The following is a 130,000-nucleotide window of genomic DNA, read 5'->3' on the forward strand; positions in this document are numbered from 1 at the left end:
TCAGTGTAACTTAAAATATAATTGCATTTGTGTGATTTTGTGTTTAACAATAATGCTTTGAATTTCTGTTTTTGCAGTAATGGATGATCATCATGGGTTGAATGAGGGAAAACATGTACAAACCGAAGAAAGTCGTACTAGAGAAGGAACTAGGGATGGTGAGCATCAGCTCTTACCATGATATGTATCAGTTGCCATGCATTGATAACTTTTTTAAAGTTGTGTCTTGCCAAAATAATTCATTTTTTTGTTACCTGTACGTAATTGGGTCTTAACTGTAATGGCAGCACTTTCTCAAGAATTTTAGGGCTTATGTCCTCATATTATGCTTCAATATCTGGTTAGCTTATGAGTTTTTTCTTGTACACTAAGTACTCCAGCAATACTAAGAAGAACATTGCAAACCAAATGAAGAAGCTAGTCATAAAAGGGGATAAGTGACGATTTTGGTTGCTTTTCTTTTTTCTTGCTCCAAATTAGCTGAAGTTTTGCATGTGGTCTTCAATGTAATAGAAAAATGTGGTTCTGTATTTTTGTCACTGGTTTTTGCTTTGTTTTCGAGTTAAAACGTAGGCAAAAAACTTGGCTTTTCCTAGCCATGTCTTTAGGAGTTTATTTGTTGAACAGCAAACAGGCAGACTGTTTATAGTGTATGAAGTCAAAACCAAATCCCACAGCATATAGAGCGGAAATCTGGGAACGGATTGTTTACACCGGTTATTGTGATGTGAACACAACACGTGAATCGATCGAGCGTCAAACGAAATGCCATCAAACAAAAAAGAGATGTGCCGCATTAGAGCTCTGTCAACTAATATCTTAAGCATTGTTTTAAAGTACCTTGTGTGCCTGCCTGGTGGTTGAGAGGCATCATAAAGCCTCGATAAACCCGTAAGTCATCAGCACGTTTTAAAGAATCAAAATGTGTTCTGAAACTTCGAAGGCAGCTGATATACCGTAATCGTGTTATCGGCATTCGAAGTCAGATCGAGCCGGGTAGCAAAGTCCAAGAGCAGTTCTTGCCCAAGAAAAATACCCTCTCGTGAGTTGTGGCCCATTTGCCAAGCGTTGCTAGCGTCAAAGTTTGGAAAGCGAGAACTGGTTTTAGGCTTATAAAATTTGTCTTGTATCGACTGCCATGTCTTCCCGCGCACAAGGTGTAAAGACCCTTCCAGGCATGCATTGCGATTACGTTCTGCGGACGTTTCTCGAACTGGTAACTAGATTTAAACATAATAATGGCCAGCAAGTGGCGATTGATTGTAACAGATCTGTGATCCAGTTTGCGTTGATTTTATTTCAAATCGGCATGATTTGTAGTGTTTTCAGCTTCTGGGATCAGGGGACATGCAGATGTATGGAGACCCGTACATTGCGCAGTCGAGGAGGCAGAGTAAAGAAAACTTTTGGATGCCACAAAGCTCTTAGAATGAGCTTGACGGCTATTAATGCAGTGTTCGACACTAACTTTCTTGCTAATTTGCCCTTTGGGCAACTAGTTCTGTTTTTGTTGGTTCCCCATGTGTCTTTTTAGTTGCCTACCTAGTAGACTTTTGTTGCCCATTAACACTCACGAGAAAATTTCAACTTGCAGAAATGCTCAACTTTTTTATAAACTTGCCTTCTTGTTTTGGTGTTGCAACAGTAATTCATTGGGTGATTAATCAGTCATAGAGCACATCCCTCACAAGATTTTAAACATCCACGAACTGTGCCCACACATTTTGATGAGACTCCACTTTTCTAACAAATAGACCCAGTGAAGCACTTTTACTGGTCAAATACGATGAACCAACTGTCATGAATGAAAACATAATTCATGCCCAGAAGCACATCATTATCATTAATATTATTGTTATTATTTTTGTTGTCATCGTTGTTGTTTTTATTGCTATTTTTATTTTATTGTTATTATTAATAATTGTCTTTTTAACTATATATTAAGGAATGGCAAAAAGATGGCTCAGCCTGTAACTGTAGTACCTATTTTGTATTTGTAATCATAGATTAATAAAACTGCTTCTCTTCCTCACCAGAGATCAGTCGGGGAGTAGCTTACAATCCTGACAACAGTGCCCCCATTTCTTTTTGAGTCACAACAGTAAAACTTATAGCCAAAATATTGCCGTACCGTACAATTTGTGTGGAAAGACTTTGACACAAAAGTTATTTCCAAATACTGTTGCAAAATGCATCTTTGAAAATTCAATGAGGTTATCAAGCATTTTATAGTATTTTAAGAGCTAGGGATTAATGCTTTTTATGGTTCGCACGATCAGTAATCGACTAGCCACTTTTATTTAGCAAGCTTTGGGGCAAGCTTCTCACAAAATTTGGGTTCATGGCTTGTTTCGGAAATGAGAGTCAATTGTAGAAACTTTCAGTGAATGTTAGAGTTGAGTTTACATGTCTTTGACCTTTAAGTTAATACTTCTGAACTTCTGCTCAAATGATTTCCCCGAAACTTGGGCATGGTTTGTATTAAGTCAAAATAAGCTGGTTCCAGAAATTGAGTAAAAGTATGCCAGCAAAATTTTTTTTACTGGTAGTGTTGTTGTCCAAAAAATGGGGTCCAGTCAAACACCAGTAAGAATAAAAATATTATCCCCAGTAAATGGAATTAAGTAACATTATCACCGAGTGAATGACAAAATATTTCCCAAAATTTCTTAGTCAACACCTCAAAGCCCCAAAATTTATGTTGCAAACTTTGACATGGGGTAGTGTGCCCACAATAACTGCAGAACCACCTTAAGTAATGATGAAACGGAATCAATAGAATAACCATGATAAGAATGGTGTTATCCTTTTGATACAATATTAATAACAAACAGTGGGGCTTGACTTTTCAAAATTACAGAAAAACTCAAATTGCATCTAGGGCCACCAGATCACAGTTTTCAAGCAACATACATTTAAATAGAAAGGAATTGTTAGCCAAATTAACTTTAACTAAAAATAACAGGCACTTTTTAAAAATAAAGTGGTTTGCTATTAAACAGTTAAAAAACAGTTCCTTTATATTGCTATATGTAGAAACATAAAAAATGAAAAGGGTTTGTCAAACACAACTCGATACACCACCACCACCCACATAAATTATGATACTCTCCCATGTAGATGTGGAAGTAAAACACCTTGTTTTCACTCTAAGAGGAATTGGAGTTTGCAAGCCCTGACAGTTGTTCAGATTGGTTTCTTTGGAGTTAATGACAATAAATTGATTAACACCAAATTAATTAAGAGAGCACTCAACAACCAAATTGATGGCATTTTGTTGGGTTCTTCATTAGGCCGTTGTTTTTTTTTATCATGACAAAACTCAAAAATGATATTGTTCGTAAAATGCTTGACAGTGGCCTTATAAATGAGTAGTTTTATGGACGTTATTTTGAAGATATGCTGTTGATGGACAAACCAAATAAATCTGACATGTTTTACGGTCAACAAATTTGAAGGTGGCTTGATCCATTTCCTGGACATTTCTCTGAAAAGAATATCCATTGACATTTATAGGAATCACACAAACACTGGACAGAATGTCTTGTTTTCTAGTCAAGTACGTTGACTTAGCAAAATTACTTGGGTTAGGCCTTGTTACACCAGGCTTCTCGTACATGTGAAATAGACTCTCTCATTCAGAAACAAAGAACAATGATTAAAATGTTCTGTTAGGGAATGGCTTTCCTAAATCTGTGGCTTCTAATCTTGTGAGGTGTTTCAGACACAGTAGCTCGGAACCTAGAACATCTTATCCCAATAACAACAAGACTATGAGTTTTAATAATAATAATAATAATAATAATAATAATAATAATAATCAATATTTAAACAGGGTGACCCCTTCAGTCGCAGGACTGGTATCAACGGGGGCCCTGTATAACGTAAAATAAAAAGAGCATGTATAAATAATATATATATCTATAAAAAAACTAACTACTTTAAAAGATACGCTGAAATGTTTAAAAAATTTAAAAGCTTAAAAAGGTAATAGCGTTCTCATAAAAATTGGATATAGAATTGAAAATGTTCTAAAAAATAACCTAAGAAAAAAAATCGGAGATAGCCTTGAAACGTTCCTTAGGTGGTAAAATCTTTATGTTCGTTGGAAGGCTATTAAATGTGCATGCACCATGATAATAAAAAGACTTTTTAGCGACATCTAAATGAAATTTAGGAAGTATTAAGGATTTTAAATTCTAATGTGGGGTTTGGGACTGGCACTAGTTTTGCTAGGCTAATGATATAATTTTGAAAGCAGATGGGAGCTCCTCTGGGGGCCTGTCCAGGAATCCACATCAATGTCCCAGACCAAAAATGGCATGTGCTTTTAATTATTACTTCATCTCATGCAGGAAGGAAGTGATGTCTGAACAGTTTTCATTGAAGTGCCTTGAAACCAGAACCAGAGTATTAACAATATTACAAACAACACAACAAAGAAAGTACAGGCTGCAAAACAGAGCACAGTGATGCAAACCCAAATGCAAGTTAATTTTGAAACCAAATTGAAAATTGCTATGTAGAGTGAGACGGGTAACTGCAATCACAACTGGTGGTTTGCTATTTGCGTGAAAAATTAGCAGACATTTAAGTTGAAGGAAGTAAGTTTATAGAGAAGTCCATTTGCATCATATTAATCAAAAACTGGTTTTCTTAGTTAGGTATAGAAATACAGTATGTTAATAAGTAGTTTCTTAGAAATCGATTTTGAAATAAAAACCAGCGCTAAAAAGTCACGACGTTTCGACCTCTACGAGGTCATTTTCAAGTGAGTAAATTTTCTACATTAGCATATAGCCATAAATATGTTAAAAACAACTTATAATAGATAAAAATGGGGCGAACGCTAAAATGTAATAAAATATGTGAAAAAGTGTTAAAAGTATACAATGGAAAAATACAATAATCTTAGCAAGAATTGCTCTAAACAAATAATTTGGCGCGAATTGAATCGCACCGTTTGTTTAGCACTGGTTGCTGTTCTTTGATAAAAAACATTTCAAAAATAAGGCAGCCAAATTTGTTCTGACACTTTCTTAAGATTCGAAAACTCTGTGCGATGTCTTCTGGCCCCATATCGTGCTGCTCTCTGAGGTGGTTTCCGATTGCCGATCCTTTGTGTTCTTCCATTCGTTGGTGTAGGTGTCGGCACGTGTAACCGACATAGCCTGCATCACACAGGCCACACTGAAATGAATACACCACGCATTGTTGACTCACAAGAGGCTGCTTGTCTTCCCTGACCTTAATTTCATCCTTGATGTTTCTACTTGTGTAAACTGGGGTAATATCTGCATTGATCTTCCGACTGAGGTCAGCCAGCTGTTTACGTACTACGTTTGCAGATTTCTGGTCCTTGTAGAGCAACACGATTCTGACTGGGGCTTCTCTTTTATCAGCCACTCGAGTATGTGAATCCTCGGACACTTTTGATTCAATAAATCTGCGAATGATTGACTGCACAAGGTCGTTAGGATAGCACAGTCGGGAAAAGATCTCTTTAAGGCGTTCACATTCCTCGTGAAAAAACTTCCACTTTCAAAATACAGTATGAATATTTATAATTTGAATTATAATAATATTACTGTTGTACTTTAGATTATAATTCCAATGCTCTTTTTAAAAACTGATTTCAGTTTCATTAGGTAGTTTGGTGCTTTGGGCCCAAAACAGCAGCCTGAAAACGGTCCTTGTAAGTTGACAAGCCCTTGAATAACCAGGAAGTTTCAAGAAATGGGCCCTGAAGAGGCAAAGGGCCGACTTCAGACACAACTTAAAGCGAGTTTCAATTAGTCCAGCAAATTTATTTCACTTTCCGTAGGAGGAAGGTAAATTCCTAAAGATAAACATGAAACGAATTACTACAAATAACTAACTGAAGACGGCAGAAAACTAAGAGAAAAATACAAACAGACGATAAACTAAACGGCTTACCAAAATGCTGGCAACAGGGTTCAGGGAACCAAGAAGATACAAGTGTACCGGACGATAAACTAGCACTAAATGAACATGAAAGGATAACACAAATATATACGCAACGAAATTTGTATACGACGCAAGAAAAAAAGCATGCAGAATGTGAAAAAATACATTGACATACGGAACAAAAAAGGACACAAAGAAAACACGAAATAGCCGAAACAGGCCCCTTCACAGAAAGTTTCAGTTTTCCACAATATTGTTGTGTCTATTGATGAAGTAAATCCCTCTCCATATTTTTAATAGCCTGGCCAAACCATACCTGGAGGCATTAGATGATATGATCGATGAGGAGGAGGGGAAGTTAGAAGAAGACAAGAAGAAGAAGGACAAGAGGATCAAGAAGAACAAGCGGAAGGGCAAGAAGAACAAGACAATGATGATGAACACCTCTACAGAAAGTTAATAGAGGATGAGTTTAGTGACAGAGATAAAATCAGTATTTATTTCGTAGATTTTTTAAATTTTTATCAGGATTTCTTTAACAGATGTATTAATAAGTAATAATTAAGTAAATAGAGGATGAGTCTGAAATTGTTTTGATTGTTCTACATTTACAACAGCTTATTGAAATTAGCCCAAGCTCAAAGGCTGAAGAAAATATGTCATTACTTTTTTTTTTACTAAATGAACCACAAATCACTGTGTTGCCTGTGACTAGTTTGTTGGATCTAGATTTAAGGGACAAAAGATTGACAGAACTTTTCATCTTTGTAATAAGAACCCAGTCACAGTCGTGCCTGACTAACTGTGTCCACCTTCCCTGGTTTAAATAAGCTAATCAAAATGCATGAATGGTGAAAATATCAAGCATCATGTAACCTGTTGATCAGTCGACAACTCCACCTCTCACATTTCTTTTCATAATTTGGATTTGCCAGATTTGAATGGAAGCCATAGGAAAGTTGTTGAAAACATATCAAACAATGATGAAAAAAAATTAGTTTGGTGGCCTGTGTTAGAAGTGCACCACTGTAAATGCAATGGTAAGTATTATATTAGTATGTCCAAAAGGCATTTATCTGTCAAAAATAGAATTTCTCAAACTAATTCTAACTTTGGTTATTTTGCCTTTGTAACAATACAAATCTCAAGATTATAGTGGTTTTACAACACAGGCTAAAAACATGCCCTAAAATATAATTTTCGAAAATGTTTGGATAAAGCAACGGTTTGTATCATACGTGAGCATTGCAGATAACTCAAGCCAATTAATTCAAGGTCACAAGTCAGATTGTTTTGGTTCGCCCGTGTGTAGAAAGATCTATAAGATTCCAGTTGATAGTGATAATGGTAATTATACCTGCTCATGAAAACACCAGTTGTATAAATTCCAGTCTAGCCATAAATAAATAAAAAAAGATTTGTAATCTTCTTTGTCATAACTGAATTATGTTATTGAACTAGTATGAGGTCCGTGTTGGTAAAACATTGGTCGAGTTCTTCGCCTTGCAATGTTGTGGCGAGATCCATAGACTTGTTAAAAAAAAGAAATACCCGTATCAGTATCCGACGTAAGTTTCATTCCATGTTCAATGCTAAATTCCTGAGGGGTGTGCCTACAAACGAGGACTAACAATAGAGCTATAAATCAATGAACATAATAAATCCCTCTAAGATTCTCTAACCGAAACAAGTGATAGGTTGAGGTATCACTGAATTCCTAATTTTCAACCTTCTGCTTTCATTTCATCGTCTCTCCCGGTTAGTAACACGCACCCGTTGTAGCTAGTTCCAGCCGATCCCAGGAATGCAAATCTCATTAGCAGTCAGTGCTCTGTCTGATAACCATAACGAGTACTTTTAAGGGTATCGAGTCTCATATCGGAGATTCGGTGATATTTCTTTCTAAAAACAAAAACTGAAATAGTGTTCAACATAACCTTGCTCAGCACGTTTGCGAAAATCTATTGGTTCCTTTCAGAGGTTTCTTTAAGAGCACTCTGCTAACCTCCAGGTACGATTTCCGTTCAGCGCCATACATTAATTATGTATGCAACTATCTCAAACTATCACATTATACTCAAACAGCAATCGTGAAAAGAACGAGTCAGTCAAAAAATGCATGCATAATTAATGTAAGGGGTGGGGCGAAAATCTTGCCAACCTCCCTGTCAAAATAAGAGAGCCCCTCTGCCAGTTTTGTCCACATAGTATAACTTCCACTGACAGAATCGCTATGATTACGATGACGACCACAAAGCGCTTTGTGGTGTATTGAATAGGCCACAAAGCGCTTTGCGGTGTTTTGAATAGGCCACAAAGCGCTTTGTGGTGTGAAAAATTGGAAAAACCAAATTATTTCAGAAAATAGCTGTGAGATATTTGCGAGTCAACGAACCATCCAGTTTTCAATGTTAAATCCCAAAATAAAACACCACATAGCGCTCTGTGGTGTTTCGAATAGGCCACAAAGCGCTCTGTGGTGTTTTGAGTAGGCCACAAAGCGCTCTGTGGTGTTTTCAATAGGCCACAAAGTGCTCCGTGGTTTTTTGACTACTACTGCTGTTTTGTAAAGCAAAGCGAACTAGGAACAGTTAGAAAGCACTCCGGCCATAAAAATCTACTCGACAAGAAAATTTCTGTAATAAATGTTCGGTGCTACAGGAGACGGCTTACCCAAAAAGGTTCAGTCAGCCTCAACAAACTTATACTGAGAAGAGGGCTTTCGCGAACCGGATTTCGTGTGAGTGACAAGATTGGGAATAGAGAAATATTGCGCAGATTGAGTGGTAGTTTTACATCACCGAAACTAAAATTGGTTACACTGCTTCTCAGAAATTTTGTTTTGCCTCTGTAATATCATTAAACGATCTGAATAATTTGAGGATAATCAAAGCGCGGAGTTTACTATTGGCTGGCCGGGAACACGCAGTTCGCAAACCGGAGAGCAACCACTGTTTAAATCTTCGATCGAACTTTCATGTTGAATTTGAAACTGAAAATACACTAAGCGGTCAATTTCCGATAGAAATCTTGTGAGGTAAATGCCATTCTTGCAAATAGTCGCTGCATATTTACGTTCAGAGTCACTCTGGTTCAGTTTAAAGACATACAAAGTCAAATACTGCTTCCGTACGCTACCCCTCCAAAAATCAATTTTGCTCGAAGACCGAACTGCAACGGAGTTTAGTTACCAGTCATATGCTGCGTGTCATTAGATAGAACGCATGATATGACTGGCTCCGTATATCACATTACGTCAGAGGACATGTCTGCTACATAGGACGTAACTACAACGGTACAATATGGAGCCAAGGAACCAACCTCGTCCCGAAACCTGTATTACCTGATGTTGTTTTTAGTGCAGAGTGCACTATTGAGATGGTTTGGGGGCTGACGTCGCTAAAGGACTATGGCACCAAGGTGTAAAATTTAATGTTTGTAATTTATTAATTTCAATTAATTAAGTAGCCTTGCAGGAAGGGGGGTTGGGTGGGATGGGGCAGGTACTTGTGAACACTAGGTAAACTGTGTGGTACCTACGTTACTTCTGTAATAACTTCACAAAGCTATAAATTTGTTTCAGAAAACCCTTTGCTTTCCTTATTGTACCATTCTCTTAAGAACAAAACTAATTTGCCCTAAACGCATGCGTAGCTTAGTTATCGTTCATGTTGACTAATACATTAGGTGGAAGATACATTTCATACGAGATCACACAAAAACGTTGAGTGTTTTCCCTCGTGGTAGAACCCAACATGTAAAACGCATGCGTTCTAGAATCGTTAGGGGTAATTCCACCCCCAGAGCCACGCGGTTTGTTATATGTCGTGTGCTTTGACCGAGAACGGCAGTTGTTTCTCAGGTAGCGCCACTTCTCCCATTTTCGTGTGAAAAACGCTACTGTGACTGCGTGTCTTTTGGAATTACCCCTAGGTCAGATCAACAAATATCATCTGCTGTTTTCAAACTACAATTGATGCGTATGCTAGGATCAAATAAAGAAGGGAAACGGATTGTTTCTCCTTATAAACGGACTGTTTATTTCTTCCTTTAATAAGATAGATAGCTTTATTCAGTAAGATCATTGCTATGGAGTTTCATCCCAGCCAAAAATCAAAGTTGATCACAACATTCAACTTGACAGTCTAACAATTAACTTGGCAAACATCAACATCATATTTCACTCTTCAACTTTCTACTTTGTATCACAATCATCGAAACTTTAAACATCAACTTGCAAAGTGACAGTTCAATGTTCAACTTTATCCATCAACATTCATGTTAACATGCCAATAATGATCTTGACACATGGGCTGTCAGCGAAAGATGAAGTTTGAATCTCCAAGTCGAATGTTGAGTCACCAAAGGCGCACCAATCCCGCCAAAATTCAACTTGAGAATTCGACTTTCAAGTTGATAATTTAACATGAAATGTTACGTGTCAATATCCATGTTTAGCCATGAACATTGCTATTGCTGATGACGTAAATATGTTCACCATGACGTAATGTTCAATTTCTCAAAGTTGGTTTCAACCTCGTTCCCAGGGTCCTCTCTCTTCCTCCCTCGAGAAAGTACCCTGGTTGCGGCTGGTCACGTGTATACGTATGCCAACCAAAACCGCACAGAGGGTGAGTCCTCAACTTAAATTTTGGCAACACTGTCTAGGGAGGTAAATGTTACGTTGCTATACAGACGTTATTTATTTTGAAAGTGAAGCAAGTTGCTTGTCAGAGATCCTGCCTGACCAATGTTTCGTCGCTATGATCTGAACTTCTATGAGTATGAGATGCTAATTGAGAGGGAACTTTGCTTATTTTTCAGTGCTTTTTTGAAAACCGTCAACAAGCTGCTTCGGATTAGTTTAATCAGTTTTTCACAGCAAAAGAATTAAGTAACCGTCAAATTATCATCGACGGGATGCATTCAGCTAAATGAGAAGCTAGTTTCTTGGCCGAAAATTGGTCTTACCGCTAAAACAGTTTTAAAACGAAAGCCGTTGGATTTTGCAAACGCGCGACCGTTTGTCGCGTTCTTCATAAAATTTCTCACAGCAAGAGAACCGAATGACCGTCAAACTGTCGATTGGATGAATTCAATCAAATTCAATGCTAGTCTCTTGGCCCAACACTGGACGTATCAAACTCTACACGAAGGCATCAATTTCTCCGTTGTGATTTTGCCGATCGAAAACTCCAATATCGAATGTGTCAATGCCTTCGCTGTGAGTTCGGCCGAGGTTACAAAATTCCACTCCCTACTGGGCTCAGTAGGTGAGCTCAGTGGAGACAAACTTTAACCGTCCTGCCCCTCCATCCAATCATTTTTCTGGAATCTGCAAAACAAATCTAGCACACACGTGACCAGCCGCAACCAGGGTACTTTCTCGAGGGAGGAAGAGAGAGGACCCTGGGAACGAGGTTGAAACCAACTTTGAGAAATTGAACATTACGTCATGGTGAACATATTTACGTCATCAGCAATAGCAATGTTCATGGCTAAACACGGATATTGACACGTAACATTTCATGTTAAATTATTAACTTGAAAGTCGAATTCTCAAGTTGAATTTTGGCGGGATTGGTGCGCCTTTGGTGACTCAACATTCGACTTGGAGATTCAAACTTCATCTTTCGCTGACAGCCCATGTGTCAAGATCATTATTGGCATGTTAACATGAATGTTAATGGATAAAGTTGAACGTTGAACTGTCACTTTGCAAGTTGATGTTTAAAGTTTCAATGATTGTGATACAAAGTAGAAAGTTGAAGAGTGAAATATGATGTTGATGTTTGCCAAGTTAATTGTTAGACTGTCAAGTTGAATGTTGTGATCAACTTTGATTTTTGGCGGGGATGGAGCTCCATACCTCACGGAGTGAAGTCTCAGTTCTTTTCATTAAGTTGTCCATCTCAAGCCAAAATTTTCACAAAGTAAAGCACCGCCGATGAGGAACAACCGCGCGGAAAACACTCTGAAAAGCATTTTCATTCTGGGAGACAAGCTTTTTTCAATACTGGCCCGATAGTATTTGTAAAACTTTGAAAACCATCAACGGCTTTTTACCCTGTAGAGTTTGAACCGTCCGTAAAACCTTTTTATTTATTAAACATTTTCCAAGAGCGGTTGAGTCTAAATATATTTATTTGTTGTTGCACTCGCATAGCAACAAAGTTAAACAAAGTGTGTTGATCGATGGCGGATTGTATTTGAGGACTTATTAAACCTTCCACGGCTTTTACCTGTAGAGTATGAAACACCTTTTAAGTCTTGTTATCAAACATTTGCGTAGTTAAAGAGCCATTGAGCCTAAAAATGTTTGTTTGATTACGCGCTTAGAAGTGTCATTGTACTCACATAGCAACAAAGTCAAACAAAGTCCGTTGATCGATCGATGGCCGATTGTATTTGAAAACTTAATAAACCTTCCACGGCTTTTACCTGTAGAGTATATGAAATGCCTTTTAAATCTTTTTATTAAACATTTGCGTAGTTAAAGAGCTATTGAGTCTAAATATTATACATACTTTGCTCACCAGACGGGGAATCCAAGAAAGTAGAGGACAAGCAGCTTACAGAATCAAACGGAGAGATCGCTTATTTTTGCAGAAAGGTACGCAGTTCGTGCTGAAATGAAATGCCTTAAACACATTTAACAAAATTTTATTCTTCTCTCTCGCAGTTTCTGCAGTGTAGCCAAAAGCTTTGGCTGGGACGTGACCGTGCCCGGCCTGCAATAGCAACGTTTTCGCTTTCAAAGTTGACAGCTCAGCTGTCACACAGGGGTCATATAACTGCTGTGTAATATGACGCAGCGCATGCCTGGATAGACGAATCCTAAGTGACCATATCACTAGGCGGCACCCTGAGTCCATCGCGAAATGCCTTCGGTTGATGAGTGCATGCTAATTTCCCGGGGCTAATTTTCCAGAGTGGCGGCTGGTAATGGAGTCTACCAGGGAAAACCTCACATTAAAATTTACCAGCTAGATTTATGCCAAAAATGCGCATTTTCCAGCTAGGATAAGCTTCCGAGTTTAAACCAGTAAGCGAGCTATTGTTTTGAAGCGGGCTTCCCAACAAGTTCCATGCCAATGCTTAAGAATCCCAGCCAGCGCACTAAGCCCTGTGGAGCGGATATTTTGTATATCGGCTCCGGTGAGCACTCCTGTTTCTGGTTTGTATGACAATCTTTATCCTAGGAATGTCTCCGGTAAGTCTACCGTAAGTGGAACACTTCTATCGTGTAAAGTGAATAAATGATTGTGCGGCTCGTTAAGACAACCTAATCGTAGCTTCGCGTTATGCAAGAGTTGGTTCATGCTTAACGTGCTTATATGGGGTTCTGAAATTTGGAGAACGCCAGAGAAGCGTAAGAGTTGATCAAGGGGTGGCGGAGAGCAACTCTAACTTCTTGCGTGCTCTCCAAACTTCCAAAGTGCATCTAGAACTCGATATGAACACAGCTGAAGTCATGAACGAATTCTTTCAAGGCGGATCAAAACAGGACTTATAATTCAAAAACGGCAACGTCACTGAATTTTCTATATTCTCAAATTTGATAAATAGGGTAGGACGAAACTTTTGGCAAAGTTTAAGGACGGTGCCTACTAAATACAAAGGTTTTTGCGTCAGATTAGGACCATGGGGAGACCTGTGAAAAAGTAGATCTTAATAAGAGCTATTGGACAAAGAAAACTGGGGGTAGCCACGCATTTTCCCGAGATACTTAACCTTGAATCTCAATAAAATTGCTGACATCAGCATTTTCCTGAAAAACAAGGAAAATATATTCATTCACAGTTTTCTTTAGAATTCGCCTTTACACCCAGAAATGCAAACACATTTTTAAAGATCTTTAAACTACATAGGAAATGGTAACATAAAAACCACTTTTGGTATGCTTTTAACTTACAAAATCGTCGCAGTAGCGCTTTTAGCGTCTCTGACAGCTCTCCTCTGCTTTAGCCAAAATAGTCTAAATAGCTTTTTCCCACAACAAGAAACTAACCCTTATTAAACAGGCTTTCAATGTAGGGGTAGCCACGGGTTTTTAAAAGTTAAATGAGTTGTTTTTCTCTGTTTTGAAAAATTTTACGAGGCCCGTTACATTGTTTCCTGACACCCCCCCCCCCCCCCAGTAAGTCAAATATTTACGTCTCTCGCACTTGTCAAGCGCGCGCACTACCCCATCTGCAGGTACATATTTACAGTTGGATTTCAGTATAATTTTCTACGCATAACAGCTAGTTTTTCAGCTGCAAGACGTTACTGGTAGGTGGTTAATGATATGCTTCTATTCTGGTGTTCTTAATGTTAATTCAGGTTCATTAAACTTGATTTAGTCACAGTAGGAAAATTTTGCTTTCATATTAGTCGCGTACTTGTTAGCGTAGGTGATTACGCCAATGCCATCCCTTACGCGTGGAGTGTAAACCATGCCTTGCATGATGCGCAGAACTTGTGCGCACTAACAAAAGTAGGCACCATCCTTAATAAAGTTCTGCATATAGGGTTCAGAGCCACCTCAAAGTTTTGGCTTCAACGTTACAATTAAGGGTGTTTTTAGCAGGTCGATAATAATACTAATAATAATACTAATAACAATAACAACAATAATAATAATAATAACAATAATAAAGGTCTATTAGCATTCCACTGAGCATGGCTCTTCTACATATATGTTAAGACCTATATACAGTAAAAAGGAAAATCGAATCCACCTACATTAAAAATATCTACAAGCTTGAATAAAGAAAAGGAAAACAAGTCTAAGAATAAATTACTCAAATTTGGCTTTCGCAGAGGAAAAATAAAGGCTTTTACATTTCCGAAGGAGTCCCTCAGGGCCAGTGGTGTTTTTAATGTCCTTAGGCAAGCTGTTAAACAAGCGCGTTGCGCAGTCCTGAAACGTGCCAGGGAACTGAGGCACCACCAAATTAAGTTCTGAGGAAGATCTCAAGTTGCGTGTCGGTGTTCGGACGTCTAATAGACCTTCTTCGCTTGGGCGGTTTGTTGTCCCATTACAGACCACGTGATATTCTCTAGAGAATAGTTCTTTTATCCATCTAAAAATTACTTATTCATATGCACACGACTATTTGAAAATTTGAAAGGAGGAATTCTCAAGAGAATCATCACATGGTCTGAAATGGGGCAACAAACCGCCCAGTCGAAAAAGGTCTATTACATATAATCCTTGATAGGTTGAGATCTCTATGGTACTTAACAGGCAGGTAGCCAAGTTTTGGCACATTAGATATACTAGTGAAACGGTTTAAGAAGAAACTGGCAGCCGCGAGCTGTACACGCTGCAAGCGATGGATGAGGTTATTAGGGAGCTGATGATATACTACATTGTTATAGTTCAATCTTGACAGCACATGATATTTTACTAACTGCTTTCTAATGTGAAACGGTACAAAGTTCTTGACTTTCCTAATCACGGATCGGAGTGAGTGCTGTAACAGCTTGCCACCTTAGAAAGGACATCATTATTCCATTTACGGTTTTGATGTAATTCCTTCCCAGGTAACTTAGAGGACTTCACCCTGTTCAAGATTGTGTCATTGGCTCTGAAATTCTCGGAATATTCGTCTAGACCATGTCATACTGTTGCATGTAGTCACCTATTTTATAAAGAAAATGAAAACAACGTGTTCACCAACGATTGGGCAGTTTTATGATACCATGATTGTACCATCAGCTGATAAAGAATGGTTATAATGATTCATCAAAATCTACGTCTTCAAAAGTGCTGGAAACTCAGTGTTTAGAGTCACCTTAATTTGATTTGCGATTGATTACGAATAACTATGATTCCCTTAACGCACAGAGCAGAAAAAGAAACATTATTCTTGGCTGGTTACAAACACGCTACAAGTCGAAAATTTGCTTACTTATTAGTTTACAGTAATAGCCCACGTATAAGAACCTGAATTTTTCAGTTTAGCCTAAATACGTTTTTATATAAATGGTACTTAAAGCATATTTAGGCTACCAAGGTTCTTAAAATAGGTTCTTATATTTTCATATGAATTTCATCTGAATACACTATATATATTAGAAATATCATCTCATAATACAGTATAAATCATTTATTTGTACCATAGAGCAATGCCTATAGGCAGTTCAGTGCAGGTACAGTATATGTCCTTAACAAAACATAACAAAGAAACTCATGTTGAGAAGCTGAGGCATTGCTCATTGGGAGCTTACGTTGTTTTGATATTTTGCAGTTTTTTATTTCATTGGGATATATTTTGATATTTTACATTTAATATTTTGTGATTCTCACAGAGTTGGAGATGGTCAGAAAGCTTTCTTTGATACTGTAGTAGAGTACAGTACTTGCAAATACTTGGGGAATTATTTGGATGGCAAACACAATAGACATACAACATGGTACTTAAGCTTGAAAGAAAAAAAAAGTTATGTCAAGTTACTTTAAAATAGATGTGATCTTAATTCAGCAGTTTCTACCTATACACTTTTACAGCAACCCCACTGATAAGAACCTAACTTAAAATGTTAGCCTTAATAGGTTCTTATGTGGAGGGGGCTTAAAATGAAAATTTTAGCCTAACAGGTTCTTAAAACCCAGGTTCTTATACGTGGGCTATTACTGTATTTCAGTGACGACGTGACCAAAGAATTTTCAAGCCCATATTTAGTTCAAGTAAAAATGACCGTGTTTTGCTCGTTCCTGAATTCAATTCAGATACTTTTTTCATTTTCAGAAAAGAGAAAAAAAAAAAACACACAAACCAGATGAGGAGGAATAAATTCCACTCAACTCCTTTTGTCTTAAATATTGCCTTTGCTTTACAGATTTTTGTTTGCAGTTAAAGCAAAAAAAAAATCGTGAACAAGAGAAACACACACCTCGGTTAACTTAAACCCTGGGTTAGCGGTAGTCGGTTTTCGAACAACCGGGCCCTGAACAAGGACGGCAGAAATTTACAAACAGATCGTATTTCATCGCAAAATAACAACTAAATGCTTTAAACATGGTTCGTTATCAGACGTACAACATTGTTGTTTAGGGAATGGGTGATTTCAGTTGCTTAGTAGACAAAAAAAAATAGATGAAGGTCTACTGATTTATTTGGTTTTGCCAAATTGTTGTATTCGTTAAAGAATCTCGAGTGTTGAATTCTCATAAAATTCCCTTTCCGAAATTGAAGCTTGTTTCCGTTTCTATCATAAAAATTTCAAGTTACAAATATTTGGAAGAAAATCTGAATTAAGACAATTATCCACCAGAATGCTTTCCTGATGACGGCACTATAACTTTGTTTTGCAATAGTTCTGAAAGCTTGACAGGTGAAACAATTTGATTAATTTTTTTGAAGCACCAGGCACCTTAAACTTTTTAAATTATTCCTTTACTTCAAAACTAGTTGTTCTGGTTTTTAGTTCTTTTTACATTTTTTAAGATAAAAGAATTCAATGTTATATGATGTTTGTTTGTTTGTTTAAGTTTGGTTGAGGTATGGCTAGAGCGATTGACTTCCCGTTTTAATGTCAATACTTATAACATATGGAGCGTATGCACTCACGTGTCCAGCAGCCATGCAAATTTATTGGAACAAGAAAATATATTTACATAAGAAAAGAGTTGAACTCCCACAGGATTGGTTTGGTACACCAACATGGCCGCCGTTTCATTGTTTCGGAGCAACAATATGGCTGCCATGACGTCATGTGCATACGCTCTACAGATGTCGCCCAACGTTAACGCGGAAATCCTTATCAACATTTACTTGAAAAGTGACAAATTTACTTCCTATTTTCGCTTAACAATTCCTTTTGACATTAACTACATTAAAACGGGCAAAACATTTGGCCGATAACCTCAATTCCATACCAGGATTATGAAAATTTGTCTTGTGTCTTGAAAACAAAGACCCCCTAAGCCAGCTTAGACCCTCAGGACCCCTAAGACCCCAAAACTTAAAAACAAAAACCCTTTCATTTACATATTTTTTTCTCGGAGGCTACTCCTCTCCCCAGTACCCCCGGAAATATAGACCCCCCAGAAAAATGACCTTTTTCTGAGGGAGGGGGAGGGAAGGCCATTCTTGTGATTTTTCATGTGTACAATAATCAGAACAGTTTAAATTAAAAGTTAAAGTCTTCAGTTTGTACTCTCTCATCTTTTTATCACTTCCCCCCAAAATATGGGGGAAGAGGTGGAGTTTTAAAATATGTACCACCCTCCGCGCTTAATCTCCTGTGGAAAGCACAAGGTTGACAAACTGACAACTGTACTGTACTTCCTCTCGCCCCAGTACTCTCTCCTTTTTCTTTCCACCCGACCTAAAGAACTTGTCTTATTCGAGGGAGTTGGGGGGGAGAGGGAATCTGAAAATAGATCATTTTGGATTTTACAGCGCGTTCAAGGTTAACTGAGACAGTAAAATACTCTGCTTTTCAAGGCACAATTATTGAAAAAGCTCGCTCGAATCGACTCGTAACTCTGTTCAGACTGATTTTAGTTCACTGCTGTGACTTGCAACTTTACACAGACATCGTGAAGCCTTGAGACTTTGTGAGGGGGAGTAGCCTGGCGTAAAACTTTTTGCAACCGGTGCCAGTGCTGAGCGTCACCATACATGACCGAAAGTATACAGTTAAGCAGATTCTGCCTGAGCTCTTGGGCAGACTAAATCATAAATCGCTTCCCATGTCTGTTAAACTTTTATTAATCCCACTTGCATCGATCTCGCCTGTACTTCCTAACTTTTGGTTATTATGATTACTAGTTTGTAGGGTTTCCGGTCCCTATGGAGAACAGATGAGTCAAACCGAATCTTTGCGCATTATTCAATCCGTAAATGTTTTAAGGAAATCGGGAAATTAAGTTCCCACGAAAATAAGTAACAATAAGGTAACTGAATCACACTCGACCGCACACAAACCTAGAGGGTTATACATTTCCCGAAATTCATTTCGTCAATTGGTGAAAAAAGTTCAACACCAGACAAAGGTAAATTATCTTGCTTGCACGCTCATGGCTTAGCTTTTCCAATCAGTGCCGTTGACAAAGAAAAAAACATTACACGAATGGTCACCCATCTCCCCTCCCGATTTTTCCGGGGGCTACTGGGGAGAAAAGTACCCACCCCCCCAAAAAAAAAATTGTAAAAAATGGGGGGTCTTTGTTTTCAAGTTTTGGGGTCTTAGGGGTCTTTGGAGTCTTAGGAGTCTTAGGGGGTCTTTGTTTTCAAGGCACCCGGTACTTATGCTTTGTACCGAGAAAGCATATGTTCGTCTTCTATCCGCTCAAAAAAAGAGATAAAAGATGTCCTGCTCGCAGGGTGCTTCTCCGCCTGAGTTGTTTGGTGAGAATGTTTGAAGTTGTCCGGTTAGCAAAGTCGATCGAGTAAATGAGCCCCATTGGTTTTCTGCTGTACATAAATATTTATGAAGGACCATGAATATTGAAATCCCTGAACATAACAAGCCTACTAAAATCAACAAGCATTTTGCTGCTGATCTGAACACACGCGCATTCTGTTACAGTGTATACTCCGGGCCGTTCGCTACTGTTACGTCACCGAAATCAATTGACCGTGAAGGCCTAGGAGAAAGCCGAACAGGAACTAGGCAAGTTTATACAGGGGACCTCTTCACGGACTTTGACACTATGCATATCTGTTTGTAAATCTTCGGTTGGTAATGAAAAATGTTGATTTTACCAATAGACTTAGGTTGAAAGTCGGTTAGTGAAATCATATAAGGACGTTCGCGCTAACAGTTTCTGCGCATCCTTATTGCGCACGCAAATTCACTCGCCACGTCATGCATCGATGCGCGCACTAAGTAATAAAATGAACAATGATAGGGCAGATGGCCATTGCTATAGCTTTGCCTGGATTTAACGATCTTGGACGTTCCATGACCCCCATTTTTCTTTTGATAGATCATTTTATCTAACGGTTTTCTACGTTTAGCAAAAAAAAGAAAAAAGTGAAGAAAATCTATCAATTAGAAGTTTGAATTTTTTGCAAAATGTCCATCGAATTCCGTTATTTTTAGCTCTTGTTTTATACCTGTGCGACGGTTTCAAATGCCTCTTGAAGGGTTAAGTTTTGTGAAACGTTGGCAAGATTTGGAATTATTTACGCAACAGACCCACTTGTGCAAAATATGACTAAGATCGTTTGCCTTCGTTGACTCGCCTTTGATATTTTTAACTATAAACCCCTGTAGACCATGCCAAATTACGTGCACCAATTTTTAAAAATCAGGGTAGTTTTCAACAAGCTTTATCTCTGAAACGAAGTCGGTAACCCCTAATTTTTTTTGCATTTCTGACACAAGTAACTCATTATCTGACTGCAGCAAAAATTTAAGAAAATCTATCGACTGGAAAACCACTCCATGGAGCCATCACCTGGTCGTGGTGGAGTGGTTTGCGTGCCCCAGTGACCCCCAGAGCTATGTCGGCGGGTACCATGTGCACCTGGTAGGGTCACCCATGCCGAACAGGTCGAAGGGTAGGGGCCAGACGAAGAGGCTCCCTGGTCCTCCAGGTTGGGGGTTGGGCTGCGGGCTGATCACCCGTTCCTGTAAAAAACATATTATTACCGAAACCAGAAGCAGAATAATTTCAAATGATCTGGGGGACGTCGTGGTCACTCCTCACACCATGAGAGGTTTGATGACGCATTGGGGTGAAAGCCAAACGGAGATCCTTGGGCAGATGAGATCACTAGCCCACCCAAAGAACGTCAGAGGAACAGCGCGGGATGGCGTACATGGGATGAGGCAAGAGCTGCTGCAGCCAACAGAGAAAATTGGAGGCATTCTTTGGAGGCCTTATGTGCCACGAGGCACAAAGAAGCTAGGTAACAGGTAACAGGTATCGACTGGAAAATTTTCTCGCGAACGCGGTATAAAGTGACAGCGTCGAACGCACTCTCATAATATTTGATTAATACTAATTTAAATTTAAACTGCTCACTAGGCGAGGAAATCGTTTCACCTCCATGTTGAATATAATTACTTAAACTTCACTACGACTGCGACAACCTTATACACTGGTCAGCGGATTTGATCACAAAAAGACTAATCGGAAGCGAAGAAAGGAACGAAGGATCAACTGAATCGCCCAACCATACCTCCATCTCGGATTTTCCAAGTGAAAATGTAGGTCATTGTGCAGGTCTACCGTCTTATTCTTACCCTATGTAGATGTATTCCAGAAAAAAAATTACCGTTTAAGCCGATGAGTTGGTAATGATGCTGCAAGATGAAAAAATCGAGATGGTCAAAATACGCCTCAGGGTAATTGGGTGGAAGGTTAATACCCATCCCCTAGTTTGGACGGTGTGGGAAATGCCCCACTTTTGCCCCAGTTATGTCTGATTACATTTGCAGACTGCAGCCGGCAAACCGCGGACTTTTTAAGTAACATCCCATTCCCAATTCCAATTCTGAGAGCCAAACATATTATACAGCGAAACCCGAGTGTTGTTCAGGCTAATCTGAGTGATATTCAGGCTAACCAGAACCTATTAAGGCCTAAATGCAGTCTACAAATATCAAACACAACCAATGTCCAGGGAGGAGTGGGGATGGAGGGATGGGCACAGCTGGAATTGACTGATGCATAACTCAGTAGAAACAGTAACTAACGTGGAGAAAACATCCTATGCAGTCGAACCGGATCATGTGTACTTAAGACATCTGTCGGCCGAGTATCGGTCGACACTATCGGTCGATATGTCGACTGACACTCGGCCGACATATCGACAGACATCGACGGACGGATCAGTTTTTTGTGTCTGTGCAACCGACCTCGGTTCTGAAAAACTGACCTCAGAAAAAAATCCGTTTTCAGGTAGATCAGGTACGGTCGGTAAACTGGTATCAGTTATATCGGCCGCGTATTGGCCGATATGTCGACCGATTGTCGGTGGGCGATGGTATCGGCCGATACTCGACCGACAGATGCCTTAAGTAAAACATGATCCCTCGAACCTCCGATTGCGACCACCTCTCCTCAGCGACCAGTTTTCCAAAAGACCAAACGTTGTCAAGTCAAATCACTATATTTGGAACCTCTTGTAAGCGACCACCTCTCGTAAGCGACTGCGACCACTTTCAGAACTAATAGTCTGAAATTTTCTTTTGTTTTTAACCTCTCGTAAGCGACCACTTGACAGATAATAGAGCGCAAATTTCTCAATGGGACGTACCTTATTTTTCTCAGAATTGACTTTCCATGAATAAAACATTCATTCATGAAGTCTCTGCAGTTACCATATGCTAATGATGCAAAATTTTGACCCAATGTGGTCTAATCTCTCGTAAGCGCCAACCTCCCGCAAGCGACCACATAGGCTTGATATTTTGGGTGGTCGCTTATGGGAGGTTCGACTATATTTCCTTTAGAAACACTGAAAGAAAATGAACGAAAACAACTAATTCATTTGGATTGTCAAAATGTAAATTCTCTTTGGTTGGGTAATCATATGTCAACAGCTAGCATTACATCTGGGTTCCTATAGCGATATACAGGTATAACTTTATGACACTTCTTTATAGAGGGGTTTCAATAACAATTCATGTAGTCATAACAAATGCAAAAATAATACAAAAGGAAATTGAGAATTAAATATTGCATATCTGTAGTCTTTTACTAATAAAACTGTTTATGGTGTTGTCTGTTGCTTCAATCTTCTTTCTGCCTTTTAAATCTACCAAAAAACTGAGACACATTTAACACAGTAAAAAGAAAGCAAACAGTATAGGGTATCATGTGCAGAGGGATGATTGCAGCTTGTGTCATAGCAATACTTGTTACAAAGCACAGGTACACCAGAGAACGAGGAACCTTTATCAGTGGCTGAAATCCAATCATGTTTACACCAATAATAATTGAAATTAAAGTGGTGTGATCTGAATGAAGATGGTAAGAAAATGTCAAGTTTTTTGCCCAGACTACCAACGCTGGGAAATTAATAATGATCAGTAGCAAAATCAGCACACACAAAGTCAAGCCAAAGTTTTCCAGGCTTTCTATTATGGTTATCTGCCTATGGTTTCTCTGCTTAGGTAATTGACTCTTGCATATCTTAACAAGAGCGGCATATTTCCAAGTTCTCCAAAGACACAAAATGAAGATCAAAATAAGGCTCAAAGTTCCACAGAAAAGAAGTGATATTATAATGATGACAGTTCCACATATCCAGTCCTTAACTCCAATTCCAGTTTGCACATAAAGTGACAATTTCAAATGACTTAAAATTAAACCACCAAACCTTACAAACAGGCCAGTCCACACAAATAAAGCAATGACAATAATTACAGCTGTTGATATGATTAGAACCAGTGGCAGCAACCAAATAAAGGTCTTCAAGTCATCAATGTTCGGAAGCCAGCTATGTTGGCCACTCTCACCATTCAGTAAAAAAAATGCAAGAACAAATTGTGAGACAAAGAAATGACTTTGTGCAACCAGAAGCAGACCTCTGAGGCTCTTTGACACATTTGAAATCAGACTGAAGAATGACTCACACTGTTGTTCAATGCTGATTGATGAGAGCTGCCATGCAAACACCAGCAATACAATTGCAAATGTCCAACAAAAGAGCTGTACCGCATAAAATCTGTATATCTGGCCAAGTGTTTGATAAAAGTCATATTGAGCACTCACTCTATATGAACACTTTGGATCTAACCACAGATGCATCTGGACATGGTGTTTGTTTCCTTTTGGCTTTGGGTGATGTAATTTTAATACAAGTTTTGTTGAACCATTGCTTGAAAAATTGTACACATCTTCATTGAACCAGGGTACATGAATTCTTGCTATCAACACTGACCTTCTGGTATCACAGTCTATGGGTTCAATGTCAAAAATGTACACCTTCCAACTCTTTACTACAGATTTTAAAGTTATGTTGGCAAAAAGAGAATCAGAAGCAATATCAAGAACCTTTGACCTTTTAGATAACACTCCTGGTAATTCCACATCATACTCTGTGCCGCTGGATGATTGATACTCCGACCAAACAATGGTGGATTTTCTTGAATCGGGTATACTAACAGCAAAATATGGTATTTCTGGAAAATGATTGAGCTCAAGCTTTACATACTTCATTGTTGAGCCACCCCAAGGAAGTACCTCTGCAAGGTGAGATAAGCTTGAAATGTTAGTACAAGCTTGACCAGAAACCTCCTGACACCCATATAACCACTGGTCAGAGTCGATGGTTGTGATTATCATTAAATAATCATGTGTTGCAGACCATTCATCTTTAGAAAATAGAAAAAGGTTTTGTTCATTTACAGTTTTGCCACTTCCTTTGAATCTCCACAGCCTCTTATGCAAAACAACTAGACTAAAATCCTTATCTGTTCTTTTTATGAGTACATTGCTAGTATTACTGAGAGTAACTGCTGATTGTCCTGGATTCTTGACAAAGTAATGCTCAAAAATTTTCATTCTATGTTGCTTATTTTCCATTATTTGTCCCTTCCTTGGATCAATCATATCAAATAATGCACGGTTAGTCACTAGCACTAGTTGTCGACACCAGCATAGGCACAGGTGGTCAACACTGAGCCATGTTTTTGGTACAGAAGTTGTCACAAGACTGATAGCTTGCGACTGTGAAGCTAAATGGTTCATGGAAGAGGGACTTGATCGCACCAACACATCTCTGAGTCCACCACTCACTGACACTAGAGTTATATTCTTCAATCTTGCTTCAGTATCATTACTAAATGCTTGACTTTTCCAAAAACTGTTTACTGTTTCATAATAGTCCGCCAACTGTGGATCAAGGGACAGGACAGGATGGCAATGAGGTGTTCCAAAGGTAATGATTGTATGAACAACACTTGGATCAAACTTTGGCAACGTAAACAAACCTCTTGCAATCAAACCACCCATTGAATGCCCTACAAGTACAACAGATGTTGGTGGATTTTTGATCTTCTCATACATGTATAACCAGAGGATCCGTGTCACACAAACTCTTATAAATTCAGTTTGTTCATACAATACACCTCCAAATAAGCCAGACAGCGATTCATCTAAATCAGCCGTAAAGTAATTAAAATGGACTTTAGATGTCAGACTTTCTGCCTTCCTTAACGCTACTGACGCAAGTGATCGAGCTTGCTTGTAACTTCCTGCATTGCCGAGAATAAAAAGAACGGGGATTCCGGACAACCGAAGACCTTTAGATCTATCTGCATATTCTCCTTCTCCATAAAGATATAAGGCATACTTTGGAAAACGTTTTGCTGTTCCTTTCCACAGAGGCACTTTTATGTACCGCGGCCATTCGTACATCCATGTCATATCACACCTGTTCTCCTCCAAGTTCGTAAGGAAATCTCGAAAACCTATCAAAGCAAATGCAGCGAAGACAGCAAGCCATATGATTAACAGCAAGTGTTGCGTCTTTGAGATGTACGAAGACATTACGCCTCAGTTTGAAGTACACAGTACACACAGGACTGCACACAGGTATATTATTTATAACCATACAACCTAACCAGATCACCTAACCAGCTATCCCATGATGCGCTATCCCATAATAATGCGTAATATGGAGCCAAGGAACCAACCTCGTCCCGGGGCCTTCTCCACTTTTCAAAATGGCGGGCGGGAGCTGGGAGCTGGGTTGTGCCTTGTAGCGTTGCACTTTCGTCCTGCGTGGCAGACATGTCCAACACCTTTTGACCAATTGTATGTGTTGTTGTTTCTTCCAATGAAAATGCGTTGTGATCGTGTCCTCTGAGATTATTTTACTAGGGGACGGGACGGTGTTTGCCAGTTGAAAGCTCGAAACCTATCGATAGTGACTTTTATCGTGAGGGTGTTTTGCCGGATCTTTCTGCATGTTCCGAAACACATTTACAGCTGCCTTTGAAGCTTAATATTGTTGGTAAGAAGCTTTGTGAAGTGTAGTGTATTGTATTATGTTGTTTGTAGAAATGGAGTGAGCAATTTATATGGCTCAAGTCTACGAAGCCATTTCGACATGTTCATCAGCAATCTAAGTTTTGTTGATCGTGTTGCTTTCAAGCGGCACGAACTAAGCTGGCACTAGTTTGTATAGTCCACACTGTTGTGTTTTGAATTTTGCAATTAAGATCTGCCTCCGTCACGGGCATAAAGAAACGCTGTCGTGCAGACAGAGCAAATTTTCACTCAGCTTATTACCACCTTGTATCGCCAAATGCCACCAAATATACAGCTTAGTTGGATAAAAATGCTATGGAGCAAAGCAAAAACAGTAGTTTCGAAATAATGTGCAGGATTGCAAGGATTGAAATTGGTTACAGTTCAAGAAATTTGAGTTTAGTTCAGGATGTCAAGAAATCGAGTTTACCATTCTTGTGACAGTTTGAACTTTCGAGCCTTTATTTTGTCTGGTATTTCTTTGCTTCTACCAGTATTGGGAATGATTTCTACCGATGTTAAAGTAAGCTTAAAAGTAATCTCCTGGGCACAATACATTTCCCTGAATGTTTCCTACAAAGCACAGTCTCTAAAAATAAATTAAAATAGGTCACCATGCTTGCAAAAGAGATATGATGTACCAGTCTTACCCTATTTTGCCAGGTCTTTTAAATAGTACTATTGATTTATTTTATCACTCCGCATTACATTTTGCGGTGGCTGGAAGGTACAGTTTTTTGATGAACTTTGATAAGCACACATGAATTTTTGAGCATAAGGAACAACATAATAAACAACTTATGCAAAAGAATCGAAAATAATCCAAATAACATACAATCCATGAGTAATGATTTTGTTTTTGATGCTATCGAATAAGTGTAAAATTCTGCGCTTGAAGCGTTCGCAATATAGTGCTAAGGAATCACCAGTTAAGGTCAGGGTTGTTTGTCCTTCTGTTCTTCTTTTCCTCTGTTGTTGACTTGCTACCTTTAAGCTGTTTGTTACGAAGCAGTGTTTTGTAGACACACAGTGTGAATAGTCATCATGTGAGGCTGCTTCAGGAAGTGCTTGCCTAGGTTTCCTTTTCTATGCGGCTGGTTCAATTAGTACATATTATAGTTCACCACTGAATTTTCTCCGATTCTTATTGGTTTAAATTGATCACGTGACGCAATAGTGTTCATCCGTGGAGAGACACTATCAGCCCATAGTGCCTGTCTGAGGAAAATACCCAGATGGATAGTACTCATCCATGTAAATGTTTCTGTAAAGAAGCGGGCTTACAGAAAGTAAACAATGGAAATATATTAAGTGGGTTTTTGTCTGTTTTCTTTTTCAAATTTTACATTTGGCTTCAACGACCTTCCATGGCTTTCATCTAAAAAAGTTGAAAATAATTCAATATGAATTTTGAACTGGCGTGCAGAAGAAAATTTAGTGGTGAACGATAAAGACAATAGAGTGTTTATGTCTCGGAACTATCGGTTGATAGTTGTCCCTTGGAAATTTGATGTTCTTAAAACTAGCATATTTGTTTTAAGAACATCAAATTTCCATGGGGCAACTATCAACCGATAGTTCCTCGACAGAAACTCTCTGTTGTTTAAATAGGGATACATGCCAATACCTTGTCATGTCTTCATTAGGTGGCATTGCCATTATCTCTTTGTGCCAGCTCTTGTGTGAGGAACATTGCCATTCTTGTTATCTTCTGGAGAATTTATTCATGTTTTTGGATACCTGGGTTTTTTTTGTTCTTTTAATGTAAAAACAATTAAAGAAGGAGAAAACGGTTTGTTTATCTACTTGTATTTTTATTCTCAAGGATGTCTTTTATCTCTTGGTAAATATATATGGGTTATTGACCAAGTGTGAGGTCAAGATGGCTGGATATTGGCCAAGTTCATTTTTTGCGAGTTTATGGACCGAGATGGAGTCGAGGTCCACAAACTCGCAAAAAAAGAACGAGGCCAATATCCAGCCATCTTGAACGATCAAGCTTGGTCAATAAAGGATTTATTATATGGCTTTCGGGGAAATTTTTCTTGCGGGACATGGCAGGTAGTCCCGAGCGGGCAAGATAGCTCCACCTTGCCCGCTCGGGTAGCCAATCACAGCGTAGGATTTGATTCATCTTGCCCGCTCGCGGAGCTAGCCATATAATAAGATGTAGTTCTCACCAGCTAAACTTTGCCACTAGAGATTCAGTCTGTTCTGTTTTGGTTTCATTGTCAGTTGAAATAGACTTTAAAAAACTAGGTCTTGATAAGATAGTCATACTCTTGCAGTTGTTTCTGATTGAATTTTGTTTTCTTTTAAATTTCCCTTTACTGAGGAACAGCTTTTAATCTACAAGGCTGTACATGTATGTTATTTTAAAATAGTCAGTGTAACTTAAAATATAATTGCATTTGTGTGATTTTGTGTTTAACAATAATGCTTTGAATTTCTGTTTTTGCAGTAATGGATGATCATCATGGGTTGGATGAGGGAAAACATGCACAAACCGAAGAAAGTCGTAGTAGAGAAGGAACTAGGGATGGTGAGCATCAGCCCTTACCATGATATGTATCAGTTGCCATGCATTGATAACTTTTTTAGAGTTGTGTCTTGCCAAAATAATTCATTTTTTTGTTACCTGTACGTAATTGGGTCTTAACTGTAATGGCAGCACTTTCTCAAGAATTTTAGGGCGTATGTCCTCATATTATACTTCAATATCTGGTTAGCTTATGAGTTTTTTCTGGTACACTAAGTACTCCAGCAATACTAAGAAGAACATTGCAAACCAAATGTGTTAGAGGAAGCCAACTTTTATGTATTAGAGAAAGCCAACTATTATGTGTTAGAGAAGGCCAACTATTTTTCAAAACACATCTTCTTCGCACCTGGATAAATTAGCCAGTTTCTAGTTTTTAATTCCTTTTCATCCCTGCTATGAAGGCTTAAAATTTAGCACAGGGAGTGTTTAGTAGATGGAGTTTCAAAATCTTAAGGAAGAAGTGATTGTACAGTACCATGTTAATGCACAGCTTATTATTCTTGTGTATCCATTAAACTAGTCAACAACCCATTGTCCCCACTAGAACAAAATAATTTTGTTTTTAAAATTGATATAAAATAAAAGTGTCAACTTACCGGTAGTTTGGGAGGTTCTGTGGTATATTATAGGTTAAGGTATAGATGTATGGCAGTGATACAAGCAATTTTTGAGTTATATTTTTGTAAAAAAAATACCTCTTAGTCGGCACGTCGGGTATGTTATGGACGGGTCAATGGGTGAGTGAGTGAGTGAGTGAGTGAGTGAGAGATGTATGTATGTCACACCAATCAGATTGGATCTACTATAAACAGCCAATCAAATTTCTTGTTGTAAAGGTAAATGGTATGTGAGAAGATTTGATCCCGGTAGAGTTCAGAACGGCCATATTTATTCTTCTATAAAAGAGGAGGAAGTTTTCATATATTGGGTTTACTTCGACATTTTCTGTGGGTTAGGCTGAGGATTTTAGTTAAATGAATGAGATGAGCCTTGAGGTTTGAAACAGTTCGTGAGTTAGTAGTATGCAAATGCAACGAGATATTTTTATTTTTAGTTACAAAGGCAACTTAATACTTTTGTTTTTCACAAGGAGTAAATTCAATTAGAGGTCACGAATCGTCGCGTCTAGTTCTTAGGACGTGTTTTAGAGAGGACGAGACGTAAGATTTGAAAGGGTTCTAACGTTTACAATAGTAAGTGCGGGTAACGATTGTTTCGTTCTTGTTGCATGCAAATATAACGAGATATTTTTGTTTTTTAGTTACAAAGTGTAATTTGACACTCTTGTTTTTCACAAGGGAGTAAATTCAATTAGAGCGGCTGAATCGTCACCACTCTTTCCCACGAGATGTTTGCTATCTTTAGTAACAAATGGTAACTTAACGCTTTTGTTTTTTATATGGGAGTAAATTCAATTAGAGCTGACAAGTTATCGGCTATTGTTTCCAGGATATTAAACAAAAAAGAAGCTTTCGTTTCTGGACGATTTTTACGTCTCTGCAGTAGCAGTTTAATAGTTTTATTTGATGACATTCATTTCAGTCCGATATTTTTAAAGGTAAAAAGTATGAAAACTGTTCAAATGTTTTTTGAAGACTGCGTGGCACCAAGTTAAAGTGCAATTTAATTAAATCAGACTTTCAACGTGTCAGAGGTTTTTTTCTCTTTCTTTCTATTTTCGGTGAAATTGTATTGTGTTGTGTTGTGTAAAAAGGCAAAGTTACGACTCGTATAAAATGCGAAAAAGTCTCTAAATTAACTTGAGTATTTTTGAGCAAAAATTGCTCTTGGGGGTTGGAAGGGTTATGTGATAGGTGAGTGAGGGAGTTATGCATGTGCGCGTGTCACACCAATCACAGTGCGGGTTGTATCAAAGAACGCATCAAATTGCCTGTTAGAAAATAAGATGGTATCTACATTAATCTGGAGACGTGTCAGATTACTGTAGTTTGTTCAGTCAAACATTTTATGGCTTACTATTTAGCTATCTTACCATGACCGATGTAACATCGGAACCAATAAGACTTGTCAAATTAACCAAATCATTACTGTACCATGAATGCTTCTATCTCCAACACTTCATACAAAAAAATAACTCTTGCACGCCTTGCGTGCCTATGTTTTGTGCTAGCTGATGAGATGAGATATTTGTTACTGGAGTGTAGGTATCTTTCAATCAATCAGTCAATCAGTCAATCAGTCAATCAATCAATCAATCAATCAATCAATCTATCAAACAGTCAGTCATTCACTCAATCAGTCAATCATTCAATCAGTAATATTTTAGCTTCATTTATACCACAAAGTACAAGCTCACACCATATCAAAGCAAAACCACAATAGCTCTAAATTGAGTGGATTGCCAAGAAAGCCTAGCTCTTTTTATGAAGCCCTCAAATAATTAACGGTTATTCCATGAGTGCAGGTTGGATATAAGACGATGGATAGCCAACAAGGCATGTATTATTGAGTTGACTATAATCATTTCAGATCCAACAAACGTGAGTGCAATAATCATTTTTATTATACATTTTAGTCACCATCTGTCTTCTCACTGGCTGAAAGCCTACAGTTAATTCTGGGAAACAGCGCAACCTACAGATTATTCACTAATCTGCTAGCAGATAGGTGAATAATCCGTAGGTTGCGCTCGCAATGCATGATTTCCAAGAGCAATGTCAAGTTCACGTAAGAACATGGCTTGTCGAAAATAAACTGTGTTCGGTGCGATAATGCGTTTGTCGTTATTTTCTTTAAAACAATGTATTATAAAACAATTTTGAGATTTGATTTTTGTGATATTTGCAATAATCAAGGCCTCGGTTAGTGTTATCAGCCTCAGCCTTCGGCTTCGGCAGATAACACGTACCTCGACCTTGATTATTCCGGATATCACAAAAACCTCATCCAATAATAAATTGTTGATAATAATTAAATTATACAGATAAACTTACCATATTTGTAGAGCATGGTATAATTCCTGAATGATATACTAGTATTACAGCTAACAAGCCAATGAAAACTCAAATTGTATTATGCAATGATCCAGTTTTAAATAAAACTGATTGTATATATGGCTTAACAAATTTAAGTAACACAAATCCATACATCACATTAATGTATGGTCAACAATGTTAATTAAAAAAATAGCAAAGAAATCACTGTCTAAATCTCCAAATATAATAAGCTTACTTTTCGAACAATGTGATTATGATTTCTAAGTACAGTAAACAAATGCAAATCAACTCTAATGGTAATTTATTACACTTCTGAATATCTAATTTGGACAAAGAGAAAAGGTCACAGTTCATATTCAAACTGAGGCGAAGAAATGTACTTACTCAAAAGGGTAAAAATATATTCCGCAAATCGATGGCTTTACAGTCAACTGATCGTTGAATGACCTCTTCCATGACTTACATTTGTAAACAAGTAATTCCACTAATTCCATCCAAATGTAAAGCAATGAAATATATTACTCTCTTGTTTCCAAAAGTCTTGAGAAGGTGTCTGTGATTTAAGGCTTACATTTTTTTCAAACTCAAGCGGTACTATCTTTGAATTTGTGGTCACCGATGGGGACATTTTAAACTTCTGATGGTTAAAAGCGATGAATATTGGCTTTTAAATGTACAATCTTTATGGCTCCTGTAGAACCTGCACTAGACACATGCCAAGTCTGTCCTAGCTTTGGCAAGGAACTTTACTCCCATTGTCTTGATTTGTCAACTTGCATGAACACCTGAAAGTGAAACAACAATTGCAAACAGGTTTCGTTATTTGTACGTAATTACGAAGCTAGATTTTCGACACGTAAAAGAAATGATAAGATGCAGAACTCAAGACCAAGCGCAAAATGAAAAACGACTTACCTTTAAAACTAAAAGCAGGGGAAACTAGAGACCATGCTTACAACCAAAATGGCTGACTCAGATGACACAAGACCACGTGAGTCCGGCGCTGACTCTCGTGTCTTGTGGACAAATAAATAAATCAGATCATGCCATAATGTGGTTTTACACTTCGTGTAAGCCACACAAAAATGCAAGAATGGCTTCCCCTCTCCCCTCCCGTTTTTTCCAAGGGGTACTAGGGAGAGGGATACCCTTCCCCCCCCCCCCCCCCAGAAAAAAGAGTTGCAAAAAATAGGGGACTTTGTTTTCAACTTTTGGGATCTTAGAGGGTCTTAGGGGGTCTTTGTTTTCAAGATACCCGCCTGTTATTAAGTTGTGTGCAGTGTATATAACTGTGACTCCTGGTTTGACCATCCAGAGAAAAGTTTTTGTAAAGAAGGTCAGGTCAAAATGTTTTGCCTGCCTATGAATCCTGCTGGAAATGTTAATGAAACCTCTGGTAATTGTAAGCAAAAAAATAATTATTAATAAATATTTTATTACCTTCAGTGAACAAAATAATGTTGCTCAGTATACCAAATGCCTTATAGCGCAGATTAAATCAAGGCTGCTAGACGTACATGTACATACATATATATCCATGTATATATTGCCACAATTGCTTCTTATTTTCTATGTACTTTAGGGATCACTCAAGAACCAAGATTTTACTGAACACAAAGACATATCCTGAATATTCAGTGATTTTCAATTATTGTAATCAGAGGTGAGTAGTGTTGTTGTAGGAATGTCTACATCCGCCTACTCTTACTTTTCTTAAAGTGAAGCCTTGGAGCCGACTGGCTCACAGCTGCTGGAGCTTATCCTGGTTTCTGTGGCATGAAGCAGCTAGGAGTATTTCTACTCCCCCTGGACAGGATGCTAGTCCATTGCAGGTCACTCCCCACATTTTGGTAGATTTCCCCAACAATTCGCTGGTACCTATTTATACTCCTGGGTGGAGAGAGACACTGTAAGAGTTAAGTGTCTTGCCCAAGAACACAACACAGTGTCCCCAGCCAGGCCTTGAACCTGGACGGCTTGATCTGTGGATGATCACACTAACCATGAGGCCACCACGCCTCCACTGCGCCTCCATAACTTCTTAGTCTACAATAATTATTTAACATCTCATTGATGTGTGATGTGTTACAGTATGGAATTTTTTTGATTTACATAATGTGCAGCTTTTCAAATTGATTTGCATTTTAAGCTAGCAAGCAACATTTAAAGTCTGTATTTGTTTGTAAATGGTTTAATGATAGTCTGAAGTACTTACATGAATTCTTGCAATTTATTATTCAGTTATGAACCCTTGTTCGCATGATATGGACACTCCAATCATAATGGTCTTAATGGACTGTACAAATGTATATTGATTCGAACTTATTTTTGCATGGCATATTAAGGGACATCAATCTCACTTGAACTTGATTCAAAACTCAGCAGAAGTAACATTTTTAAGAAGTTGATGTCTTCAATTTGTAACTTTGTTCTAAGTGTTTCTCTGGTTACAACTCAGATGGTGTCTGTGAAAGACTTGATGGAAAATGGCATTAACAGAATAACAATTATCACACTGTAAACAGGTTAAATACAAGGAGTTTTCTTTCAAGTTTATTGTTTAAATTTGTTTTACTGCATAGTTGATCATTTTGTTCTGTTGGTTGCTATTTAGGAACACCCACAAATCAATTGATAAAAATGGTAAAAGCTGCAAAGAACACTTCTGGTAGCAATTCAAATAATGGCAGTGATGTCCCCCCTGAGCTTAGTTTCAGCCTTCCATCGATAAAGGATATTCAAGCACCAATTAAGGATCGAAATGACCTGAATCTCCCAGTTGAAATTCTTTTGGTGACTGTCACGAACTGTGAGTTCCTAGCTTGTTATATGCAGTTAGAGGATCCATTGAAATGCTACTTCCATGGTATTGGTTATGTTTATTTTGGACGTGAGGGTGCAGGGCAAGAGAAGAAAGTGAATGTTGCTTTGATTAGATGTGATAAAGGTTCAGCTGGTCCTGGCAGCTCTCTGATAAGTGTGAAAAATGCTGTCACCGTACTCGGACCCAAGGGTGTGATTTCTGTGGGAACCTGCAGTGGTCTGAACCCAGAGAAAACGAAGTTAGGAGATGTCGTTGTCTCTGCGAAGTTATCAACTTACGCATCCAAAGTTGTCACCAGTAATGGAGAGCAGTCAACTGACATGAGAAGTTATGTTAGCCGACATTTTCTCAACCTCATCAAATATGCTGACCATGGCTGGAAGGCACCATTGAAAAGCCCAGAAGCGCGAGAAGTCAAAGTACATTGTGGTGAGATTTTAAGTGGTCCAGAGCAGGTCAGTGCGGGATGGCGGCGTGAGGAACTGGCTAAGTCCTATCCTGTGGCGACTGCGATTGAAATGGAAGGTGAAGGTAGGTTGTTGTTTAATTTCAGTCCCCACAGTGGGCATAGACAACAGGTCTGCTAATGTTTGAGAACACTTGTTTTAGCAACAATTAAGTTATCATTGACACTTTCTCTTCTATTTATTTCACTAGCAATAGCAACCTCCCCCAAAAATCTGGGGTTGTTTTCGCTAACGTACTCTCTCCCTCTCCCCTCCCCCACCTAAAGCTACTTCTTCATCAGAGAGTACAGGGCTCTTGTGTAGTGTGGGCATGAACTATCCATGTTGACAGTTCACTGAAACCTGATAATGTTACTGTAGGATTTGTGCAATACATCCCCTAACAGCTGTAAAAATACACTTGAAAAAATTACTCAGTTCTGATTGGATTGGCTAAGAGCAGTGCAGTTCAAATGCAACACCTATGCAAAAAGTGTAACACCAGTGCAAATTACAAGAAAGACTACTGACAATCATTTGAGGCATGTCAAACGTGGTTGAAGTTCACCCGAAGCCTTCTGAAGTGAGCTGAAGATAATTACACATTTTCCGAACACCTCCGAAGATTGCCGGAACCGTTCTGAAGGCTTTTGAATATCACCTGGACATTTTTTAACACCTCCGACAGTTATCCAAACCCTTCCAAAGATCTGCGAAGAGTGACAAAGATCATCTGAAGATTGGCAAAGACTTTGGAACATTATTGGAAATTTTGCAAATATTTTCGGAAAGTTTTGAAGATATTTGGAAAACTAAACACACTGCAGCCTGCCTAATTAAATAATTAATGTGTTCATAAAGACCTTAAATAGTATATTTTCAAGTGTAACATTATTAAGTAATCAAATGACTATTCTCATGCAATTTGGAATTAATTTTAAGCACTAGTAAATTTTTCAGACTACAAATTGCACTTGTCCTACAGGCTCGTGCATTTTTGTTAACCTTTCAAGATTTACTTGTGCTTATTTTTTCCAAATTACACTTGAAATCATGCGATTACCTGTGGTGCAGCTCAGATATAAGCGAACCAAAATAAACGCGTAATTCGCGTCAGCTGAAAACACGTTTACGTATATACATATATGTGTACATACGCGTATACAGTATACGCGCCTATACCTCATTAGTATGTATGTGCAGGAGCCATAATCGGGGACGGAGACCGTAAGTCTTGGAATCCGCGCGCCCCTATGATATGGGACAATTTTTCTAGTTTTAGAACAAATTGCACCATCCTGACGTCATATATCTGCGCGGATCCACGCACATGTTGGGGGCTCTTGCGTGGATGTTGTCACGTTGTGTGATCAAAGGCGGCCCAGCTGTTGAATACGATTAATATGTGACATTATGCTGTTGGCGATTGCATTACAATTTTAGCCGTTTATAAGACAATGTATTAGAATGCTTTGACAATTACTCTAAATGCCACGTGTAGAAAATAATTTGAATTAAACTCATTGCAAATAGATGAGCTTGGGAACTGGTGCCTTAAAGGTTAGCGGGGTGCCAAAGCCATAAGCCGCTAGGAGGTATCCGTGGCAACCCTGGAAAGCAGGAATCACCCCATCAGCGTCCGCTAACTGGCACCGTCACACTGAAAGAAATTCAGTGGAATCTACTTACCTGGAGAAATACTTACCCTGACCAAGAACAAAACGGGAGGGAGGAGAGGGTGCAAGAATCCGCAATGATTTGTGAGGAAAGCAGTGCAACTGATCCGCAACAATCAGCAGAATACACTACAACAATATTATGTAATGAACCATAAACCCCTGCAAAACCCCTGAAGGCCGCCCCACAGGTCACGTACTCCCAAACACGGAAACCGCTGGCTGCATAAGCTCATATTTAACTTGCCTGAATGATATTAGCTGGATGGGCACGCTAGCTGGCTGCATTAGCTCGAGTTTAACCTTGCCTAAATGATATTTAGCCACATTAAAATGGCTTACGTTGTGTTTGCATTGCGTAATTTTGATGTCTCTGGGTTCCTGGAGGTTTAGAGCCATTTAGGCAAGTTTTACTTTCTGGCAGTTTGCTTCCCCTAAAGAGAAACAAAAGGCGGGTGACCCACTGGCCCGACGGCCGACACTCAAAGCTCCGTAAATTCCACAAAAATGGACTAATCTCGTCAAAATTATCTCATGGCAGCCATCGATAACTCTTCTTCCCATTCGCTTTCTCCCAAGGTTCCAAAGTTTATCTTAACTGCCCAAGAATCGCTGGTTTTCAAGCTCTTGCTTTGCATTTCTGCTCCGTCTCGATCCATAACCGATTATCTTGGGCACAGAATTTGAATTTCTAGCTTAACGACCTTGCCATCGTGACAAAGTCGCCTCCAACCATCGAGAGGCACGGGGCATTTTTTGATCATGCAAATTGCACCGTGTTGCGGTGTCAACTGAAATTAGTGCCTAAAAGCACTGTTAACTGCAAAAATACAAGGAGCAAACCATGTTCAGCTGAATTTAGCGCCTAAAAGCACAGTTAACTGCAGTGAGAGATGGCAACGAGTAACTGACCAATGCCCCGTGCCTCTCGACAGTTGGAGGCGACTTTGTCACGATGGCGAGGTCGTTAAGCCGTGTACAGAAACCAGAGACTTTGCACGCTTCCCAACATGTTTGTGATCGCACTTGGTTTGAGCGATGTTCTCATGTCCATCGAAAACACGATCGGTCTGCTATAAGTACTTATCGATCGACACGCCGAGACCAGTGAAATCTCTTCAGAGCCATCTGGATGGCCGCTTCACAGATGTTTCCATCGATTCCAGATTTGGCTTGGGTCTTCCCTCAACAACAGAAGATTGCCATCACAAATGAAGCAAATAAATAAAGAAATGAAATAATATAAGATTTTAACCGACGGAATATACTAGCACAAGCTCAGTGTGCTTTCATTTTGGTACTCACAGGGAAGAAACCAAATTCAGCAGATATTTCTGATGATATTACAGATGTTTCTTCAAAAACAATAATTCATTGCAGGCTTAAAATCATAGGAATATATTCTCCTCCCATTGCTTCGGCCGGTTTGGCACTTAGGTGGAAGCCACCTTTCTGAGCGACTGTAAACAACGTCATGTAACAGCCACAGTAAGTCTACTACCTGTATGTTTCTTTTAAGTGCCAGCGGTTTTCCAGTTATAATTAAATTTCAATCTGCAACCACTGCAACCTGCAACCTGCGACCTGCAAAATATACCTGCCGCTCCAAACGACAAACATGGCCTTGCTTTGACAACGACAATCCGGACAACTGGTAGTCCCCACCACAAAATTCACACCGCCAATTTCTTGTGAAGTACTTCACCAGTGACTTTAGCGATTCACCAGTGCAAACAAAGAAAGGGTCATCTACAGAAGCATCTATGTAAATCTGTCTCTTTTGCGGTCGCCAAGCAGGTTGCTGATGTTCTTGTTCGAGTTCCAGCGAGCTTTTTGGTGGTGGCTGCACCGAGCTGGTGGATGCTGCTGGGGATGGCCCTAAATTGATGGCTGAAGGCATCACCAGTTCGAAGCAGTTTAAAAGTCGCTCCAAGAGATCTGCATTTTGCGTCGAGGAAGTTTTACGGTCGATCCTGAGGAGCAACTTTGCATGATCCAGCCGACAGCGCAAACTTTGTAAGCGGGCTTCGTCCTCCCGCTTTACCTCCACTGTCAGGCTGAAATGCGGGTTTCTCTTCTCTGGATCTCGGCTCGCGTTTGTCCGCTTGTTTCTCTCTATTTTCGTCTTCTTTTCAGGAGGACCAACCGTGAGCATTTTGATTGCCGGCAAAGAGTACTTGTAATCAAATCGTCAATACAAAGTCGGCTCGCAGCCACCAATATTTGTTGTTCAGCCGGCCGCTTCGCCGTTCAGTATTCGAAATCGCGCATAGCTTCTGTGTGAAACTGCTAAATACTAAATGCAGAACTGTAGGCTCAAAAATGACAAAAAAAAAATACCCGTCCAGCCACCAGTAGGGAACGAGTATGCAACCAAAATGGCATGCGATTTGAATTCTGACCATTTCTCCCGCTGGAGGCTTCGTTTTGTGAACACGTATTGTTTTTACTTCACTCTTTTTAATAGTTTTCACTTTGAAATGCTACAGTTGCTGTTTTCTGTGGCTATTTTGTGCAGAACTTAAGCTGTAAATATCAAAACAGCTCAAGCAGAAAGTGTACCGTTGTTCTTCATATAGTCCGCCATTTTGATTTCCCAGTAACTTCGAAATTGGGGGGCAGAGCTTAATTATGCCCTTTTAAGCCCCGGCCAAACGATCGATATCGAATTTGACCATTTTCAAACTTGAGCCAACAACACCCAACATGTCGCAACACATCGCAACACGGTGGCCAAACGCACGCAACATGTTGCGCCCAACAATGTTGCGATATGTTGCGTTGACATGTTGCGATCGTTTGGCCGGGTCTTTATAGCGTGCCTTCGTGTTACATAGGTCGTGAGAAGTTCTCTCCCCTCACCTTCCTTTTGTCATACGAAAGTTATAATTCTTTAGAATTAATGCGGAAGTAATTTTAGTGCTGGAAATAAGCAGGAATTGCCTTCTGAGTGTTCAGCTCTACTGCTCAACAACTGTCAACAGCTCTACTGCTGTTGTGGAGTGCATGTGGTAAAGAAGAACTCTTTCGACCTGGCTATTTTTGGTCCTTATGTCAGTCTATTTTACAATGCTTGCTCTACTTCTCGTTCATTACTGTAATATACTGTGTACATAATCATTTGGATGAGATAACATTACTCTTGCTACAGAGTTCTGTCCTCATTATTAAAGCTCTAATACAGACTGTACGGTTTTCTTTTTCAGGTATTTTCACAGCGGCATTTGATCTTCAGATTGAATGGCTAGTAGTGAAAGGAATTGCTGATTATGCTGATGGTACTGAGAGCGAGTCAGAGAATTGGAGTCCTTTTGCCAGCGTGATGGCTGCTTCAGTTGTAGCAAAAATTTTGAATGATCCCGTCGTTTTCCAGGAATGGCCCCATTACAAAGGTACATGTAACAATGATCACATGAAATTGTTCTGGTACATTCCAGAGGTACAGAGCTAATACAAAATACGTACGCAAGAGAAAATGTACTTGTGACAATTTCTCAGAGATTTCAACGACAGACCATTTGATTTCCCTTTGTTGTGTAGTCTTGAGGTTTATAAGATCATTCACACCTGACTAGAGGCTAATTAAGTACAAACGTAAGAGGTGTGAATTGACCCTTGTCAACCCCATTTAAAAGCAGTTGAAGTCAGTTTTCTGAGAAGAACTTCGCAAGAGTACTGGTTTCTTGCACACCCACCGATGGACCCGTGGACAAGCAGACAAGAGGTCATACTCCTTTGAGTCACTGTGTGAGCTAATGCCCACATAACCCTCACCATCAATAAAGAAATACTTCCTCCTCTAGCATGCTCTGAATTTTTCCCTGCCGAGAAAATCCATTACCCGACAGTTTTACAATGTCTTGTTTTTTCCATCTGCAAAAAATTACTCTTCCTCTCTTTAATTTACATGACTATGTTTTGTCAACAGCCATTTCTCTTGGGATAAGAATTGAATGTGAAACTGTTAAAGCAAAGGGACTGAATAGGACAACAAACTCGGCACAATGCAAGGAAGGAACTGAAGGAGCAGTGCCGTCAGAGGAATACACTCCCTCAGCAGATGAAATTATTCGTAAAATTACATGGGATTACTATCACACTGTGAAACCATCAAACAGAAAGGAATTTGAGGACTTCCGTGAATATTTAACCAGTATGAGAGGTCTTCTAATCGAAGATGTTAAGTCTGGCAGTCTGCTAATCACAGTCAAGTGTACGTCATTGCAGGTCCTCGAAGAACTCTGGGCTGACTATACATGTGGGCATCTGAATGAAGTGGTACAAAAATGTCTTGTAACAGAGGATATCCTTACAGATCTTGGCCTTGCTGAGTTGAAGCTGAAGACTACCATAAGAGAAGATGATTACAAGGAATGTAAACAATTCTTCGAAGAATTAAGTTAGTTCAAAAATTCATGATTATCAAGTTAATTATCCTAATGTAGAGTTTAAATGGATGTCATCTAGTTGACTTTGATTGAAATGAGCATTAAGCCTTGCCATGATGTAACAAGCCTCACCTTGAAATGAACAAAGTTTCAAATACATATCATATACACTTAACTGAGCTAAGTTAAATTATGGCAAGCAAAGGGCTGATAGGGTCCTACCATATGCAATAACGCACGCATCTAATTACAAATTTTCCAGATAGCGAGACTAAATCACTGTAGTTAAGCAAATGTAACCGAAGGATGGTTCACTGATAGGTGTCAAAAGAGTTGACTCTGTCCTCTAAACTCTAAACCTCGTGCGCTGTTTTTGTAAGTCCACCCACACAGGGTCGCATAAGTACGAAACAAGGTTTGTGGACATGGCCCAAACCAAGCTCTTCTTCTTTGTGGCACATTTTGTTGATTTATTTGACTCGAAAACATTTGCATAATTCGTCATTGGTTTCTTCGTCTTATTCGAAAGTCTACGTCCACAACAAGAAAGTGAAAAGCTTGGTGAAGTAGCAGCCTGCTATCGTTGCTGTAAGATAATTTAAAGCCAAACAAGAAGAGGAATTTTGATATTTCGAGGTTGCATGATGTAGGATTGGCGCACCCACTCAAATGCTTGAATATATTGTGCAACAAAAGTTTTTGTTTTGTGATACCTGAAGAGAATAGAAACCCAGGTGTCAGGAACGACATCTTTTGATAGTCTTAGAAAATTCATCATAATTACCTGAGACCAGAGAACCTGGAATTACCAGTTTTGATAATTAGAGTTGGTAAAATTTCTACAACCAGAGGTGGCAGCGGAGGTCAAGTGGTTAGGGGGCTGGATTTGTAATCCACAGTTCCTGGGTTGAAATCCTTCTCTCTGGCACTAGATAGATTTGTGTTGGGTGGTCCCGAATTTAATTTCTCCACATCTTGTAAATAGTTAACTGGACAGTCTCCAACCAGCTGGGATTTTTGGGATTTTGTTGCCGAAGTGTTTTGAAAAGATACACTGCACTCGCATCATTGTACTCGCGCTTGTTGGATATGAGTTGGCTATACTCATCTCATATTCAATGAGCGTGAGTGGAATAATTGTTTTATTGAACACGCCCCCAAAATATAGAAAACTAAGATGAAAAAAAAAAAAATAATAAAAAAAACGTCTTAAAAGATTGTGCATACGCGTCCCATATTTGTAGAGTACGGTATAATGGCTCATTATATAGCATGATTGCTAAGCCAATGAAAACACTTGAATTGCATTAGCCAGTGATCCAGTTTTTAATTATATAGGATATTAACATCAGTTTCCCAGTCTAGATAAATATGAACCCAACTCGTTTTAGTAAAAATGTATGTGCATTAACTTCTTTCAAAGGATTAACCTCTAAGACTGCTCTAACATTAAATTTCTTTCTTTCTTGCTGGATGCATCAGCAGAAAAGCAGAGTTCATCGCAGCAATTGGAGAGAGTGGTACCAAGTACAAGTAGCCAAGATCCCAAACGCTTCAAAGTGGAAGGTATTTAGCAATTCTGATGTTCTTTTAATTGAAATAGAAACTTGATAATCATGTTATGCACACACTACAGTATTACCACAGTGCAATAAACAAAGTGGTTATGAGTCACTCAACTTGAAAAATGGATCCTCTGTAAACCAGGGCAGTTTTGATGCCACTTTACTGAGTTTTTAATTTGTAGGTCATACATCATTTATACATCGAGCTAGTAACATAAACAAGAGAAGTCCGAGGATTGTTAACATTGTTGAAAACTAAGTTTTGGTTTATTGTAGTGGGAAAAGATTGTTGCAATATTTGGGCTCTATTTCAGAGTCATGTAGTTAGATGAAAACAAGTGGACAGCTAATATATCTAGGCTAATTAGGTGTATGTAGGCTAATTAGGTAGGTATGAACAAGCAATAACATGACATGATCTGCCGAGCGACAGAGGCGATAAATGAAGTTAAAGCCCAATGGCATTGTTAAAGAATACTGGAAAATGCAACAGTAAGAGAATAATTAAGGAGATTTAACACCATTTAAGGCATTCGTGAAGTTATCGTAGTCCTAGACGTTACCACAAAGAAAGTACCGCTTCTACCTGATCACCCAAGCTAACTTGGCTAAGTTAGTATTAGCCGTGTGACCAGGTAATAAAATCTCTGACCATCCCTGTCCGGGAGGTCCTTATTTTCTTTCCTATTTTAAGCGTAAAACCACGACGTACAAGTTAATTATGAACTCCCTTTAATTAAGACAAACACTAAGTTAAACGTTTTGTATCAATAGAGAGTTGGTGTTAAAAAACGTGACATTTGCCACGTTAGATGCGTTAGGTTATGCGTATTAACTGTTACACTTAAGCCGCATTTCGTGTCATTTACTTGGGTTTCAAAAGGTCGGTTGCAAACATGCATAATTAATTTCTATTGCTCAGAGGTTCTGTTCCTTAAGACTCAGAGAAATAATGAAATACAAGTTTTCCATTTTCTGTTTCTCTGTTGCATTAGCCCTTTCTTACAACTGGCGCCCGTTTTATGAACCTCGTATTGCGAAGAAATTTTCATAGAGCGCGACACCTCTACGCTTTAATCACCGATCACTTTGTACTTCTTCTCTTGCGGGTACATATCAAAAAGTGGCATGTTGCCATGCTGTCTGTTGTAGAAGTTTTTAGTAAGCCCTATGCCTGAACTCGTTCATTAGTGATCATTTCTACATAACGAATTCTACATCTTAATGATGAAACATTATACTGTATCTAGAGAATAAACTCTACGGCTCTACGGCTATACGGCTATCTAGGTAATTGACTCTACGGCCCTACAGTTCTACGCCTCTCATGATGGCCGTACTGCTTTACGGCTCTACCGCTCTGCCGCTCTATGGCTCTACATCAACAGTTCTGCGACTCTTCGGCTTTACTGTTCTACGGCTCCACGGTTCTACGATCACACATATCTAGATAACGAATGCTACAGCTCTTATTTTACTGAAGGAAAGTAAAATATATGGTCGTACTAACGCCCTGAAGGAAAGTGAAATATACGGTCGTACTAACGTACTGAAGGAAAGTAAAATATATGGTCGTACTAACGCACTAAAGGAAAGTAACATATAGGGTGGTACTAACGTTCTGAAGGAAACTAAAATATGCGGTCACACTAACGTGGTGAAGGAAAGGCAAAGTACGGTCGTACTTACGTACTAATTAAAAGGAAAGTAAAATATGCGGTCACACTAACGTACTGAAGGAAAGGCAAATAAACAGTCGTACTAACACACTAATTAAAGGAAAGTAAAATATACGGTTGTAATAACGTTCTGAAGGCAAATAAAATATCGGTCACACTAATGTACTGAAGGAAAGGCAAATAAACAGTCGTACTAACACACCAATTAAAAGGAAAGTAAAATATACGGTTGTAATAACGTTCTGAAGGAAACTAAAATGTGCGGTCACACTAATGTACTGAAGGAAAGGCAAATATACGGCCGTACTAACATACTAACCAAAAGGAAAGTAAAATATACGGTCGCACTAACGTCCTGAAAGAAAGTAAATTATATGGCCGCACTAAGCTACTGAAAGAAGGGCAAATATACGGTCGCGCTAACATTCTGAAGGAAAGTAAAGTATACGGTCGTACTAACATTCTGAGGGAAAGTAAAGCATTCGGTCGTACCAATGTACTGAAGGAAAGTAAAATATACGGTCGTACTAATGTATCGAAGGAAAATAATTAAAATATGCTGTCGTACCAACGTACTGATTTGTGAAGGAAAGTAAGTAAAATATATGGTCATACTAACCTATTGAAGAAAAGTTTGTGAAATATACGGCCACAATGTAATCGTTTATGGGTGCCTGACCAAATTAAGGCTATTAAAGAACCCTAATGAGCGTCCGCCATATTCGATGCCATCAAAATTATATAGCTGGCGTTTTTCCTGCTACAGTGGGCCCATTCATTGGCTAGTTTATGGTCACATGACATCTAACAATGAAATTGTTTCCCGCCAAATGCCATGAGCGGGCAGCATTGCGAAAACCATGATGTCAAACGGGAAACAGTTCACTGTCACCCGCAAAATGTTGACCGCTGTTGCACGTCATTTGTCAATAAAGTGATTATTTGTTTTCCACCGGTTTGACCCATTTGTTTTTCTATATAACAAATCACTTAATGACTGGTCCCTTGGGGAACAGTGACTTTTGTTTCCCTCGAGTCCCAATGTTTTCCTCGACTTTGTCTCGAGAAACAAAATGCACTGTTCCCCTTGGGACCAGTCATTAAGTGTTAAATATTGTATGGTTAAGCGAAATCTTATTACTTTACTGTAAGTTGAGTAAAGTCCTTTAATGGCCTTAATCGGAACAGAGACTGCAGTGGGGTACAGAAAGAGATTGATGAATTTAATGAGTTCTTTTTCTCTTTTCAATAGCTTCGGAAAAACCTTTAACTCATGAAACATGTTCCACAGGTCAGTGTAGAGATTCTGCAAAGCCTGCAGTGAGACAGGACACAAGTGGATCTTCACTGGCCCCAGGTAAGTATGTAGCAACAACACTAGGATATAGCGTTATTTTATCTGGAGAAACATTGTTAACATGGAATGGAGCAGGGGGAGGCGCTATTTCCAGAAATAAGTGATATGGGTGTGTGGGAGCCAAAGGGTGTGATTTTTGAGCTGTTTTGGTTTCAAAGTTGGTCAGATTTTGGCACTTTGCTCTACAGTAACTTTTTCATTGGTAATAGGCCCTTTGCAGCTGCGGTCACGTGACCAGATTTTTCCTAAAAAATTTTTGTATTATGGGCTATAACTGAAAGAATGCCAGAAATGGAAAGAGCGCATCGAAAATACCAAAATGGCCAAGTTTGAGGCTCCAGGAAAAAACGAGTAAGTTTATACCATAGTTTGAATTTTCGGAAAATTTAGAGGATTCGTATGGAAAATGTTGCTGGAGAGCAAGGTCTTGCTCTCCAGCAACATTTTTCCATACAAATCTTATTCTTTCAAAAATTCAGACCATCATAAAATCTCATTCTCTGATGATGGGGCCTCAAACTTGGCCATTTTGATATTTTTGACATGCTTTTTCCATTTTTGGCATTCGTTAAGTTATAGCCCATAATTTTATGAAAAGTAGGTCACGTGATGGCTTAGCTGCAAAGGGCCTATTGACTTTAGGTTAGAATTAGGTATAATTCTTTCATATAGAATTTCCATGACTGTATTATAAATCCCTTTCTATGGGGCTGTGCATGTGAGAGTAAACACTGCCATTTTATAACTCAGTTAATAAAAACTAAGAGTTTTAAAAATGAGGTATTTTGGTGTCAATTAGGATTTGAAGTAACAGATGGCACTTTCGCTCCCCGGCAAAGGTTTGAGTAAGTAACCCCTGTGCAATAACCTTATTTATATATTTTCTTTTTTAGATTTGCTTGGGCAAATGTTCAGGAATCTTCAGCAAATGCAATGCGATGTAAGTAAGATCAACAGTAATACTAACCCAGCAGTAGAGTTGGAAAAGATTGCATCAGGCAAAGGCTTTGTGATTTCTGACAATGAAGGGTCGGGGAACTGCATGTTTTATGCATTGTCTGAACAACTGAACCTTGTGAAAGGAATCAAGATCTCGCATGGAGAATTGAGACAATCCATAGTGCAGTACCTGTCAAATAACCCAAGGCTGGTAAGTTTAGTATTTCATTTTGTTGTTCTGGTTAAGAAAATCTTAACATACATACATGCACCCATACATACATATGTATACTTTATTTTTAAGCAGCTAAAATGTGCTAATATCTTCCAGAACATAAGTATATAGAGGATATTACACGGTGGCGAGAAGATATGAATTTTATGTTCTCGTGGCAAGAACAATATCTCACGAGTGAGCGAAGCGAACGAGTGAGATATTGTTCTTGCCACGAGAACATAAAATTTATATCTTCGAGCCAACGTGTAATGTTCTTTTTATTATATGGAGAAACCAATTCAACAAAAGCAAAAGGCAGGAATGGTGACGCCATTGAACGATACGACACTCACAAAGGTGACATACGGAAAATACGCCACTCAGGTCCCGGATGAAGTGGCGTATGGAATCTACGAGTGGTTTAGTTCCCAGTAAAACACTCTTCTCCATATAATAAAGCAAAATACGATACCTATACAATAAATATGCCCAACATGTGGCTTAATTGGGAAAATGTGTTCCACGTGATCAGACTACAGCATTTATGTCAGCATTTGAATTGGACTTGCAGTCGGATAAGACTGCAGAAAATTGGGCATGGCCATATACAAAAATAAGTTCAATCTTTCAATTGCTGTGGAAAAAGTGATTTCAACATTTAGTTCTCCATTATACATGCAGCCCATGAGAGGGACATTTCTGCCATCACACCTGTAAAATTCTATGTGTTCTGACCTCGTTAAAAGTTAGTCTTTTTATTCACCCTTCTTACAGCCAGATGGAACAGATCTGTGTAACTTCATTGATGGATATCGATCATGGGCTGATTATCTTACAGACATGGAGCAAGATGGCACATGGGGTGATCACGTGATTCTCTGTGCGACTGCAAATTGTTATAAAACGTACATTCGCGTGATTAGCAGTCAGTCAAATCACCGTGACCTTACTATCAGGCCTGTTTGTCACGTGATCAGCACCAACCCACTTGTGCTGGGCCATGTTCATGAAGTTCACTACGTTAGCCTGCAACCCAAACAAGGTGAGGCTTCATGCAACACGCTGCGTTATAAGACAGTTTGTTGGTAATGTATATCATGTCAACTCATACAAGGTAAAGCTTACTACATCACACTGTGTACATTATCTGTTTGTCATGTACATAATTTCTTTTATTTCTTTTGGGCATGTAAACTGCCCCTTGTTTTTCATGATTTATCATTTTCTTGTAATAAACAAATTTGTTTGTAGATAAATGAATTTGCTAAGGTTAGTCGTGTTAGTTATTATTAATAATAATAATCGCATCTATAATGAAATTCTCGATCGTGATTGGTTTCCGCGTGCCTATTTGCCGTGTAATCGGCACGCGATCACGTGGGTGTCCAATTACAGTTATCCAATTTAAACTTTTAGTAATTGGACACCTGTAATTGAATACCCACCTGATTCGCACGTCAATTGCACACGTTTTAATGGCTTTCTTTTACATGTTTCCTACAGTTTTCAAAACTTATGAAACGCGCTACATACGTTTTCGTTCAAAAGAAGTTCTTGAAAGACATTTTTAATTGTGAAATTTGTTATAGATACGATTAATAATGGTAATAGGACTGAGTGGAGTCCAATTCGGTCTGTAATCATACGAGTGATTAACAAAATCGGACGACCGCGAAGCGAGAGTCCGATTTGTTAATCACGAGTATGATTACAGACTGAATTGGACGACACGATGTCCTGTTACCAATTAATCAAAACTATGACAAAATTCGAGAAACGAACAAACCATCGATTGATCGCTGAACGATTAAACGTCGTTATGAATACTGAAAAACACAGCAGTTTACTAAACATAAGTGCACCGCAACAGCGCGCGCAAAATGACGCGTATTGTCCAATTAGAAGCATGACGCGTGCACTGTCCAATGAAAGCTCAAATTGGGCTGCTGATAGCCAATCGCGTTCGAGAATTTTGTTATATTTTTGATTATAATAGTGATAGTGATAGTGATAGTGATAGTGATAGTGATAGTGATAGTGATAATAATAATAATAGTAATAATAATAATAATAATAATAGGGCATGGAGTAGGACAAGCTCATAGGGCATGGAGTAGGACAAGCTCGTAGGGCATGGAGTAGGACAAGCTCACGCTTTAGCCTACTTCGGGAAATTGGACGCTCCCGCCCACCAGAGTCTGGGGTGGCACCTTTGGCAAGTGCTAGCAACCTCGCAGCCACCCTGCTCTGGGTTACGAGCACTACAAATATGAAAAGTCGTACTAGGAATAATTCATGCCGCATCGGTCGTCCCGCGGATCAACAAGGGCCGCGTCCCCCAGCGGGGAACCAGGCTGGGATCGAAAAGTCAGCTACTGGAACAAACTCCGCTCACGAACTACTAGAGGACATCCACAACGAGGACAACCCTCACAGAGGCCCTCTAGCTACATCCACCGGAAATCCCTTGAAAGGAACTAGACAGAAATGGACTAGAGAGGAGTATAAACAAGTGATGGAAGCATTTTACAAAGCTACGAATAACCCCTCTGAGACTACTACCACCAAGGCTGCATATAACATCTGGCGGCTACAAAACCCCACAGCAAGGCCAAACCTTGATGCAAACAAACTCGCTAATGTTCGCAGGGACATTATCAAGAGTAAAAGACTCACTGAAATGGAACTTGAAACCATACGAGCAAAGGTAAGGCAAACCACCTCCATTCCAGAGGAATTGAACAGATCAATACTTGGGATTGAAGACACTGACAAACAAGAGATGGTTGAAGCAAATGTGGACGAAAACACTTCCACATTACCTGAAAGTGCTGGAAGAACACAAAAACCTACAGAAACGAAGCAAGAGGAGAGTATGATAGCAATGAAAAATGATATACTGAGAAAGTGGGAAACAGTCAAATACCAGGAAATGACTGAGAGGCCACTCCTGCCAAAGATAAAGAAAGATCGCCGTGCCCGTGATACAATTGACACAGCCAACAAAGCCATTAAAGAAATCAAAGAAGGCATCGATGGACCACTCACTATAACTGGCATAAACCAAATTGTATACGCCACTGCCTCGATAATAACAGAGAAAATAGGCCTAAAACCAAGACAACACAGTCGCATACACAAAAAAAACAGAAGAGCCTGCTTGGAAAGCAAAAATTAAGAAAGAGATCCAAAAAAAGTGAAGTGATCTTTCGATTCTGACGGAAATACAGAACGGTTCAAACATCAGGGAGAGAAAAAGGAAAGACATTGAGAAACGCTACGACATCAAAAAACCTGGGGATGTGCCAATTATCAAAGAAAAATTGAAACAACAAATACAAGCTAAGGCGCAAAGGATAAAGAGATTTGAAAAAAGAAACAAACATTTCCGGCAAAATAAGATCTTCAAAGAGGACGGCAAAAAGTTCTACCGTGAACTGGGAAAGAAAAAGATTGGTGTGGATGAACCACCGCAGCCGGAAGAAGTTTTGGATTTCTGGAGTAACATCTGGGAGAAAGAAAAATCACATAACAAAGACTCTGCATGGATAAAAGGGCAAGAAGACCTGCACAAAGACCTTAAGGCCCAATCATGGAGAGCAATAAATGTCGAAGAGACCACCTGTGCTATCAACAAAAGCAGTAACTGGAAATCACCTGGAAAGGATAAAGTTTCTAATTTCTGGCTTAAACATCTTGTCAGCTTACATGAAGACCTAGCAAAAGCTTACACAAAGGTTATTGAACACCCCGAAGAAACACCAGAATGGCTTACTGAAGGTATTACATATCTACTACCAAAAACAGAAGAAACAAAAAACCCAAAGAACTATAGACCGATTACTTGTCTTCCTACGATGTATAAGATTCTGACATCCATCATAGCAGAACGAACATACACTTTCTTGAATGAACACCAGCTCCTACCATCAGAGCAGAAAGGCTGTAAGAGAGGGAGCTACGGATGCAAAGACCAACTCCTGATAAACAAGATGATTCTGGAGGACTGTAAGACCAAGAAAAAGAACCTATCCACAGCCTGGATAGACTATAAGAAAGCATTTGATAGTGTACCTCACACGTGGATAATAAAGTGCATGGAAATCTATAAGATCTGCCCTGTGACTGTCAACTTTATCGCAGAAAGCATGAAATGTTGGAAGACAACGTTACACCTCAACCACGCTGAAGGGTCAATAACATCAAGGCCTATCAATATCAAAAGTGGAATCTTTCAAGGAGACTCTCTCTCTCCACTCCTGTTCTGTCTTGCCCTTGCTCCACTGAGCTCATTACTAAAGGCAACCACTTATGGGTATGAAGCCCAGGGTAGAACAATCAGCCACCTCTTTTATATGGACGACCTAAAAACATATGCAAAAAGTGACAGCCAGCAAATCGGCCTACTCAATATTGTAAAGACATTCAGCAATGATATCAAGATGGAATTCGGGCTGGACAAATGCGCTAAAGCCACATTCAAAAGAGGAAAGCTGACAGAAACTTCCGATTTACAACTTGACATTGACACCTGTATCAAGGAACTAGACCAAGAGAACACATATAAATACCTTGGCGTGGATGAAGGTGATGGTATACAGCATGCCAAGATGAAAGAAAGAGTGAGGAAGGAATACTACCGCAGAGTAAGGATGGTCCTAAAAACGGAGCTCAACGCTGCCAATAGATTTAGCTATCCCAGTGGTGACCTACAGTTTTAACATAATCGACTGGAAGATGAGTGAAATCAAGAGGTTAGACACAAAAACAAGAAAACTACTCACCCTATCAAAAATGCATCACACAAAAGCAGATGTAGACAGACTCTACCTCCCAAGAAATGCTGGTGGTAGGGGTCTTATCCAATTAGAAGCCTCCTACAAAACAACCACGATAGGGCTCGATACATACCTAAAGAACACTGATGATGCCCTAATCAAACTAGTGCAAGAACATGATGGCAGAAAGAAATTGTACTCTATACAAAGGCAAGCAGAACAATTCAAACAAGAACTAGACCTAACAATACCAGATAAACAAACAGAAGAAACAACCACCAAATATGCAAAGAGAACCAAACAAATGGCACGAAATAAGACCCAAGAAAAATTAACAAAGCAGTGGGAGAACAAAGCCCTACATGGAAGATACCCAAAGAGAATAAAGGAGGCAGATGTTGACCACCACAAAACCAACCAGTGGCTCAAAAGCAGTGGACTGAAGGCAGAAACGGAAGGATTCATAATCGCAGCCCAAGACCAAAGCCTAGCTACCAGATCATACCACGCCAGCATTATCAAAGACGGTACTAGCCCCCTATGCAGGATGTGTAACAAATACAACGAAACAATTGACCATATCGTGTCTGGGTGTCCTGAACTTGCGAAAACAGAATATACCCACAGACACGATAAAGCAGCCGCGTATATACATTGGAAAGTTTGTCACAACTATAATATAAAGACATCAGAAAAGTGGTATGACCATGAGCCGCAAACAGTTACAGAAAACGAGGATGTCACGATATTATGGGACATGCCAATACACACAGACAGGAAAATAACAGCCAACAGACCCGATATAGTGATTAAAGACCACAAAACAAAAACCTGTAAATTTATTGACATGGCAGTACCATCAGACAGAAACACATCCGTGAAAGTCAGTGAAAAACTATCCAAATATAAGGACTTGGAAATCGAAACAAGCCGAATGTGGGGCATGAGAACGGAAACGATACCAGTTATCATTGGAGCACTTGGAGCTATCAAAAAGGGACTAGAAACTTATCTTGGAAGAATTCCCGGCCAATTAAGCATCAGTGAACTACAAAAGATAACCTTGCTAGGTACAGCACACATTTTGAGGAGGGTGCTATCAAGCTAAAAACTGGCTATCCCCTAGTGCCCCAGGACCATGGTTTGGTCTCGGCCCTAAGGACTCTAAGCAAACATTACGTGAGGACGATAATAATAATAATAATAATAAGTAATAGTAACTGGACCGAGTGGAGTACAATTCAGGAAGTACTCGCGCAAGTAATTTCAAAATTGGAGGAGCGCGAAGCGTGAGGCCGATTTGAAATTACGAGCATGTTTACTCCCTGAATTGTATGACACGAGGTCCAATTACCAATTAATCGTATCTATAACAAATTTTGGAATTAAAAATCTCTTTTGGGAAGTTTTTTGAGCATAAACGTGTAGCGGTTTTCATAAGTGTTGAAAGCTGTAGGAAACATTGCGGAGGAAGCCATTAAAGCGCGCGTAATTGACGTGAAAATCACGTGGGTATCCAATTATAGGTATCGAATTACAAAAAGTGCGAATTGGATATCTGTTATTGGCCACCCATGTGATCGCGTGCCGATTACGTAACAAATAGGTGCGTGGAGAACCAATCACGATCGCGAATTTTGTTATAGATACGATTAATAGTGGTAATAGGACTGAGTGGAGTCCAATTCGGTCTGTAATCATACGAGTGATTAACAAAATCCAACTATCGCGAAGCGGGAGTCCGATTTGTTAGTCACGAGTATGATTACAGACTGAATTGGATGACACGATGTCCTGTTACCAATTAATCAAAACTATGACAAAATTCGAGAAACGAACAAACCATCGATTGATCGCTGAACGATTAAACGTCGTTATGAATGCTGAAAAACACAGCAGTTTACTAAACAAAGTGCACCGCAACAGCGCGCGCAAAATGACGCGTACTGTCCAATTACAAGCATGACGCGTACACCGTCCAATCAATGCTCAAATTGGGCTGCTGATAGCCAATCACGTTCGAGAATTGTTATAGTTTTGATTATAATCATCATCATCATTATTATGATGATAATAATTAATAATGATAATTAATTTTTTATTTAGCTTTTTAATTTTTGTTTGAGGAGGGGGGGGCGTGGGCATACATGTAAAGTTCTCATTTATTGCTGATGGAGTGGTGAGTAGTTGAACATTACACACTGTATGACCTTTCATTAATTAGCAATTTTGTTTTGTTACTGTTTAGAACTGATATTGCCAAAGCAGATGATCACAATGTCTAAAGCTGCAACCAACGCTAGCAGCAGTTCAGGGGATGATGGCAATGACAGCTGCAATCGTCAAGGTATTTATGATAAGGATGAAATGGTTTTCTTGTGCAGATTACATTTTATTATAAATTGTGGACATGTAAATCAGGCCTGATTTCATCAAAGGATGCAAAAAGTATCTGCAGAAATCTCCTGATTTCATCAAAGGATGCAAAAAGGGTCTGCAGAAATCTCCAAAGGTAAAGCCATAATTCTCCTCATAAACACTTTCTGTACAAGAATGGCCCCACATGTGACATGTCCTGTGTATTCCCAGGGAGACCCCAAGGCAGAGCTTCTCTCTAACTGATTGTGAAGCTATTTTAGCAGTTCAAAAATTACATTGTAGCTTATTGGGGACAAATGACAACACTGTGCCCAGCCTCTGCTTTCAACCAACATGACCCAAAGCAATCAACTGCATCACATCAGTCCTTGGTTACTGTTCCACCATTTTCCAGTGCAGGAGTGGAACTGCGTCAAAAAACTACCCCCATTTCAAGACGTGTTTTTATCAGGGGGTGGGGGAACTTAAAGTGGTACTATGATCAAATTTTTACCTCCTGATTTTTTAGATGTATCACATAGAATTCCATGAAAGAATAAAAACGCCATTTACCGTTTTCAAATATCTGCATTAGTTCCAGAGATATTAGGGTTTGAAAAATGTGTAAAATATCCAAATGAGATGATTGATGACGTCATACACTCAGCCCAATATTATATTACGTATATAAATAGAGCTATCTCGGTCAATTTGCAACAGAATCCATTGAAACTTGGTAGGCTAACAGTTCTACAGGAAACACACCTACAGCTATAGAAAATTCTGTTCCCATGGCAACTGACTCTTTTCCAGTCCCCACCCACTTGATTTCAATATGTTAGTGATTTTCAGCTTGAAAAACATTAAACGAGGCCAGGAACTCGAACTAACATATTTATATGCTTGCTGGATCGTGCATATGAGACACCGTTAGCAAATATCAAAATGGATCGCCAAAGGTGGCCAGAAAAGCCCCTAATATTGGGGAGGCCTGGTACCCAATATGTTGCCATGGCAACAAAACTGTTAAGCTCGTATTGTGGAGCACATTTAGTAGAGTCTTACTGCAAAGAATCAAACATTTCTGAATTGGCTGAGATATCTTTCTTTATCATATTTGATCAAAACTTGGTTGAGTGTATGACGTCATCATTTAGCTAATTTGCATATTTAAAAAACTTGAATATCTCAAGAACGAAAAGAGAAAATAGTAAACGGCATTTTATTTCTCATACAGACTACTTGTTTATATTTTAAAATGGCTTAGATAGGAGAGATGCGATTTTCGTCATAGTACCACTTTTAAGATATGAAAACAACCCTTGATAATTCGGCGGATAGGGGCATTCATGAAACACGTAGTGGAAAAATGAAAATATCAAAGGGGTTAAAGAATTAAACATTTCAAGACCTATTTTTATCAGAGGGTGGAGGAGCTTTAGATATAAAACAACATTTCAAGACCTATTTTTATCAGAGGGTGGAGGAGCTTTAGATATAAAACAACCTTTGATAATTCTGAGGATAGGGGCATTCATGAAACACCCACTGGAAATATAGAAATTTCAGTGGGATAAGAAACAAAGAAACCCAATCCAAGACCTATTAATGCGGTATTTTGTTGAACCATTAGATTGCACTTTTGAAACCAGTGCAAGGCAGTCAGCTGAATATCTCGATGACTTTTATTTATAAATAATATATTAATAGACTAAAAGGCCATTGATTATTCATGAGGATCTATATTTGTTCTACCATGGCCAGGAAATGTTGAAATCTATACAAATGTATGCTTAAGTTAACTTGGGCCACCGATATGTCATTCTGATGTTATTATCACTTTGATATGTAACAAAACTGCATCACTGGTTAACTGGAAGTTTCTCCTCTTTCACATATAGTTGCTTTCAAAAAAAAAAACCTTGATATGGTTGTATAATAATGCAATTGATTGTGAGTTCTCATGCAAATTGTGTTATTGAAAGTCTTTTGTTAAAAAAGGATTGTTCAAAAGTGTAAATGATTGTCGTTTCCTGATGACGAATTTTATTTCGACAAACATGAAAATACATTTACAGCCAATGAATGTCAAGGGAAGATATTGTTTATCTTTTGATGATTTTGAATGTTAATGCATATGCAAATGCTATTCTTGAACGTTCCTTACGCGCAAATGAATGCCATACTGGTGTTAATGAGAGTACATTAACCATAATGAAACAAATTTGAACACAAAGGAATGGATATTTTCTGTAAATGAACAGCAAAAGGTGTAAAATGAGCTTCACTGGTGAAGACTACATCCTACATATATACATTTGATCTAATTTGTCTGAATATGCCAGTCATGCACTGTAAATCTTGTTTCCTTTCCTCTGGCTATTGTATTAGAAAGGCTTAGCATATGTGACCTGCATGACTGGACACAATGGCTATTCCCTACAGCTCATGACAGCTTGTCATGATATTGTGTCCGGAAGGTTCAAAACTTTACACTTTGATTGACAAATGACAACCATCCCCACCGTCCCTATAAGCTCCTTATCTGAAGTTGATTAGCCTCAAACCAACAGTCACTTAGCACCCGGAAATGAAGTAAAACTTGTTGACAGTTAATTTAGAGACACTTCTCCATTAACATTTTTTTTTCACAATTAATCTGCTCATCAAATGGTTGAGGTAAATCAGGTAATATGGAATTAACAGAAAGCAAAATTGACGCAAGCTATTATCTTGTGTAAACATATGAAAATAAATATTATATTTTCATCAATTTTGTTCATTCTTACATGTAGGCATTCAAAATCTTTCTCTTGCTCTTACTGAATTTATTTTATTCATTGATGCAGTGAATAGCTGCAAAAACCAACTGAGATTTATTATATAACCTTGGTACCCCCTTTCCCACCCCCCCCCCCCCAAAAAAAATGTAACATAGTCAGGAAAACTCAGGTAAACTAGTCTTAGTTGAAGATACTGTCGCACAGAATTCAAGAAACAATTTTTGTTATTGTACTTTTTTTGCAAGGCTTTGTTGCCATGCACACTGTGATTTGTCAGTTTAGTTTAGCTCGCTATAATTTAGAGCTGTTTCCGAAGCCATCAAACACGCTTGGAGATATAATAAATGTCTTACTAACAACGTCTTCAGGGTGTGTACCCCCGGTGTGTACTGTATGTAACGAAACCTCGTTTTCCCCCCGTTAATTTATGGCCCACGCGCCTCGAGCTTGGGCCAGAAATTGAAAGGGAGAAACTTGGTCCATAACGGCCCGTAACTTACATTACAGACTTCAGTCTCGACCACAGTGAGAGCCTGATTTCTCGTGTTTCTTTTCTTCCTTTTTGCTGTATAGCAAGTGCATGGAAAGTATACCCAATGAAATGTACAACAAGCATTTATCCAGTTGTATTCACTTTTATGCTTCATTTCATCAGGCTCTGATTTTATTTGTAATAATGCAGGTGTTTTTTAGACATTTCCTTCAAAGAAGTGTGATTCAATACCTCTCAGACTGCTGTACGTGGTGTTGATAAACGTACGCCCTGTTTCTTTCTTTTTGCAGATGGGTCAGCAGAAGGGCCAAGTCCACCCAAGCGCCCCAAATTTGAAGGTATTTTTATTACTTAGGGTAAAATAAAATGAGCTTTAGTAAATGAGCTCTTACCTTATCCTTAACACTACATCATACATATGTACATTTGACCTAATTTGTTGGAATACGCCAGTCATACACTGCAAATCTTGTTTCCTTTCCTCTGGCTATTGTATTAGAAAGGCCCAGCATGTGACCTGCATGACAACTTGTCGTGTTAGTGAGTCCTCACTGGCATGTTTGACCAGATTTTCAAACACGGAGAAAAGAATTGAAAATACGTCGTGCAGCGAACTATTTCTGACAAACGTTGAGGTTTTTAAGTTATTTTTTTGTAAAAAAAATACCTTTTAGTCAGCGCGTCGTTGTATGTTATGGATGGGTCAATGGATGAGTGAGTGAGTGAGTGAGTGAGTGAGTGAGTGAGTGAGAGATGTATGCATGTCACACCAATCGGATTGGATCTACTATAAACAGCCAATCAAATTTCTTGTTATAAAGGTAAATGGTATGTGAGAAGATTTGATCCCGATACAGTCCAGAACGGCCATATTTACTCTTTTATAAAAGAGGAGGAAGTGTGCATATATTGGGCTTACTTCGACATTTTCTGTGGATTAGGCTGAGCGTTTTAGTTATGAACGAGATGAGCCTTGAGTTTTGAAACAGTTCATGAGTTAGTAGTATGCAAATGTAACGAGACATTTTTATATTTAGTTACAAAGGTAACTTGATACTTTTGTTTTTCACAAGGAGTAAATTCAATTAGAGGTCACGAATCGTCGCTTCTAGTTCTTAGGGCATGTTTTAGAGGAGACGAGACTATTTAGATTTGAAACAGTTCTAACGTTTACAATAGTAAGTGCAGGTAACGATTGTTTTGTTCTGGTTGCATGCAAATATAACGAGATATTTTTATTTTTTAGTTACAAAGGGTAATTCGACACTCTTATTTTTCACAAGGGAGTAAATTTAATTAGAGCTGACGAATCGTCACTACTTGTTCCCACGAGATGTTTGCTATCTTTAGTTACAAATGGTAACTTAACACTTTCGTTTTTTATATGGAAATAAATTCAATTAGAGCAGACAAGTTATCGGCTATTGTTCCCAGGATATTAAACAAAAAAAGAAGCTTTCCTTTCGGGACGGTTTTTACGTCTCTGCAGTAGCATTTTAATATTTTTATTTGATGGGCGTTTTATGACATTCTTTTCAGTCTGACATTTTTAGAGGTAAAAAGTATGAAAACTGTTCAAATGTTCTTTGAAGACTGCGTGACACCAAGTTAAAGTGCAATTTAATGAATGAGTTGCCAGTAATCGGATACTCGTGTTTGCGCAAAGAACTCTGGGATCGTCAGGGGGCAAACATTGCAAGTCGCTAGAAGGAAATGTATGGCGAAAAGTTGTTTCGACGCCCAAAAACATGATTTTGGGGAGAGATCAACGCTTTTTCACCGTTGTTTTATCGCGAATGGATTTTGGTAATGTTGATACATAGAAAATGTAAGTTTTTGTTTGAATAACCGTGAAATAAGTGATAAAATTTGCCGATAAACTCCCTTTTGCTTGCGTGAGGTTTATTGTGAAATACATTGAAGAGAATATTGAAAATTTCAATACATGCCTGATCTCGAGAGGCTACCCGGAGCAAATGGTAGAAAAGACCCTCCAAGAAGTTAAATATAAAGACAGAAAAGAAGCTCTGAAACAGAAATCAAACATTGCAGAAGGAACTACTATCCTTTGTGTCGGGCAATTTCACTCAACCGTCAATACCAAACTTTGGAAAGCATAACCACGCACAAATGGCACTTTTAAATACAAATACTCAGAGATATATTCAAGGAGCCACCCTTGATCTGTTATAGAAAAGGAAACTCACTGAATTACGTGCTTGTAAAAGCAAAACAAAGGCTTTGAGCAACACAGTAGCCACACAGCATGAGTCGCGCGTACTCATTTGTCATTAAATCAACCCCAGACAGTACAATGATCGCCACCGGGCTTATTTCCAGTATTATTTATATGACTGAGCTTTCAAATAAGCCAAAAGTAGCCTGTACACAACTTAAAAGGCTTTACTGGGTTATTTCCTCTCGATTTATACCTAATTAATTTTGTAATATTTTCAGACCATTACGCGATGTAAATTTCGCAGTAAACCTCACGCAAGCAACGGATTCCATTCGCGATAAAAACGACGGTGAAAAAGCGTTGATCTCTCTCAAAAATCGTTTTCTTGTACTTCGAAACAACTTTTCGCCATACATTTCCTTCTAGCGACTAGCAATGTTTGTCCCCTGACGATCCCAGAGTTCTTCGCGCAAATACGGGCACCCGATTACTGGAAACTCATTCATTAAATCAGACTTTCAAAGTGTCAGAGAGGTTTTTTTCTCTTTATTTCTATTTTCGGTGAAGTAGTGTTGTTGTGTGGTGTAGTGTAAAAAGGGTAAACTTACGACTCGTATAAAATGCGAAAAGCTCTCTTAACTTGAGTATTTTTGAGCAAAAATTTCTCTTGGGGGTTGGAAGGGCTATGTGATCGGTGAGTGAGGGAGTTATGCATGTGCGTGTGTCAAACCAATCACAGTGTGGGTTAATCCAAGTTACCTGTTAGAAAATAAGGTGGTATCTACATTAATATGGAGACGTGTCAGATTACTGTAGTTTGTTCAGTCGAACATTTTACGGCTTACTATTTAGTTACCGTACCATTACCAATGTAACATCGTGTGTACATCATAAATTCCCAGTTTCTTTTTTGCTGTACATCGCAACCAAAAAAACTTGTTAAATTAACCCAATCATTACTGTAAACAGTTCCATGAATGCTCCTATTTCGGAGACTTCACACAAAAAAAATAACTCTTGCACGCCTTGCGTGCCTATGTTTGCTACATGTTACACAGAAGATATTTGCATATCATATGTAGTTACTCAAGCATTTGTCGCAGTGCACATATTTTTTCTATTCTTTGTTGTGACTCTTATTTAAAACCCCAAAAGCTGTGAACAAGACAGCTTGTAGGAAGTTGAGCTTTCTGTGTTAGCAAATGACAACCTTAACTTAAATGACAAAACTGGTAAACCATACATGTACAATAATTATCTCCTCAGAGCTTTATTATCTAGCTCTCTGCACGCACTGCAGGCCTGTGATGCTCCCTCATCATAGGCCTGCAGTGCGTGCAGAGAGCTAGATAATAAAGCTCTGAGGAGATAATTATTGCCCCTACTGTATTCTACATGTATACTTACAGCCTGCAAAGCACTCACTTTCTTTCCTGCAATGGTTTGGGGCACAACAAACATAAATGAATTAAGAGAGGTTGAGGAGTCAAGGAGGCAGAGTAAAGAAAATTTTTGGATGCCGCAAAGCTCTTAGAATGAGTTTGACAGCTATTTATGCAGTGTTCGACAGTAACTTTCTTGCTAATTTGCCCTTTGGGCAACTAGTTCTGTTTTTGTTGGTTCCCCGTGTGTCTTTTTAGTTGCCTACCTGGTAGACTTTTGTTGCCCATTAGCACTCACGAGAAAATTTCAACTTGCAGAAATGCTCAACTTTTTTATAAACTTGCCTTCTTGCTTTGGTGTTGCAACAGTGATTCATTGGGTGATTAATCAGTCATAGAGCACAACCCTCACAAGATTTTAAACATCCATGAACTGTGCCCACACATTTTGATGAGACTCTACTTTTCTAACAAATAGACCCAGTGAAGCACTTTTACTGGTCAAATACAATGAACCAACTGTCATGAATGAAAGCATAGTTCATGCCCAGAAGCACATCATTATCATTAATATTATTGTTATTATTTTTGTTGTCATCGTTGTTGTTTTTATTGCTATTTTTATTTATTATTATTGTTATTATTAATAATTGTCTTTTTAACTATATATTAAGGAATGGCAAAAAGATGGCTCAGCCTGTACCTGTAGTGCCTATTTTGTATTTGTAATCATAGATTAATAAAACTGCTTCTCTTCCTCACCAGAGATCAGTCGGGGAGTAGCTTACAATCCTGACAACAGTGCCCCATTTCTTTTTGAGTCACAACAGTAAAACTTAAAGCCAAAATATTGCTGTACCGTACAATTTGTGTGGAAAGACTTTGACACAAAAGTTATTTCCAAATACTGTTGCAAAATGCATCTTTGAAAATTCAATGAGGTTATCAAGCATTTTATAGTATTTTAAGAACTAGGGATTAATGCTTTTTATGGTTCGCACGATCACTAATCGACTAGCCACTTTTATTTAGCAAGCTTTGGGGCAAGCTTCTCACAAAATTTGGGTTCATGGCTTGTTTTGGAAATTAGAGTCAATTGTAGAAACTTTCAGTGAATGTTAGAGTTGAGTTTACATGTCTTTGACCTTTAAGTTAATACTTCTGAACTTCTGCTCAAATGATTTCCCCAAAACTTGGGTATGGTTTTTATTAAGTCAGAATAAGCTGGTTCCAGAAATTGAGTAAAAGTATGCCAGCAAAATTTTTTTTACTGGTAGTGTTGTTGTCCAAAAAATGGGGTCCAGTCAAACACCAGTAAGAATAAAAATATTTTCCCCAGTAAGTGGAATTAAGTAACATTATCACCGAGTGAAAGACAAAATATTTCCCAAAATTTCTTAGCCAACACTTCAAAGCCCCAAAATTTATGTTGCAAACTTTGACATGGGGTAGTGTGCCCACAATAACTGCAAAACCACCTTAAGTAATGATGAAATGGAATCAATAGAATAACCATGATAAGAATGGTGTTATCCTTTTGATACAATATTAATAACAAACAGTGGGGCTTGACTTTTCAAAATTACAGAAAAACTCAAATTGCATCTAGGGCCACCAGATCACAGTTTTCAAGCAACATACATTTAAATAGAAAGGAATTGTTAGCCAAATTAACTTTAACTAAAAATAACAGGCACTTTTTAAAAATAAAGTGGTTTGCTATTAAACAGTTAAAAAACAGTTCCTTTATATTGCTATATGTAGAAACATAAAAAATGAAAAGGGTTTGTCAAGCACAACTCGATACACCACCACCACCCACATAAATTATGATACTCTCCCATGTAGATGTGGAAGGAAAACACCTTGTTTTCACTCTAAGAGGAACTGGAGTTTGCAAGCCCTGACAGTTGTTCAGATTGGTTTCTTTGGAGTTAATGACAATAAATTGATTAACACCAAATTAATTAAGAGAGCACTCGACAACCAAATTGATGGCATTTTGTTGGGTTCTTCATTAGGCCGTTGTTTTTTTTTATCATGACAGAACTCAAAAATGATATTGTTCGTAAAATGCTTGACAGTGGCCTTATAAATGAGTAGTTTTATGGACGTTATTTTGAAGATATGCTGTTGATGGACAAACCAAATAAATCTGACATGTTTTACAGTCAACAAATTTGAAGGTGGCTTGATCCATTTCCTGGACATTTCTCTGAAAAGAACATCCATTGACATTTATAGGAATCACACAAACACTGGACAGAATGTCTCGTTTTCTAGTCAAGTACGTTAACTTGTCAAAATTACTTGGGTTAGGCTTTGTTGCACCAGGCTTCTCGTATATGTGAAATAGACTCTCTCATTCAGAAACAAAGAACAATGATGAAAACGTTCTGTTAGGGAATGGCTTTCCTAAATCTGTGGCTTCTAATCTTGTGAGGTGTTTCAGACAAAGTAGCTCGGAACCTAGAACATCTTATCCCAATAACAACAAGACTATGAGTTTTAAGGATTTTAAATGCTAATGTGGGGTTTAGGACTGGCACTAGTTTTGCTAGGCTAATGATGCAATTTTGAAAGCAGATGGGAGCTCCTCTGGGGGCCTGTCCAGGAATCCCCATCAGTGTCCCAGACCAAAAATGGCATGTGCTTTTAACTATTACTTCATCTCATGCAGGAAGGAAGTGATGTCTGAACAGTTTTCATTGAAGTGCCTTGAAACCAGAACCAGAGTATTAACAATATTACAAACAACGCAACAAAGAAAGTACAGGATGCAAAACAGAGCACAGTGATGCAAACCCAAATGCAAGTTAATTTTGAAACCAAATTGAAAATTGCTATGTAGAGTGAGACGGGTAACTGCAATCACAACTGGTGGTTTGCTATTTGCGTGAAAAATTAGCAGACATTAAGTTGAAGGAAGTGAGTTTATAGAGAAGTCCATTTGCATCATATTAATCAAAAACTGGTTTTCTCAGTTAGGTATAGAAATACAGTATGTTAATAAGTAGTTTCTTAGAAATCGATTTTGAAATAAAAACTAGCGCTAAAAAGTCACGACGTTTCGACCTCTACGAGGTCATTTTCAAGTGAGTAAATTTTCTACAATAGCATATAGCCATAAATATGTTAAAAACAACTTATAATAGATAAAAATGTGGCGAACGCTAAAATGTGATAAAATATGTGAAAAAGTGTTAAAAATATACAATGGAAAAATAAAATAATCTTAGCAAGAATTGCTCTAAACAAATAATTGGGCGCGAATTGAATCGCACTGTTTGTTTAGCATTGGTTTCAGTTCTTTGATAAAAAAAAACATTTCAAAAATAAGGTAGCCAAATTTGTTCTGACACTTTCTTAAGATTCGAAAACTCTGTGCGATGTCTTCTGGCTCCATATCGTGCTGCTCTCTAAGGTGGTTGCCGATCCTTTGTGTTCTTCAATTCGTTGGTGTGGGTGTCGGCACGTGTAACCGACATAGCCTGCATCACACAGGCCACACTGAAATGAATACACCACGCATTGTTGACTAACAAGAGGCTGCTTGTCTTCCCTGACCTTAATTTCATCCTTGATCTTTCTACTTGTGTAAACTGGGTTAATATCTGCGTTGATCTTCCGACTGAGGTCAGCCAGCTGTTTACGTACTACGTTTGCAGATTTCTGGTCCTTGTAGGGCAACACGATTCTGACTGGGGCTTCTCTTTTAATAATAATAATAATAATAATAATAATAATAATAATAATAATAATAATAATAATAATAATAATAATAATAACAATAATAATAATAATAATAATAATAATAAAATAATATTTAACATTTCTAAGGCGCAAATTAACATGTGAATATGATCAAATGCGCCTTTTATCAGCCACTCGAGTATGTGAATCCTCGGACACTTGATTCAATAAATCTACGAATGATTGACTGCACAAGGTCGTCAGGATAGCACAGTCGGGAAAAGATCTCTTTAAGGCGTTCACATCCCTCGTGAAAAAACTTCCACTTTCAAAATACAGTACGAATATTTATAATTTGAATTATAATAATATTACTGTTGTACTTTAGATTGTAATTCCAATGCTCTTTTTAAAAACTGAGTTCAGTTTCATTAGGTAGTTTGGTGCTTTGGGCCCAAAACAGCAGCCTGAAAACGGTCCTTGTAAGTTGACAAGCCCTTGAATAGCCAGGAAGTTTCAAGAAATGGGCCCTGAAGAGGCAAAGGGCCGACTTCAGACACAACTTAAAGCGAGTTTCAATTAGTCCAGCAAATTTATTTCACTTTCCGTAGGAGGAAGGTAAATTCCTAAAGATAAACATGAAACGAATTACTACAAATAACTAACTGAAGACGGCAGAAAACTAAGAGGAAAACACAAACAGACGATAAACTAAACGGCTTACCAAAATGCTGGCAACGGGGTTCAGGGAACCAAGAAGATACAAGTGTACCGGACGATAAACTAGCACTAAACGAACATGAAAGGATAACACAAATATATACGCAACGAAATTTACATACGACGCGAGAAAAAAAGCATGCAGAATGTGAAAAAATACATCAACATACGGAACAAAAAAGGACACAAAGAAAACACGAAATAGCCGCAACAGGCCCCTTCACAGAAAGTTTCAGTTTTCCACAATATTGTTGTGTCTATTAATGAAGTAAATCCATCTCCATATTTTTAATAGCCTGGCCAAACCATACCTGGAGGCATTAGATGATATGATCGATGAGGAGGAGGGGGAGTTAGAAGAAGACAAAGAAGAAGAAGAAGGACAAGAGGATCAAGAAGAACAAGTGGAAGGGCAAGAAGAACAAGACAATGATGATGAACACCTCTACAGAAAGTTAATAGAGGATGAGTTTAGTGACAGTGATAAAATCAGTATTTATTTCGTAGATTTTTTAAATTTTTATCAGGATTTCTTTAACAGATGTATTAATAAGTAATAATTAAGTAAATAGAGGATGAGTCTGAAATTGTTTTGATTGTTCTACATTTACAACAGCTTTTTCAAATTAGCCCAAGCTCAAAGGCTGAAGAAAATATGTCATTACTTTTTTTTTTACTAAATGAACCACAAATCACTGTGTTGCCTGTGACTAGTTTGTTGGATCTAGATTTAAGGGACAAAAGAGTGACAGAACTTTTCATCTTTGTAATAAGAACCCAGCCACAGTCGTGCCTGACTAACTGCGTCCACCTTCCTTGGTTTAAATAAGCTAATCAAAATGCATGAATGGTGAAAATATCAAGCATCATGTAACCTGTTGATCAGTCGACAACTCCACCTTTCACATTTCTTTTCATAATTTGGATTTGCAGATTTGAATGGAAGCCATAGGAAAGTTGTTGAAAACATGTCAAAAAATGATGAAAAAAAATTAGTTTGGTGGTCTGTGTTAGAAGTGCACCACTGTAAATGCAATGATAAGTATTATATTAGTATGTCCAAAAGGCATTTATCTGTCAAAAATAGAATTTCTCAAACTAATTCTAACTTTGGTTATTTTGCCTTTGTAACAATACAAATCTCAAGATTATAGTGGTTTTACAACACAGGCTAAAAACATGCCCTAAAATATAATTTTCGAAAATGTTTGGATAAAGCAACGGTTTGTATCATACGTGAGCATTGCACATAATTCAAGCCAATTAATTCAAGGTCACAAGTCAGATTGTTTTGGTTCGCCCGTGTGTAGAAAGATCTATAAGATTCCAGTTGATAGTGATAATGGTAATTATACCTGCTCATGAAAACACCAGTTGTATAAATTCCAGTCTAGCCATAAATAAATAAAAAAAGATTTGTAATCTTCTTTGTCATAACTGAATTATGTTATTGAACTAGTATGAGGTCCGTGTTGGTAAAACATTGGTCGAGTTCTTCGCCTTGCAATGTCACGGCGAGATCCATAGACTTGTTAAAAAAAGAAATACCCATATCAGTATCCGACTAAAGTTTCATTCCATGTTCAATGGTAAATTCCTGAGGGGTGTGCCTACAAACGAGGACTAACAATAGAGCTATAAATCAATGAACATAATAAATCCCTCTAAGATTCTCTAACCGAAACAAGTGATAGGTTGAGGTATCACTGAATTCCTAATTTTCAACCTTCTGCTTTCATTTCATCGTCTCTCCCGGTTAATAACACGTACCCGTTGTAGCTAGTTCCAGCCGATCCCAGGAATGCAAATCTCATTAGCAGTCAGTGCTCTCTCAGATAACCATAACAAGTACTTTTAAGGGTATCAAGTCTTATATCGGGGGTTCGGTGATATTTCTTTCTAAAAACAAAAACTGAAATAGTGTTCAACATAAACTTGCTCAGCACGTTTGCGAAAATCTATTGGTTCCTTTCAGAGGTTTCTTTAAGAGCACTCGGCTAACCTCCAGGTACGATTTCCGTACAGCGCCATACATTAATTATGTATGCAACTATCTCAAACTATCACATTATACTCAAACAGCAATCGTGAAAAGAACGAGTCAGTCAAAAAATTGCATGCATAATTAATGTAAGGGGTGGTGCGAAAATCTTGCCAACCTCCCTGTCAAAATAAGAGAACCCCTCTGCCAGTTTTGTCCACATAGTATAATTTCCACTGACAGAATCGCTATGATTACGATGACGACCACAAAGCGCTTTGTGGTGTATTGAATAGGCCACAAAGCGCTTTGTGGTGTTTTGAATAGGTCACAAAGCGCTTTGCGGTGTTTTGAATAGGCCACAAAGCGTTTTGTGGTGTGAAAAATTGGAAAAACCAAATTATTTCAGAAAATAGCTGTGAGATATTTGCGAGTCAACGAGCCATCCAGTTTTCAATGTTAAATCCCAAAATAAAACACCACATAGCGCTTTGTGGTGTTTTGAATAGGCCACAAAGCGCTCTGTGGTGTTTTGAGTAGGCCACAAAGCGCTCTGTGGTGTGTTCAATACGCCACAAAGTGCTCTGTGGTTTTTTGACTACTACTGCTGTTTTGTAAAGCAAATCGAACTAGGAACAGTTAGAAAGCACTCCGGCCATAAAAATCTACTCGACAAGAAAATTTCTGTAATAAATGTTCGATGCTACAGGAGATGGCTTACCCAAAAAGGTTCAGTCAGCCTCAACAAACTTATACTGAGAAGAGGGCTTTCGCGAACCGGATTTCGTGTGAGTGACAAGATTGGGAATAGAGAAATACTGCGCAGATTGAGTGGTAGTTTTACAGCACCGAAACTAAAATTGGTTACACTGCTTCTCAGAAATTTTGTTTTGCCTCTGTAATATCATTAAACGATCTGAATAATTTGAGGATAATCAAAGCGCGGAGTTTAATATTGGCTGGCCGGGAACACGCAGTTCGCAAACCGGAGAGCAACCACTGTTTAAATCTTCGATCGAACTTTCATGTTAAATTTGAAACTGAAAATACACTAAGCGGTCAATTTTCGATAGAAATCTTGTGAGGTAAATGCCATTCTTGCAAATAGTCGCTGCATATTTACGTTCAGAGTCACTCTGGTTCAGAGTAGAGACATACAAAGTCAAATACTGCTTCCGAACGCCACCCCTCCAAAAATCAATTTTGCTCGAAGACCCAACTGCAACGGAGTTTAGTTACCAGTTATTAGATAGAACACATGATATGATTGGCTCCGTATATCACATTACGTCAGAGGACATGTCTGCTACATAGGACATAACTGCAACGGTACAGTGCCTAAATCCTACCGCTCAGAAGGACAACCGAGGAGTACTAGGAGCGAGTTTCCGAGTCGAGCAGTTTTCGGAAATTGTCGGCTATTCCAATATGGCGGACTATACCAATCACATAATATGCGAATTGCCAGTGGTAAAACTATGTTGATCAACAAGACAAGTACGTTTTCATTTACCTGACATGTTAAGAATAATGTGTAGAGAGTAAAGCAGTGAATTGTTCGGCAAAATGCTGTATATTTCTTTAGGTCTCTTCCCGTCTAGTTCGCAAACCGTAAATTTGCACGCTAACATGACATTGTGGACGTCTTTGACTTGGGCACAAGAGTTTTTAAATACTTCTTTCCTTGAGGACAATTTTTTTTATTGAGCTCTTGATTCGGTGGGTCCCCGAATTCAAACTTCCTTTGCCTTGTCCCTCTGGCCGGTAGGATCTTAAAAATACTACCGGCCAGAAGGACAGCTTGTGTATAAGGTAATTGGACTTAAGTCCATGCACAGTTTTATCTGCAGAATAGTTTGATACATTGCTCTTTAGTTGTATACCACACTAGAATCACTCTACAGTAATATTTTCAGTTTTCTGTGATCTTGTCCCTCTGGCTGGTAGGATCTTGAAAATACTACTGGCCAGAGGGACAGTTTGCGTATAAGGTAATTGGACTTAAGTCCATGCACAGTTTTATTTGCAGAATAGTTTGATACATTGCTCTTTAGTTTTATACCACACTAGAATCACTCTACAGTAATATTTTCAGTTTTCTGTGATCTTGTCCCTCTGGGCGGTAGGATCTTGAAAATACTACCGGCCAGAAGGACAGTTTGTGTATAAGGTAATTGGACTTAAGTCCATGCACAGTTTTATTTGCAGAATAGTTTGATACATTGCTCTTTAGTTTTATACCACACTAGAATCACTCTACAATAATATTTTCAGTTTTCTGTGATCTTCTCCCTCTGGCCGGTAGGATCTTGAAAATATTACCGGCCAGAGGGACAGCTTGTGTATAAGGCAATTGGACTTAAGTCCATGTACAGTTTTATTTGTAGAATAGTTTGATACATTGCTTTTCAGTTTTATACTACACTAGAATCACTCTACAGTTAAATATTTTCAGTTTTCTGTGATCTTGTCCCTCTAGCCGGTAGGATCTTGAAAATACTACCAACAAGAGGGACAGCTTGTGTATAAGGTAATAATTGCACTTAAGTCCATGGTGTCTGTAAAAGTCTATTCGTGCTCTGTGGCCATTGCAATAATTCAATGAACATGACAGTATCTGTGTGGAAGTTTAAACTGAACAATGGATTTAGAGTGTTAATTTAGTGAGGGAAATTGTTATATATATGTACATTTACAACTGATAAAGGAAATATGGAGACTAATCCTTTGCAAACAAATTCAATAGTTTACTACTGATGACAACTTTTGAGTTCTTTTGAAGGTACATTCCTTCAGTTTGGTAGCATTTGCTGTAAAATCTGCTTTTTCATCACTTCATGGAGAGAGGGAATGTCATCCTAGAAAATAAGACAAACATGGTGAATTTCTGCAAGAAAGTGTTATATAAATAGGAGATGTGTAGTTTTGTTCCAAATGATGTTCCATTACTTTGTCATGTGATGATAAGTGTTGATACTTGCTTTTGATTCAAACTACCTGGTTGAAATTAGGAGTTTCTCCTCTGCTAAGGTGCTCTGCAAACTAAACATAGATAATTAAGCAATAAGTTTAAAATGTATCACCAGCACAAGTGGTCAGTTAAGGTGAAAATGAACACTTTGATTTGAATTAACTCAAGCCAAGCTAATTATTTAAAGAGACATGGTAATTGATGGAATATGGTATTTGCACAACTTACCATACAGACAAAGACGCCACAATCATAATCATTCTTTTGCTTTGGTGTATCCTATGTATAGGGATTCAATTAAAATGTGTAAGAAAATGTTCAGTCAAAAGAGCTAGGGCTTGTGTGGACTAAGTGCAGACGAAGAGTTTGGCACATATATATTACTGTAAATCTAACTATCTGGCATATAATTAACTGACATCATCGCTACCATGTTGGATGATCATTAACAAAAGAAGTAGCTTTATTGTTCTTGTCATCCAACGTGGCTGCCAGAGTCTTTGTCACTTGAATTTCTTGGGAGTGGTTGCAAACTACCTATAGAACTTTCTTTTTTACCATGGGAAAGTGATCCTTCCAATTGTCCTCCTTGTACAGCTTTCCTCTTTTGCTACTTTCTTCCTTCAGAAAATCCCTAGTCACATTTTATCATCGAGGCATTGGTTAGTAAACTGATCTTGAGGGACAATAATGCATTTTCATAATATTTCTTTGTTTTACAAATGGATTATTGGAAAGATACCTGACTTTCCTGTAGAATAATTTATTGGCTGTAGCTGTCTGAAGTAAATCCCAGTAAGAGATGGTTCTTGTTGTCATATCTATGACCTAGGAATGGCATGTTAGTTACTTTTTTTATGAGTTAATTCCCTTCTTCCCAACCTTCTTAACTTTCAAGGATAGAGGGGAGAGGGTCAAATAGTTGATTTTGATATGCAACATACTATTTCCATAAGAAACTGTGAAGTATATCATACCCCAAGTGTCCAATGACCAGGGAGATGACAAGGTATGAAAACCTTATCAAAAGCAAATATGTTGGTCTGATGAGAAAAAATAGGAGACATAGTAATAAGTATCGACAGCATTTCTAAGGGAAACTGACTAGCGCATGGCAATATATCAGATACACTTACCTTCTTTGTCCACCTTGTGACCCAGAATTGGTAGTTTGTGGGCTCTGGAAATAGACCCGTTTCTTTTTGACAAGGTCTGCCAGTCTGTATGGAATAAGAGAGGAAAGGAACGATTTATCACAAAAATTAACGCCATCTTTAGCAACAAAACGAAGCGAAGAAGAAACCGACCAAAACTTTACCTCTTCAGCAGCAATAGTATACATTACAATTTAGCGACACTGTACATTACAGCATCAGTATTAAGTGACTAATCAACTTAAACAACCCCTAGTAATTTTTTAAATAGTGCACTGATCTTTTGAACCAAACTCTTTGTCTACTCTCCGAATAATAAATTTACTTATGGTGTCTGTCTCATATTCAGAAATCACCCAGCATACTTCATCGTACGTGGACACAAACATTTCTTTATCGGGAGGCAAAGAATCTTGTAAACTAGTTGAAGAATCCATTTTTCAATCTCAAAACATGGCTTTGATTTGATCACAACCACAGGGGAATTGTCCACCTATTTCACGCCAATTTCATCACGTGTCATTTACTAGTTACTGGGGGTGAGAGATTATGAACTATGTTAGCCACATATATATAAGCTATTTAATGCAACTGTAGCTCTATTTGGTCCATTCATTTATAATTATTTTTTGTGCTCTGACTAAAAAATTCAATCGGGTTCCGTTAAGTTGTCGTTTAACAATCTTTTTTTTTGGGGGGGGGGGGTGTGGGTGGGACAGGGGGTCAGAACCTCCCGCTTCTCATACCATGTTCTCCCGCTTCCCATACCTTTATCTCCTGACTCCCGTCCTCGTCCGTTTTGGTCCCGTCCCCTGTAAATAAGGAGACTGAAAACACATACTTGTCATTAGCTGCGCAATCCTGACATCCTAAGTGACAACATTTCACGACCTATGATGTGACCACCGTGAAAGGGTTTCCAATGTTACCGCAAGTAGGCCTCAGTTTTTCAGCCCAGGGGTGAATTTTCATGTTCCCTTCAGTCCAGAAGTCTCAAAATAAGCTCAATGGTAGTCAAAAAGCATTTTGGATTCTTGTGTTTGATTGGTAAATACATCCTAAAGAATTATGGTGGCGAGTGTTCATATGAAGGTACGAACAACAAAGGCTTATAGGAGGTTGAATTGCAGTTCGGTTCAAGTCATGTTGAATCACACTGCCGTCAACGATTCGAAAGGTGAACCTTTTCCGTTAGATTTTAATTCACAAAATGCAAACCATACCATACAAGTTTACTAATCCCGGGAAAATACAACTAGCGAGCTGCAGCTCGCCACAAGCGGCCTTATGTGCTGTTTTTTTCTGTTCTATATTCATGCAGAATTAGATTTTCTGCGAAAAGTAAAGCGGGATGAGAGAGTTTGAAGCGTTTGTTATGTTCGAATTTTAAATCTAAAAGGAGCTTTTGCTCGTTTTTTTGTGACCCTTGTTTTTTCTACCGAAAACCGTTTCTGTTTTCCTGTGTCTGGACACGTATTCCATTTGTATTAGGATTGGGTTATTCCAATTCTTCTTTGAAATACACTCGTTTTGTCAAAAATATTGTCTTTCCAGCCGCGGCTGAATATTTTTATTTTTCTGTCAGTTTTAGGTGTAAAATGTCCTTGTGAATATTCTTAGATCATAGTATATGACATTTCTGTTGTTAAATGTATTTGGTGTCTGGGTGGTGTTTAAGTTATTTTAGAGCCAGCCTGCAGATACAATGCATATAACTTCTTGCAGAAATGTTATTAGCATCGAACAGTCGGCTAGTCCTGTTTTTGTTGCTTTTTGGCTAGTTTTGCTGTTTAGGGAAATGGAGAATTTAATACGGTTTAGGTTAGGGCTAGAAACATTGTAATAACGAATTTTCAACACACAAAATTATAGTCTTTTCAAAATCTCAGCCTCAGGCTTATTCTTTAAGTATTCTTACAATTTTGGAAATTTCAACGTCATTTTTCTTATAGATGAAGGAGATCATTTATGTCGATTTTGTGTACAGTAAGAACTGATTTAAATACAAGTAAATGCAGGGGAAGGGATTTGAATTTATTGCCTTTTTCCTGTCTGGCCTACTCTGGGGTCTCCTCCCCATTGGAGAAGTGAGATCTGAGGATATAAATACCTCTGGATGTATGTCACTTTAAGTGCTGTGGTTAAATTACCTTTGATTACCATCTTGGCACTGGAAAGGGCCAGTAAAAACTGTTATAAAAAGGTTTATGGGTGATAACAAATTTACAAGAAAATCTTACTTACCAGAGAAAGACAATAGAAATAGATGATCTACATATGTACTGCTTGTGCCACTCTACAATAATTTATCTCTTTTCTTTTAATACATAACCATTTGTTTCCACAAAATTCATTGTGTACAGAATTACAGCTGGGTGGTGATGTTTCTTTGCAGTTCTTGAGTTTGTTACTTTTTTTATTTTTCTACCAGTTAGACAAGCAGTGAATTTTGCCAGTGTCAACAGTAAATAAAAGGTATAACCTTGAGAAAGAAGTTGTGAAACCTGTTTTACCTGATGTTGTTTTTAGTGCAGAGTGCACTATTGAGATGGTGTGGGGGTTGACGTCGCTAAAGGACTATGGCACCAAGGTGTAAAATTTAATGTGTGTAATTTATTAATTTCAATTAATTAATTAGCCTTGCAGGAAGGGGGATTGGGTGGGATGGGGCAGGTACTTGTGAACACTAGGTAAACCATGTAGTACCTACGTTACTTCTGTAATAACTTCACAACGCTATATATTTGTTTCAGAAAACCCCTTGCTTTCCTTGTTGTACCATTCTCTTAAGGACAAAACTAATTTGCCCTAAACGCATGCGCAGCTTAGTTATCGTTCATGTTGACTAATACATTAGGTGGAAGATACATTTCATACGAGATCACACAAAAACGTTGAGTGCTTTCCCTTGTGGTAGAACCCAACATGTAAAACGCATGCGTTCTAGAATCGTTAGGGGTAATTCCACCCCCAGAGCCACGCGGTTTGTTATATGTCGTGTGCGTTGACCGAAAACGGCAGTTGTTTCTCAGGTAACGCCACTTCTCCCATTTTCGTGTCAAAAACGCTACTGTGACTGCGTGTCTTTTGGAATTACCCCTAGGTCAGATCAACAAATATCATCTGCTGTTTTCAAACTACAATTGATACGTATGCTAGGATCAAATAAAGAAGGGAAACGGATTGTTTCTCCTTATAAACGGACTGTTTATTTCTTCCTTTAATAAGATAGATAGCTTTATTGAGTAAGATCATTGCAGCCTCCGAAGCGGTTGTCTCTGTAAGAAAGAATGACCAATAAGCTCCCGAGTTAGTGGCATTAAAACATTTCAAATTGTAAATTTCTGACAAAGAAACCAGGAAAGTGCTCGAATATTGCTGCAGACTCCGTGGCACTTGATGAAAGCGCAAATTAATTTAGTCAGTCTCTATAGAGGAAACTCGTTCACTGATATAGGACATATCTCGGCTAATTAGCGCTGTTTATCTTAAATGCTTTTCGTTGAACCGCTTCTTAGTTGTATTAATTGATATCATGGTGTATTAATTTTGAATGGTTTTATTGTTAACAACAACAGGTGGCAACAGAATAAGAAAGTGGTGTTCCGTGACTATTTGATAATTAAATTAGTTCTTGTTTATCGATGCAAAGAAAATTTGCCTTTTCAGTAAAACAAAATCGTTGAAATCTCTTTCATTTGTTCATCAGATATTTATTACTTTCTTCCTTTTATCTCCAACGGTGAAAAAAATGAGCACATCTTCCGTGCGTTTTAGAGAAATCAAGGGTTTTATACATACCTTCGCATAAAAGTATCAAGTTACAAAGTTGCGTGGGAAGTGAAATTGTCACGTTTGCTGCTTCAACTTACAAATTGGATTGAAATTAACGAAAATCAAGGTAAAACACCAGAGTAAAATTTTAAGGCTGTCGCGACAAACAGTTAATGTAAGTTATTTTTGGACCTTGATGAAAATACAAACGTGAAACAATCACTGCTAAGGTTATGTCTTATCAAGGTTTCTGTTTGTTCATATTCTGCAAGGGGAAAATACAAACCGGTTGTGAACGGAAAAGGGGAGAGTACTTGTGGGACTATAGCTTGCCAGAGCTATCAGTTTCACTCTGCACTATCTGAGATTGTCTTACTAGTTCTACTCATTACTTTGACTTCTATCTCATGACTATAACAAACACGACGACAATTTAACACATTTTCAAAAACTGAGAAGAGAGTCCAAATTATAGCACAGCATAGCCCTGTATTTCTGATGCAATTTAAGGTGTTTGGTATGTGGTGAAACACTCAACTGTTTGATATACATTGGCTGTTTTTACACTAGAGGATGCATTATCCTCCAGACGGCTAATGCATAACGACAAACTGCAGGGGGGTATGGATATTTTCTGGAACCACACATTGTTAAAATCTGTACTATATATTTAACATTCCACATCTACACAACTGTCATAGCTATGATTTCCTCTGTTTTAACCCTTCAACTGGCAAACTGACGTTTTCGTCCGCTGAGGGGTCATGCATTTTGTACCACTTGTGACGTCATCAATTTAGGAGTCAACAGATATTCTTGATAAGCAGATAATAGAGCTAGGATAGATCTATCCGCACAACTGTCCGTTTTGAATGTCAACCGCAATATGACATAGCTAATTGAACGAAGCATGAGCACTTTTTGGTGCAAAATTGGTTGTTAAATGGCCCATTACACCTAAAATCGATCAAGGTTCCATCGCCAGACTTAAAACATAATCAACACCGAACTTTTTGCAGTTATCAGAAAGGATATGAAGAGCAAAAGCTACCAAGAGCAAATGGGGCGAGGAAAAGGAAAGGAAAAGGGCATGGAAAAGGATCAGGCCAGCAAAAAAAAAAAGTCCAATTTTTGGCCTATGCGTATGCTCCAAAGTGAAACATTGTACAGTTTGGTACCTAATCCTCAGTGAACTCTTGCTCCTCGGTAAGAAATCGCTCTTTCAGCAAAGTTGAGGCCAATTCAGGGTCGTGGCAGCCAAAAAACCGAGTTAACGGTAAAAAACAGCATTTTTTGAGGAAATCCATGAATTATTGGGTTTGGAAAGGGATCATAGATATTCCAAGGCTGCCAACATTCAGGGATGAATTTGTGAGAACCTCAGAACCAAGAATCCTTTTGTATCATGAGGCAATCATTGGACTTGAATAGGTTGCCACAAAAAAGCGATTGAAGAATTTCGTGCAAAAAGGGCGTACATCGCTTTTTGGGCCGATTTTCAATTTTTGCTGGATCGAGCTAATTTTTGGCACACTGACTTGTTTTTGACATGAAAGCATCGTTGCGTAATTGTTTTTGTTGATTTGCGCTTCGTTTTCAAGAAATGACGTATGCAAAAAACGCAGTTTTCTAAGCGGCACCTTTTGGAGCGGATCCTTCGAAGGTGGATTTCGACGCGACGCAAACTTAAACGGCTACTTTCAGCAGCTTCAACAGCACGGTTTTTTTAAAAATAGATGTTTTGATTTTTGAAAGAAGCAGAGAAATAGACCGGCAAAAAAAAGTCGGCCGACCTCGTATAGAACTGGTGTCACGACAAAACAAACTCGAATCAGGCCCGTTCAGCGCCTTATTTACTTGCGCTAACGAAGCAACAGGAGGAGATTAGTGTAATTATATGAATATTAAAACTTGTATCGGTTCGAACAACTAGCGGCAAATGCCACGCTTCGGAGTGACTTCGTCGTTTAGCAAAACAAAAGGTTTCTTTTGTTTTTCATTCAACGAGAGATCTCCAAAAGATGCCTTTGGAAAACTGAGTTTTTTTGCAAGGCGAAGGCAGTATCGTTTCCACAATTCCCTTATTTTCATCCATAACAAGGGAGAGGCCATCTTGAACTACACGCTCACGCCTGTGCAGTTTAACCGGAATAACAAGAATCCTATATAAAACTTTAAGGTAAAAAGCTGTTCAAATTGAGTCTTAACGTTTTCGATCTGTTTGATCATCATCAGAGTGAAATAATATGCATACGCTCAGCGTTCTTATAGTTCAGGTAATGTCAGTTATGTAATACCTGTTCCCATGGGGAACAAGGTGAAGTCCAGTGATTGCACCTGTTTGTTTAGTTCTGGACGGAAGCGTGCGATGTAGAGCGCTTCTTTTATTCTCCTTTTTAACCATGAATGGCAGTGGAGAGAACTTGTGGTTAGGGTGTTCTCGTGGGAAGTTTTAACCACTGCCCATTCATGGTTAAAAATGATGATCAAACAGATCGAAAACGTTAAGACTCAATTTTAACAGCTTTTTACCTTAAAGTTTATATCTTACTTTTATCGGCGAAATGTATATGACAAGAATCCTGTTATCGAAAACGCTGTATCCAAGAGGTCTTCGTTTTCTCGTTCCGCTGAACAAGGGTAACGAAGGTTCGGGTAACGGAGGCTCTGGGAACGAGCTTGGACGAGGCGAGGACAGCAGAGAGATAAGTCGAGAGTTCTCGTGCGCCTGCCCGGTTGAGTAAATTCACTTCTGGTAGCCGTCCTGACTCGTCCCGTCCCGGAGCCCGTTTCTTGAAGGTCCCGAAAAGTTTTCGCACCCGGAAAGCCGTAGTAAAATCTCAAACCTTATGATTATAGAGCTGTTTTATTCACATGTTCTTAATATGAACAGAGGTTTTCTTCATATAAGAAGTTTCAGGCGTATACACCTCCCTGTTTTTAGATACAGATGAACTAAAAATGGCTTCACGGGCCGGGAAAGTGTCCGGGGCTTTCGAGAAACGGGCCCCTGGTTCACATTAAAGCCGAAACATGATTAAAGTAAACACGTTTCAAGGAAACATGTTTCGCCTAAACACGTTTGTAATTGCATTGTTCACATCAGATGTCGGTTTCAAACACGTTTCATGCATGGTTGTGTAATTTATGCTGTTTTATGGTACTCGCATATATTTTTTACACTTAGTTAAGTTTTGCGGCAATGTTCTCCCAAATATTCTGCTTTCTACCCATCGCCGATAATTGCCGTTGTATCTCTTCATCGGCCCATATTTCAACTAAACATTTGGCCTCATAATAGCCCCAATTTTGGTTCTTTTGGGCAATCGCCTCCTCTCGGCATCCATCGGCCATTTTTAACGTGTCTGGTCTGATCATGATTGAAACTACCTCGCGAGGTTGTTTTAATCATGGTCAGAATAATCATGTTTCAACCATGATTCACGCAATGCACTGTCTGATGTGAACAGTTTTCATAACGAAACATGTTTCATTCGTAATCAGACCTAGTTTCGGCCTAATGTGAACACAGCTTTAAGGGCCTAGTTTCTCAGCCGCGACGGCGAAATTCAGACCGCGACGAGTCGTTCTATCATCCTTAGCGCTCTGCATAGTTCGGGGCGCCGACGCGGGCGGTGACTCGAGGTGACACTTCAATAAATCTTTGACTAATCTTTTCACTCTTTCGTTCCTTTCGAAGTGACTTTGGCTTTTGCTGATCAAGGCCCTGAATACTCTGAAGGATCGCCGTTCACAAGACCTATATTGTAGGTGTGGTCTTAATTCGTTCCGACGTAAAGATCTTCCATACACAGCTTCGGCTTCTTCATTCGCCTTCTTGAGGAGATTTTTGCAATGTGTAACGTCCTTTACTGAACCACACAACCTACAGCAACTTGGATTTCCGCTATCAGACGATGGAAAAGTTTTCTTCGGCGTTTGCAGAATATTACCGCCCCTGATTACCGCCCCTCCCTTCAATAATTTAAATGTCATCTCCCAGATTTCTGGGAGACACGTGACCAGACCCAACTCGGGTCGGGAAGATGAGAGCCCCTGGGAACGAGGTTGTGACGTTGACAACCTCGTTCCCAGGGCATTCTCCTCGACGATTTTTAAAATGGCGGCTTAGCGCTTATCGGAAGAAGGCTGAGTCACGTGGTACAAAATCTCAAAAAATCTTGGCATTTCTTATCACGTGACATTTTGAGAAGACCAAAACAAAATGGCAGCCAAGTTGAGTTCGAAATCTACCTTAGAACACAGAAACGTTATGCACGAGGCAGTGATGGCATCCTATAAAGATAGCACATTATTTTCGCTGGGTTTTTGAAAGCAGGTCGCTTAGTTAGAGAATCTGGAGCCCAACGGTACGTAAAATTATATCCTGGAATGTAAGTTGCCTTTTTACTTTACATGACCTGGAAGACTGTAACTATTTAAAATAAAGAAGATTATTAAGCACTCAATGACTGGCCCCAAGGGAAACAGTGAGTTTTGTTTCCCCGAGACCCTCAATGTTCTCCGAGGCGAACGAGCTGTCCTACCGAAACGACATGATAACAGTCTTTTTCTTTGCAGTTCAGAAACGTAACGACAATACTTGAGTTGCTTTGCCTTCTTCTAATGCTTAACTCGAGAATTCTAGGTTTCATTTGACGAGGAACAGCATAGTTTGTTGTAAATGGCACAACTTTTTTCCTACCTAGCGAGTGGCGACAACAATCGAAGGGCGAGTTGCCGAACGCGGGCGACCCATTTTTGGCGCCAAATTAAAAGCTTGAGGACACAAAATGTTCAAATTTTCCCCTTTGTTAATCTGATCTGTTTTTACAGAATTATAAATCCCTTTTCTTGAATAATGAATGCCTTCTCTAGTGAGAAACGTTGCCCGACTTCAATGGCCTTTTTGACATCAGGCCGACTGACACACAAATTTGCCGTCGTTTCAAGGTGCACGACCTGATCACGTGCGAGTCGAAAGTTGAAGTTGTTGTTTCCCTAGGGAGTTAGTGAGTTTTGCTCGCCTTAGGGAATTAGTGAGTTGTGCCCCATGCCACGTGACACGTTCTCCTCCAATCAGAAGTTGAGAGTTGAGAGAGCCCGGAATCAGTTTGTTTTCATACATCAATTCCCCTTTTTCGTTCCAGTGTAATAAATCACGATTTTCCTTGATTTTATCCAAACGTTGTGTTGCATCAGCCTTGTAGATTTTGGGTACGATTTTCATTACTTCTTTTTCAACTGCTGTTGGAGTAGTTTCCTCCTCGGTAGATTCTCTATGTTCTTTACTAGTTTCCCCTCTAGTTTCTGGTTTTGATTCTTCTACTAGTTGTTCACTCTTTGTTATTGGCGGGGATACAATCTTCACGTTTAAAGTGCCCATGAAGTAAAAAAATAATTGCTGCTTATTTGAAAGGCTTTTCAAAGTAAAGAACTATGGCGTTTTTCTTTTTGGAATATCCTTTTTCGTTTTAGAGATATTTACGTTTTTGTATTATGCAAATGAGGAAAGTATCAACGTGACACGACGGTTTTAAACTTTTCTGCAGTAAGCGTATTCGCATAGAAATATATCGGTTTCGCAGGTGGAGGTCACTGGGCGTCTCCCCTTTAAGATCACATAGCAAATAGCCATAGGATCGGTCACATTTTGAAATTATTCTTGCATATTTAACCAAAATCTTACCAAAACTGTCTAAAATTGACTAAATTTAAAAACTGTAAAACCATAATAAAACAATAAAAATCAGCATCAGTAGTTAGCACTCAAGAAAAGATGCTTTTCGAGTCTACGTTTAAGTGTCAACTGATGTAGAATATTTGACAGTTCTGGGAGATGTAAGACGCATACAGGAGAAGGAAATCCTCGTCATTTATCAAGCCTATGTCGTATGAAAGTAGAATAAAGTCCCTGCCGGTTTCCTTGAACGAAGCCATTTTTATAACGACACGTAGAGGCTGCACACCCCTTTGCTTATAGCGAAATCTTAATCCGTTTGAGTTTTGCGGAGAAAACGGTGTTGTCAGCCTAGTCCCTCACGGCCAAAGTAGCCGTAGTAGTAGCTCGCCGTAGCGCGTCTTAAAATGCCTACATCTACATTTTTACTACTGACGTATTTACTACGGATATGACAACAGTCATCGACGCACAGCCTCTATCGCCAATATTTCCTCTGAGTGAAGTCCTTTTCTCGAGTTCCATGAAAAAGTCTTCGATTTCACGAAAAGCCATAGACGTCGTCATTGGGGACTTTAAGATGCGCTACGGCGAGGTGTTACTATGGCTACTTTGGCCGCGAGGGACTAGGCTGACAACGGTGTTTTACCCGCCAAACTCAAATGATTAAGATTTTGCTGTACGGCAACGGTATGTGCAGTCTCTACGTGCCTTTACAAAAATGACTACTTTCAAGGAAACCAGAGATTATTCTACTTTCATACGAAATAGGCTCGACTAATGACAATGATTTCCTTCTCCTGTATCCGTCTTACATCTCCCAGAACTCAGATTTGCTTTTTAGAACTTGATAGAACCGCCCGCAATTCCAATCACAAAACAAAATGTAAACACTGATATAAAAAAGCTCGATTTCAACTCGGACAGGTTGTTCGTACAATGATTACGTGACAAGCCCGAAAACACAAACTTTCGATCATTTTGAACAACATTGCAACATTGCGACTCATCTTGATATCTATCTCCTTCATACTAACAACTAAAATTTTATAATTCGTTCTCATTGTACTGGTACAGTTGAGAATGACCATTTTAATCATGCCAACAAAAGACCAACCAAATTGGGCCCTAAGCCAAAAGCCCTAACCTAGAATGATGAAGAACTGAGGTTTCTAGATCAAAAATTAGATCAGAAATGAAAAAGGCCTCCTCAAACTTCTTTACGTCAATACTGAACCACAAATTCTTCAATGCGTCATCTCCAGCTTTTTGCGGACGATTCAACTTAAGTGTGAGATCGAGAGTGTTTACTCTGCAAACAATGACACACACACACTGGAAAAACATTGGAAAAGAGTGTAGCCAGTGCGAAAATGGAGCCATTCTACCAGTTTCAGTGTTCCGTAAACCTTTGCGCATTTAATGTAAGATCTGCTTCGGTAGGGGATACGAACTGAGCTCCAAATGGGTTTTTTAAGGGGCGTGTGACAGTAGTACGTGAAGAGTCGAAACGATGCGGGCAAATTTTGGCGCCCCTTCAGACCGTCTCCCCGGCTCTTAAAGCCTCGCCGGCGAGCCGGGGTCAAGTGAGGACGCCAAAATTTGAAAGTACCATTCATTCTGTGGACATTCTGTAAACATTCTGTGCGCCATTCTCTGGACGTTCTGTGGACATTCTGTGCGTCATTCTGTGGATATTCTGTGGAAATTCTGTGCACCATTTCTTTACACCATTCTGTGGACATTCTGTGCACCAATCTGTGGACATTCTGTGCATCATTCTGTGGACATTCTGCAAGGCGGATTTGCGATCGCGGGTTCGCCACGCTTTCTGCCCGCTGCAAAACTTTTTTTGGCTCTCTCTCACAGCACGACACCTCTGTCTTGCAGCAAGGCACATCTCTCTTGCAGCACGGTGGCAGCACACTACCGGAAGGCGCAGTTTTCCTCTCTTGCAGTACGGCAGCTCCTGTTTGGCCTGTTTTTGGGCTGCTTTTGGTCTCTTCTTGCTCGTTTTGGGCCGCTTTTTTGGCCTGCTTTCTCTCCGCTTTTTCTCTGCTTTTGGCCTGCTTGGGCCCCCTTGAGCCAGCTTTGCCTTGCTTCGGCCTGTTTTTCCCTATTTGGCCCGCGTTTTTTCCCGCTGTTTTTAAGCCTCTTTGGTCGGCTTCTGGCCCTCTTTCTCTGCTTAGCCCCACTTTTGGCGCCGCCTTGGTTCTTTCTTTTTTTGGCCCGCTCGGCTTTTTTTTTCGGCCGGCGTTAGACCGCTTTCTGCACATTTTTGGCCTGTTTTGTCCCGCGGTCTTCAAGATTTGGGTCGAAACACGCAACAAGCTTTGCAAAACTGGTGGAGAAGCCACCTCGCCCGCCGCACGTGTATTGGACATCGGCAGCACAAAGGTATTCCATGGAGCTGGTAGGGAAAAGCAGTTGCGCCATGCGCTTCCCCTTTGGACCGTTTCGGGTTTGCAAAAAAAAATCTACAAACAGCAGTGCGAAAAACCCTGTTGGAAAAATTTGGCCGCCTTGCAACTTTGGGAAAACTGGAACCACGGAGAGCTCTTGGCGGTGGCGTATTGTGCGGATGTAGCTTTCTGCCTCCCTGGCGGCACAACCGTGGCCTAGACACTATTTCTACACTTTTTTGCTACAGAACAAAGTTGGTTGCCCAATTAGAGATATGATTGCCGAAGCATATAGAAAAAGTTTCGGCGACTTTCCAAGCGACGGCAACACAAAAAATTTTTGAAAGCATGGGGCTGTGGTGCCAAAAGTCGGTGGGCCCGTATTTTCTTCTCGACGTGTCCGAAGTAGACTATCTTGCTGGAAACCTGGCGCCGACAAACCTGCGCCCGCTGGCTGGGCTGCCAGCGTTCGTTGATGACATCTATGTGTTTGCATACCTCTGCCGAGAAGACTGCGTATTCCGGGGAGGGCATCTATTCTACGTAACAGGCGAGGAGGGGGCCGCCAAGAAGGTGGTCACCAACATCGGCGCCGCCGTCCAACAGAGCCTCTTACTGAGGGGGTACCTCCTGGTCTGTCTGGTCCACATGATGGCGGCCCGGCAGACGGTGCAAGGGAGCACGATCCAAGACACTGTCGCACAGATCGAAAAAGACACAGGCTGGCGGGCGCGGAAGAAGTGGGCCTAGCTCTACCCCCAAACAGAGTTTGGGGTGAAGTGCAACATGTCCAAAATCCCTCTGGAAACACTGCACGCCGCGCTGCCCGCTTTCGAAAGGCACATTGGCATCTTCGGCTTCGGTCTCTTATGACTACACCCAAGACTTTTCTGGAGTCCTGGACCACGAACGGCTTGTGCGTTATCTGCAAAGCTGCAAGGGCTTCCGGGCACAAGGGGACAAGGACAGCCCCCTTGAAGAAGGGACAGTCACAATTCTGGAAAACACCGACTCCGTGGGCAAGCACGTGTGCACCCGAATACAAAGAACTGAGTACAACAGGACAGTCTGCACAAACATCTACAACAAAATCATGTCTAACTTCAAAACGAGGGACAACCGAGAGCCGTTAGGGCACGCACTTCACCGACTACGCCAACTGCCCCAACTCGCAACTGCACCGCACCTTCCTGCACCCGGACGTGAAAATGCGAGAGTGTACGCGGATCGAGGTCTCTTAGTACAGCTGCCCCTCGGCAACCCTTTCGCAGCCAGAGGAGACCAGGAAGTGCAGGAAGCTTTTGGCAGAGTTTGCACCTTCGAAGAAGAAGCGCTTTTTATGGTCCAGCCGCCCAGCAAACAGGAGAAATACCTTGCTGCTCGGCGGCCGCCAAACCAAGAAAAGCCTTCTGGTGGTGATGGCCAGAGAAGAGCAAACCGCTGCAGTGTGGGCAATGCGGGCCCTACAGCACCTTGTAGACGCCTGGAGATAGAACTTCCGAAACCAGGCCGGCGCAACGATCGTATGAAATCCTATCCAGATAGGCTGCACCCAGAGCGCAAAAGTCTCACCTTTTTGCAAACCCTCGCGGCCGAAGTCGAATGACAACATAGAGATGTCGGGGAAGACACCCAGCCAGAGCACTTCCACCAACGCGCCGCCCGCAAAAACAGCGCAACAAAAAAAGCGCTCGACCTCCCATCCGGCGAATACACCTTCCACCGCTATGCCTGGACAACTTTTCGAAACGCTGCGAGGGTTGTTTTGTTTTTTCTTTCCCTTGGAGAAGATGGCACTCCGACGACGAAAGAGGAAACAGGCACGTACGGCTATTTCTTGCAAAAGAGGTAGAGGCGCTTGGGGGGAGCAGCAGCGCTAGAGGAAAGGAAAATCCACTTGCGCGGAAGGCTTGGGGACGAGAAAGTCACCCGACAAAATAGGACCACCTGGCCGTGCTGCCTAGACCTGCAGACTTTCTCGCCACCATTCTCCGAAGTTTCTGGCAAAGCTGCGCACCGTTCTGTGCATTGTGATAATGTCTACAAAATATCCACAGAAAGCGTGGACAAGGAGGGGAGCACACTTCTGCGAGAAAGCTTGTAGAATGGTGTGCAAAGTCCACAGAAAGCCTGTATGATGGTGTGCAAAAGTATGCAGAATGGTGCACAAAAGTCTGCAGAAGGCGCGCGGGGTGCTACGCAGAATGTTGCCAGGAAGTGCACGCACGTTTCTGGGAGAACCGTCTGCAAAATGGCGCGCAGAAAGCTTTCAGAATGTCCACAGAGTGCCTGCAGAATGGTACACAAACGTCTGCAGAATGCCCACAGAAAGTGTGCGCAGAACGTCTGCAGACTTGTGCCTGCAGAATGGCACACACTTTTGTGAGCAAGATTGCAGAAAGTCCGCAAAAAAATTCTCGCAGATAGACACAAAATGGCGCGCACTTTTGCGAGAAATCCCCAAAATGGGAGAAAAAAGCTGACAGAGGTCTGCACAGAATGTCCACAGAATGACTGGCTGCAAAGAATGGTGCACAGCTTTGCGAGAAAGTTCCCAGGATGGTGGCGAGAAAGTCTGCAGGTCTAGGCCAGCACGGCCAGCTGGTCCTTCTTTTTTGTCGGCGTGGTTTTCTCGTCGCGAAGCCTACAGCGCAAGTGGGTTTTTCTAGCGCTGCACCCCCAGCGCTTCTACCTCTTTTTGCAAGAAATAGCCATACGTGGGCGTTGCCTCGTTTGCTGTGGGGGTGCCATCTTCTCCAAGGAGGAGCAAGAACAAAACAACCCTCGGCGTGTTTCGAAACGTGGTCCAGGCATAGCGAGGGCAGGTGTATTCGCCTGGTGGGAGGTCGAGCGCTTTCTTCGTTGCGCTGTTTTTGGGGGTGGTGCTCTGGCCAGATGTCTTCCCGAGATCTCGCTGTTGTCTTTCGACTTCGGCCGCGAGGGTTTGAAAGAAGGCGAGCCTTTTGGGTTCTGGGGTGCAGACTATTTGGATAGCATTTCATACGATCGTTGCACCAGCCTGATTTTGGAAGTCCTTTGACGGCTCTATCTCCAGCACCAAGCTTGCGAGCAGACCTGTTTTCCCCAGCGCAGGCAGCCAGAACGGTGTTAGGTTGTATAGATCCTCGGCCTTTTCGAACAATTCTAGAGAGGCGTCTACAAGGCGGCGCAGGGCCCGCATTGCCCACACCGTAGTGGTTTGCTCCTCTCTCGCTTTTTCCTGTTCTTTTGCTTCTGCCGCTGCCCTTTGCGCCCACACGCGCCGGCACCATTCTTCGCCCATTTGCGTTTCTCGGAGCTCTTGCAGCCATTTTTCCCGGTTCCTTGTCAAAAGCGCTGACACTTCGTGGCCTCCTGGATCTCGAATTGTCTGTCCCCCGCTTCGAAGTTGGACACGATTTTGTTGTAGGTCTTCTTGCGGACCATCCAGTTGTCCTCCGTCCTTTGTATCCAGATGTACATGTGCTTGCCCACGGAATCGGTGTTTGCCAGAATTGTTGCTGTCCATTCTTCAAGGGTGGTGTCCTTGGCCCCTTGCTCCCGGAAGCCTTTACAGCCTGGCAGATTTCGCACGGGTCGTTCGCGGTCTAAGACTCCAGAAAAGTCTTAGGTATAGTCAACGCAATAGAGACCGAAGCCGATGTGCTTTTTGAAAGCGGGCAGCGCAGCGTGCAGTGTTTTCAGAGGGATTTTGGACACGTCGCACTTCGCCACAAACGGGGCCGCTGGCTGCGCTTGAGGGTAGAGCTCGGCTCACTTCTTCTGCGCCTGCCAGCCTGTGTCTTTTTCGATCTGCGCGACGGTGGCGCAGATCAAGCTCGCTGCCACCGCCTGCCGAGCCGCCACCATGTGGACCAAACAGACCGGGAGGTACCCCTCGGCCTGCTCTGCAAGACAGATGCCATCCCCGGAATATGCAGTCTTCTCGGCGGAGGTATCCAAACACATAGCTGTCGTCGACGAATCCTGGCAGCCCAGCCAGCGGGCGCAAGTTTGTTGGTCCCAGGTTTCCGGCCAGATAGTCTGCTTCGGAGATGTTGGGGAGCAGGTTGCTGTCGTGCGCGTTTTCGAGAAGAAGATGCTGGCCCACCCATTTTTGGCACCGCAGCCCCATGCTTTGGAACGTTTTTTTTGTGTTGTCATCGTTTGGAAAGTTGCAGAAACTTTTTCTACAAAATGTACATGATTCGGAAACCTAATCTCTAATTGGGCAGCCAGTTTTGTTCTGCGGCAAAAAAAGTGTAGAAATAGCGTCTAGGCTGAGATCCTGCTGCCGGGGAGGCAGAAAACCACGTCCCCACAATACGCTACCGCCAAGAGTTCTCCGTGGTCCCAGTTTTTCGTTGTTTCTTCGATGTAGCCGACAATGCGGGCCATCAAACTCGCTTTCCAAAGTTGTGGCATAGTCGCACAGAGCGGCCAAATCTTTGCAAGGGCGATTTTCGTGATGCTGTTCGTAGATTTTTTTGCAAACCCGAAACTGTTCAAAAGGGAAGCGCGGGGTGCAACCGTTTTTTCATACCAGCTCCATGGAATACCTTTGCGGTGCCGACGTCCAATGCATCTGCGGCGGGCGAGGTGGCTCCTCCACCAGTTTTGCAAAATTTGTTGTGTGTTTCAGCCTAAAGCTCTCAGACCGCAGGTCAAAGCAGACCAAAAGTTTGCGGAAAGTGGTCTAAGGCCAGCCCAAAAAAAAAGCCAAAGCAGGACCAGAAATTGGGCCAGAAGCGGACCAGGGGGGGGGGCGGGGGGGCAGAAGCGGACCAAACTGGCCTAAAAAACGCGTGCCATTGCGAGCCAAAAAACGGGCCAAACAAAAACAGGCCGAAGCAAGGCAAAGCTGGCCAAAGGGGGCTAAAGCAGGCCAAAAAAGCAGCCCAAAAACAGGCCAAAGAGGAGCTGCCGTGCTGCAAGAGAGAGGTGCCGTGCGGCAAGAGAAAGCCAAAAAAGGCTTTGCAGCGGGCAGAAAGTGTGGCAAACCCGCGATCGAAAATCAGTCTTGCAGAATGTCTGCAGAATGGTGCACAGAATGTCCTCAGAATGGCGCACAGAATTGACAGGCCAAAAAAAAAGGAAAAAAAAGATTTGCAGATGATATATAGAAAAAGGCAGGGGAAACTCATGGTTACCCTGATGATATTTATTCTTGCGGTCTTTCAAGGATTGTAAGATGAAACCTTCGGTGTAGGCCTTGATGCATGTTTTGGACGTTTTGGACAAATTAAATTAAATTAACAAAATTAAATTAAATTAAATTAAATTAACAAATTAAATTAAACCCATTAACAAATCGAACTTGTAGCCGTTGAGCTGTTTAAGGATAGCTCTAAACCAGTTATCCTTTACACATTTTATCATCCAGAGCCTGGTCCTGACGATCTAAATCTGCTGAACCACTCTCTTCAACAAAATTCCGAAATGGCCTGTATGGTCTTAGTTGGCGATTTCAATCTTCCATCAATTAAATGGTCACTGGACGAGTCTACCTCAACTAGCTTAGGCGGAACGGCGGAAGAGGAAGCTTTTTCTGACCTTATGGAGGATAATTTTCTTCGTCAGTTTATCAAAGGTCCAACGCATATTGCTGGAAACAAACTTGATCTGCTTCTATGTAACTTCTCCGAAGTCATAGACCATGTTTCTACAACTTCTCTTTTGCAAAATGAATTTCCCTCTGACCATTATTTGGTGGACTTTTTTATCCGACTGAAATTCAAGCGATCAAAGCGTGTGCGCCGTAAAACGTACGACTACAAAAGGGCAGATTTTGACGATCTGCGAAGTCGCCTACAGCTGCTACCTTCTGACATGTCGCACTCCGACGATGTTGACATCTATTGGTCTCGGTGGAAAGATTTATTTCTAGCAGCAGTTGCTGAATGTGTCCCAATGAAGACCATTAGAGACACCAACTCTCCTCCTTGGATAGACAGGGAAGTTAAGTCTGCATTACGCAGAAAGTACCATGCCCTGAGGAAATATCGTGAAAACAAAACCGTGGAACAGAAGCTAAAGCTTAGATCTTTAAGCAATGAAATCAAGAAACTTGTTCGACAAAAACATTGCGACTATCTCCTTAAAACTGAAGGCTCTTTAAAGGAAAACCCTAAACTATTCTGGAACTATCACAAAGCTATCCTACATCATCGACCGGGCTCGAATACTGAGATCACCTTTGACGGGAAATCAGCAAAAACTGCAGCCGAAAAGGCTGAGCTTTTTAATGCTTATTTCTGCTCTGTGTTACATCATCCAAGCAGGACAAAGCACGCAGTTTGCAAATGTATCCCATGAGAATAAATACGGAACTTTCTGAGATCACACTATCTTTCAACGAGGTAAGAGATTGCTTGTTTATTTTGGATCCGTCAAAAGCCACTGGCCCCGATGGAATTCCTGCGCGTATTCTTAAAGAGTGCAGTGAGCAGATCGCGCCAAGTCTTTGTTCCCTATTCAACCATTCTCTGCGTACTGGGCGGTTCCCATCAGAATGGAAGTCAGCTGATGTTACTCCGGTTCATAAAAAAGATCTTTTAGAGCCAGCTGAAAATTACAGACCAATCTCACTTTTACCAATTGTGAGTAAAGTTATGGAACGCTGCGTTTGTAATAGACTTTATTCCCATGTCTCGCAATCTATTACATCCTTACAACATGGATTCATGCGTTCCCGTTCATGCTCTTCGCAACTCTTATCCGTACTCCATTCAATTGGGGAGGCACTCGACAAAAATAAACAGACGGATATTTTGTACCTTGATTTTGCCAAGGCCTTCAACACAGTTGATCACGTCATTCTTATTGAAAAGCTGAAATGGTACAGTGTCACAGGTCAACTGTTAGATTGGTTTTCTGACTACCTAAACGACAGATCGCAGAGAGTTGTGATTGACGGCACCGCCTCTGAGCGTCTACCGGTCACTTCCGGTGTACCCCAGGGTAGTCTTGTCGGCCCACTCCTCTATGTGATATTTATCAATGACCTCCCTGATGTCATCCATGAGCAAACCAGCACCGCTCTGTATGCTGATGATACCAAGCTGCACCGTACTATTTTGTCAGTGAAGGACTGTGCTATTCTCCAGCAGGATCTGACAAGTTTAAACACCTGGAGCCACGAATCAGATATGAAGTTCAACGCCTCCAAATGCAAAGTGCTAACAATTACGCGAAAGAAAACACCTGTAAATCATGAATATCACCTTGGCGAGGTAAACATGCAACGCGTTCAGGAAGAAAAAGACCTCGGTGTAACTATATACTAAAAATCTAACGTGGGACTCGCATGTAACGCGTATTGTACTCAAGGCTAATAGAATGCTGGGATTCTTAAAGAGAACTTGCCCACTTATGACCGACATCAAAGTAAGGCGGACACTTTATCTATCTCTCGTGAAGTCACAGCTTACTTATGCCACGGAAGTTTGGTCTCCTGCTAGTGTCAATTTGAGAACAATCTTAGAAAGAGTCCAGAGGCGCGCCACTCGCTGGATACTAAGAACTAGAATCGGCGAGATGTCCTACAAACAACGATTGCTGACTCTTCGCTTGTTACCACTAACATATGACAGGGAACTGAGAGATCTTTTATTTCTCTATGACTGTATTTCTGGATATACTGACCTAAAAATTGAACGATATGTTACTTTTACCACACATGGCCGGTCCCGCTCTAAGAACCCCACCCTCGTACTAAAACCTGCTTACTGTAAAACCGCAACTTTTCAAGCTTCTTTTTTCAATAGAATTGTAAAATCCTGGAACACTATCTGTAATCTCGCCCCTCAAGACAAATTTTCTAGCCCAAGTTTATTCAAACATTTTTTGCACGCCACTTATTTTACTTTACTGGACACTACCTATGATATTGACATGCCCTGCTCCTGGTTCCTCTTCCGTAACCGCCCTTACCACCGCTCTTAATTTTCTGTGACTAATATTATCCGCATCTTGTTTTAAACTATTGTAATTAATTAGATTTAACTATAATTTTTAACTATAAGTAATTATTAGATTTTATTGTAATTTTTATCAAATTTAAGATTTTCTATCACCATTCTTACTAGCTTCTAGGGTTGCGCCTCGCATGGGTAACTTTATTTTCCCGTTCGCGCAATTCCTATTGGTCCTTTTCTTCTTTTAATTATATTGTAATTTTGTGACCAATAAAGTTGATAGACAATTTGGTGTGTCGGTTTGTCTGATTCAGACATTCTTTTGGTTATAGTGGTAACCGCAAAAAGTTCAAATGGATTTTTTACGGGGCGTGACAGTAGTAAGTGAAGAGTCGAAAAGATACTGGCAAATTCTAGTGGCCCCACTTGACCCCGGCTTGCCGGCGAGGCTTTGGGAGCCAAACGTGCCGGTATCTTTTCGACTCTTCAGTTACCACTGGGAGTCCAAAACCGGTCGTATCAGTACAAAGTTTTATACTTGATTTAGAGTGAATCCGGTGCAGACCATCCAGACCCTTTTCCACAATTTCAATGAATAAGCAGAGGAAAATTCGAGGTTGGGTTTCCTTCGTAGAGGGAACTCCAGATTAACGATTTTGTTCACTGATCTGCATTAGTGAATTAGTTCTTGAAAACATTTTCACTTATCGATAGACAAACCAAATATTGCGTTCTTTGGGCAGCAAAGTTCACATATCTGTTGTGCAAAACTTCAAAGGAATGATAACGAATCATGCAAAGTTTGAAATCAACTTAGACTTTAGATCGTGACCTGTTAAAAGTTCAGGGAATGTTTTCAAGCCCTGAAGAAGATGGAGTCCGACAAAACGCCAGGCACGGATGGACTTCCTGCAGAATTCTACAAAGTTTTTTGGAAAGACATTTCTTCTTTTTTATTCGCGGCCCTCAACTATGCTTTTGACTCTGGCTGCCTCTCTGTAACACAAAGATGAGGGGTTATAAAACTAATTCCAAAAAAGGATGTGGAACTATACTTCAGCAAAAATTGGAGGCCCATTACTCTTTTGAACACCGATTACTGGTGCTGGCCACAGCAATTAGGAAAAATGCTAATACAAAAGGAATTTATGTAAATAATGTGAAAATTAAGTTAAGTCAGTATGCTGATGACACAACACTTATATTACACGGGTCACGTGAATCTCTCCTTTCATCCCTTGCAATGCTTGACGATTTCATGAAAGTCTCTGGCCTCAGACTCAATGATAAGAAAACGAAAGGTCTATGGATCGGCGCAAGTATTGGAAATAGTAAACGTCTGTTTTTAGGAAAAGAACTTAAATGGGCAAAAGACAAGGTAAAATCCCTAGCTTTAGGGATTTAAACAGATCCCGAATTACCTGCCTCTTTAAACTACAATGCGAAACTTGAAAAAGTTAAAGGAATCCCAAGATTCTGGAAATATCGCCAACTCACATTGTTAGGGAAAATCACTGTTATCAAATCACTAGTAGTCTCCCAATTTGTTTATCTACTCTCGCCTCTTCACTCAAACTACAGGGTTTTAAATGAAATAAATGATTTACTCTACACTTTTCTATGGATTTCCGTGTTGGTGGCCTAAAAATGATTGATATTAGTTACTGCAATAAATCCCTCAAAACCACATGGATTAAAAAATATTTAGATAACAACAACAAGGGAAAATGGAAAATCTTTTTTGATATAGCCCTCAAAAAATATGGCTCAAAACGTTTTCGCCTACAACCTCAACGTTAGAGACACCTTATCGACAATACCAACTTCAGATGCCTTTTTAAAAGAACTATTGGGAATCCGGGCAGAAGTTAACTTTGAACGTTAAATATCATCGAAAGATCACTTTCTGGATCAACAACTTTGGCATAACTCCCTAATAAAGATTGCCAACAAGACAGTTTTTTTTTTAAAAAATTGGTTCACTAAGGGAATAACTCGGGTAAAACATCTTTTAGGACCGAACAGCAACTTTCTTTAGTTAAATGATTCCCGCTGTAAGTATGAAATAGACCCTCGCCCTCGGATTGATTCTCGCTTGCAAGGTTTACAGAACACCAACCAGGCATATGAGCCACTTACAACACGAATTTTACAAGTCAAAAAAGCAACTACATTAATATATAAAAAAACTGAATACTAACAAGAGTTTAACCCCCGAGTCAAATCAAAAGAAGTGGCTAGAGGATTGTGGCCTACCAATAAACGGCAACATAAATTGGACTGCGGCCTATCTTTTAGCTGAAAAATGTACAAAGAGCACTAAGCTGATAGAGTTTGTTTAAATTCTTACATAGACGCGTACCAACCAATAACCTCTTATTTAGAGTGGGTCTACAGGGCGATGAAAATTGTAGTTTTTGTCACACCTCTGAGTCAACAATTCATCGTTTTTGGTCATGCCGCCAAACAGCTCACTTTTGGAATAAAGTTACTAAATGGCTGAAAAACTTAAATTTACTTCCTAGAGATTATACTTTGACAAATATTACTGCTTTGAGTCTGAGGCCAGATCTCTCTCAATTTGTGCTTCTTATCAATTACTGCTTTCTCTGAGCAGGATATCATATACGGCTCGCTAAAACAAAAGAAGATCATCCAAATCTTACTCATTTCATGTGCACACTAAAATCACAAAATGAAATAGAAATAAAAAGTGGAGACACAAAGAAATGGAAACCTCTTACAGGATATATGAGGATTTAATTAATATTTTAGATTATACATTCTATACCTATCTGTATTTATCTCCTACCCATTAGTCTATTTCTAATCTTCTGTCAGGTGCATAACTCTTTTTATCTATAATGTACCACATGCCTTTGGTCTGTTTTTGACGTTTCTTTAGTACAACCTCAATCTGTCATGATAATTATCTATTTTTTCTTCTTTTTTTTCTTTGCCCCTTGTCGTCACTGTACTTGTTAGTAGTGTACTGTAAGTCGTGTCGATATTGTAATTTAAATAGTGTAAATAATTAGAACAATTTAATGTAAATAGAGGTAGTGCTGTAAGTAGTCTAAATAGTGTACTGTTCGTAATTGTATTGTAAGCATTGAATTCCTTTGTATTATTGCAAATAAAAAAATAAAAAAATAAAAAAAGAAGCCCAACTTACAATTACAAATTATTTCTTACTACCTATTTTAAACAATGTATCCCATCCATAAAAGTAGCATAACTCTGTAAATATGTATCATTTAAAGATAATCTAGCCGAAAATTTATTAGGTAATAAACATGCGGATGGTTTACTTTGTATCTCTCGAATCAGTGCTAATTTGTGGCCATTGACAGTGTTCACTCGTCTAAGTTTGAATTGAAGTTTGGTGTTCCTCAAGGGTCGTGCCTCGGCTCGCTCCCGTTTTCAATCTACATTAGTCGGCTGTTTACGATTGTTAGTGAACATTTGCCACAAGGTGCACTGTTAGGCTGATGATACTCAACTCGACTTAGCGTTCAAAACAGACGATGAAACTTCCCAGCGGACCCATCTAACTGCGATCACTGCCATGGAAGCAGATGATCAAAGATAAGCTCACGATAAATGATGACAAGACCGATTTTGTTCTGGTTGGTACCAAACAACATCTGGATAAGGTTTATATCCACGCTGTATCGATTGGGAAATCTGTAGTTATGGCTTCAAGTGTCGTCCGAAATCTTGGTTGTCATATTTCTATGAACACAACGTCAACAGGATTTGCAAAACAGCATTTTATTATTCATGCAGTCGGATAATCGTTTGGATGACTGCGGCATGAATGATAAAGAAAATGCTAAGGCTTGAAAATGACTGTCGAACGGTCGAAACGTCTTATTTCACTTATCGTATCTATTGCTTTAGTGTTTTCTTTATCATTCATGCTGCAATTTTCTTGTATTGTTTCTATGTAAATATTTCAGTTTTAGCCAGTATCTCCTTGGCATTCTTATAATCGATTTTAGGGTATTGAGCTGAAAAAATATCACAAGAAATAAATAATACTGCTGTTTTAGAATTGGTACCTCTAGGGGAGGGGGAAAAAATTTCAAGCCATGCCCACAAACCAGGATCTTGGTCCCTCTTAAAGGCTCTTCTCAAAATTTCCGACGAGTACTCTCGTCCTTTTGACACGCGAGTCCCCCTGGGATTTATTCCCAAATTGCACTATATTTTGCCCTAAATCACATCTTTTTCCCAGCCAATGAGAAAGGAACACTAAACCAAAACAACCAGTCAGATTTCAAGGCTGGTTTAAAGTAGTCAATCAAATTGCTGGAAAGCCAGTGCAATTTATTCACATATGGCACTATTTTTTGCTCTAAATTGCATCTTTTTCTGTTTTGCATTCTTCTGTTAAGCTTTTTAAACAAACAAGCTACTGGATCAAGAAAATATTGGTACTGATCAAAATCCTCTAAGTTAGGCGATTAAATTGTGCGATTCCAAAATGGATGCAATAAAGTGGTAATTGAACTTGGTCCGAAATCATTCTTATGATTTCAAATCGAGCCCCTGCTGCGTGCTCTTTCAGTTTTGAAATCACGCAAATGATTCAGTGGCGGGTCCAGACCTTGAGCTAAGGGAGGGGACCCGGTTTTTTTGCTTTCCCTGCTGGCTTTTCTTCCTTCTTCCTTCTTCGTTTTTGTTCACCCAAAATAAGGGGGGGGGGGGGGGGGCAGGCCCCCTGGGCCCCTTACCTAGATCCGCCACTGTGATTTGTATGAGAAATTATTAGAATTTTTACAAAACGCAAGTGAAATTATTTTCTAATTTCATGTGTCAACCATTTGATTACCTTTTAAAATCGTGGGTGAAAAATTATGCTTACAATCGAGGGTTTTTGTAATATCCCTTATATATAATTTCCATTATATCTCTCTGTTAGTATGCACTATGTGACTGGTCAATTTAGCACGCCGTATTTTACCGTACGGCCCACTAAAATCTAAAGCTGTTTTTGTCGTCAAAATGGTTCGTGATTTATCGCCAAGTGTTCTCAATTTTTATAGCAAATAAAAGTTGAAAACTTTCTTTTACTTTAAACAGTGTATCAAAACGTGCTAATGACTTAACAACAATTTGAAATTGCTTTGTTTTGCTTTCGACGTTCGTCAGAAATTTGAAGCCGATCCATGTGAATGGAAATCGTTCTCGAACCAGGCAGACACGCGGTAGGGATACAATAAATATCTTACTAATCCAGTTTTCTCAGTCGGTACTGTACGTTATGCATCCTCGTTTCTTCCCTTTTGATTTATGGTCTGCGCGCTTGGGCCATAAACCTCGGTCCATAATTTACAGTACCGACCTCAAACTCAGTTAGTAAGAGGTATATGTGAAATTATAACATTTAATTAAAAAGCTGAAATTTTGCGCTAAAATTAAAGAGGCATTTTACCACCCATGATATTACAGACCAAATTGTACTCCACTCATTTCAATTTCCATTATTAATGACCATATTTCCTTCAAGTATCACTTGTTTTACCTTTTCTTCTAACAGGCTTTATGTCCTTCCTTTAGCGGATCAGTACTCAGCCCTTTTAAGCTCGAATGAAAGAGAATTCAAAGTAACTTAGAAAATGTAATAAATGACTAGTTACAAACACCCTGCAATGGTTGCTTTACATTGTTATAGACCACTTGAACACAGCAAGGCAACTGCAGATAATAAAGTCAGTCTTGAAAGTCATCAGCAAAATAATCAGGAGGCTGGGCCCATGCATATCCTTTTCTGTGATCTGAGGATGACCTGGAAACAATAGGACTGACAATTATGATAAAACAAAATGTAGTTACACTTAAACCTAGCCTCCCAGGTATGCTAACAAGCACTCTTTTTTCTTCATGACATAGACAAGAGGATGCTTAGACAGCAGGTAAAATTAAATTCTGAACTGGAGCTGTCGGGGTACTATTCGCACTATTTCCCAAGCTAGAAGAATAGGATGTGAGGGTTTTCCACTGAAAATGGAAGACAGTACACTGACGTTTTAAGACTACTTTCTGTTCATATTATTGTGAATGGACCTAAACCCGTCCCTTGTAGTTTAGAATACCGCTGTGCGTCAGGGCATGCGCATCAGTGAATGCAAAGAAAAACTACAAAAGATCTCAATTGTTTTGATCTCAGATGAGACTACGTTGTGTACCCATTGTAAATCGCCTATTCGAACAGAATGGAGTTTGTAACTCTGAATGAAGACTGATTTCTAGCAGGAAGTAGAAGCTATATTGATCCTCTATCTGCAATTCCATTTGGTTTAACATCCTTTAAGCTATGAAATTTTATATCTCTGCATTTTTATCCCACCAGGGTTCAGCATTTCTACTGGGATAGATTAAAACTGCCACCCTTTTTCAGTTGACACAACAGCAATGGAATTAACACACCCAATCATTGGTAACTAAGTTCTTCACATTACACATTACTACAGCAATGCAATAAGCTTATCAAAACACCCTTAATTTAAAACCACAAAATGAGTCGGGGTGTGCTCCATTTTCAACTAGGAAAATAATTTTTTCAAGTTGTAGCTATGGAAGGGACATTCACTCCATCACTCACTCCTTCGCTTCCTGCTAGACATTTTGAACATCCGCTGACTAGTGTTATGGGGCTTTCACAGTCGATTGCACCGTGAAGTCGTATCAAGTTATTTCAGAGGTAGAAGGTGAAACGATTTTTGGATTGTAGAGTAAGACACTATCACCTCAGCGATACCGGTGCTGTGCTCTACCAACTGAGCTGTCAAGCCAACTGGGTTGGAATCCCGTTCAAGCCTGAATTTTTTTCAGGCTTTAATTTCACAGCTGCTTGAGTTGTCTGGTCAAGAGCGATTGAAGCGTTACCCTCAATTTAATTTTGGGACTTCTGCAAACCCCTTGTTTCCATTGATTTCTTGTTTTTGGGAGGCGTGACCGGTCAGATTCAAAGGTCAGACTACAGGGGTTCACAATGTCGATCCTACTTGTAGGTTTCTCCTTGGTTTTGGAAACATTACCTATTCTTCGGTCGGATCAGAAAAATCATCAAGCAGCGCGGGTGGCGGATCAGTTTTTCTCAGTTGTTAGCATGCAAACGAGATTGTTGAGAAAGACGTCAGAGGTGGTGTCTGTTTGGTACAGATTAATGTACATACGTAAACAATGAGGAAATACAGGTTATGACAAAACGTTGTCTCTTTCTGGTCCACGAAAGGATCATAAAGAAAAGACGACTGAAATAAACATCCCAATACATGTAATTGCTGCTATGTCAGGATTGCCAGCAAAAATCTTTCTTGCATTCAATGTTGCCGTTTGAATCACTGCAGGTTGGCGAGCACGTGTGCAAGAGACAGCTGGAAATACGTCTGCGTTCACAGGCTAAGGCATCACAAGTAGAGTATATTTTGGTCTAATTAATGAAGACTAAATAAAACCATTATTCTAACCCGAACTTTCCAAAGTAGTACAGGGAATAATAATGAATCACACTAGTGCTCGAAAAGCAAAGTAGCTCGGAATTGTATTCCTTTCATATTTTCTGCTTCCTATGTATGTGATGTATATAAAGTTAGTCTGTTAGTGATGTAATGTAATGAAATTTGATGTAAGTAAATGTTATTTATACATAAAAGCAATCAGTAAGAAAAACTTGCAATCAAGAAAAGAATACCGGATGAGGCATTGAGCTTCAATCAATCGAAATCAAAGTTCTAAAGAGGACTTCAAATCTCACAAGAAGCAAGAACGCAAAATATGAGCTTCAGCTTATTGCACCTGTCCAGTAGGTATCCTCCTGATTCAGCGAAAACTATACAGGCAACCAAGAATGGGAAATCTACCACGGTCTACTGGAAAATATGAGCCTGAACCTTGTCCCTAATCTGATACAAAGCTGGCCCCTCATTCCCTTATTCTTGATTGTCTCAGGCCTGTTGCTACAAACAGTGAATAAAGAACTATCGGAGGTAAATCCTGAACAAACATGGTGATGAAACACGATACGATTACCTCGCATAATTTGCATGCTTGTTACGGTTCTTACATGATGGATAAGATCTCCTTAGTAGGGCGATCATCGAAACTCAAAAAGCTGTGAAATCAAAGTAGGTGCCAGCCTCCCCTACAACTGCCATTTGAATTTGTAGTCGCTTGCTGTAAGCTCACTGTGAAAATCATTTAAGTAGTGGTAATCGATAAATCAGCGGTTTATATAGCCATGTGCGAGTTTTTATATTTTTCTTAGCCCTGAAAAATTACATCAGTTGGAGGTTGCCAAAGTAATAATCTGAAGGTTGTAAGTTTGAATCCTGATGTAGGACCTTTTTCATCTCATAAGCTAACAGATGGTTTGTATTTATATAGCATAGCCGGGAAAGTCAAAATGTTCATATAAAAAAATGAGAAAGTAGGGAGATCTGAAATAAATTACGAAAAACCTCACGCTTTTTAAGGGTGAATATCTAGCACTGATATTTGATAACGTTTCAGTTAAAAGCTGTCAAAGGAATCAATAGATTGAAATATGCATCCACCTTCATTGTATATCAGATAGGCTCTCAAATTTGGGAGTCATAGTTCGACTCCAAACGCGAAAGATCATTCTATCGCTTTGGCAGTAATTTTGTTCACAATGTTCATGCAAACGTTGCCCCTCCCACAGAATACACTAGCCACAAAAAGTTTACGACCCATGACTGACTGACTGACTGACTGACTGACTGACTGACTGACTGACTGTCTGAGCAAGTGATTTTCTCTCCAACTGCTGTAACTCCCTCTAGCTACAGTATTCCTCGTTAAAAAGACATAAATATGCACCTTGCTAATTTGGTAATGAGAGACTGGTATTGAAAATTGCTTTGGAATCCGTCAATTAAGATTAACTGCACAGGAGGAGTTATGCTATCATTGATAACTTTTGTTGTGGAGGGGGGCGTAAGGGGGGTCCGAAAACCGCAGAAAACAAAAGATATGACAGGCCTACACGGACTCCTCTCGTGAATTGCGATAGCGATGCATTTTAGCCTTCAGTTAAATTTTCGCTCTAACGAGCGTATCTTTTAGAGATTTGCCTCTCTTATATGATATAATCAGAGGTTTAGTATAGATGCTTTTCAGCAACGGCTGGTTTTGTATTACAACCCAGTTATTCATTAAAATTTCTTTTAGGCCACGTACTGCTGGGTGATATGTCGTGACAAATGGCAAAAATTTCGTTTGAGTCTTTCTTCTTTGTTGGAGAGCCAACCTTCTGTCCTCGAAGCGGACTCCTGTTAGGGACCTCTCAATGAAGTTATTAGGATATCCTCGCGCTTTGAGGCGCAGTTTAAAGTTTGAGAGACACCCTTCAAAAGTGGTTTGTGAAGAGTTTGTTCTTAGGAGTAGAGGAGGGAATAACAACAGTACGTCGGGCATACGACATATTTCAAAGCGCGAGGATATCCTAATAACTTCATTGAGAGGTCCCTAACAGGAGTCCGCTTCGAGGACAGAAGGTTGGCTCTCCAACAAAGAAGAAAGACTCAAACGAAAGTTTTGCCATTTGTCACGACATATCACCCAGCAGTACGTGGCCTAAAAGAAATTTTAATGAGTAAATGGGTTGTAAAACAAAACCAGCCGTTGCTGAAAAGCATCCATACTAAACCTCCGATTATATCATATAAGAGAGGCAAACCTCAAAAACATACGCTCGTTAGAGCGAAAATTTAATTGAAGGCTAAAATGCATTGCTATCGCAATTCACGAGAGGAGTCCGTGTAGGCCTGTCATATCTTTTGTTTTCAGAAGACAACGTACAGCCCCATGAAGTGTTCAGTAAAGCAAACGATTGCTGAAGCGTACAACTCTCCAGAAGCGAGTTCTTGCTCCCAGAAGAAATATCGCCGAGCTTCCAATCTCTCCTTGAAGTAACATCGTCTCTTCCCGACCATCCTCATAACCACCTCTTCTTGCTCGGCAGACATTGTCCCACACCAGGCCACGGCAAATACTGAAGGAAATCCGAGAGAAAGATTCCCAGCCCGGAAGGTCAACAAGTCAACGTATCATTGGATATAATTGTTAAACATACCAATTATTAACTTGAAAAAACGGAAATTACAAACAGCAGAGCTTGCTTGCACAACAATGGTCCCTTGCCAAACATAAACAAGAGATCAAAAGTCATCGGAAGCGTCAGGATCCGAGTAATAACTGTCACAACTGGAAAGCGCAGACGGCTGCAGACTCTTTTTTATCGATTACCGCGATCGAAAATTTATGAAAACCTCAAACCGCTTGGTCTTATTAAACCGCAATACCGCAGGTTAAATAAGGATTTCCGCAAAACCGCACCAAAAATAACGCAAAACCGCATCACCGCAAACCCTTACGACCCCCTCGTTGTGCAATAGATCATTTTCATATTCTCCGTATTGGACTGGAAATAGTTTATAACTGAGACTAATGCGGGGAGCCTTTTCAACTACAAATGACATTCATCTCTTTGTAATGATATTCCCCTGCATAACCCTCCATTGCAACCTACAATCGCCGACATAATTAGTTGACACATTGTCTTTCAATAGTACTTTTGGTGCACCAAATAACACGACTCTTTTTACCGCACAATAAACTGTGGAAAAGACCCCACTCCCCCATTCAAGATCACAGCAGTTGCCACACAACATTGTTTGGGGGGGTGAGGGGGGATGAAAGGACAAGCTAGGAGGGAAAAAAGGGATCACAGTGACAAAATACGGGGTTAAAAGGGTGAATGTGTCAACAATTTTGTCGCCGATTGTAGTTCCAGTCCAATACCATGAATGCGAAAATGGCCTACTGAATAGTCCCAAGGACATCTGGCCAGGATTGTAGTACATGGATTTGTATACTACTCAAGACTTACTTTGTTAGGAGCTCTTGCTGGGATGGCAAGAATGGGATTGGCTGGGGAGGTGGTGGTTTGAGTTCTCTCTCAATCTGAAATGACAGCTTTACTGATGGCAGATGGGATTCCCTGCAAATATCAACAGTTAACCTTTTGTACATCACTCAGTCAAGAAGCTCAAGTCTTGGGGAACAAAGCATAAACATAGAATGACAAGCCGTTCATATGAAAATAAATGACAGTAACCAAGTTAATGGGAGGATTAAGGATAATTGTCACTAATTTTGACAAACATTGTCAAAATTAGTGACAGCCTTCAGGATATTTATGCAAGAGGAAGACAATTGTCTCATCACTGCAAAAATATAAACAAACACAAATATCAAAAACCTGTAATACAAAAATGTGACCAATTCACATCCATTTCCCTCAGTCCAAAAGTACTTGATTCCTGCCCGAAACTATACAAGCATTCCCTAAAACACATTAAGAGGCAGCCTCTGTAGAAGGAGTCCACTGCACTTCAGGTCACAAAATAGCGTCCTCTCAAAATAAACTATCAGTAAACTATCTATGTCAAAATATTGTTTTTAAGAGCTTGCAACATTCATACCGAGGCCTTATGAGCAGGCCAGCATCAAGAATTACCAAAATTGATGAGCTTGCTTCTCAAAAACCACAGAGCACAGCCATAAACTATCACTATTCCTAGCTAAAGTCAGATTAGACCTTTTAAAAACGAGAAACACAGCCATATTGCTTTAGATTATGTTTGATGAACCCTTTCACTCCCAAGGGGAAAACCACATGTTATGTAAAACGGCTACTATAGACCCAAACACCACAGATAATATACTGATTATATTACAATATACTGTTTGTGGGATACCATAAATCATACTAAGAGCCAAAGGGGAAGTCGCAGTTTAAATTGAAAAGCATTCAAAACAAAGCAATAAAAACATTGAAAAATCTCTTACTCTTCCTATAGTTAAGCTACACTTCTGAACTATAGCTTAATATGCAGCTCTTCTCAGATACTTGACCTTAAAAATGTGACAGGAAAAGGTTGCAAAAATTGTAGGGGTAACCAGAGTCAAGTGGTCAAGAAGATATGAAGAGACTTAGCTGCATTAATGTGTAACGATTCTTTTGATTCCTAAAGTTAGATTCCTGTGTAGGATGCTTCGCATGCCTAGTGGTAAAATTCCAATTTAAGAATTCTTAGCCTAATGTAAGATTCCCATGAAAGGATTCCTCACATTTCAGCTCCACAGTAAGCATGGCAGCTGTGCAAATGACAGGCTCAAAAAAAAAAAGAAAAAATGAAGGGTCAATTTGCATTTTTCAAGCACGTGCTATATGTCTTGGATTTCACATGGGCTGCAGGGATATTCTCTGACTGAAAAATTCCCTATTCAGTGTGTAAATATTCTACTGTTCATCCCGCTTGATCGGATTAGGACCATCTCAACCAAATATCAGATTAGCTTCACCTTGCTGCATCAGTTATTTCTATTATTTCTTATAACAATGTGCGGGTGGAAACTTCTTTTGATGTGACCTTATATAAAAAATGTCAGCATTATTTTAATTAACTGTTCCCACTAACTGTTATTTGTTCCTGTGGTAGACGTGCCATCTTCAGTTGACATCACCAGCAGTCAGAGCATCCATTGACCATATACTTGATCATGTCCTGATGATCCAATATATTTGTCTGATCAACGACAGTGTGTACTCAACTCCAGAGTGTACAGAAGCTCAACAACAGTAGTTGATAATTAACTTGACTATGTGATACTTTCTTGGGAGGTGTTAAACATTATTCTGGATTGGTGCATTTTGCAGAAGTCCTCCTACAGGGATGAGGCCATTTCCAAAACGGGATTGAGCTTGTAAATACTGCTGGTATGCTTTGTGGGTAGCCTCTTCCAAGCGCTCAGTTTGTTGGGGTGCAGCGCAAAAAAACGGCAAGGCAAAACAGAAGAGAGAAAGGCTTGGTTTGAAGAGCAAACTATTGCCTGTGGGCAACTTAACAAAAGGTTGTTCTGGTATACCAGGATCTAGTATACCCTCTGATAGGTCAAACTTTGACAGGTTTTGTCAACTCTCAAATGACATTGAAAGTGGTATCGCAGCGGTTGAGTCACAATCACCTTTCAAGGATTTGCATTACATCAGGACCTAAAAGGGAAGAATAATTCAACAAGCAACTTTTATCATTTTGCTGACATCAATTAGAGATGGTCTTAAAATTTAGAAATCCCTCCAGAGTAGAACTCTTAGAGGTCAACTTTCAAGAAACATCTTCCAATGAAAATGAGCCACAACAAAGATATCAGATTAGCAAAAGATCGTAATAAGAGGTGTTAAACTCTGTTTGAATGAATAGCCCGACTAAGCTAACCCAGAAAAACCTAGAATTTTGATTTGAGATTTGTAACTTTGCGGTGAGGATTTCTGTGTATTGTTCGGCCTTCTGTTTTGAGTTTTAATAATCACCCAATACACAAAACAAAACAGCAAAAAACATTTCTATAGAATAAAAAGTTATAATTTGGTTAACTTTTAATCCTGGGTTAGCGTTAACCGCCTTCCGAGCAATCCTGCCCTGTTTCCAACAAGTAACCTAATATGAGCCCGCGATCCAATCGCTAATCAGCACTTGGTCAGCGGTCAACTTCAAAAAACACGTGAGGAGCTGTAAACTTGAGCCCGTGATATGGTCACGTGATACTGGTCAGCGGATACCTTGTTTTGACAGGTGTCAATTAATCATAACATGGATGTCCAATATCAACCTATTATTTGGAGTATGGCCGCCATGTTGAGCAACTCCGTCGCCGTCGCCGTCGTGCGTACGCGCCCATGAGCAATACCGCTAGCCATGATAACCATGAGAAAATCAACTCGAGGGTTTCTTTTTCTTTCCTATATGAGTATGGGGCTCCGCTAATATATCAAACATGAGAGACAGTGTTTTATCAGGATATCCAAACATCAAGAGGACAATCTAAAATAAAACACGCAGTGGAGTATTTTTGACAAACTTTGAGGTGTTTGGATAGCCGATGAAACAGTCTAGAGTGTTTTATAAATCTTCTCAATCAAAACAAAAACTAAGGAGTAAATGGAGAACTAAAATTGCCAAATCTATGCTAATTAAGACCCGAGTATCCAAACCTCCTTTACTGTTGTGATTTTGTTTTAACTTGATGAATTATTAATGAGTTTGAGAAAAACGTTTAATGAAGCACGTCTTAAAAATAAATGCACCATAGCCCTTTAGCGTGATGCTGAAAACAATGCTTACAGGCATTCTCTTTCCTTCCTGCGCCGTGCTTCTCCCCTATGTTCTTGTGTGCCATTTTTCATGCTGCGCCCAAACTGACTGAATGCCCTGAAGAGGTTACTTTGTGCCGTTTCCTCCACCCTCTTGCAGACCCAACTGACTCAACATGAAGCCAATAATTCTTCTTTGAGGCTTTGTTTCCTTTTCTTCTTCTTTGACTTCGAAAACCCTCACTGGGTGGTTTTACTGACATCTGATTGGTAGCCGATGACTTCCTTTGCCTTGCCATGTTGACTTTGCATGCTTAAATTTTGCTTGTGGTGAAACACCCATGCCATAATTCTATTCAGACAGGTCCATGAGAAAAACCTTTCTATTTCCTCATTAAAGAGGTTGCTTTGATCATTTGCTTTGTTTGAAAATACTTTAGTGGACGACCCTCTTGACTTGACTATCAGATATCCCGCCAATATCATAGGGTTTTGCACCTGGGTCTCCTTAGGTTACTCGAGAAGGGGGTCCTTGTGACCAGCAATCATTCTTTAGCAGTGCGTCAACTGTCATCCCTCTGGATGCTTTGTCAGCAGGGCTTAGTGATGTTTCAACAAATCACTATTAGGTTCCTGCGGGTTGGTCCAATATCGCAGAAATACAATTGGTGACAAAGATTTGGAATCTCTTGTCCTTGTTCCCTATGCATTGAGTGCTGTCAGTCTGGAAGGCTGAGCTGTCAATGGGCATATTGACTTCTTGTCTGATTATTTCATCTAAACTTGTCGCAAAAAATACTGAGGATGATTCCATTTTTGGAATCACCATTGCTTTTGGGGAAGCGAATCTGGACTTTGCTATAATTAAAATAAGTGGGCTCTACCGATCACATCAATATGTCAGAGATACAAAACTGCTCCACAGCTTTGACTAGAAGCTTCTGAGGAACAGTAAATGCTGTCTTGTTGCATGTCTGAGAACTATGGTCAGGAGTGCTCACCGGAGCCGATATACAAAATATCCGCTCCGCAGGGCTTAGTGCGCTGGCTGGGATTCTTAAGCTTTGGCATGGAACTTGCTGGGAAGCCCGCTTCAAAACAATTGCTTGCTTACTGGTTTATACTCGGAAGCTTATCCTAGCTGGAAAATGCGCATTTTTGGCATGAATCTAGCTGGTAAATTTTAATGTGAGGTTTTCCCTGGTAGACTAGCTCCATTAACAGCCGCCACTCTGGAAAATTAGTCCCGGGAAATTAGCATGCACTCATCAACCGAAGGCATTTTGCGCGAAGAATGGACTCAGGGTGCCGCCTAGTGATATGATCACTTAGGATTCGTCTATCCAGGCATGCGCTGCATCATATTACACAGCAGTTATATGACCCCTGTGTGACAACTGAGCTGTCGACTTTGAAAGCGTAAACGTTGCTATTGCAGGCGCAGTCACGTCCCAACCAAAGCTTTTGGCTACAGCGCTCTACAGAGTCAGGAACGGTTTCTTAATAAGAGAGTTGATTTTATTTCAACAAGGTAAGTTTCCTGTGCTTTCTCGTGTCTGTTAGCTGTGTAGTTTCAGACCTACTCTGCTATTCTGTATTTGCCGTTATTGTTCTGACCAAGTTGGATAACAATTAATTTTATGTGCATTATCCCCGGGCATTATCTTCTTGGTGTGCTTTCCGTTTAGACAACCAGATCTTCTTTGTTGTTTAACACATGTCGAAAATTCTTGATTTACTTATTCAGATGTTTACAATTTTGTTTCAGCAATCGTCAGAATCGTTTCGTGTAATGCAGCTAAAGACCATTTACTGAGGTATCTCAGTCTTGTGAGCTGTTGTATGTCTTTCGTGCAATAGTACCGGGAATAGTATCGTCTTTGACAAATGCTTATGCGCGCCGTCTACTTTAGATGTAACATGTTTACTTGTATAGCTAATAAGCTTATATACACTTAGTATTTAAATTTAAATCAAATTCTAGGCACAAGTATTCTCATCATATCGTGAACATTTCATCTGAGTGTGTGCTTACCATACATCGACAGACAGACAGACCAGGACATTTAAACAAAAGTCGCGGATTGTAGTTGTTTTGTTTTTCGCTATATCGTTTTTGGGCTATTGATACTGTTATATTTATGATACTGCTATATTTATGGAAAATGGAACAGTTCGTTCTGCTCGGAATTTTTAGAATAATGGTAATGTGGCAGAAACTTTAAGAGAACGAAATCTTATTATCTGAACTTATGAGCTGTTGTTTCCTTTGATTTTACACTTCTTCCGAAAAGATATTCCACCGTTCCCTTGGGTGTCCCTGATGTTAACGAAATTTACGTCTTGAAGTCTCAAGGGTGGAATTCTGTGAGCGACTTTCGTGCTTCATTTCTATGATTTCCAATCAGGTTATTCTTAGTTTAATAGCGCGCGCGAATATATGTATGTATATTTTATTTGTATGAGTTCGGCTTGAACGCGTCCCAAGAAAGGAGACAAACAAGGTTTTATATGTAGCTTAACATTCCGTTGTTTCTACATTCATAAAGCTTGTTTTAAGAAAAAGGTAACTTGAATTTCCAGGGTTACAAACGATGCAATTTTTTGGCATTTGTATTTTCATGCAATTTTGACGCAAATACCGAAAGAACTGTATCGCGATGCAAAGCAGCGAAATTTTATCGCGTGTGCCATAGTTTCTTCAGCGGCGCGTGACGCCAGAATAACAGTCCATTTTTTTAGGCTTGCCATAAGTCGACTCTTTCTTGAAGCGGAACAAGTGTAACTGCGAGAAGTCTTCTTGTTCCACCAACACGCACGAGTTGAAATTTAATTTATTTAACATTGGCGCGAAAATATGGTTGCCCACCGATGACCAGATATGATGACCTTGCCTCGAAAAAACACTCTCTCAGGCCACCCCGTCCTAAATACGAAATAACTGAAGCATGTTTGATTAACATGATACTGGGTTAACTTTCATACTAGTACGAACGAAGGGCGCTAAAAAATGCCCAAATTTTGAATTAGGGTAGGTGCTGTGGTCTTGCAAATGTTTATGAAACATATGGGTCGACTTGAGATGAAGGTGAAGTTAAGATGAAGAAAAAAAAAAAACTTTTAGCCTTCGAAAAGGCTCCCGGCGAGGACAGAAAAAAAATTTGGCGAGCGCGAAACAGAATAATTCGGAGAGTGAAGCGATCGGGGCGGGACAGGGTAGCCTGTAGACTTATATTTTTGATGTGCCTATCCGCCGTTTGTGTTAAGCCTGCTACAAATCAATCAATGAGGTAATTAGACCTGTCAAGAAGCTACATTTTCTGTACTGGCAAACAGATCTAATCGACTTAATCATTCAGCCAGGCCCGACGTAAGTAACATGTTCATGGAACATTTCAAATTTTGTCCCTCCAGAGCCAATATTTAGAGAGCTTAAAACATATTTTGCAATACCGAAGTGAGCCTAAAGAAATTATTAGCAAATGATAGAGGTGTTGAACTCTGCTAAGCGACATGTAGACAACAGCGGAAAGTCCGGAAACCACGCCCTTGACCACTTGGGAAAAGTTCTCATCTTTGCCGGCTAAAAAAACACAAAAATTTGAAACCGCAACGGGAAAGGAAAACTTTTAGACAGAAACGGAGGGTCGCACTAGTGGGAGATAATTGTCAGTACCAAATTTCAAATTTATTTGCTTGGCAATGTCATCCCAAGCTTTGCGGGCTTGACTGCTGTTGATGCGATCGAAATTCTCGGCTCACAGGTTGAATAGCATTTTTTCTTCGTCATCTGACCATCTTACATAAGATCGTTTTCCAGTATCTACGGGTTCAGGATCAGGAGACGATTGGGAAGACGAAGATGACGACGTTTGTGAAGTGCTTGCTTGCATGGACCTGGTCGGTAGAGCGCTTTCCTGCGCAATGCTCGCATGTGAAGTGCTCGGTTGCGTTCCCCTTCCAGTCATATCATTGTAGACAGGAGCATACTGCGGGTATTCCATGCTGTCGCCGTAAAAAACTTGAAAACCTCGTTTTTCATGTTACGCTGACAAGCGTTCACAGTTACCGCTGTGATTCCCATTGTTTGGCTCGACTTTTCGAAAATCTGCCTGCCCCACCCAAGCACTACGGCGTCTTTGATGTTTTGCCGATTCGCAAAGTTTTTGCCAAAGCGAAAAACCTGCGGTCGCTCTAGGCAAAGGCCCGCGATGACAGATTTCCACCGCAAAGTAAACAAATTCTGGCAAAGATTTCCCAAGTGCGACCCATACCTATAGCACAGTCAGACGGCTCCACTCTACTAAAAATTCCTCCTCATAACAGAGCATTTTGTTCTTGTTAGGCAGCACAATCAGTATCAAACTTGCTATTAATTGCCCTTAAAATAAAGACGTTTTGATCGTAATATCAGTCTCAATGCGTTTACGTAATTTCAATGTGATGTTCTATAAAAAAGGCTTTACAGAAAAAGAGACTCTAGCTTTCCATATTTTGCGACTCCGTTTGAACTGGCCTCTTTGGAGCATTCTTTGTTTCTGTAGGGAATCATGAAATGATGCCGCCTCGAACAACTGCGGTGTTGAAGGAAACATGAGAGGCACACCATTGGCTACCGAGCTCACAGTTCACAGCAAGAGGAAAAGGGTTTGCAAAAATTAATGAGCTAGTTACTTCTAACCATATCTTTGTTAAATAATAGAGAAAAAAAACGTTAGAGAAAAAAACGTTTGTGAACTATGTAGTGGTTGTTTAATGCTTAAAGACCACATGCTGAATGGTATACAGGAAGTGAATTAACCACTTTCTCACTAACCGAAAGTGTCCTGTGACAGAGCCTCCCAACAAAAATGAAGTTACCTCTTTAACGGCTCATCGTAAGCTAATTTTAAGTGATCTCGTTGGAGGCTCCAACACATGGAAGGTTGTGCCGCAAAAGTATTTGTTATCTCTGAAGGGAGGTTTGGAAACACCAAAAGATTATTTTACTTGTAGACGACTGCTGGTAATTTTCCCAAATTATCCCAGAATCCTGATGTCTTTTCGAGAAATTCGGATGTATTTGAACAAGTGTTTGATCTCAAAAGACTTTCCTAAACTGGCGAAAACACGTCAGCTAATTAGGAGAAAAGTGTTGTCTGCCAAAATGCAATAAAGTAAGCTTAATGGAGATAAATTTTGCTTGAAACATGTAAACCTAACTTAATATTTAGAGAAGTGTTTGCGATTTTGCAAGGGAGTCCAAACTTCTTCTGAACAACTTAATTTAGAGAAGTGATGGTGATCTCACAAGGGATTCCAAAACTTCGTAACATCTTAACTTAATTTAGAAAAGTGTTTGTGATCTCGCAAGGGATTCCAAAACTTCTTCTAAACATCTTAACTTATTTTAGAGAAGTGTTTGTGATCTCGCAAGGGATTCCAAAACTTCGTAACATCTTTACTTACTTTAGAAAAGTGCTTGTGATCTCGCAAGGGATTCCAAAACTTCTTCCAAACATCTTAACTTATTTTAGAGAAGTGTTTGTGATCTCCCAAGGGATTCCAAAACTTCGTAACTGCTTTACTTACTTTAGAAAAGTGTTTGTGATCTCGCAAGGGATTCCAAAACTTCTTCTAAACATCTTAACTTATTTTAGAGAAGTGTTTGTGATCTCGCAAGGGATTCCAAAACTTCCTAACATCTTAACTTACTTTAGAAAAGTGTTTGTGATCTCGCAAGGGATTCCAAAACTTCTTCTAAACATCTTAACTTATTTTAGAGAAGTGTTTGTGATCTCGCAAGGGATTCCAAAACTTCTTCTAAACATCTAACTTATTTTAGAGAAGTGTTTGTGATCTCGCAAGGGATTCCAAAACTTCCTAACATCTTAACTTACTTTAGAAAAGTGTTTGTGATCTCACAAGGGATTCCAAAACTTCCTAACATCTTAACTTACTTTAGAAAAGTGTTTGTGATCTTGCAAGGGATTCCAAAACTTCTTCTAAACATCTTAACTTATTTTAGAGAAGTGTTTGTGATCTCGCAAGGGATTCCAAAACTTCCTAACATCTTAACTTACTTTAGAAAAGTGTTTGTGATCTCGCAAGGGATTCCAAAACTTCTTCTAAACATCTTAACTTATTTTAGAGAAGTGTTTGTGATCTCGCAAGGGATTCCGAAACTTCGTAACTGCTTTACTTACTTTAGAAAAGTGTTTGTGATCTCGCAAGGGATTCCAAAACTTCTTCTAAACATCTTAACTTATTTTAGAGAAGTGTTTGTGATCTCGCAAGGGATTCCAAAACTTCCTAACATCTTAACTTACTTTAGAAAAGTGTTTGTGATCTCGCAAGGGATTCCAAAACTTCTTCTAAACATCTTAACTTATTTTAGAGAAGTGTTTGTGATCTCGCAAGGGATTCCAAAACTTCTTCTAAACATCTTAACTTATTTTAGAGAAGTGTTTGTGATCTCGCAAGGGATTCCAAAACTTCCTAACATCTTAACTTACTTTAGAAAAGTGTTTGTGATCTCACAAGGGATTCCAAAACTTCCTAACATCTTAACTTACTTTAGAAAAGTGTTTGTGATCTTGCAAGGGATTCCAAAACTTCTTCTAAACATCTTAACTTATTTTAGAGAAGTGTTTGTGATCTCGCAAGGGATTCCAAAACTTCCTAACATCTTAACTTACTTTAGAAAAGTGTTTGTGATCTCGCAAGGGATTCCAAAACTTCTTCTAAACATCTTAACTTATTTTAGAGAAGTGTTTGTGATCTCGCAAGGGATTCCGAAACTTCGTAACTGCTTTACTTACTTTAGAAAAGTGTTTGTGATCTCGCAAGGGATTCCAAAACTTCTTCTAAACATCTTAACTTATTTTAGAGAAGTGTTTGTGATCTCGCAAGGGATTCCAAAACTTCCTAACATCTTAACTTACTTTAGAAAAGTGTTTGTGATCTCGCAAGGGATTCCAAAACTTCTTCTAAACATCTTAACTTATTTTAGAGAAGTGTTTGTGATCTCGCAAGGGATTCCAAAACTTCCTAACATCTTAACTTATTTTAGAAAAGTGTTTGTGATCTCGCAAGGGATTCCAAAACTTCTTCTGAACATAACTTATTTTAGAGAAGTGTTTGTGATCTCGCAAGGGATTCCAAAACTTCGTAACATCTTAACTTACTTCAGAAAAGTGTTTGTAATCTCGCAAGGAACTCCAAAACTTCTTCTAAACATCTTAACTTACTTTAGAGAAGTGTTTGTGATCTCGCAAGGGATTCCAAAACTCTGTAACATCTTAACTTATTTTAGAGAAGTGTTTGTGATCTCGCAAGGGATTCCAAAACTTCTTTTCAACATCTTAACTTATATTAGAGAAGTGTTTGTGATCTCGCAAGGGATTCCAAAACTCCTACAGTTTATTTAACTAGATGAATGCTGTAACAAGGTTTTCGAAAACTGCAGAAAAAAAAAAAGAAATTCACTACCTATACTAAGAGAAATACTTCAAAACTCTGTTTGGTTCTCCTGAAGGTTCCTTGAACATCGTAGTTTGTTATTCAACTGTATGAGTGTTTTTTAATTTATGAAAGTTTCCTAATCATTGAAGGGTTTACAAAGATTTTACTTAGAACAAGTGCAGTTACATATAGGTTATTTTAAACAATTATACCCATTTACGTGAAGTGTTATTATTTACGACTGTTCTTCGCGATTGTATTTTATTGTGTTCACATGATGTAAGTTTCTCCGCAGGTTCTAGAGTGGAACGTGGAGTACTTTGTTGCTGTTTTGCTGAACAAATTGCATTTCAGGTATGATATAGGCTTTCCTGCAATTTGAAAAGGGAAAAAAAGGGACTCGCATCCATATAGAGGTGTTTTTTTAACAGTTAGACACGAGTTTTTTTATGAAGGAAAGAGTTTTTTTTAGTTTTATTAGGCAATTTCAAAGATAAAGGTACAAAACTGTCAATTTTTCCTTTTGAAGGTCAAAAAAGTCAATACCATTTTTCAAGATAAAGATCAACGCGCGCGTGCTAAATGTTGTTCCTTTCCTTTTTACACAGGTTGAAAGAGAGAGTTGACTGTGAGACCATTTTGCGTCAACAATTCAGGTAATTCAAGTAGGTAATTCACCTCATATAATAACGTTAAGGACTGCAAAAAGATTCTAAGGAAAGCTCTTTTTAACAGCTCAGTTTCACGAAAATAAGTAGACATATGGTCAGCTGCATATTACTAATTTCTGGTAGAAATGCTAGCGTCGGACGTGGTGATGGTTGTTGAGCATCTGACATAAGCAGTTAGAAGAAGTGTTATGCAAATGGAAACTGCAATTATGCAGTTTACAGGCTTCGAGGTCAAGATAGTGCCTTCCTGGCAAACGTTTTGTTTAGTAAAGCATATTAAATAATTAGTAGCGTTTAAATCAGATATAGTTAATCAGTAGCAAGATTCAGTTTTCTGTCAGAAACTCGAAAGCCTCCAGTAGAAAAGATCCAATGCAAAAATAACAGCCTAAATGTATGTTGCCCAGAAGAAGCACTTCCCTAAAGGAATTAAAACTATTCACCTTGAAGATTAGGACAAAATAAATCACTGTGTCGAGTTTTAAGGCTATCTTCTTCTCTAATTGGAGATCCCTTATAGTCCGTTAAATAAGTCTCTACTTTGTAACCTTTAAACCAAAAAACGTCAAAGCGGTTTTAGTATTTTGTTCCATTTGCTTTTTTAGTGTGATCACGTTATAAGAAACGTGACCAGATAACAGAAGGCATTGGTAGCCATTTTTGCATATGGTCAGTTAGAAAAATAGATCGCTAGATGATGTTGTAGCTTCCTAGAGGGATGCTGTTTGGGCAAGAATGCACTTTCTTTAGTGCATCTGCTAACGAGGATTAGGATGTTTTGGATTATAGATTCTGGGTACGATTTCCCACAAGTGCCACCAACACTTGACTCGGAGCTGCAGTTGGGATTATAAGAAGATATATGGTCTTTCATATATTCACTTGTAGTTGGGACTATGGTTGAAGGGGCAGGTGCACCAGAGCAGTTTTGTTTTCTCACAATTCTTTCAAAATTTGCAAACGAATGAACTATTAATATTGTTCTGGCCTGAGAATGAAAACTAGTTCAAAATGTCTGTTGGTTTTTCTCAATGTTGAGTTTTTCTATTTGTAGCTAGCAAGGGGTTATTAATACAGTCTGGATTATAGATTCTGAGGAACAGGTACGATTTCTCATAAGTGCCACCAATACTTAAAGATATACTCGGGGCTGTCAAAAAGTTATGTCGTTAAGTTTGAAGGGGGCAGGTACACCAGAGCAGTTTAAAAACTGGAATGTGTGAGCTCGAGGTTCATTTCCAGCCCTTGTTCCTCCCATTATGGACTGAGAGGAAAAATTCAATTACAATTTGTAAATTAGTAGAGCTAACTCTAGGTATTGAACAGATCCGAGCATAAAATCCACTATAGTACATTTGAAATTATCTGCCAGTTTCAAAAGGTAACTAAGGCAGTCTGAACCTGGGTCCGTTGCGGTATTGGTTTCCTAAAAATGCTGACAACCCTAAACAGCAGTGGCAGTTAAGCAATTAATTTATCGTAAGTTTTCAATTTCTAGGTATTGCTCATTTTATGGCAAAATAAATGGTTTCTATAGATTTTTTTTACAACAAACATCTAATTCTATTGGATTTTACTCTTTTTTTATGCATGCTACATCTCCATTGAAGCCTGTATACATTTGGAAGAAAAAATGCAATCTACTTTGCATTTTTCATTAACAGCTGAATGGAGCAATGAGTTCTTGTAGTCTTTGTGGCCTTGGACACAGTTCAATTATGATACATTCAGCGACAATTGTTTTGCGGAGGGCTATAAATTACCGCTAGATGAATTATTGCATGGATGGAGAACTGTCCTAATCTTACTGCCATTCAATGATAATTGTAGTGTTTCCTTTTTCAGGTAAGTAAAATTTTTGTTTTTTCATGTTCACTAGTTAATTTAGTCATAATTGATTAAGTAATTATAATTAATTAATTGATTTATTATTACTGAGTCAAATTAATTAATTGATTAATTAATTAGATTCAACGGAATTTTAATTTAACTAACTCAATTAATTAAATTAAAATTGAATTAAAAAAGTTATTTATACTCTTCCTGGCTGGCGCAAAAAGTAATGTAAAAATTGCTGGGAAAACCAGCGTTTCTTAAGTTGTGCTGGCTGGGAAAAAGCATCCCCCAAACAGTTCCTGGCTGGCAACTTCATTTAGCTATCTTCTTCTAGCTGGTAGTGCGGAGCGGATATTATTTTCCCACAGTTGTTAATTATTAACTATTTATCTCTTATTGGATGTCAATTAATACTTTCGAGCAACAACAAGTCAATTTTAAAATTTTTTTTTTACACGGGGATACCAAACCCAATGGAACATTGATTGAAGAGACAATGGACAGAATTTCTCTTCTTGTAGCTGGTTCTTTCTTTGCTAGCGATTTTGCAACTAAAGGTGTCTGTTTGAACATTCCACTGCATGCCTTGTTGAAGCCAAGATCCTTGACTGAGAGTGTCCTTTCTGATTCACAAATAGAGTTGATTACAAACATTGTAAATTTCTGGCAAACATTGTAAAGCTCCATTGAGCTGTGGAAATGAGCTATATAAATTCATGTATTATTATTATTATTAAGACGCATTCCGCTCAAAGTTCGAGCAATAAGTGCAAAAATTATTTACTAAAAATCTACTCATAGCATGGTAACTTTTTGAATACTATTTAAAACATCTAAATGTATTTCATTTCTCTAGGTGACCCCGCGATTATCATTGTAAGAATGCTTAATGCGTGTGTTATTGTGTTTTCAACTAACGCGAAACGTCCGTTTTAATTGAAATATGGATAAATTCAAGATAAGTTTCCTCTGGCGGGGTCAGCTTGAGAACTTATATCTCGATAAGTTCTTCTTACCTTTATTCAAAATATTACCATGCTATGAGGCTTTTTGGGAACTTTATTTTTGCCACTATTGCTTGAGTGTTCTGCAGAAATCATCTTACTCATTACTTCTCTTGAATTGGTAAGGTGAAATTCTCCTTTCAATGGTAGTTCATGGAAATGTCCTGCCATTAGCAACAGCACGTGAATCTGTTACAACTGAAATTATGTAGATAGTCCTCTACATAGAAATTGCACTTAACGGTTTCAGCTACAGCTGCATCAAAATTTTCTTTGTTGTGGCAAAAACCTTCTTTAAGGCATAGTTGGCTCAGCTTGGAGATGGAAAACCTTCAAACAAATGGAGCAAAATTTGGTATTCTTCTGGCTGCTTTTAAATCGCCATCTGGCCACCAAATGAATTGAAAATAGTTAGTCACTTAGCCATACTCAAACTTGATAGAACATTTCCTTAACAGCTCGTTGTTAAGAGAGGTTACATGATACTTTGCTGCGCATTCAAATAAAATTTGGAGCTTGTCTTGTTTCTGTGAGTGAAATACTGAATGGTGCGACAGGTGTCTTTCAGGGACAAGTTTGCACTAGTCACCTTTTCAGCATAGTTCTTGTGTAACAGGTTGTCCATGAAATTTTTCTATCTGTTTTGCTTGCTGTACAGTTCAATATTATCAAAGTATCAGCCACTTTAGTCACAACAATTTAATTCCATTTGTCACTACTTACTTAGAAACCTAGTAATAGTAACAAAGGCATGAATAAAAAATGAAACTAAACTAGACGCTTTGCTGCGTGTACCCAGGCAGTCGCTATACTGAGAGGCACTAGCTATATTGCAATCGAGCTAAGTGTTCTGCATTTGAAGTCGTACGAAATTCAATCGAATTGATGTGCTCAAGCTATTCTGTTTTTGATTGCATTTCTTGGAATCGAGTATTAGCTCATTACTCGTTTGCAGGTCTTTAAGGCAAGAAATGAGTCAAGGCCTTTATATCAGCCTATAAACGTTTCAGTCTATTTTCCTTAGCCTTTGTGGTCGTTATTTACGTTTCTCAAGCAAGCGAGACATTTTGCATTTCAGAGTTATGGCGGTGCGTGACATAGACCTACAAACACGTTTGTCAAAAACCATATACTTATCTCGTGATTTTTAGCCCATTCAGAAGTTAAAGCATTAAGAAAAGTGCTTATGTAAATGCTTGTTTATTCAGTACAGATAATCAGTCGCCTAGATAGCCAAAGTAAGTTCCAGATGTTTACACTATTTACCGGCTGCAATGTTGGCGTACCACGGAGGTACACCAACATGGCGGCTCCGTACTGGGCTCTGTAAATTTGTGCAAAATGTTTCGACGAATATCTGAGCTTGGCAAAAAACACAGACTTAAAAACTGGAGAAGTATCATCTTTAGTAACCTCCTATAACATCACAATTTCTTGATTTTATCCACTAAATGGAGCCGAAATTTAAACCCAGGCCTCACTGCCTGGGTAAAAATGAAAACATGAGCAAAGGTCAATGCCCAATGGCTAACACTTACCAGTGGTTTGAGAGAATTACAGCAAACCAAAAGTACAGCTCAAAATCTTTAAAGTGCACCTAATTGCCAAATTTTCTTCGCTAAAATAATAAAACTTATTTTGTGGAGTAATTTGCCGCAAAAATTTTTCGATTCGGTTAAATCCTTGAATTTCTGTGCCCCCTTGAAACCGAGTTTTGGATGGTTTGTGTCTGCGCATGGGGAATCTGAGGAGGGTTAAAGCTGTAACGTCAAATCCAGAACGAATGCTTCGGCTGCCCCAGTCAGGTCAACATTTTTCACTTTACAAAACATTTTTCGACATTCCTACTGTATGTCATCTTCAGTTGCAAATGTTTGACGGTTGTACATTTGAATTTTCACTGTATACAGGATTATGTTATAGCATTACGCCATACAATTTACCTTAACAATTTGAATATTGGAATGCACTGGGAATAAAGGACTGCACAACACATTAAAAAAATTAAATAAAGTAAACAAAAAATGAAAAAGAATTAACAAGAAGAGACAAATGTAAGTGCCTCGGCTGTTGGTTTAGAGCTGGAATTTCCCTCTTAATATACAGCACCTCTTTTACCTTAACTTAAAAACTCGAGGCGGTGGAATCCAGAATTGTGAAAGATTCGGCAGAGCATGAGTTACGACAAGTCCCTGATGGCTGCAACACTAGTCCTAGTTAGTGCTTGTAAACATGCGAAGCCTTGTCCGACAGAAGGTACTTACGAACATGTTTACAAATGTGGTGAGTGGTCTCACCAATGTCGCAGGCATTACAGTCAGCACATGTGAATTTATAAATGACATGCGAACGGAGACTCTGTGGCACGGATTCTTTCAAGCTGAACTCAAATGTAGAAAAAAACTAACTTAATATCTAGATAAGTTTTGCAATGACGTTTAATCAGCTGTCTTAATTTAATATGCGCAACTTTAGAAAAACGGTCAACATAAGGGAGTTTGTAGAAATGGGTAGAAGTTCCATTTGAGCTGAGCAGGCCACTCTGCTCATTTGCAGGATTGACATTCATTTTCTTAGAAACATAGCTATGACTAATTTTGTCAATAACCCAGATGGGTTACCGGCAGTAAATTTGCAATTAGTACACAGGAAGCTGCTTATATTGTGCTACAATTACATGAGAAAAACTTGAAGAGAAATAATATCCATTAATACTACACCTCCTGAAGAGAGGGTAGAGCTTTTGAAAGCCACGAATGATATTAAAGAAATGGCCAGTGATTCTGAAGAGATTTATAAAAGTGATTTGCTCAAATGAAATTGTAAACGTCCAGCAAAGCTGGAACACTTAACACTTGCAGACTGGGCTGCATGGTATGATAGGAGTGGAAAGCCTTACGTAAAACCAATGACTGAGTTGGACCCTGATGGCTTGCCATTAGAACTGAAATACTGACACCTCTATTAAGTAGATGCAGATACTAAAATAAATTGTATTTGGCTAATTTCTATTGTTAAAAACCTCTATTAAACGGACACTGGACTAAATTGACAATGTGGCACTGGATTACGTAGTTGAAATAGTCGATTAAATGTACAGTACCCGTATAATCGTTGCTTTATTGAAAGGGCATTATTACAAACAAATTAAAGTTGGCGATGAAAGCTGATGAACTTGAACTCTGGATAGCTTTGTTAACAACCTGGAATTTTATAACAGTACAGAGGAACCGTTGAATGTCAACTGTTAACAAACAATGTGCAATTGTCACAAACCTTTATTAAGTGGACACCCTCTATTAAGTGGACACATGGGAAGGGTGTCCGCTTAATAGAGGTTTCACTGTATCTCAAACAAACAAACATTACACCTTCTTCACTGGAATTTGAGCAGAATGAACAATTTGCTACTAAACTATGCACCATTAATGAAGCCCTCGCCAAAGATATTTCTGAGACTGTGGATTTAAAGGTCAGGGTACTATCAAAGGAAGAAAATAAGCAGCCCGTAGTATAAAATGAGAACGTGAAATACACCTGTGATTGTGTTATAGGAGACAACTGTAATTCCATGAGGCTTGTGCTTTGGGAAAACATTCTTGACCATATTCGTGCTGGATAGTCATACCAATTTCAGAATTTGAAAGTGCGAATTTTTGAGGATGAGAAATATTTACACACAAATGACTTGACAAAATATGAAGAAATAGAAGATTTGAAGAATGTAAATCTAACAACACCAAAAGTACAAGAGCATCTAGCTGTCCATTTAAAATGGTATACATCCTACATTGTATGCAACATGGCATGAGGAAAAATGCAATTTGTGATAACCGGTATTGACATAAATTAATATTTTGCCGCCACGAAACAGAGAACTGGGTGCTAGTGTAGTATGCAAAGGCTCATGGTTAGTATGTTTGTAAAAGGAGACGGTTGAGAAACTTGCGGCGGGGCTGAAGTACAGGTCACAGGTCACAATAAAAAATAATGTGAATTTGCGGTGAGTTTGTATTTATAATTATCGTATTTAGTTCCCATTTCATATTAAGACATCCCTATCCACCCAATGATTTTGTCCTCCTACCTGTCTCTCTTAAATGAAACAGCCAAAGAATTTACTTCATTTGCCTAAAACCACAAGAAATACTTGCAAAATTGCAAATGAATTAATGACCGTCGCTTCTGGCGAAATTAAACTTGCAAAGTAAACACGATCTTATTTTCCACATAGCGAAAGTAAAAGCTGCAATGTCAACGCATTCCATGGCTGACGTAATATCTCTTTTTAGCGTGTTTATTATTCCCGTTAAATCCAACGCTTCGATAAAACCAAAAGAAAATATATTTTACTCACAACAAAGAAAACAATATCCGTAAAATTGTCCGTGTATACATTGTTTTCACTGTCACGCAATAAAAAAATAAATCGAAAACCATCCAGTGGAAAAAGCTATGAACTTACGATGTTATAGAAGATAACTAAATAGGACACTTCTCCAAGTTTTAGACTTGTGCTTTTCTCCAAACTTCAGATATTTGTCGAAATGTTTCGCAGATATTTGCAGAGCGCAGTATGAAAACGCCATGTTGGTGTACCTCCGTGGTACACCAATATGGCGGCCGGAATATAGTGTAAACATCTAGAACTTACTTTGGTTATCTAGGCGACTGATTATCAGTACTGATCAAACAAACATTTACATAAGCACTTTTCATAATGCTCTAACTTCTAAAAAGGCTCAAAATCATGAGATAAGAATATATTTTTCGACAAACTCAATCGTAGCCTTGTGTCACGCACCTCCATAACCCTGAAATTCAAAATGCTCTGGATTCCAAACGAAGCACGCTATTGAGCTGTAAAATTGTAAACAGATATAAATATACCGCCTCTTATGCCTGATGAGGATAAAAACTTTGGTGGTTCTTTAGTTTTGGATTTTCGAAAGTGATGACGTCACGTGAAAACGATCTATTAATGTTTTAAGAGCTTCTGGCGGAAAAAAATCACATGTTGCGTGACTCAAAATTTGACCGTGAGGGAGCTTGGGTCTGGTCACCGACAAAAAAAAACAAGAAGATCTGTTAGATCTTATAACCGCGCTTTTAAAATTTAACTGTTTGCTTAGCACTACCGTTGGAACGCAGTACACATTCCAAAGCAGTCATTGATGATTCTTTTCTTACTGTAGACATCACATCACTTGATCAACACAAACTGTATTATTGCACCATCAGTGGTAGCCATTGACAAATCTCCGATGACGTAATGGTCTTAATCTTTGTAGAACTTTCTTCGGGATATGTATGCGCATGAACGATATGAATGACACGATAATAACACTATTAACAACAGCTTTCTTTCTTTAAAGTCATGATTAAATTTAATTGGTGTTTTCCACGAGTAAAGGGCTAGCAAAGTAGTCACACAAGTCATAATTTAATAATAAAACTCTATCCCGAGTGATGTATCGATTTTGGTCACTCCAGTGACCACAGATTGAAAACGTGACAGAAAATTGGCGTTACTTTTGATTCTCACCAAATTTGGACAGTGGGATGATCTCATCATTAGCCAATTACAGGCTATTTTTCAGCTCTTTTCGTCTTATCTCCCCTCGGGAGAATTTTGTCAAGTTAGCTAATTTAGTATGCAAGCCACCGTAATGGCGGTCACCGTCGACGATATGTTCATTTGCTCAAAATTGGGGCAAAATCTTTCGCAAATGGAAGTCAGGACATTTGTAAGGATACAGAAAGTGATTTGGGACCAGTTGCTGGCTTCTAAGGCTGAATTTATCCAGAAGTAAGCTGTATTTTCGTTTTCGTGCCAAAAGCCACGCGGTGAAATATTATCGGCTTGTTATGCTCTCCTGTTCTGTTTTTTCTCTTGGTCTTTTTTGTGGCCCGCCGAAGCCAGTCTTTCGTCTAAATCAGTTGAAAAAAGTTTGAAAAAGATGTTCCCATTCAAGTTTAAGCTCTCAGGCGATAATTCTGGAGTTTTTTGGCCGAAACGTCGGCTTCGTTATGTTCGTGTTTTTCGGTTGCTATGGGCGACCGTTGCTTCCTTTGTTAGGTCAAGTCTGGGGAGTGAGGTCACAAAACAATTCTAATTAATTCTGGTTTTGTTCGATTTCGCTGAAATTTTAACACGATAAAGCTGGATTGTTAAGGAATAGATTCACCGTCTGCCGATGTGGTAGCTATTAATGCTGAAGTGTTATATCGCTTTGAAGTCAGGGTTTTGAAGAGATTTTTTTGCAACAAGTGGGTTCAGCGTGATTTTATAATCGGAGGTTTTTGTTGGCTATCTTTAGAATGAGGAACGGGGAATCGGGCAATGGGAATGGGGCAATGGGAATGGGGAACGGGGAATCTTTAAAAAATGGGGAATCTTTAAAATGGGGAATCTTTAAAAGCGGGAATCTTTAAAACAGGAAATCTTTAAAATGTGGAATCTTTAAAATGGGGAATCTTTAAAAGGGGGAATCTTTAAATGCGGGAATCTTTAAAATGGGGAATCTTTAAAAGCGGGAATCTTTAAAATGGGGAATCTTTAAAAGCGGGAATCTTTAAAATGGGGAATCTTTAAAAGTGGGAATCTTTAAAACGGGGAATCTTTAAAAGCGGGAATCTTTAAAATGGGGAATCTTTAAAACAGGGAATCTTTAAAAGCGGGAATCTTTTTTAAGCGGGAATCTTTAAAAGCGGGTGATTTCTTGTCAACCACTGTTTTGACTTTCCGTCCTTGTTCCTGGTTTTTGTGATAAAAACGGCTCCAAACGACCCTTCCCCTATTACATCTATTTCGCCAAGATCATTCCACTCAAACTGTGGAAGACCTCCAAAGTGACCGATTCTTTCTTCTTTAAAGTGAATGCAATGGGTACTTTGAAATTGTCTTCGCATGACTGCATGGTGTAGAAAGAGGTATCATTAAGCACACAATGACAGATTATACGCGAAATTCGCCGCCACATCGTTCGGGCATCAAGCATCGAATTACTTTATTGCTAGTTTTCAGTGTCACGCCGTTCAAAATAAAACCGGTCAATAGATTAAGTCCAGAATCTTGAAGAGAAAGAAGTTAAATATGCAAAGACTTTCGCCAAGATTCAGGTCACAGCAATGTTTCTTACGCAAGACATGCAGAGAAATTTTTTACCCAAATGTCACTGAGTTTTGCTACATTTACCTCTTCAGGAACTCAAAAACATTTTAAAAATAATACTTTTTGTAATACATGAACTGTTCAGATAGCCAAATTCCCCGAAATAAGTCACTCTTTTAATCACATGACAGCTTTCTTGCCCGTCATGTAAATGCCACGTCACACAAAAGCTTAGAAATTCAAGCTTAGTCTGTTACAAAACCAAGAACCCACTTGGAGTGAAAATTTGTATGAATATTAGTTTCCAGCTGCTCTTATACATCATGAAAGTAAAATCTCAGGATGATTAATAGTTTTGTAGTTTGAATTTTAGCGACGTCATGTGAACCAGATTTAGGGGACTGTTGAGTTATCGATTAAATAACCAAAAACGTGTTTTCCCTGCCATATATTTGTCGTTAAGTCGTAAGTCCTTCCATTAGCACATGATAAGGCTACAACAAATATCCATTGCTGTGAAACTCAAATTGAAAACGTCACAGTCCGGAGTTAAGATAAATCCAGGCTGTTTGATTCTTTGGTTGGTCTAGTGGATCTCAAAGAGTGAGAATCAAGATTTGAACCGCTCCACTATCCCGCTAAACTGATGTGCTTTAATAGCGTGCAATATAATTACAATGAATAAATTCCACAACTGTCTCTGTACCTGTTGAGTTGATACATGTGACAGAATAAATAGCTTCCGGTGGGAAACTGAGAGATTATCGTTCACTTTTAAGTAAAGATTAACGCTACTAAAGATTCCCCGTTTTAAAGATTCCCGCTTTTAAAGATTCCCCATTTTAAAGATTCCCGCTTTTAAAGATTCCGCATTTTAAAGATTCCTGCTTTTAAAGATTCCCCGTTTTAAAGATTCCCGCTTTTAAAGATTCCCCATTTTAAAGATTCCCGCTTTTAAAGATTCCCCATTTCAAAGATTCCCGCTTTTAAAGATTCCCCATTTCAAAGATTCCCCATTTCAAAGATTCCCCATTTTAAAGATTCCCCATTTTAAAGATTCCCCATTTTAAAGATTCCCGCATTTTAAAGATTCCTGCTTTTAAACATTCCCCATTTTAAAGATTCCCGCTTTTAAAGATTCCCCATTTTAAAGATTCCCGCTTTTAAAGATTCCCCATTTTAAAGATTCCCTGTTTTAAAGATTCCCCATTTTAAAGATTCCCGCTTTTAAAGATTCCCCATTTTAAAGATTCCCCGTTCCCCGTTCCCCATTCCCATTGCCCGATTGCCCGATTGCCCGATTGCCCGTTCCCCGGTTTAAAGATAGCCGTTTTTGTTGACCCCGGAGGAAAAAATATCTGGAAAAGGTCATTTCATCGACGATTCAAACAAATATAAATATGTATATGTTCCGAGGTAAATTTCTGGTGAAAAAATATAATTTTTGACGAGCGCTGGGTTTTTTAATTTTTTCCCGCGAAAGTCAGTATTGGAGATGAGATTTATTGTTTCAACAGCTTTTGGCGAGTAAACATCACAGGTTGCGTGACTCAAAATTTGGCCGAGTGGAAGCTTGGGTCTGGTCGCCGACAAATCTACAAAAACAAGATCTGTTAGATCTTATAACCGCGCTTTTAAAATTTAACTGTTTTGGTAGCGCTACAGTTGCAATGCAATGCACATTCCAAAGCAGTCCTTGATGATTCTTTTCTTACTGTAGACATCACATCACTTGATCAACACAAACTCTATTATTGCACCATCAGTCGTAGCCGTTCTCCCATGACGTAATGGTCTTAATTTGGAACTTTCTTCGGGATATGTATGGGCATGAAGATACGAACACCGGTGTCGACAAAATCTGGATCGGACTGGACCGGATCACGGACCGGATCGCGGATCGGATCACGGATTGGATCACAAAAAAGTTTTAAAGAAAAAAAACAATCAAATCGTTTATAAGATCATAATAAATAAAAAATAAAAGTAGAAAACTAAAATATGTTAAATAAAAATAAGAATCCCGACTTTGACGCAATGACATGTTAATTACAGAGAATGACAAGGTCATTTAAAAAGCCACGTAAGTGCCTAATTTAGGACAAATTTAAATTGTAATGAACAGGCAGATGTAGTTATATTTGAATGTTAGTTGGCTCGAAACCTCCCATTCTCGTTTTTGATATATTTTACCCACAACAAAGAAATCAATATCCATAAAATTGTCCGTGTATTAATGTTTTAACAGCTTTTAGCGAATAAACATCACACGTTGTGTGACTCAAAATTTGGCTGAGAGGAAGTCTGGGTCTGGTCACCGACAAAAAAAAAAACCAAGGGTAGATTATGAACCGCGCTTGGCCCATGGCCGCGTGGTTAAAAAACCACAGGTAAACCATGAACCGCACTCGGCCCATGGCTGCGCGGTTAAAAAAATAAATAAATCACGGGTAGAACATCAACCGCGCTCAGCCCATGGCCGCGCGGTCAAAAAAATAATAAGCCACAGGTAAACCATGAACTGCGCTCGGCCCATGGCTGTGCAGTTAATAAAATAAAATAAACCATGGGTAGAACATGAAACGTGCTCGGCCCATAGCTGTGTGGTTAATAAATAAACCACAGGTAGAATGTGAATTGCGCTCGGCCTATGGCCGCATGGTTAAAAAATAAACCAAGGGTAAACCATGAACCCCGCTCGGCTCATGGCCGAGCGGTTAAAAAATAAACCACAGGTAGATCATGAACCGCGCTCGGCCCTTGGCCGCTCGGTTAAAAAATCTCTGAGGAGTTGGAAAGAGGCCATTTCTTAGTATTTTCAAAAGGCTACTTGCCTCACCTACCCTGTGAGGTAGTTCTACACCCCTTCACATCCCTACATGAACTTCACAGATTTCTGTTATTGTCTTTTAGTATATAGAGGATATTACACAGTGGCGAGAAGAGATGAATTTTATGTTTGAGTGGCAAGAACAATATTTCGCGAGTGAGATATTGTTCTTGCCATTCAAACATAAAATTCATATCTTCGAGCTGACGAAGCAAACTTGATATCAGTGAAATCATTGATATCTTCACTAGTGAGGATATGGAAAATATTTCACCTGAGTCCCGGATGTGGTTTCATATGAATTTTATGAGTAATGTATTTTCCAGTAAAACACTCATGTCTATATAATAAGTCATTATATTGTGCCCAACTGCCAAAAATAATGACATCTGAGGGCTACATCTTTGATCAGGAACTAGCAGTTTGCTTATTTGAAGTACCTTTTTCAATAATTATTCTAACCTTTAACAGATAGCATTGAAAACTACATCAAACTTTTTCTAGGGAAAATATGAAAGAAACTGATCTGCAAAATTAAGATTTTGTCCTGTATTTACTGATGTGTGCTCTAACTGGTTGCTGGAATAAAGTCCTAGATCCATATATTTTTCTTCTGAAGCTCTATCATGACCCTTGGTCCCTGTGTTGCTAATGGTACATCTGAGAAGAGCATCCTAGTGAAGACTACTTTGAAAAAAACATTGCTAGGCATTAAATTGACAACTTAAGTGGGTATTTTATTGTTTAAGTATGTTGCGAATGCTTGCAGCTCAAGACAAGGGGTACATGTACATCTAACATTGAAAATGCATTGAATAAAAACATGAGAACTACAAAATAAAATAGAGCAACAAAAACGCAAATGTAGGAAACTAACTTGGTAGCAGTGACGACTGTACTTCGCTTTGGTTCTTGATCGTAACTTCTACTGGAACAGTTGTAAAACACAGCAATCTCATGGACAAGTCGTCTGTGATTTGAGTTCATTGGTGGAAATGAATGTGATCTCGGAGAAGCTGACAACTGTGAAATGGAAAAATAAGTGCAAAACAAGCAACTAGTGAGACAATTGCAGATAGTGCAGAGTGTAATGTAAAGCTCTGATGCAGTACTCATAACACAGTTCGTATATAACCCCTGCCATTCACTCCTGGTTTTTATTATATGGCTTTGGTTTGTGGCCGATATAACGCACTCTCTGATTGGCTAAGAGCGAGATCTGAGCGGTCATTATGTAGCCGTAATGCCCACGGGCCGATTACGGATTATGCAAATTAGGAAGAGCCCAGCACCGAAAATTCAAGCGCATTGAAACGATGAAAGCTGATCAAAAACAGTAAGAGAAAGTAAATTTAATTTTGATTAGCTAAAAGTTTGGAGAATTTTCCTTAACAAAATTTATATAGAAGTCGTTTTTGACTTACCAGCCGGCAACCTTGGCGGGCACTAGTGAAAAACAATCAAAGTTTGCTGAAATCGCTAAGTCTAAAACACCACCGGCAGATCTGTCATGCATCCTGAGCAGAACACCACGAAGAAACTTATAAGCTATCATCTTAGTCACAACAATTACCGAAATATTGAACTCCGTCACAGTGCTCATTAAATAAATCGCTTTAACACAAGCAAGTCTAAATTAGCTTCCAGTATCATCACGTGTAAACAATCAGGCAGTTTCTGCCAGTAGCAGTGTTTCTGATAACTGCAGGAAGTTTTAGACATTCACAAGGCTTGAAAAGTTCATCCATAAATCCCAGAATGAAGAAGGCGAAGATATGTTGTCAAAAGCGAATGTGAGAATCGAGTTATTCTGAGCAATACATTCTGAAGCATCAGTATTTTCTTTCACTGAGAGACCATTTGTTTGGACTATTTTGAAGCACTTTCTGTCTTTTCTATATGCATTGACGTTTCACCACAAAAGTCGCAAAAACTCCCCCATCAAGTTGTGGCACCACGATACTAAAATACCCTTTTCAGGCTGGGACAATAATTTTTCCCGTAAAGAAATGTGTACTTTTAATGGAATACGTAAAACAGTGGTGAAGTTCACTGACTGTGTAGTTTTGCCCTGGGTTTGAGACGATGAAAGAATCGGTAAATGAATCGGTAAACGCACTCATTGCCGGATGTAAATTGACGACTTCTGCTCGAATAATTTTTTTCTTTTCTTTAATTCATGAGCCATATAATAAACAACTTAATAACTCGATCGTTCGGTCGTTACCGGAAAATCTCAAACCTCGGCCTGATGTATTGACCTCGCTATCGCTCCCTCAATACGGCAAGGCCTCAGTTTGAGATTTTCCTGTAACGACCTTACTCTTGGTTATTAAGTAGTTAGTATTGACCTTGCTAGTCAGCTAGGGATTTTGATGAGACATAATTTTAGCAGTGTGTATGTTTGACGTGTGTATTTTCATTCACAGTCCAAGAATAACTTGCAATTAATTACCGTTTGTCAAGACAGCTCTTGAATTTTACTGTAGTGTTTAACGATTATCCGGATTTCTCGATTATCCGCACATTTTCTCTAGTCCCAATTTTGTCATGAATAGTTATTAGTCATGGTCAAGATCCATAGCAATATTCTTTTTAAAACTATAGCATTAAAAAGTGCAGTCAGAAGCGAGTTTGTTTTGCTCTCAAAGAGCAAAAGCAGTGCTTGATCGCACATGTGGTAACTAATGAAGAACACTTGAATGAGTTCTGATTGGCTCAGAGTTGAGTGGTTCAAGATGTACGGTAGACCACAATGTTTTCCAAATGATTTGTAGAAGCGTTGTTTCACGATTAAATGTTGCATTATTTAAACAGTGTAGTGTAGTTTGGAAACATCGGATGACATTTCTTGAACCAAGTTAGGCCTAATTCGAAAAGACACGCAGTCACAGTATCATTCTTGTATCGCGCTAACGATGCTAGAACGCATGTGTATGACTTGTTTGGGTTCTACTACAAGGAAAAGTGCTGAATGTTAGTGTGTGATCTTGTATGAAATGTATCTTCAACTGGATATGTAGTTGACATTAACGCTTATTAATCTGTGCATGCATTTAGAGCAAATATTGGTTTTGTTCTAAAGAGAAAAGTACCACACGGAGAGCTAGAGGTTTTCTGAAACAAATATATAGCTTTTTGAGCGACCAAAGAAGTGGTGTAGGTACATATATCACTTATTTTACGTAGTGCTCACAAGAACCTACCCCATCCTACCCCCCTTCCTGCAAGCCTAATTAATTAATTGAAATTAATTAATTAAACAAACATTAAAGTTTGCACCTTATTGCCATAGTGACATATTGCCATAGTGCTTTAGTGGACATCAACCCCCAAACCATCCCAATAGTGCACTCTGCACTAAAAATGTTGCAATGCCAATTTTTGAATCGATGTTTTGCTTTAAGCAAGATAAGTAAGCAAGGGAGTGTCACTGATGAAGTTGTGACGTGGCCCTAAACTAACACAAAGAGCAATCGTATCGATAACAAAGTCTGAGATAAAAACTCTTTTAAGACATTATTTTGTTTGAGTGAAAATATTCAGTAGTGCTTTCCTAAGTTTTAAAAACTATTATTGCATACTTTTGATATGCAAATGGCCTATATCAGTTGTTATTTGATACCTGTAACTGGACAGCCACATGACAAATAGGTGCACAGAAAACTAATCACAATCAAGAATTTTGTTGACGATAAAACAACAACAAAAATTATTAAAAACAATAAAGTTATTGATCAATAATGATTTCTTAAAGCATAAACAAGCGAATATTAATGTTAAAAGCCGACGTTTTGGCATCATCGTGACACCATTCCCAAGGCAAAGTGAACAAATAATGCGATATCGATGATTTGATTTCTATAGTCTCTACAAATTAACATAATAACAAAGGATCACAAATTCTTCAAGTGAATACCTTTGCGCGAATCAAATCTGTTTGCACGTTTAGGGATGGTTTAAGATTTCTTATAAAAAGCATCTCCTTAATTAGGCAATCAAATTTGTTAGTACATTTGGCAAGCATGTGAAATTGTTCTGAAAGACAAGGTGGTACGTTCGAATTATGTTCGCTGAAGTTATGTTTACAAACTGATGATGATTTTTGTTTGTATCCATAAACGTGTTCGTGAAGGTGGCCGCGAGTGTAACCAACATATCCTGCAGCACGCAGTTTACATTGAAATTTATAAACTACACATTGTTGGTTAACAGTGGCTGGC

The 130,000-nt window shown here is 39.2% G+C and overlaps 7 protein-coding genes, 3 long non-coding RNA genes and 1 pseudogene across 18 annotated transcripts in view; 6 read left to right on the forward strand and 5 right to left on the reverse strand.

Moving 5' to 3' along the window:
• The window catches only part of LOC149115497 (uncharacterized), a 22,239-nt gene extending 14,887 nt beyond the window's left edge, over positions 1–7,352 (forward strand). The window contains exons 3-4 of the long non-coding RNA XR_016206063.1: positions 78–158; positions 6,229–7,352. This is a non-coding gene — a long non-coding RNA (uncharacterized LOC149115497). The remainder of the gene's footprint in view (positions 1–77; positions 159–6,228) is intronic.
• A 15,017-nt stretch (positions 7,353–22,369) lies between these two features.
• LOC110054534 (GPI inositol-deacylase-like) lies at positions 22,370–25,500 on the reverse strand. Its single transcript, XM_020760870.2, has one exon. It carries the CDS (start codon positions 25,373–25,375, stop codon positions 22,613–22,615), a length of 2,763 nt encoding a protein of 920 aa, XP_020616529.2. The 5' UTR covers positions 25,376–25,500; the 3' UTR covers positions 22,370–22,612.
• A 79-nt stretch (positions 25,501–25,579) lies between these two features.
• LOC149115499 (uncharacterized) lies at positions 25,580–29,001 on the forward strand. The gene is made up of 2 exons (XR_016206065.1): positions 25,580–25,841; positions 28,320–29,001. It is a non-coding gene; the product is annotated as an uncharacterized LOC149115499 (long non-coding RNA).
• A 2,640-nt stretch (positions 29,002–31,641) lies between these two features.
• LOC149115500 (uncharacterized) lies at positions 31,642–32,495 on the reverse strand. The gene is made up of 2 exons (XR_016205810.1): positions 32,273–32,495; positions 31,642–32,142 (listed from the first exon to the last, which is right to left on the reverse strand). It is a non-coding gene; the product is annotated as an uncharacterized LOC149115500 (long non-coding RNA).
• Positions 32,496–32,943: 448 nt separating this feature from the next.
• On the forward strand, positions 32,944–66,256 carry LOC110047864 (uncharacterized). Of its 6 annotated transcripts, XM_089284962.1 has the most exons (11): positions 32,944–33,020; positions 33,972–34,712; positions 39,510–39,695; positions 40,232–40,702; positions 42,174–42,257; positions 45,188–45,292; positions 46,186–46,442; positions 47,223–47,490; positions 53,475–53,573; positions 57,151–57,198; positions 65,130–66,256. In XM_089284962.1, the coding sequence occupies exons 2-11, from the start codon at positions 33,998–34,000 to the stop codon at positions 65,156–65,158; spliced, it is 2,262 nt and encodes a 753-aa protein (XP_089141088.1). In that variant the 5' UTR covers positions 32,944–33,020; positions 33,972–33,997; the 3' UTR covers positions 65,159–66,256. The 6 variants fall into 6 exon arrangements, with proteins under 6 accessions (XP_089141088.1, XP_089141089.1, XP_089141087.1 ...); XM_089284963.1 differs by lacking the exons at positions 57,151–57,198; positions 65,130–66,256 and having other exon boundaries at positions 42,177–42,257; positions 53,475–53,714; XM_089284961.1 differs by lacking the exons at positions 57,151–57,198; positions 65,130–66,256 and having other exon boundaries at positions 53,475–53,713.
• Positions 37,853–38,540, reverse strand: LOC149115501 (uncharacterized). The gene has a single exon (XM_089283904.1). The coding sequence runs from the start codon at positions 38,456–38,458 to the stop codon at positions 37,853–37,855; it is 606 nt and encodes a 201-aa protein (XP_089140030.1). The 5' UTR covers positions 38,459–38,540.
• On the forward strand, positions 48,718–50,884 carry LOC149115502 (uncharacterized; the record flags this gene model as incomplete). Its single annotated transcript, XM_089283905.1, has 2 exons — positions 48,718–49,355; positions 49,651–50,884. Coding segments are annotated over exons 1-2 (1,872 nt in total), but the record flags the coding sequence as incomplete, so codon positions are not given.
• Positions 50,856–52,647, forward strand: LOC149115503 (uncharacterized; annotated as a pseudogene).
• Positions 66,257–88,168: 21,912 nt separating the features above from the next.
• LOC149115504 (uncharacterized) lies at positions 88,169–90,980 on the forward strand. Its single transcript, XM_089284968.1, has one exon. The coding sequence runs from the start codon at positions 88,215–88,217 to the stop codon at positions 89,088–89,090; it is 876 nt and encodes a 291-aa protein (XP_089141094.1). The 5' UTR covers positions 88,169–88,214; the 3' UTR covers positions 89,091–90,980.
• Positions 90,981–93,431: 2,451 nt separating this feature from the next.
• The window catches only part of LOC110053986 (transcriptional repressor NF-X1-like), a 217,835-nt gene continuing 181,266 nt past the window's right edge, over positions 93,432–130,000 (reverse strand). For 3 of the 4 annotated variants that reach the window (XM_089284973.1, XM_089284971.1, XM_089284972.1), the window contains 3 exons: positions 126,655–126,800; positions 101,613–101,723; positions 93,432–96,485 (listed from right to left, as the gene is read on the reverse strand). In XM_089284973.1, the coding sequence (XP_089141099.1) occupies positions 96,410–96,485; positions 101,613–101,723; positions 126,655–126,800 (333 nt within the window). In that variant the 3' untranslated portion in view covers positions 93,432–96,409. The remainder of the gene's footprint in view (positions 96,486–101,612; positions 101,724–126,654; positions 126,801–130,000) is intronic. The other variant, XM_089284975.1, reaches the window with a different exon arrangement.
• The window catches only part of LOC149115505 (uncharacterized), a 2,630-nt gene continuing 590 nt past the window's right edge, over positions 127,961–130,000 (reverse strand). The window contains exon 1 of the mRNA XM_089284982.1: positions 127,961–130,000. This exon is cut by the window's right edge and continues 590 nt beyond it. Coding sequence (XP_089141108.1) covers positions 129,685–130,000 — 316 coding nt within the window. The 3' untranslated portion in view covers positions 127,961–129,684.

The sequence above is a fragment of the Orbicella faveolata genome, unplaced genomic scaffold (assembly GCF_042242905.1).
Source record: "Orbicella faveolata isolate gen_17 unplaced genomic scaffold, um_ofav_v1 contig_13, whole genome shotgun sequence".
NCBI classification, from domain to species: domain Eukaryota; kingdom Metazoa; phylum Cnidaria; class Anthozoa; order Scleractinia; family Merulinidae; genus Orbicella; species Orbicella faveolata.

Coding starts and splice junctions, on each gene's coding strand:
- LOC149115504 (XM_089284968.1), top strand. CDS start 88,215: ATGGCCTGTATGGTCTTAGTTGGCGATTTCAATCTTCCATCAATTAAA.
- LOC149115501 (XM_089283904.1), bottom strand. CDS start 38,458: ATGCTCACGGTTGGTCCTCCTGAAAAGAAGACGAAAATAGAGAGAAAC.
- LOC110047864 (XM_089284961.1), top strand. CDS start 33,998: ATGGTAAAAGCTGCAAAGAACACTTCTGGTAGCAATTCAAATAATGGC. Junction 39,696..40,231: donor GGAATGGCCCCATTACAAAG/GTACATGTAACA, acceptor TTTTGTCAACAG/CCATTTCTCTTGGGATAAGA. Junction 47,491..53,474: donor TAGCCTGCAACCCAAACAAG/GTGAGGCTTCAT, acceptor GTTACTGTTTAG/AACTGATATTGCCAAAGCAG.
- LOC110054534 (XM_020760870.2), bottom strand. CDS start 25,375: ATGTCTTCGTACATCTCAAAGACGCAACACTTGCTGTTAATCATATGG.